The sequence below is a fragment of the Oncorhynchus tshawytscha genome, linkage group LG16 (assembly GCF_018296145.1).
Source record: "Oncorhynchus tshawytscha isolate Ot180627B linkage group LG16, Otsh_v2.0, whole genome shotgun sequence".
In the NCBI taxonomy this organism is placed as follows: Eukaryota; Metazoa; Chordata; class Actinopteri; order Salmoniformes; family Salmonidae; genus Oncorhynchus; species Oncorhynchus tshawytscha.
This window is the reverse complement of record NC_056444.1, coordinates 40,851,537-40,978,825: the sequence shown is the minus strand read 5'-3', so window position 1 is coordinate 40,978,825 and position 127,289 is coordinate 40,851,537. Positions and strand designations below refer to the sequence as shown.

General features: G+C 42.6%; 2 protein-coding genes, 2 long non-coding RNA genes and 1 pseudogene across 7 annotated transcripts in view; 1 reads left to right on the top strand and 4 right to left on the bottom strand.

Annotated features, from left to right (window-relative positions):
- The first annotated feature begins 27,694 nt into the window (after window positions 1-27,694).
- Window positions 27,695-73,709, top strand: LOC112215660 (phosphatidate phosphatase LPIN2). 2 transcript variants are annotated; one of them, XM_024374875.2, is made up of 20 exons: window positions 27,695-27,955; window positions 59,122-59,322; window positions 63,034-63,129; window positions 63,328-63,644; window positions 63,861-63,977; window positions 64,396-64,531; window positions 64,743-65,223; window positions 65,825-65,927; window positions 66,074-66,261; window positions 66,516-66,609; window positions 67,763-67,832; window positions 67,913-67,996; window positions 68,499-68,596; window positions 69,001-69,148; window positions 69,379-69,527; window positions 70,569-70,655; window positions 71,172-71,324; window positions 71,749-71,863; window positions 71,954-72,057; window positions 72,255-73,709. In XM_024374875.2, the coding sequence occupies exons 2-20, from the start codon at window positions 59,131-59,133 to the stop codon at window positions 72,397-72,399; spliced, it is 2,877 nt and encodes a 958-aa protein (XP_024230643.1). In that variant the 5' UTR covers window positions 27,695-27,955; window positions 59,122-59,130; the 3' UTR covers window positions 72,400-73,709. The 2 variants fall into 2 exon arrangements, with proteins under 2 accessions (XP_024230643.1, XP_024230644.1); XM_024374876.2 differs by having other exon boundaries at window positions 27,697-27,955; window positions 64,399-64,531.
- A 385-nt stretch (window positions 73,710-74,094) lies between these two features.
- LOC112215658 (EMILIN-2) lies at window positions 74,095-98,214 on the bottom strand. Of its 3 annotated transcripts, none has more exons than XM_024374871.1 (9): window positions 97,929-98,214; window positions 97,389-97,514; window positions 95,484-95,659; window positions 93,183-95,273; window positions 76,511-76,726; window positions 76,306-76,356; window positions 76,175-76,228; window positions 75,910-76,026; window positions 74,095-75,730 (listed from the first exon to the last, which is right to left on the bottom strand). In XM_024374871.1, the coding sequence occupies exons 1-9, from the start codon at window positions 98,084-98,086 to the stop codon at window positions 75,393-75,395; spliced, it is 3,327 nt and encodes a 1,108-aa protein (XP_024230639.1). In that variant the 5' UTR covers window positions 98,087-98,214; the 3' UTR covers window positions 74,095-75,392. The 3 variants fall into 3 exon arrangements, with proteins under 3 accessions (XP_024230639.1, XP_024230640.1, XP_024230641.1); XM_024374872.1 differs by having other exon boundaries at window positions 93,231-95,273; XM_024374873.1 differs by lacking the exon at window positions 76,175-76,228.
- Window positions 98,215-100,428: 2,214 nt separating this feature from the next.
- On the bottom strand, window positions 100,429-106,207 carry LOC121838735 (annotated as a pseudogene).
- A 4,790-nt stretch (window positions 106,208-110,997) lies between these two features.
- LOC121839607 lies at window positions 110,998-113,963 on the bottom strand. Its single transcript, XR_006079061.1, has 4 exons — window positions 111,981-113,963; window positions 111,717-111,778; window positions 111,419-111,508; window positions 110,998-111,103 (listed from the first exon to the last, which is right to left on the bottom strand). It is a non-coding gene; the product is annotated as an uncharacterized LOC121839607 (long non-coding RNA).
- Window positions 113,964-124,030: 10,067 nt separating this feature from the next.
- Window positions 124,031-127,289, bottom strand: part of LOC112215152 — a 9,553-nt gene continuing 6,294 nt past the window's right edge. Inside the window, exons 3-5 of the long non-coding RNA XR_006079060.1 lie at window positions 126,062-126,125; window positions 125,499-125,966; window positions 124,031-124,211 (exon numbers count right to left, since the gene is read on the bottom strand). This is a non-coding gene — a long non-coding RNA (uncharacterized LOC112215152). The remainder of the gene's footprint in view (window positions 124,212-125,498; window positions 125,967-126,061; window positions 126,126-127,289) is intronic.

The window sequence follows — 127,289 nt, the reverse complement described above, 5'->3', positions numbered from 1 at the left end:
GTCTCATTTACACCTGGGAAATCGGGTGTGTTGATACTGCAGATGTGTGGCCCTTGACGACTTGAGGACTTGACAACCCAGCTGCTTTATACCATATCCTTTGTCTCACAATACAATCAGCTAACTGTACATTGTCGCTGTCCACACACACTTCCAGTGAGCACCAGTCCTCTCATCACATTTCTCTGTACTGAGTGTTTGAAAGGTAAGCACAAATCCCCTGAGTGACCCTCAGACACCCTTCATGTTATTGTTCATGACATGTTTTCTCATCAAGGATTGACCACGAGTAGGACCTTACACTGCCTGTGTCCCAAATGGCACCCTATTCCTCATATTACTTTTCACCAGAACTATGGGCCCTTGTCAAAAATAGTGCAACAAATAGGGAGTCTTTGGGAGGCAGACATTATACAGTGCATTCGGAAAGTATTCAGACCCCTTGACTTTTTGTTAAAGCTTTGTTCTAAAATGGATTAAATGAAAAAAATTGCTCATCAATCTACAAACAATACTGCATAATGACAAAGCGAAAACAGGTTTAGACCTGTATTTAAAAATAAAATAAAAACAGAAAATGTAACATTTACATAAGTATTCAGACCCTTTGCTATGAGACTCGAAATTGAGCTCCGGTTGCATCCTGTTTCCATTTATCATCCTTGAGATGGTTCTACAAGTTGATTGGAGTCCACCTGTGGTAAATTTAATTGATTGGATATGAAAAGGCACACACCTGTCTATATAAGGTCCCATAGTTGGCAGTACATGTCAGAGCAAAAACCTTCCAACAGGACAACGACCCTAGGCACACAGCCAAGACAACTCAGGTGTGGCTTCGGGACAAGTCTCTGAATGTCCAGGAGTGGCCCATTCAGAGCCCGGACTTGAACCCGATCGAAAATCTCTGGAGAGACCTGAAAATAGCTGTGCAGCGATGCTTCCCATCCAGCCTGACAGAGCTTGAATGGCTCTTTAGAGAAGAATGGGAGAAACTCCCCAAATACAGGTGTGCCAGTGCCATACCCAAGAAGACTCAAGGCTGTAATCGCTGCCAAAGCTGCTTCAACAAAGTACTGAGTAAAGGGTCTGAATACTTATGTAAATCTTATATTTTTGCTTTTTACTTTTAATGCATTTGCAAAAAATTCTAGATTGATGAGAGAGAAAAAAACAATTTAATACATTTTAGAATAAGGCCTTAAGGTAACAAAATGTGGAAAAGGTCAAGGGGTCTGAATACTTTCCGACTACACTGTAAACTGCTATATAGGGTCTATGATGCAACAGTGCTCCAATCCCCCATGATAAAGGAAACTAACAACGTATCCGCATCTTACACACATGACCATGTTATGAGCGCTGAATAGAAAAAGTCTAGCGTGGGTGTCCGTCTGGGCCACCAGAAAAGATGGATGGTAGAAACATATGATGCGTTAAGTCACCAGAATATAATGAGCGCAGCCTGTCACATACGTCTAACATGTGGAGAGACCAGGATGTGGGTTAGCCAGTAGGAACCATATGACCATCGGTCTGAAACAAACATACCAGGGCCCATATCCATAAAGAGTTTCAGAGTAGGAGTGCTGATCTAGGATCAGGTCCCACCTGTTCATATTCATTATAGTCTGAAAGGCTAAAACAAACTGATCCTATAGATCAGCACTCTGAGATCCTTTATGAATAGGGGCCCAGGTTCCAGTCACTTATCACTGTTGTATTCTTAAATGTTTCGCTGTAGGCAATTCTATGTGGTAGAAAAGGCTTCTCTCTGCTTTCAGACATGAGCTAAACTCTATTCAGAAGATGTTTTAGTGTAATTACATTTGTATAAATCACATTAGGAATGTTTTTCAGTCTGGTAAGTAATCTCAAATGCAAACAAAGTTGTCTTTGAAGCAGAGCACATTTGCAAACATGGCTTGATGAAATTGAACTTTTTATTCACGAGACAAGTTTTAAAAGTAGCTAGAGAATGTGTTTGCAAAGTGTGTGTGTGGTGTGTGCGCGTTAACCCTAAAACCTTTTCTAATTACCAGTTAATTGTAACAGAAGTCAAAGGGGACTTGGGAGTGACTGATGCTGAAGGAAATGTGATCATTGGTTCTAAAAGTAGACGTACCACTGCATCAGAGAAGGAGGCAGTCAGTCACTGGGAAGAACATGCAGAAGAGAGAGGGTGAGGAAACAACAATGTGTGCAAGAAAATATATCTTATATCTAAGACAAAATACTTTTAATGTGAATAAATGCGGATTTTTTTTTTTTTTTAAATTTTGTTCAGAATGGTAATTTTTATTGGTCAAAAGTAGGCTACATGAAAAGTGCAATAGAGTTAATATAATTATATATTATAATTATATTTTTTTTCACCCCTTTTTTCTCCCCAATTTTGTGGTATCCAATTGGTAGTAGTCTTGTCTCATCGCTGCAACTCCCATACGGACTTGGGAGAGGCGAAGGTCGAGAGCCATGCGTCCTCCGAAACACAACCCAACCAAGCTGCACTGCTTCTTGACACAATGCCCATCCAACCCGGAAGCCAGCCGCACCAATGTGTCGGAGGAAACACCGTACACTTGGCGACCTGGCCCGCCACAGGAGTCGCTAGTGCGCAATGAGACAAGGATATCCCTGCCGGCCAAGCCCTCCCTAACCCGGACAACTCTGGGCCAATTGTGCGCCGCCCCATGGGTCTCCCGGTCGCGGCTGGCTGTGACAGAGCCTGGACTCCAACCCAGAATCTCTAGTGTCACAGCCTTAGACCACTGCGCCACCCGGAAGGCCTGGTTTACAGTGGATTTATGGAAATCATGAAGCTCATCTGCATTCCTTAAGATCCTACATCTGTAAATTGTCTCAAAACTGTGTAGACTAATTTCTGATCAGCCATGAGTCAGTCCTTATAATCTCAGAACCCAGTACTGGTAACTGTCTGTCACAAGAGACTAGGGCTTATCTCACTAGAATGTGTCAGTTTAGTTAAACACCTACAGAAGAAGTGGGGATAGCCTCATTGTCATGTTTATCCTTTTTGAGTCATACAGAATGTGTACAGTGCCTTGTGAAAGTATTCACCCCCTTGGCATTTTTACTATTTTGTTGCCTTACAACCTGGAATTAAAATAGATTTTTTGGGGGGTTGTATCATTTGATTCACACAACATGCCTACTACTTTGAAAATGCAAAATATTTTTTTATTGTGAAACAAACAAGAAATAAAACCCCAAAAATTGAGAACTTGAGCGTGCATATCTATTCACCCTCCCAAAGTCAATACTTTGTAGAGGGTCCGCAGCAAATCAATGGACGTGGATGGTACTACCCACAACATATGTAGGCCTCGCTCCCCAGACAAGCTGGAGATACCTCTCCCTACTTCGTAGGGCATGATCCAGATCCATGCAATGCTCTATCACTGCAGGGCCAATGGGTTTAGTCTCCGTCTCGAGTCTAGTGAGCATAGAGGAGACCTCCCGACCTACAATGTGTGGTGTCCTGCACTCAGGCAAGCCTGAGGCCTGGTAGTGTCAGCTAATGGTAAGGCACATGCCATCTCCACTACATGCTCCAAGGAGCGTGGAGGAGAGCTCCCACATAGAATGTGTAGAGTCCCGCACCCAGGCGGACCTGAGACATGGCGGTGTCCATAACCGCTAAGCACATTCCATCTCAATTTAGTGCTCCACTGTTAGCAGGTCCAGCCAAAGCCCGCATTCGATTCAAACCTTCACAGTTTAGAGTTAGCTAAGGGACGCGTGTTTAAACGTTTCACCACAGCCGCTCTGTGATCAGACTGATGCCAGTAGTACACTTTCATCAGCCATCTCCCAGAACTAAACCCCCCCTCCCATCCAAAGCCAGGGATGATTTTGAGACATCATTCTCTGATTGGCTTCCTGTCAAGGTCAGGATTCGTTTACAAGAGCCCCGCAGCAAATCATTGGGTCTGGTGGAACCCCCCTCACATTTTTATGCTTGACCGAAAGTCCCATATTCCAGGACCGACCTCCGCCTACCGTTAACAATCAACACCCAGTCTGCAAGACTCTCTTTGCGTACGGACTAGTAACGAGGTAACTCCCGTTTTGGTTTGCATCGTTAGCGACAACAGGTGACATACAGGGAGGGATTCGAAGAGCCCTGCTAGAGGGCTACCTCGTTATCTCCCTTACTAAGGCTAAGGACTCCTTAAGAGAGTCATTGTTACTCCCACCGTTTACCCGCACTTCATTGAATTTCTTCACTTTGACATTCAGAATACTGGGGAGAAATCACATTGCATCAACAGTTCTAAGTCAACTGATAGGCTCCGATGAGACCCAGCACGAACAGGACCGGCGAGCGCCGTAGCTGGGGAGATCTGCGAGGGCCCGGCGCGGTCCAGAGTCGCCGTCACCAACCGCCGGATCCAACCCTTGTCCGCAGATCCAAGCCCGCTGACGGACACCACCCTGACGAATCTGCACGCATCCACTTGCGAGACCACGCACAACAGACCGCGAGATGGGCCGCACAATGAACTTCCGGCGGCGAGGGCGACGGAGCGACTACTCCCCAGCCGCGGCAAGAGTCCCGCTTCGCACCCCAGCCCGACCGACCTAGCCCTTAGAGCCAATCCTTATTCCGACATTACGGATCTGACTTGCCCACTGAGTGTACATTCTGAACCTTCTTTGAAGTCAGTAGGTCACATAACCAAGGAGCTACTGAAATGTAACATTTTATAAAAATTCTTGTAAAATCGAGTGAAAATGGACAAACTAACTGGTAGTCAGTGGACATTCTGAACCTCGGTTGAGGTCAGTAGGTCACATGACCAAGGAGCTATTGAAATTCAAATGTAAAAAAGTTTGTACTTAGTTTACACTCCCTAACTAATTCAACTAGGAATACAAAATGTCGCTCACATTTCCAAATGTTAATTAGCTTTGGAAAGTGAATGAATGTCCAAATCTTGAAAATATGACCAGTGCAATGTTTCGTGCAATTTTTCCTACATCATGACACTTATTTGGAGTCCGTGGCTCAAGTGGTTTGAAAGCTATTGAAGTTTGAAAGCGAGAATATCTGTCGAATATCCAACTTGAAACTGTCTTTACCTCGGTGCAGAGAAGATTAGAAATTGAGGCCCAGCTCCCAGAGCTTGAGAGAGTCTATGTAGAAGCACCAAGTTGAATGACATCATAAAACTCAAATATGAATACAATACTATTTTCTCTAACCAAGTAAACACAATGCTATTAAAGATTTAAACAAACACTTTGAGTTCGGTGACAAACCGGGAAAACTACTGGCGCGCCAGTTGAGAGGTATACAGGCCAATCAATAGAGCTAGTCATAGAATGAAATCTAGTACAGGAGCTGTTACTACGGACCCAAAAGGAATTAACACACTTCACAACGTTTTATCAAGACCTCTACACCTCAAAGACCACTGCAGATACCGCAAAAATGTCTGATTTCCGCCATTCCCTTTCCCTACCTAAATTATGCGGCGCTGCTCAAAGGGAGCTAAATGAAGAGAGCTTTCGAAGAGGTTGTCTCTGCAGTACGTTCCTTCCCTAATGGGAAAGCGGCTGGCCCTGACGGCTTTGGTATGAAGTTTTACAAAGTTTATTCAGAAAAGGTTACTCCTCTGTTTAAACACTCCATTGAAACTAATATCTCCCTAATATTAAAGAAAGATAAAGATGAAACCGATCCATCTTCATATCGTCCTATTGCCCTCCTCGGATGCGAACTCGAGGTGTTTACTAAAATACTCGCGAACAGACTAAATAAATGCATTTCGACTATAATTCATCATGACCAAACTGGTTTTATCGCAGGCAGATTTTCATTTTACAACATTAGTCGACTGAATATCATGTATTCCAGACATGACAAAGATTCTAAAGTTGCAATACTTGCACTTGATGCTCAAAAAGCATTTGACCAAGTTTGGTTTGGGAGAGTTTTGTCTCTTGGGTTGAAATACTCTACGACGGCTTCAGTTTTTCACTAGTTACAATAAATCACCTCTGTTTTCACTTCCACGTTCCTGCTGCCAGGGATGCCCCTAGAGTCCATTGCTATTCGCCATTGCTATGGAACCCCTAGCTATCAGTATCAGAGGCCATCCTGCCATTGCTCCTCTAAACATTGATCACCGATTCTCGCTCTATCTTGCCTATGTACATCATCTTGTTGGTCTCACGCCCCGAAGAGTCACTTCCACCGCTGTTGGATCTCATTGAATAATTTGGAGAACTCTCGGTACACCATAAACTGGGATAAAAGTGAATTCATGCCTCCTAAAGGTAACTTAAAACCCAGAGTTCATTAAACCTATACCTTTTTAAATCAAAGGTGTAATATTTAGGGGTTATCATCCCTAAGGACTCTAAATTGATTTATAAATTGAACTACCTCGACAAGTTGAAGCGCAACATAGAGGCACGCTATTAAAATGGTTACATTCCCCAGATTTCTTTCTCTCTTTCAGAATCTGCTTATATTTTTAAGTAAAGCTTTTTTCAAATCCTTGGATTTTATTATCTGCCTTTTGTGTGGGGATACAAAGTACACCGTATCTCTAAACATATAATCAAGCCCAAACAATTAGGGGGTCTGAGCCTGCCAAATTTTCAGCATTATTATTGGGCAGCAAATGCTAGAGCACTGACTTTATTGGCAGGATGCATACCCTGGCATAGTAGAACCCTCCACCCCTTCATGGCTCGCTATTGAACAAGATATACACAACATCTCTCTTCCAGCACTTCTCTTTTCATCAACTAACAGGTATTACGGCAATAACTTTATGCAAAAAAAATCATGACACATTTGGTATCAAATAAGGAAAACATTTGGTCTCCCGGAGACCTCTGTCTGTCCTATTTGCCATGACCATGCTCGCCCCACTAACTGACAACACTTTTTTATTTTGGAAGAGAAAGGGCATTACTACTATTGCAGACCTTTACATCAATAATATTTTTGCCACATTCGCACAGTTGAGGGAAATGTAAGATCTCCCCGCATCTAACTTCTTCCCGATATCTTCAGATAAGAAACTACGTTCGCTTAAATATACCACATTTACAACTGCCCGCCAATTGTATATTTTCATGAACCTCGCCCCTGGCTCCAAGAGTTTGATCTCCATATTTGTAGACCACTTTACAACATATTATTCTGTATCCACACAACATTTGAAGGAGACCTGGGAGGAAGACCTTGGTATGGAAATTACTGATGAATGTTGGGCTGATTGCCTTCAAGATATTCAATTGTGCTCAATAAACTCCCGACACCAACTTATTCAATACAAAGTGATTCACAAACTACAATATTCCTGTACCAAATTACTCATTTTACCTCGGTCTCTCCGATATGCCCTAAATGCATTTCTGCAGAGGGTATCCTAGGTCACCTCTTCTGGTCATGCACTACAACTGCACACATTCTGGATATGTCAGTCAATAAATGGCTATCTTTCACGTGATGATGGGCAACACAACATGCAACCAACCCTGATCCACAGTCATTATTTTAAATGCCAAGCATAGTCCTCATACTGTATGTCAAATATCAATGAAGCAAGGTGCCAATTCTTTAAGAGCAATGTTGTGTTCTGTTTTTAAAAAACAGTTGTCTCCAGTTGAGAGGTGGGGGGGGTATTCTCAATGTATTGTTTGCTGTCATTATCTCTGTTTGTAAAACTGAGAATTCATGAATAAAAACGCATTCTTGTATCGTATCTACATTACGTATCGGATTGTCCTAATATACTGTATCATGTTTTAGAATAAATTATTCATGTGTTTTATGCAAAAACTCAACATACAGTAACTTGTGTAACAGCCCACCAAAACCATGCTGATCTGTGAAAAAAGCTCAAATAAGCCTTGGCATAGCAACATATTGTAAAAACAGTTCTGTTGATATTATCCTACCATGACCGTTATCAGTTATGCCATTGGTATGACAATAATATCACTAGCTAGCTATTACAGTTGTCACTCAGCAATAAAGTGAAGTGCAGAACAGCCTAACTAAACTCTGGTAAGGCGAATACACAGCTCAAATTTTTTTCAAGCTTTTGTCAGTGAGAGTGCGCACAGACATACATGCACACACCGAGAGGGGGTGGAAGTTTAAACAAAATGTTGACCTGATTAGTGTCGTGACAGAATCAGAAACCTTTAGGTAACATTTATAAATAACATGTTTTATTAATTCTGTAAACGTATCTTTTAAACCATGTGAAGGGATGATTGAGGGGGAACCAATTATCTCTTGGCTCCACAATGTCTGTGTGCCAGTCACTCCCTACTTTTCCCATTGGGGAGAGGTTAGGCTTGTCTTCTTATGGGAATGTATCTAACTATTTACATGTCCCCTCTGAGGTTGCCCTTATCTTGATTTAGTATATGGCCTAGGAGGCTCACTGTCTCTGTGATGTTGTCCAGGAGGGGTGTATTTGATATATGCTAGTGGATGAGGTTTTGTTTTTGGTCCTGAGTGGTACCAAGAGCGAGATAAGAGCATAGTTTAGGAGACAAAGCTGAACGATAATTTATAGCCAATGCTGTCTGGCTGTGTGTCTTTGCTATAAAGGATCTCAGTTGCAATGTGTAAGCACTCTCAGAGAATTCATTTATAGACACTGAATTGATGCCCTAAGTGGGTTGCACAGGGTTGTAATGGAGCTCATATAATTAAAGATGGACTTTATGATAACTCTGACTTGTGTGTGGGTTTTGCTCTCTTGTGATTTGGTAATACAGGACATTTCCACTACATTAGTACTTAGCTATCTAAGTAGTTACATATGGACAACTCATTGTCTTCATCTCCCCTTAGTGGCTTATTAATGCCCATCTCTCACAAACTATGATAGCTAGTTAACCCATACAGCAAGTTAAATAGTTAGCAAATCACTTAGTTATACTTTCCCACCTTGTAGCTGGCCAAATATATTTAGCTACCCAGTTCTGTCTTTGTTGTAAAGTTTGCTAGCTACTTAGCTAGCTATCAGCTGCACTCTAGAGACTTGAACAGATCACAAAATATTTCAAATTATTCTGACATAAATGTGAAATTACAGTCCCCACTCTCGCTTGTCCTCAACTTTTTGAAAGTCATCGCTGTGCTGTGTGGTTGCGAGCCGAGCAAATGGCTTGCCTAAAGTCTTTTGTCACCCCCCTTGCGCAGTAATAATCAACACGTCTTAATATTAATTAAATGGATTGTGGTCAGTAAACCCATAGCTACTGTTAATAATATTGATAAAACCTATTAGCAAGTACAAATTACAAGTGCATGACTATTGTAATTTTCCATGAAGAAAAAGTGTTTAGCATTATTTTGGCAATAAAAAAAATCTTAATGTTGATGTTGGTCATATTACTGCTAACTAATGTGAGTTTGTCAGTGCTGCGCACACTGTACAGTTCCATCATAAGGGTGGCAGCCTAGACCACAACATGTCGTGGTTACGCAATATAGCAGGATTGAGATTGTAGGCTGCCATCCTTTTGGATTATGTTTTTTTTTTTTTTTTTTTTTTTCACCTTTATTTAACCAGGTAGGCTAATTGTCATTTGCAACTGCGACCTGGCCAAGATAAAGCAAAGCAGTTCGACACATACAACAACACAGAGTTACACATGGAATAAACAAACATACAATCAATAATACAGTAGAAAAATCTATATGCAGCATTTGCAAATAAGAGAGGTAAGGCAATAAATAGGCCATGGTGGTGAAGTAATTACAATATAGCAATTAAACACTGGAATGGTAGAATGTGCAGAAGATGAATGTGCAAGTAGAGATACTGGGGAGCAAGATAGATACATACAGTATGGGGATGAGGTAGATTGGATGGGCTATTTACAGAGGAGATATGTACAGGTGCAGTGATCTGTGAGCTGCTCTGACAGCTGGTGCTTAAAGCTAGTGAGGGAGATATGAGTCTCCAGCTTCAGTGATTTTTGCAGTTCGTTCCAGTCATTGGCAGCAGAGAACTGGAAGGAGAGTCGGCCAAAGGAAGAACTGGCTTTGGGGGTGACCAGTGAGATATACCTGCTGGAGCGCATGCTACGGGTGGGTGCTGCTATGGTAACCAGTGAGCTGAGATAAGGCGGGGCTTTACCTAGCAGAGACTTGTAGATGACCTGGAGCCAGTGGGTTTGGCGACGAGTATGAAGCGAGGGCCAGCCAACGAGAGTGTACAGGTCGCAGTGGTGGGTAGTATATGGGGCGATGGTGACAAAACGGATGGCACTGTGATAGACTGCATGCAATTTGTTGAGGAGAGTGTTGGAGGCTATTTTGTAAATGGAACTGCGTAAACTCACATTCACAGTAGACTTGTATTATAACTGGGGGTTATATTACACAGTAATAGGATGTTAGTCCATCCATGCAGATTAGAAATTAAATTTACTACAGTAAAACAAAGCTACTTACCAGTTGAGGGTAGCATTTGTCAGCTGTGCAATCCTGTCTATGATATCACTCTTTCCCAGGCATGTTAATATATTTTTGTCAATTGTCATGATGATGCATTCTATCTTGAGTCATTGTGCTCCTAAAACAGGTATGTTGACGTCTTAATACTGCAGCTGCTAACTGGGATGGTCAGTGTGGGATCCGGGTCTAACAGTGTATACACAAAGGACATTTTCAGAAATGGCATCTTTCTTTTCTTGATAGGTAATGTTTAGCAACAACTACTTCCTTTGGCTTGAGAGGAATATGATACATGTTTGTCTTGGGTGGGCCTCCCCTCTATCTCTGTTCTCTCTCTGTCCTGTCTGCTCCCCTCTCTTCCTTGCTGTCTGAAGTTCTGCTTTCCTGGATCTCTTATTATTACAGGTATTCTGAACACACACACAAGCAATATGAACAACAGGCAAATCATGTTTACCTGAATTGAACTAAAGGTACAAATCTGGGATCCTTTCTGTTCCTTAATGATATTAGCAGCACTCAATTTTAAACCTGATTTAACATTGTCAACCTATCACCACAATACCTGTGTTCTTTCTCTATGTTCTCCTGTACACTCTTTTGTCTCTATATATAGACAGGTTGGTTGTTTAGCAACAAAAATGACACAAGCAACCATGGGGCAAAACAGAGGTTGGCTTAGATTGTTGACAATGTGTAAGCTATATTTCGTCTCCAATGTTTATTGAAAACATATACATTTGCACAATGACCAATTTGTTGTCTCTCAAATACATCATTACAGTTGTTGATTTGCTAGCTAGGGAATTTTTGCCATATTTGCATTGACATGAAATCAGTCAAAACACCTCAACAAGAAATGAGCCACTTACGATTCCCACATGGCCGTTTCTTGTCTAACTAGCTATCTTAACATTAACGTTATTTGTCAGTTGCACATTTTGAGTCAACATGTTGGAATGGAAGTTACTCAAATCTGGCTTACCGTGAGGCCAATAACTGAATAGCCTCATCATCATGGGCTAACAAAATTAGCTATATTAGTAGCAAGCTAACAAAGTTTACTTCCGGTTCTCATCTTCGCGCTCTCCGTCAGAGAACGAAAATGTGCCGAAATAGAATATCTTTGGACAAATCCAAAATTACTTTCAAAAACCCCTCTGACTGCGCCTCCTAAAGTGCCACCGTACACAGAAGTGCTGATTTTAGGCATTACTAAAAAGGCAGTGCAGGCCGGGGCTCATGATTTGGACTATTAATTGCATTGTAGTCTATTTTGTTTTACACAATCCAAAGGCTCGGGCTGAGACAAAATTATTCGGGGCTAAAACCCCGAAAACCCGGATCTGGTCAATGCCAAAAGTCCAATCTATGATGAAGTAAGATAAATGACACACATTGTTTGCTTAGCTAGCTAGCTAACGTTAGCTACATGTCAAATGGATATTCTACCCTCGCGTATCTGAAAATACATGATCAATTGATGTTTACCGGTCACAAAAAGCATGCAGTTACTTGGTACAACACTGATGATAGAGCTTCCCAGGTAGCAACAAAAATAGGCTTTATAAAGTTTTTTTAGGTGTTGGATTGGTTGTATGAACATTCTGAATGCATTAAGATAAACGTTCGGTTTTGGTTCAAGTGTAGGGGTCAGATTACGTTTGGTAAACGTTGGTATTAGTGTAATTTACAACGTTGGCTTCTAGTTCCTTTTTAAACATTAATGAACATCCACCAACGTTTAACAAACGTTGGCAAGCGTTTGTGTATTTTACAACGTTGGTTGGTTTCAAACGTCCAACGTTCGCCAATGTTTAACAAACGTTGGTAATAGGTGTTATATGCGATGATGGCTTCAACTAATAAAGACTTGAAATTTCAACTCTATATTTTTATTTATTTCTAACCAACAAGGAAATACAAAATAAAACTGTTAATTACTAACTCTTGATTAACTATAATTGGATTGCTAACTATTTACATGACTGAAAAGGGGACTATTATAGATAACATTTGATTTATTTAACCAACAAGGAAATACAAAATGCAATATATAACTGTTAATTACTAACTCTTGATGAATTATAATTGGATTAGCCATGAATGACATTATTTCCCTTTTTCCTCTTTAGTCAAAAAGCTTTAGGGTCGACTCTGTGCTTGTGCTCCTTCTGTCTCTCTCCATTATTTCAGGTGCTGTGGTCTGAAACAAAGTAACTGAGTGTTAGAACTCATCATTGGCCTAGTAACATTTATTTGAGGGGCACAGTCAGCTAGTGCTCTCTCACACCATTTGGGCACACAGAGCTCGTGCTGTTTATCTGCGATTCCTCTTCTCTGGAGACCGATGTAACGTTACAGAATAAGAAAGTTACCTAGCATTATGGGATAGTGGTGAAGTAAAACAAACATGGCTGTACCCATGAAATAGACCTGTCGACAACTTAATAGGTTGTATAGTTACTAATGTATATTTAGGCATGTCGAGTAATTGAGAATTTGATTATTGGTATGTCTGACAGAAACAATGAAAAAGATGTGACCTACATTAGTAGCCCTATAATACTTCATCGGGCCGGTGTTTTTCTTTTTGTGTTGAAGAAGAGTGAGAACATACCAATTGTTTGCGAAGATTCTCCTCTGTTGAGATCCGCTACACAGTAGCTTCAGATCAGCCACAGAGTCTAACTGTGATTGCAGAATGTCGAGGTCCTCAGCTGTGGTCGATGGCCTTGTAGCATTAAGGAGCCTCAGTTGCTCTTGCTGATTCTCAATTATAATGTCTAGCTTCATCAGTATCTGTGTCTGGAAGGCTTAGCAAGACAACATTGATTAGAACAGAGACACATAACACATAGTAATTAAACAAGGGGTTTAAGCAGAAAGGATTAAAGGGTAGTTGCTATTTTCACCAAAGTACTGTTAAATCACAGATGAACATGTACAGTACTAACAAGACATCATTGCAATTATCTCCTGAGACTGCACGGCACTTGTGGATGCAGATTCCTTTTGTTGGAGACCTATGAGGATGGATAGGAGGTTTTAGTGTAAAGCAATTCATTCATGCTTAACAGTGCATTATGACATTTCAGAAAAAACAACGGTTTTGATTGAGGGGAAAATAGAGAGGGATGTGTTGATACTGTTGGGCACTACTAAGGGAGGTTGACTGTGTAGTGTAACAGACATGTAAAATCCTTACTGGATGCTGCAGGTAGCGCTACTCTGCCAGTTGTTGATTTGGCTGGTAGACCTGTAGGAAGTTGTAGAAGATTAGATAACTCAGGTACGTGAATTCAATATGCTAGTACAGTCAACACCAAAGATAAATGGACAGTGACACATATTTTAGATCTGCACTTCTCCACCTCAGATTTGAAATGAATGTGTCAACTTAATTTGATGATATCCTATATACACTATACAGCCAAAACTATGCGGACACCTGACCATCACACCTATATGAGCTTGTTGGACATCCCATTCCAAAACCATGGGCATTAATAAGGAATTGGCTCCCCTTTGCGGCTATAACATCCGCCACTCTTCTGGGATGGCTTTCCACAAGATTTTGGAGTGTGTCTGTTGTGCACAGTCATGCCTTTCCCAAACTGTTTCCACAAAGTTGGAAGCACCCAATTGTCTAAAGTGTCTTGGTGTCCTGTAGCATTAAGATGGCCCTTCACTGGATGCAAAGGCTTAGCTGGATTTTATTCACCTGTTAGCGATGGTGTGGCTGAAACTTCTGAACTCAATAATTAGTAGGGGTGTTCACATACCTTTGGCCATAGAGTGTAGGTCACTGTCCAAAATGTTGGTTCCTCTCAATACTCACTGCATGACACAGTTTGTGGTTCACTGGACACTTTGGAGGCTTTTCCTTTTTGCGGGATATCTTTGGGTAATTACAAATCATAAGATGCATGATTTATTGCATTGGAACAAAATTCTGTTTGTTGTGAAATAATAAATAATTATTCCATGTTAGACACCTTCATTTGTGTCCTGACATCTGGGTAGTAGAGGTAAACGTCAGGTTTTCTCTGGAAAGCAGGGTTCCATAAAGAACTCATCTATATCAGTTGCTAGATACAAAACAGAAAACGTGTCATAAGCATCGGATCTATGCCTATGTTAATATACTCAGTGTATAATCAACTTACTGCTGCTGTCATCAGAACAACCAGTCTGGTAACGAGCTGGGATGGTGTGTGGTCGTGCCTCCATTTCGCTAGTGCTTTCCACATTTTAGTTTTTTCCCCAGCTTTTTTTGCAAATTGGCGTGCTTTGGAGCAGTCCTCTGACAAATTTGAACAAATACGATTACATTTGGGAGAACAGAAACGTGACAGTGACTGTTGGTTGATAATGGACAAACTACATCGGTGGTACACTTTTACCAGTTGTTGTGTGAGGGATGACACGGATGCAATATTTAGGCCACCTCTCCTTGTCAGGAGCGTCACCTAGGGCTGGGCGATATGGCCAAAATCTCATATCCCGATAACGATGCAAATCACGATATAGCACATTTTCTGTAAATTCAATTAATAAATAGTTTATATAAAATGACCACATGTAAAAGCCTATTTCTTATTACATTTTGAATTACACTCAACAAATAAAAGGTACTTACTCATTTTGATTTATTTCTCCTTTTATTTAGAACCTTTGCAAATTTTTTATTTAGCATGTAACAAAATATTTATGTATAAAATCTAAAAAGGTAAATAGAAAACACTTCAACTATAGTTGCAAACAAAATAAATATAGGCCTAAAATATATATATATATTTTGGGGGGCTTGCCTGTTTTGCATGTATATTGGTATTAATACGTGTCACATATCAGTTTGGTACCTTGGGTCGAGTGTTAGCACCAAATCAAGAAACCCCCGTTTCTTGAACGTGTAAATTGGGGACATGTCTTTGCAGATGTAAGTTGTAACGGCAGCTGTTACCTCCTTCCATCTTCGTGATTCTTTGCCATATGATGTGCCGCGGGAAAAATCCTCTTGCAGCGTCTGAGTCAGGGGTTTGTTTTGAGCACTCAACTCTACTTTTTGGGGTCTCATCCGTAGACTCTCTCCGTACTGTTTCACGTGATTCTTGCGTAGGTGGTAAAAGAGGTTAGTGGTGTTTGAGCCTTTTGTCAGGACCGGCCTGCGGCATATTTTGCAGAAGGCGGTTTTCTGGTCCGTGTCAGACTTTTCATACACAAACCACGTCCATGTGACCCCTCCTTTAGGTATGATGTCCGTGTCTCCGTGCTCTGTGTCACATTCACTCTCCTCCATGTTTGTTAGTGTTGCACATTTCCTTCCACACGGCACGCAAAGTGTCGTCCAATTGACAAAACATATTGCCGTAAAGAGTGTGATTTGCGACACATCGAAATAAACGATATAGCATAAAGTGAAACGATATGCGTTTTTCTATCGTCGCACGATATATATCGCCATATCGCCCAGCCCTAGCATCACCTCTCGTCAGCTTCTTGTTGTAGCCTGTTGATGGCCAGTAGCACAGGAATCCCTGAAAGGAAAATGTACTTGATTGTCATCCACGGGCATTAACAGCACAGTACAGACCAAATATGAATTAGCTTAATGTTATGGTTCTATTTCGCAGCTTCTAAAGAAGTTAGCACCTTCTTGGTGGTCACGATCCATGACTTGACCACTGCTGCCACCGTGACTGGAGTTTCACTGTGGAACTCCACCACTGCATACACTGGCATCTGCAAAATGAAACAAGCCTCTATTCATTGAGCAGTTGAGTGACACATCAGAGAACTCTGTTGATTAGGCTACTCTGAAGACATCATTATACTGTTATTTCAGTATTGCACTTACAACCTCTTACATCTTGTGAAGAATTCTCAGAAATATAGCAGAGTCATCACTCTCCTTCACCATTTTAGCTGGTTTGTTTAGGCTTGCCAGTGGAAGGACTCTTATTGAGGTAGTCCCTGTCCTACCATGGTACACTCCAATCAATCTTGAGACACAGGGCTCAGAAAATAATGACTCAAGGTCATGGTACAACCTGCAGAGTAACCCACTGCCCTGTGACACTTCCTCGCACAACTCGCAGAACTTGTTCCCTGTCTGGAGCACATTGTCAGGCCTCCTGCATTTCACACTTTGTTGTTCCTTGGCAAACATAGGTATTTTAACCACAGCGACAGACTCAGAGAGACGTTTGACAATCTGGGCCAAGGGACGGTGTCCAGAGCAGACCACCTTCTTTCATTTCTGATTATAGTTTTCAAACTGAAAGCCAGAACACTTGTCCAGTCCACAAAATTGCTTTGCATCATCTGCAATGTGGAGCATGCTATGCACATTGTAAACAACAAACTCTGGGCCGTTTAGCTCACTGGCCTTCTTGACAAAATAGGCTAGCAGTTCTTTTGCAAAGTAATAGTGCTGCTCAATGAGGTGTGGACAGACACGTATACACATAGCCACTGAGAAGGTCAAAAAATTGTTATATAGGTCTGGTCTTAGGATGCCCTAAGTACAAGTTTGCCTGTGTACAGCATGAATTGACGGAATTCAGTGGCTTTCCATCTTTCGATTTCATCTAGACTCCTAAGCTTACGAGCAAAGATGTTGAGCACTGCCGGTTTCATCCCCAACATGCGGGCACTGATATTCACAATAAGACCCCTAGACATTCTTGTTTCCCTCTTTCCGTGCATCCAAGTCAGAATCAACTTCATTGTGACACCCAGACAAGCCTGATGCATATAGTCTACTGGGAAGGCCCTTCACCATGCCAATGTCCAACTCTATGAATGGAGACACCTGTTGGTGATGTTCTTGTTGAGTGTGCTCTCTAAATGACTGGTCAGTGCGTGCCTCTAGGTCTTCTACATCCTGATATATAACTCACCCAAACCAGACTCCCTTCTGGCTGCATCTCTCACATCTGAAGTATCCTGAGAATAGAATGCATTTTACCATGGCTCTGGCTGGTGTGTCACACACTACACATGGCAGAAGGATTTTTACTTGCCTGCCCCTATACACCATTCCCTCATCTTGAAGCTTCTTCATCTCTTGTATGGTATCATTAAGAAAGTCTAGGTCATTCGGTTTAGAATTTCCACATGAAAAAACACGGACCAGATTATGTTTTTTGAGCTCTTGAATAGGGGTAGTCCATCAGCATTCAGAGACCCATTCAAATACTCAGTCTCATCTGTGAAGCAACTGGGACACTTGTCTAAGTTCTTATTAAACATGTTCTCTACTCCCAAAAACACAGTCAATGCCAGACTTCATTTCGACCCGCACATGTTTATCAGTTAACAATGTACGTGCACTACATGGCAGATCATCAACTCCATGTTTTTTCAGTATCTTGAGAAAACCATCTGCTTACGGTATGCTTTATATTATTCACAACAAACCAAGAGGCTAAGTCTTCTCTTAGAGTGGATTCCATCACTGTGTCATTGTCTGAGTCTCCATAAATATCCCTTTGACTGATTTCCCCACCACCATCATCATCATCATCATCGGCTCCATAAATATCCCCTTCACTGATTTCACCATCATCATCGGCTCCATGAATGTCCCCTTCACTGATCTCCCCATCATCATCATTGTTGACTCCATGCTTGTCACTTTCTCTGATTTTGTTTGATGTGTCTAAGTCATAAGGACTTGGTGTGCATTCCATAGCAATCTCTGACTCCGCAGGATCAATGTGCCTTTCTTGGCCTGGCCTATTCAAGCTACAGTCCTTTTAGGAGCTTTCTGCTTAAGCCAATCCATTTCCTGTTGTAGCAGCGTTTTCTCGCTCTATCCATTATATCCTGAAATAAATGTATTGGTTGTGTCATTGGGATATACACACAGTGGCTAGTGGGGTGCTTATTTGAGTAATTGGGTGGGTTAATTCATTTTGACAATTCAGATAATCACCTTACGTTAGCTGGCTGGAGAAGGAAGACTCTTATGAAGAGTAAGTTACCAAGGGCTACAGCTGGTTCGTTGATTGGCTGGTTGGCAGGCTGTAACTGTAGGCAGAAAACAGAGATTGCCATGTTTCAATTCAAGGTGACTTGATCTAAGTTACATTGAAACATCTGTGTCAGCGAACGCACCAGGGGCTTGGCTTGAGAAATCCGAAGCAGCAGTACTTGGCAAAAGGAGAATGATGACCCAAAGAACACAAGGCAAAGGGGTAACGACCGAGGTAAAGACAGATTCAGGTTGGATATTCGGCTGTAGTTTTCCTTATGTCTACCAACAGCAGTTAGGGACCGTCAACATAGTGACAAATCAAATTTTTCAAATTTCAATAGCGCTTTAACCATTACTCCTAAAACTTTCAAAACTAGTTCTAGCTAACCCGATGGCATAGACACACATTGCACAAACTGTTTTTTTGTTGTCAATTACATCTCGCACTATTAAAAATTATTTATTTACACATTTTGAATTTCAATAGCTCTTTGGTCATGTGACCTACTGACTTCAAACAAGGTTCAGAATGTACACTCAGTGGTCCTACACATTGCACACCTGTTAGTTTGTCCATTTTCTGGGGTGCATTCAACCCCTCCACTGTGGAGAGCTATGAGAAGTGTAGAATAAGTGGGGGGCCTCGGCCGTCGGGAGAGCCTCTTTTGGCAGGTGAGTGGAGCCGTTCGTGACAGGGTTGGGGTGCGGCCGGATGAGTTGCTGCCCCTCTCCTGATGTGCACCGCATGTTTGTGGGGAACCTGGTGCTACATCATTCGTAGACCACCTGATTCTGGGTCAGGGTTTCGTACGTAGCGATCTATTGAAAGTTAGCCCTCGATCCTAGCTTTTGTCGGGGATGGAAGGCGTCTTCCACCACCTCCTTCTTTACTTACGGGTTACACGGTGCACAGAGAAGGGCCAGGGGCCAGACACAGTGTGAGAGAGCCCAGGCAGGTGGGCAGAAGGCATTGACATTGGGCTCTGGATAGATAGGGGACTAGGTGGTGGTCGCCCATCTGCCCGGGTCCCGTCCTCTGGTGGGACTGTGAGTCAGGTTGGGACTTGCTGTGGAAGTTAAAAGGTCACCAGGTGCACGAGGAGGAATCCACCAAGGCGGGGAGCACTCAGATTCCCGAGCAGGGGCGGCCGGACTCAGGGGCTGGGGGCAGCACTCAGGCTGTGGCGGTTGGGTTGGGGACTTAATCTCTGAGCGCATAAAAGTGGATGGGTCACCAGGTGCACAGAGCTTGTTTCAGGTTACCAGGTGCATAAGGAGGTCTCCATCAAGGCAGGGGGCACCCCCGAGTCCAAGCAGGAGCGGCCGGACTCGGGAGCTGGGGGCAACACTCAGGCCATGGAGGTTGGAGTGGGGACTTAGTCTCTGAGCGCATAAAAGTGGATGGGTCACCAGGTGCACAGAGCTTGTTTCAGGTTACCAGGTGCATAAGGAGGTCTCCATCAAGGCAGGGGGCACCCCCGAGTCCAAGCAGGAGCGGCCGGACTCGGGAGCTGGGGGCAACACTCAGGCCATGGATGTTGGAGTGGGGACTTAGTCTGTGAGCAGAAAAAATCTTGCGGGTCACCAGGAACACAGAACCTGTTTCGGGTTACCAGGTGCACAGATCCTGTTTCGAAATAGACATCTACAGTTCCACTGTCAGGAACCATGTGCACCTGTTAACCCATAACAGGCTCTGTGCACATAGTTCCTGACAGCGGGACTGTAGACATCTTAGAGTATAGCTTACACCCTCGAACTACAGACCTCCACACCTACACTCCCTACCCAGTCAACACCTCTCTCCCTTGGCCTTCGAGTATAGCTTACTCCCTGTAATTACCAAGGCCAAGGGAGAGGGGTGTTGAACGGGTTGGGAGAGTAGGTGTGGAGGCCTGGAGGTCTGTAGTTCCAGGGAGTAAGTTATACACTCTCAGGCCCAGGGAGAGGGTGGGCAGGGAGTGTAGTCCTTGAGGCCTGGAGTCAGAGGTCACCAGGTCAATGGGGGCCTGCCCGCAGGTCAGGAAGGCCCAAGTGAATAGGTGTGTGTGAGTGACCAAAGAGCTATTGAAAATTAATGTAAAATTGTGTGAGATGAAAATTGACAAACTAAAGGGTGTGCAACATAGAAGGGTAGTCAGTGGACATTCTGAACCTTGTTTGAAGTCAGTAGGTCACATGACCAATGAGCTAAGGTCCAAATTGTGAAAATTAGACCTGTGCAATGTTGTGCGCAATTTTTACAACATCATGACACTTATTTGGGGTCTGTGGCTCCAGTGGTTTGAAATCTTTTGAGGTTTAAAAGCATGACTGTGTCAAACAGTACCAAATCCCTACCTATTGGCTACGTTGGAATAAGTTTCAAATACATTTATTTTTAAACGTTTATTTGAAACCTACTGACAATGTTTTTATAAACGTTGGCCAAGAGTTCCTTTTCGTATGTGTCAACAGTACCAAATCCCAACCTATTGGATACATTTGGAATAGGTTTGAAATACTTTTTTTCTTTTAAAAAGCTCTATTTTGGAATGTTGAGAGGACATTTTTACAACGTTTGTTTATGCAACACCAATATACAACCTTTTCCAACTTAAGTTCAACGTTGATTTAGGTTCCAGGAACGTTTTGTGCGACTTGGGTAAACGTGGACTCATTGGAAATGTGTAGTTCCAAGCCAGTGGTGGGTGCTGAGGGGAGAACGGCTCATAATAAATAGAAAGGACTCAAACAAATGGAAACCATGTTTTGATGGTTTCTTTTGATGACTGTAATAACCTTGGTTTCATGCATGTTAACATTAGAAGCTTCCTCCCTAAGTTTGTTTTATTCACTGCTTTAGCACACTCTGCCAACCCGGATGTCCTAGCCGTGTGAATCCTGGTTTAGGAAGACCAACCAAAAACATCCCTGACTACAACATTTTCAGACAAGATAGAAAGGCCAAAGGGGGTGGTGTTGCAATCTACTGCAGAGATAGCCTACAGAGTTCTGTCCTACTATCCAGGTCTGTACCCAAACAATTTGAACTTCTACTTTTAAAAATCCAACTTTCTAAAAACAAGTCTCACTGTTGCCACCTACTATAGACCACCCTCTGCTCCCAGCTGTGCTCTGGACACTATATGTGAACTGATTCCCCCCCCATCTATCTTCCGAGCTCATGCTGCTAGGTGACCTAAACTGGAACATGCTTAACACCCCAGCTATCCTACAATCTAAGCTTGATGCCCTCAATCTCACACAAATTATCAATGAACCTACCAGGTACCACCCCAAAGCTGTGAACACGGGCACCCTCATAGATATCATCCTAACCAACTTGCCCTCTAAATACACCTCTGCTCTTTTCAACCAAGATCTCAGCGATCACTGCCTCATTGCCTGCATCCGTAATGGGTCAGCGGTCAAGCGACCTCCACTCATCACTGTCAAACGCTCCCTGAAACACTTCAGCGAGCAGGCTTTTCTAATCGACCTGGCCCGGGTATCCTGGAAGGATATTGATCTTCCTCACCGTCTTAAACTTCTTGATGCACCCATCCCGTTAGTGGGATCATTTCCGTCACCTTTCCGCTTAATTGCAGAGCACCAAATTCAAATTAAATTACTAAAAATATTTAATTTTCATGAAATCACAAGTGCAATATAGCAAAACACAGTTTAGCTTGTTGTTAATCCACCTGGGGTGTCAGATTTCAAAAAAGCTTTTCGGCGAAAGCATACCAAGCGTTTATGTAATGACATCTCTCTCAGCAGACAAAATATTACAAACAGCTAGCAGCCAAGTAGATTGGTCAGAAAAGCAATAAAATGAATCGCTTACCTTTGATCTTCAGATGTTTGCACTCACAAGACTCCTAGTTACACAATAAATGTTCCTTTTGTTCCATAAAGATTATTTTTATATCCAAAATACCTCTATTTGGTTGGCGCGTTATGTTCAGAAATCCGCAGGCTCGAGCGGTCACGACCGGGCAGACACAAATTCCAAATAGTATCCGTAAAGTTCGTGTCAAACGTTGTACCGTAAAAACGTTTTTTAGAATCAATCCTCAGGTTGTTTTTACAATATATAATCAATAATATTTCAACCAGACTGTACCTTCTTCAATAGGAGAGAGAGAGAAAATGTCTGCTCCAAGCTGTTGCGCATGCAAAACGCTGCTGGCACCCAAGCCATACAATGACGCGATGTGATCTTACTCGTTCATTTTTCTAAATAAAAGCCTGAAACTATGTCTAAAGACTGTTCACAACATGTGGAAGCCATAGGAAAAGGAATCTGGTTGATATCCCTTTAAATGGAGCGAAGGCAGTCAATGGAACAGAGAGCTTTCAGGAAAAACAGCACGTCTGGGTTGGATTTTCCTCAGGTTTTAACCTGCAATATTAAATCTGTTATCCTTTTGTGACTAGGGGGCAGTATTTTCATTTTTGGAAAAATAACGTTCCTGTAGTAAACGGGATATTTTGTCAGGACAAGATGCTAGAATATGCATATAATTGACCGCTTAGGATAGAAAACACTCTAAAGTTTCCAAAACTGTAAAGATATTGTTTGTGAGTATAACAGAACTGATATTGCAGGCGAAAGCCTGAGAAAAATCCAATCCGGAAGTGCCTCATGTTTTGAAAGCTCTGCGTTCCAATGCGTCCCTATTGAGCAGTGAATGGGCTATCAACCAGATTACTTTTTCTCCGTATTCCCCAAGGTGTCTACAGCATTGTGACGTAGTTTTACACAATTATGTTGAAGAATACCCGTAAGCGGCTACATTGCGTAAGTGGTCACCTGATGGCTCTGAGTGATTCTCGTGTAAAATACAGAGGTAGCCATTATTCCAATGGGTCCTACTGAAAAACCAATTGTCCTGGTGGATATATTATCGAATAGATATTTGAAAAACACTTTGAGGATTGATTATAAACAATGTTTTCCATGTTTCTGTCGATATTATGGATTCTAATTTGGAATATTTTTTCTGAGTTTTTGTGACTGCAATTGCCTGGTGATTTCTCAGCCAAACGTGAAGAACAAACGGAGCTATTTCACCTACAAAAATTATATTTTTGGAAAAAAGGAACATTGGCATCTAACTGGGAGTCTTGTGAGTGAAAACATCCGAAGCTCATCAAAGGTAAACTATTTAATTTGATTGCTTTTCTGATTTCCGTGACCAAGTTACCTGCTGCTAGCTGGACAAAATGCTATGCTAGGCTATCGATAAACTTACACAAATGCTTGTCTAGCTTTGGCTGTAAAGCATATTTTGAAAATCTGAGATGACGGGGTGATTAATAAAAGGCTAAGCTGTGTCTCAATATATTTCACTTGTGATTTTCATGAATAGGAATATTTTCTAGGAATATTTATGTCCGTTGCGTTATGCTAATTAGTGCCAGTCGATGATTACGCTCCCTTATGCGGGATGGGGAGTCACTAGAGGATTTATACTCGCAGACAATATTTTGACAGTTTTGGCAACTTTAGAGTGTTTTCTATCCTAATCTGACAATTATATGCATATTCTAGATTCTGGGCCTGAGAAATAGGCAGTTTCATTTGGGTATGCTTGTCATCGGCAGTGTAGCCTAGTGGTTAGAGCATTGGACAAGTTCAAATCCCCGAGCTGACAAGGTACAAAATCTGTCGTTCTGCCCTTGAACAGGCAGTTAACCCACTGTTCCTAGGCTGTCATTGAAATTAAGAATTTGTTCTTAACTGACTTGCCTAGTAAAATAAAGGTTTAAAAAAATCCAAACATCAAAATACTGCCCCCTACACTTAACAGGTTAAATAAGCATGCCCCATTCAATAAATTTAGAACCAGGAACAGATATAGCCATTGGTTCTCTCCAGACCTGACTGCCCTTAACCAACACAAAAACATCCTATGGCGTTCTGCATTAGCATCAAACAGTCCTGTGATATGCAACTTTTCAGGAAAGTCAGAAACCAATATACACAGGCAGTTAGAAAAGCCAAGGCTAGCTTTTTCAAGCAGAAATTTGCTTCCTGCAACACAAACTCCAAAAAGTTCTGGGACACTGTAAATCCATGGAGAATAAGAACACCTCCTCCCAGCTGCCCACTGCACCGAGGAAAGGAAACTCTGTCACCACCGATAAATCCACTATAATTGAGAATTTCAATAAGCATTTTTTCTACGGCTGGCCATGCTTTCCACCTGGCTACCCCTACCCCGGTCATATGCACTGTACCCCCCCACAGCAACTCGCCCAAGCCTTCCCCATTTCTCCTTCTCCCAAATCCAGTCAGCTGATGTTCTGAAAGAGCTGCAAAATCTGGACCCCTACAAATCATCCAGGCTAAACAATATGGACCCTTTCTTTCTAAAATTATCTGCAGAAATTGTTGCAACCCCTATAACTAGCCTGTTCAACCTCTCGTGTCGTCTGAGATTCCGAAAGATTGGAGCAGCTGCGGTCATCCCCCTCTTCAAAGGGGGGACACTCTTGACCCAAACTGCTACAGACCTATACAGTATCTATCTTTCCCTGCCTTTCGAAGGTCTTCGAAAGCCAAGTCAATAAACAGATTACTGACCATTTCGAATCCCACCGCACCTTCTCTGCTATGCAATCTGGTTTCAGAGCTGGTCATGGGTGCACCTCAGTCACGCTCAAGGTCCTAAACGATATCTTAACCGCCATCGATAAGAAACAATACTGTGCAGCCGTATTCATTGACCTGGCCAAGGCTTTCGACTCTGTCAATCACCACATTCTCATCGGCAGACTCGATAGCCTTGGTTTCTCAAATGATTGCCTCCCCTGGTTCACCAACTACATCTCTGATAGAGTTCAGTGTGTCAAATCGGGGGGCCTGTTGTCCGGGCCTCTGGCAGTGTCTATGGGGGTGCCACAGGGTTCAATTCTTGGGCCGACTCTCTTCTCTGTATACATCAATGATGTCGCTCTTGCTGCTGGTGAGTCTCTGATCCACCTCTACGCAGACGACACAATTCTGTATACTTCCGGCCCTTCTTTGGACACTGTGTTAACAACCCTTCAGACGAGCTTCAATGCCATACAACTCTCCTTCCGTGGCCTCCAACTGCTCTTAAATACAAGTAAAACTAAATGCATGCTCTTCAACCGATCGCTGCCTGCACCTGCCCGCCTGTCCAGCATCACTACTCTGGACGGTTCTGACTTATAATATGTGGACAACTACAAATACCTAGGTGTCTGGCTAGACTGTAAACTCTCCTTCCAGACTCACATCAAACATCTCCAATCCAAAGTTAAATCTAGAATTGGCTTCCTATTTTGCAACAAAGCATCCTTCACTCATGCTGCCAAACACCCTCGTAAAACTGACCATCCTACCGATCCTCGACTTCGGCGATGTCATTTACAAAATAGCCTCCAATACCCTACTCAATAAATTGGATGCAGTCTATCACAGTGCCATCTGTTTTGTCACCAAAGCCCCATATACTACCCACCACTGCGACCTGTATGCTTTCGTTGGCTGGCCCTCGCTTCATATTCGTCGCCAAACCCACTGGCTCCAGGTCATCTACATGACCCTGCTAGTTAAAGTCCCCCCTTATTTCAGCTCGCTGGTCGCCATAGCAGCACCCACCTGTTGCATGCGCTCCAGCAGGAATATCTCTCTGGTCACCCCCAAAACCAATTCTTCCTTTGGCCAATTCTTCCTCTCCTTCCAGTTCTCTGCTGCCAACGACTGTAACGAACTACAAAAATCTCTGAAACTGGAAATACTTATATCCCTCACTAGCTTTAAGCACCAGCTGTCAGAGTAGCTCACAGATTACTGCACCTGTGCATAGCCCATCTATAATTTAGCCCAAACAACTACCTCTTCCCCTACTGTATGTATTTATTTATTTAGCTCCTTTGCACCCCATTCTTTTTATTTCTACTTTGCACATTCTTCCACTGCAAATCTACCATTCCAGTGTTTTACTTGCTATATTGTATTTACTTTGCCACCATGTCATTTTTTTGCCTTTACCTCCCTCATTTTCTCACATCGTATATAGACTTATTTTTCTACTGTATAATTGACTGTATGTTTGTTTTACTCCATGTGTAACTATGTGTTGTTGTATGTGTCGAACTGCTTTGCTTTATCTTGGCCAGGTCGCAATTGTAAATGAGAACTTGTTCTCAACTTGCCTACCTGGTTAAATAAAGGTGAAATAAAAATATATATGTTTTTGATGTATTTGATACCATTCAACCCATTCCTCTCCAGCCATTACCACGAGCCCGTTCTCCTCAATTAAGGTGCAACCAGCCTCCTGTGGTTCGGACTGTGTTCTTTAAGAGGTGATTATATTAAAACCACATAGTTATAACATTTATTTAACAATCCCTTGAAAACGGCATGTAGTTAGTTGTCAATGGTTTTAATGGAGCTGGGGTCTTCTTGCCCCCCCCCAGCAGCCAAATCAAACTTTCTGTTTGCACCGTTTTGTGATGTTTTATTGATAAATACACGGCCAGAGTAAGGGTAAACTCACCCTGGCAATCTACTCCGATTTCAAAGCACTCTGGTTTGAGAGTGCCAGAGCGCTGAATAATTGATGAATGCCCAAACCGTTTGTTATGACATGTGTAAGTACACATTGGCAAAATGTTTTTATTAACTTGTTGCCAGTAACACAGTTAAAGGCACTAACCCTCTTGATAACATGAACACACTAATAAGCTCTGCTAGGGCGAGTTAAATGTTCAGAGGTGTTTTCTCATTTGTGTTTGGAAGTAGCTAGCAAGCTAGCCAACTTTAGCCAGTTAGCTTGGCTGCTTGATTGCCGTTATGAAGTCAGAACAAACGGATCAACACAACTCCTCGGCCATAAGCGTCCAGTGTGAACTCCGAGGGCGAAATACACGGAATTTACGAACGGACAATCTGACAATGCACCTAATTTACACACGCCCAGAGCGCATTCTGACACTCCAGAGTGAATCTGTGTGTAACATGATATTGGTCAAAAACCGATTTGGAAGAGGAAGCGAGACATCCCACTCCCTCGTTTTTGTGATTCATATAGAGTCAATGAACTAACACATTCGGCACACACTGGTTGAATCAACGTTGTTTTCACGTCATGCCAATGAAATGACGTAGAACCAATTTGGAATAGACGTTGAATTGACGTGCCCAGTGTCAAACAGACCAGACCCAGCCCAGAATACTTTCGGTATTTGCGGGACCAGACCCAGCTGTAATACATTGTTGCCTATGGGAGAGACACCCCGTTAAGCAGACCGGAACAGACAGTTTTTTAATGTTAAACGGACTGAGTGGGACATCTTTATTTATCCATCATCTTTGACTATAACGTTGTATCACGTGGAAGAGCGGTTTACCTGGTCACATGGTCAGATCATAGTGCCGCGAGACGATTCAATGTCGAGCTGAAGTGAGCTGCGGTTGTTGAGGAGATACGACCGTGACAAATTAGGGATACCGGCTGGCAAATGACTGTCTGCAAACGGTACGTATACAAGTATTACTCTCACCGGTGAAGTTGATAAGCTCCAGTTTTCTGAGAAACAGTAGGTTTTTCATAGAGCCTTTGGTGTGAAGCTGACGTTTGACCAGGCTATGTAGGGCAACACAGTATCGGCTTTATGCTGCTGTATGAAGCTATAAGGAAATGTTTTTTTTTTTTTAGGATTTCTGACGACCAGCTTCTGCGAGCTTTCGCTCCTGTAGTTCTAAATGGTTGGCTAATTTAATATACATACATATGTTTAAACATATGTGTAGGTTAGGGTAGGCTTGTCTCTGTAGTTTGTCTGTCCTGGGGCATGAAGTGTAAAGCGTGGCCATAGATAATAACGTAATTTCAGGAAATGTGAATAACACCACAGCTAAATATCACACAATCTTACTCCGAATAGGGAGGGCAAATTAAGGTGCTGCTGCACAGTCACTATGGAAACTACTTGTCAGTGTTAACTATTTCTAGAACTCCCGTTTCAATTGTGAATACGAGCATTTTTAGTCTCTCAAAATGGTTAAACTAGCGATCAATATGTGATCGTTCCAATAATCTGTGGATTTGCTTCATTTACTATAACCCTAGATTAAAATATTGAATACTTTTTTGCCATCATTATTTAAAGAACTGCAATATATAAGATTTTGGGTGACCCGACCAAATTCAAATAGAAATGAGAATTGTCATTCTCATTGAAAGCATGTTTAAGAAGTGTTAGATGTGTCATATTTGCTCTTTTTCTATGCTTCCAGTAGTTTGTCTTTTTTTACTTTCGGGTTATTGAAAATATATTTCACAGCGGTTTCTAGACTTCTAGAATCATCTACGCTAAGCTTGTTTTGTCACATAAACGGAAATTAGGTGAACTATTAAAATTTAATTTATATAATGCAACTTTCCGTGATGTGGACAGGATGTGTTACTACTTACACATCCTTTTGACCTCAGATTGGTGGTGATAGTATACAACTTTATAGCCAATGACACGATCAATTGCTTAAAACAGTTTATCATTGGTTTTGTACTGTTGATTTTGTCATACAGCGCTGGAGGTTGTTGGACTTTGAACTCTTGCTCTCATTTTCGAACTCCAATGGCACGGAGAAGTCAGGGCTGGCTCTCTATAAGTCACTTGCCTCACACGATACATGGATTTGAGAGTCAATTAACAGTCAACCCTTGTCAGTGTTAATATACTATGTCGGGTCATGATTCGTTTTAAGTTAAATAACAAAGCAACTGATTTGTTTCTTCCCCTGTTTCTGCAGCCTCCTAGAATCTAGACCACTGTCTTTAGCTAATTCAATACCCAGAGTATGTGAGCAGAGGGTCCCCAATTTGACTGGAGCGAGATTCCCAAAGGCTGGAGCGCCATTAGCCTTCTCACCCGCTCCAATTTCTCTCCAGTAGCGGTCACTTCACGAGCTCAGGGCATGCCCGGCCCAGCATGCATTTGTAGTCTACTTGTATAGATTTTGCTGCTGTAACCGGTGTGAAATGGCTAGCTAGTTAGCGGGGTGCACACTAATCGGTGACATCACGGTGACATCACTCGGTCTGAGACCTTGAAGTAGTTGTTCCCTTGCTCTGCAATGGCCGTGGCTTTTGTGGAGCGATAGGTAACGATGCTTTGCGGGAGACTGTTGTCGATGTGTGCAGAGGGTCCCTGGTTCGAGCCCAGGTAGGGGCAAGGAGAGGGACGAAAGCTATACTGTTACAATGCTATCGCCCCTTTATCTACTGCCATGGAGTTTGCAAAATATTTTCATAAGGAAACTGATAAAACACACAGGTGCAAATTCAAGGTGACTTACAAAGATGAGGACCACGAGTAAGAGAGGGAGTGCGGTGATGTAGTGTCCACAACTAAACAATCATTGTGCGATCTGAAAAGACACGTGTCCTTGAAAGCATGATGGTGTACTTACTACATGCACATGCTAAAAGAAAGGAACAAGGTGGGTAGATAACTGCACTGGATATCGATGCATCCCTAATCAATATGCGTGATTAACAAAATAGTGTTGCGCTTACCTTTCCACGTTGGCGACCCACTTGAAGCAAAATGCAACAATCCAAAATGTAGCTGTCTGTCTTCTACAAGTTGTCCTCTTGATAGAAGACAAGTTGAAACTAAAACCAATTTTTTGGCAGTTTTAGAATAAAAAATGAACTTTAAACATTCATTTTTTTCCACCTTTATTTAACCAGGTAAGTAGTTGAGAACAAGTTCTCATTTGCAACTGCGACCTGGCCAAGATACTTCATTTCCAATCGTATTCAGGTAAAGTTCAATCCACTACTGTGGCTTGTTGACGAGACCGATCACCCAAGCTTCACTTTTATTTGTTGAGAGCCACGCTTGTGTTCGCTGCATGACCAACATAGTGCTAGCTTCCTTTAATTTGTGCTAGGCTACTAGCCCACGAGGTGAACGCTAGCTACGTTCACATTAAGTATTAGCTTCTCCAGTTAGTCCTGTGCTAACTAGCTAGGCTACTAGCCCAAGTGGCGAATGCTAGTTACAATTAATTTTGTTCTCGGATTAACTGTTTTTTGGAGCCATGGAGCCTGTTAGCTCAGCCCAAGGGGTACAGAGCAAGGCCTCGGCCCTTGGCCCAGCACCTGCACATCTGTCCATGCAGAGCAACCATATCAGGCAAGGACACGCACCCCCTGTGTGTCGTCTGCCTGGATCCTGAAGACTTAGAAGCAGTGTTCGACGACCCCAAATCATGCATCTATTGTGGGGATTTTGCTGCTAACACCCTCCGTCGAAGAGGGACTGGTACGACGTGAGGAAACTCCCCTCTCGCACCGTCCAAGGCAAGCAACTCCCCCCAAAGTACTTTTTGCCAGCATGAATGTCAAGGATATGTAGGAGCAAATCACAGATGGTCGAGCCGTCAATGGCCAAGCACCTCAACCCCAGTACCCTGTCACTAACGGGCACTTCTCTCCCTGGTAAGACGGAACAAGGCTCCGCATCCATCTGCCAAAAGGTCTGCGCGTCTGCCACACATTCTGGATGGACGTTGAACGTTACGTCCCTACTTCTGGCTTACCAGGCTAATTAGCTAGATATGCATCATCTATCGGCAGGCCTAAACCAGACCTTTGGAATGATATCTGTGTGGTCACAGAACTCAACCACTGAGCCTCAAGGGGTAGGGGCACCATTCAAGGCTGTGCCTTGCAGGCTGTCAGCGCCATTTGGCAGAAGTGAGAACTTGTAAAAAAAAAAAAAGAAGAGGCTGTGGCAGGGAGAGGGAAAGCCCTGGTGCCAGTAAATTGCCAAGGGAAGCTCCCAGTGACGCAGCAGGCATCGACATTACAGTTTGGATCCCCCAAATAGGGGCCAACAGTGCCCCCTGTGGCAGAGAGGCGCAGCCAACGGTTCACCCCGTGTTCTGGGCAAACTCATCTAGAGTGGAACAAAGACAATGGGGGAGAGGCACATCTATGCTCCTAGACCCCTTCCCTTTTGTGCAGTGATCCATTCTCATACGTTTGCTCTCAAGGAAGACTGAGGGAATCCACTCTACCCCTGAGTGCTCTCCTTGCCAAGGCTCTCCACCCGGTTCTAGTTGAATCATCCGGGGCAGGAGGATTAAGGGCTCTATTCAATCTGTATCGAAGAAGTTCCACATTACGGCTTGATTGCCTATAAATTTGGTGGAGACTGCATTCACGGTAAACACTGCTTATGTTGGCTCAATCAGAAATGACCTGTCCATTTATTTTGCCGAATCTTTACAGATTGAATAGAGCCCAAATTGTCAGTCGCCCCCAAGCACTGTTCCAGTGTGTCATCACTGCCCTTTTCAATAAAAAGTGTCTGCTGTACCAGGCATCATGCCAAGGATAAAGCAAAAATACAATAGAAAGGATACTCGCTCCATCGCCTTTGGCACCACTGGTGATCAAGAGTCTACCAACCTGTAGGCTAGTCGCCACCAGAGCAGGGAACTGGCGTACGTTTGCAGTCCAGCCCTGGGTCTCGTCCACAGTTACGAAGGGGTACAGACTGCAGTTTGCTCTGGGACCACCTAATCAACAACATTTTGAAATCAGTGGTGATGCGACTCTGCAGGCATTCTCCTCTTTTATGGGACTATCAGGGCGATACCATGGGCAGAGAGCCATTTCGACTTCTATTCCTGGTGATTCCTGGTTCCCAAAAGGAGACCTACGGGTCCTCAACAGCTATCTGAATAAGTTCACATTCTGTATACTTATGTTCAACGTGCTGTCTCGCTCTATTCATTGAGGCAACTAGTTCACCTCAGTCGACCTAAAGGATGGTTATTTTCAGATACAGTTGAAGTCGGAAGTTTACATACACTTAGGTTGGAGTCATTAAAACTCGTTTTTTTTAACCACTCCACAAATTTCTTGTTAACAAACCATAGTTTGGCAAGTCTGTTAGGACATCTACTTTGCATGACACAAGGAATTTTTCCAACAATGGTTTAGACATATATTATTTCACTTATCATTCACTGTATCACAATCCCAGTGGGTCAGAAGTTTACATACACTATGTTGACTGTGCCTTCAAACAGCTTGGACAATTCCAGGAAAGGATGTCATGGCTTTAGTAGCCTCTGATAGGCTAATTGACATCATTTGAGTCAATTGGAGGTGTACCTGTGGATGTATTTCAAGGCCTACCTTCAAACTCAGTGCCTTTTTGCTTGACATCATGGGAAAATCAAAAGAAATCAGCCAAGACCTCAGGAAAAATAATTGTAGACCTTTACAAGTCTGGTTCATCCTTGGGAGCAATTTCCAAACGCCTGTACCAAAGGTACCATGTTTATCTTTACAAACAATAGTACGCAAGTATAAACACCATGGGACCACGCAGCCGTCATTCCACTCAGGAAGGAGACGTGTACTGTCTCCTAGAGATGAACCTATTTTGGTGAGAAAAGTACAAATCAATCCCAGAACACAACAGCAAATGACCTTGTGAAGATGCTGGAGGAAACGGGCACAAAAGTATCTATATCCACAGTAAAACGAGTCCTATATCGACAACCTGAAAGGCCGCTCAGCAAGGAAGAAGCCACTGCTCCATAACCGCCATAAAAAAGCCAGACTACGATTTGCAACTGCACATGGGGATAAAGATCATACTTTTTTGAAGATATGTCCTCTGGTCTGATGAAACAAAAATGGAACTGTTTGGCCATAATGACCATTGTTATGTTTGGAGGAAAAAGGGGGTTGCTTGCAAACCGAAGAACACCATCCTAACCGTAAAGCATGGGGGTGGGAGCATCATGTTGTGGGGGTGCTTTGCTGCAGGAGGGAGTGGTTCACTTCACAAAAGAGATGAAATCACGAGGAAGAAAAATTATGTGGATATATTGAAGCAACATCTCAAGACATCAGTGAGGAAGTTAAAGCTTGGTTGCAAATGGGTCTTCCAAATGGACATTGACCCCTTGTTATGTAGTTTCATGAATGGGGTGTTTCGCTTACGTCCAGATTCCAAGCCTTTAGTATTGCTTGAGGCTATTTCAAAGCAGCCTTTTAAGCTGCTGGAAAGTGTGGAGATGAAATTAAAGTGCCTTCAGAATGATTACAATTACATTTTGTCACTAATCTACACACAATACTAGAGGTCGACCGATTAATCGGAATGGCCGATTTAATTAGGGCCGATTTCAAGTTTTCATAACAATCGAAATCGGTATTTTTTGAATTTCTTAAAATTTAATCTTAAACTAGGCAAGTCAGTTAAGAACACATTCTTATTTTCAATGACGGCCTAGGAATGGTGGGTTAACTGCCTTGTTCAGGGGCAGAACAACATATTTTTACCTTGCCAGCTCGGGGATTCAATCTTGCAACCTTAGTTAACTAGTCCAACGCTCTAACCATCTGCCTCTCATTGCACTCCACGAGGAGCCTGCCTGTTACGCGAATGCAGTAAGCCAATGTAAGTTGCTAGCTAGCATTATAACAATCAATCATAATCACTAACTACACATGGTTGATGATATTACTAGTTTATCTAGCGTGTCCTGCGTTGCATATAATCGATGCGGTGCGTATTCGCGAAAAAGGACTGTCCGTGCTCCAATGTGTACCTAACCATAAACACCAATGCCTTTCTTAAAATCAATACACAGAAGTATATATTTTAAACCTGCATATTTAGCTAAAAGAAATCCAGGTTAGCAGACAATATTAACCAGGTGAAATTGTGTCACTTCTCTTTCGTTCATTGCACGCAGAGTCAGGGTATATGCAACAGTTTGGGCCACCTAATTTGCCAGAGTTTTTACTTAATTATGACATACCATTGAAGGTTGTGCAATGTAACAGGAATATTTAGACTTATGGATGCCACCCGTTAGATAAAATATGGAACGGTTCCGTATTTCACTGAAAGAATAAACATCTTGTTTTCGAGATGATAGTTTCTGGATTCAACCATATTAATGACCTAAGGCTTGTATTTCTGTGTGTTATAATTAAGTCTATGATTTGATAGAGCAGTCTGACTAAGCGATGGTAGGCACCAGCAGGCTCGTAAGCATTCATTCAAACAGCACTTTCGTGCATTTTCGCCAGCAGCTCTTTGCTGTGCTTCAAGCATTGTGCTGTTTATGACTTAAAGCCCATCAACTCCAGAGATTAGGCTGGTGTAACCAATGTGAAATGGCTAGCTAGTTAGCGAGGTGCGTGCTAATAGCGTTTCAAACGTCACTCGCTCTGAGACTTGGAGTGCTTGTTCCCCTTGCTCTGCATGGGTAATGCTGCTTTGAGTGTGGCTGTTGTCGATGTGTTCCTGGTTCGAGCCCAGGTAGGGGCAAGGAGAGGGACGGAAGCTATTCTGTTACACTGGCAATACTAAAGTGCCTATAAGAACATCCAATAGTCAAAGGTATATGAAATACAAATCGTAGAGAGAAATAGTCCTATAATTCCTATAATATCTGCAACCTAAAACTTCTTACCTGGGAATATTGAAGACTCGTGTTAAAAGGAACCACCAGCTTTCATATGTTCTCATGTTCTGAGCATGTAACTTAAACGTTAGCTTTCTTACATGGCACATATTGCACTTTTACTTTATTCTCCAACACTTTGTTTTTGCATTATTTAAACCAAATTGAACGTTTCATTATTTATTTGAGGCTAAATAGATTTTATTGACGTTTTATATTAAGTTAAAATAAGTGTTCATTCAGTTTTGTTGTTATTGTCATTATTACAAATACATTTCAAGAAATCGGCCGATTTAATCGGCATCGGCCTTTTTTGGTCCTCCAATAATCGGTACCGGCATTGAAATATCATAATCAGTTGACCTTTACACAATACCCCATAATGTCAAAGTGGGATTTTGTTTTTGGAAACATTTCGAAATTTATAAAAATGAAAAGCTGAAATATCTTGAGTCAAAGTTTTCAACCCCTTTGTTATGGCAAGCCTAAATAAGTTCAGGATAAAACACGTGCTTAACAAATCACATAAGTTGCATGGACTCGTTATGTGTTCTATAGTAGTGGTTAACATGACCTTTGAATGACTAGCCATATCTGTACCCCACACACAGTTATCTGTAACGTCCCTCAATCGAGTAGTGAATTTCAAGCACAGATTCAAACACAAAGACCAGGGCTGTTTTTCGATGCCTGACAATGAAGGGCACCTATTGGTAGATGGGTAAAAAATAAAAATGTAGACATTGAATATACCCTTGAGCATGGTGAAGTTATTAATTACACTTTGGATGGTGTATCAATATACGCAGTCACTACAAAGATTCAAGCATCCTTCCTTTTCTCAGTTGCCGGAGAGGAAGGAAACCACTCAGGAATTTCACCATGCCTATATCTCTCCTTTCAGACCACTTTACTGGTCTCCCTTACATCTGCAAAGCAAGTGAGTGAACTACATGCACTGTCAGTTCACCATTCGTGCCTACAGTTTGCCCAGGGCTTTTCCAAAGTTGTGCATAAAGGCAGGGTTGGGAAACAAGCTAAGGTCAGTGGCAATTACAATTGTGATGCCTTGGAGATTATGGCATTCCACATGCTGCCTTTCCCTTCTTCGGAAGAGGAGCGACTCCACCGTTTGTCTAGTACATTTGCCTATAATATGAAGACATTGATTACCTGAAGGCCTGAGGGCTCACTCCACCAGAATTATAGCTACCTCTTGGAAACTTTTAAGCGCATCTTCTTAAAGGAGGTTTGTGATATGGCTTGTTGGGCATCCCCTCATACTATTATGAGGTACTACCGGCTAGATGTCACTGCGTCTTTGGCGCATGCTGTCCTCAATGTCTGGGCCTCTGATGGCTGATAGTTATAACTGCCTGGCTTCGGAGAGCATGTCCGATATGGGAGTTGGCCATGTCGCATGGTGAGATATTGAAACAAATAATTGAAAGAGAACTTACGTTTACTTGCGTAACCCCGGTTCTCTATGAGTGCAATATCTCACCACATTAACCTACTCGCAAGAGTGAGGAAGTTTGGCATGATCGAGAATGACTAGAGGGCAGACTAGTGTTGCGTTATTATGAGAGGAGGGGCTCCTTCATTTGCCACTTGACCTGTCTGTCTCTGACATGTGTATGATTAGTTATTTGAGTTACTTAAGCCTTGTTCACACTGCAGGCCTTAATGCTTAAATTAGTTCTGTTTTGCAAATCTGTTTTGGACTATTGACTGTCCAAACAGCAAGTTACAAGTGACCAAATTGGATTTGTGTGTTCAGACTTGTCATTTGCTGACAAGGATACACTAGTTATCATAGTAATGGCGGGTGTGTGTGCATTGGTGTACAGTGTAGGCTGAATAGTGGTTAGAGCGTTGGGCCAGTAACCGGAAGGTTGCTGGATCGAATACCCAGCTGACAAGGTAAAAATCTGTTCTGCCCCTGAGCAAGGCAGTTAACCTCTCTAGAGTATCTGGGACGCTAGCGTCCCACCTGGCCAACATCCAGTGAGATTGCGGAGTACCAAATTCAAATACAGAAATGCTTATTATAAAAATTCAGAAAACAAAACATATTTTATATAGGTTTAAAGATGAACTTCTTGTGAATCCAACCACGGTGTCAGATTCTTTTTTTAAATACGGTGAAAGCATACCGTACGATTATTTGAGAACATTTGAGTTGAGTTTGAGTTTATTTTTATTTTTACAGGGACAGTGCACATTAATCAACGTTTCAGTAAAAGTGCCGGTTTTAGCCAGCCGGCTAATTTTCAATCGCAGTCCCTGGGCAGGTTATTAAAAACAATTACAATATAGACAATAGCAACATAGAACAAGCAAGACATAGCAACATAGGACAAGCAAGACGTAGCATACAGACAGAGCAACATAGGACAAGCAAGACGTAGCATACAGACAGAGCAACATAGGACAAGCAAGACGTAGCATACAGACAGAGCAACATAGGACAAAAAGCAGCAAGACAAAATTCATAAAAACAACAAAGTGTTTCCACACCTCACAAGCTACAGACAACAGACAACATGGAGAGCGGCAACACACAGCTAGGGACCATGTTCACAAATCTGATTGACCTTTAGCCATGTCTTCAAGCATTTTCTGAAAGTGTGATATGTGGTGCAGTTATGTGTGTCTGATGTCAGTGTATTCCAGACATGGGAAGCTCTCACAGAGAATGCAGATTTACTAAAGGTGCTTTTCCTTAGGGGAACTATACAGTCACCTCTCATGGCAGACCTTGTGGATCTGCTGCCATATGTCTGGGTTTTCTGTTTAACAAAAATATTGAGTGGAGGGGGAGCCAGGCCATTAAGGATCTTGAATACAAGACATGCGTCGGTGTATTGCACAAGATTTTCCCAACTCAAGAGCTCATGCTTTCTAAGGATGTGACAATGATGATGGCTATTGGGCTTCCTATCAAGCACTTTGAGAGCCTGTTTGTAGACAGACTGAATAGGTTTTAATGTTGTACAGCAAGCTTGGGCCCAACTAGTTAAGCAGTATGTTAAGTGGGGGAGTATCATAGATTTGAAGTACAGTTTTGCTACCTCTGTAGTCAAACAATTTCGTATAAATCGGAAATTAGCTAGGTTGAATTTGGTTATTTGAATTACCTTTTTCACATGCTTTTTAAAAGAGAGGTTGGAATCAAGTATGATGCCAAGGTACTTAAAATCGGATACAGTTGAACATAGCCCAGCAGACAAATCATTACACACAGTAACCAGCCAAGTAGAAGAGTTACACAAGTCAGAAATAGAGATTAATCCCTTAACTTTGATGATCTTCATATGGTTGCACTCAGAAGACATGCATTTACTTAAATGTTAATAAATGTTCCTTTTGTTCGATAGTCTCTTTATATTCAAAAACCTCAGTTTTGTTCGCTTTTTCTTCAGTAATCCACAGGCTCAAACGCAATCAAAACAGGCAGACAAAAAATCCAAATTGTATCCGTAAAGTTCATAGAAACATGTCAAACTAGTTTATTTTCAATCCTCAGGTTGTTTTTAGCCTAAATAATCGTTCATATTTAAACCGGACTATAACGTCGTCAATATAAAAGGTAAACAAGAAAGGCGCGCTCTCGGGATTGCGCATGAAAAAGCTCTGTTACACGGCAGCGTCCACTCATTGACTGCTCTTACTCCCTAATTTTTCAGAATACAATCCTGAAACAATTTCTAAATACTGTTGACATCTAGTGAAAGGCATAGGAACTGCAATTTGAGTCCTAAGTCAATGGATACTGTAATGGCATTGGATAGAATACTACAAAACCAACAAAAAAAACTACTTCCTGAATGGATTTTTCTCAGGTTTTCACCTGCCATATCAGTTCTGTTATACTCAGACACTATTTTAACAGTTTTGGACACTTTTGTGTTTTCTGGGCCCCGAGTAGCTGGCAGTTTAATTTGGGCATGCTTTTCATCCAAAATTCCGAATGCTGCCCCCTACCCTAGAGAAGTTAACCCACTGGTTCCCCGGGTGCCGAAGACATGGATGTCGATTATGGCTATCTGATTGACAGGTGGTTGGGTTAAATGCAGAAAACACATTTCAGTTGAATGCTTTCAGTTGAACAACTGACGAGGTATCCCCCTTTCTAATGTAGCAAGCTAAGGTGACAACAATGCCTGCCATGGACATTTCCCAGTTGCTTTGAATGTTCAAAATCATAGGGTAAGAACACTTTTTTTAAAGCCTCAAAGGATAAGATGATTCAATTTTCAAAATTAGTCCTTTTTGGCTAGCTACAAAAGTCAACTAGCTAGATTGGTAGCTGTTTAGCTTTCTAGCACATTCACAAATTTGTTTGTAAATGATTAACAAGCTAGTTAGCTACCACATGCTCTTGTCAAACTGTCAACAGAGTAGCTAGCAAGCAACAAGATATGCTGAATAACAGTCTTAAAATCACGCGGGCAAATAGATCAGATTTTACCGTTCAGACACAAGTCACATGGCCAGGAATCAGGTTTGTATCAGTCTTCAAACCACCTACGAAAGTGGTTTTAAATGTGGCTTGAAATATCCGATTCCATGTGCTTTTTGGCTATTCAAGAAAAATAACAGATTAGAATCAGATAAGCAAATAAATGATTTGAGTCACTTCAAACTGCCAATGTGAACACTGGTAAATCCCACAGTGAGAGCTCACTTGTAATATCAGAAAATGGGTTACGCAAGTAACCTTGAGATTTCCACAGTCTAATTTTTATTAATGAATAGTATACCCCGTGAATTGATGAATAAGATCTTGTCATAAATACTAAGGACATATAATACTTGATTGTTTTGTTATTGTTTTCATTAGATACTTTGTAAACAAATTATATTGCTTTAAATCAAAGTAATGTTGCTCTCACAAATGTCATTCCTTGAGCATTACAGATGCAGTATGATATACATTGAGTGTAGAAAACATTAGGAACACCTGCGCTGTGCTCGAATACCCATACTAACATACTGTATACTACATACTTAATGAGTATGTATGTATGTACTACATAATATTAGTTCATTTTAGTATACTGTAAATGCACTGTATCCTTTCAGTACTAGCTCTTTGCCTGTCTACTGGAAGGTGATGCTGTTGCTATGGAACCGCTTGCTAGCTTGTTAGCATAAGAAATTACTAGCTAGATTTCGGGTGTCTTCGTAAATTTAATGTGGAGTGCGCTCTGGGTGTTTGAATTCCGGGCGTTGACAGATTGTCCTTTCATAAATTCGGTTGTGTCGCTCTGTGTTCAGCGCGCACACTGGATGCTCTGGCCGAGGAGTAGGGTTGATCCGAGCGTTCAGACCTCCCAACGGCAGTCAAGCACCCAAGCTAACTTGCTAGCTACTTCCAGACACAAATGTGAGAACACTTCACTCTGACCATTTTACTTGCCTTAGCAGAGCTGGTTAGGCAGCTTTCATGCTATCCAGAGCATTGGTGACTGTAAATGTGGTGCTGGCAATTAAATTATGCTTTTTTTTCTGACGTTTAGTGAAACCGGCCATATTCAATGGGTGTTGAGTGTTCGTAAATTCATCAGTTATTCTGTGCTCTGGCACGGTCAGACGAGAGTGCTCTGAAATCGGAGTAGATAGCCAGAGTGAATTTACGAACACACCCAAACCACTACACCACTTAGCTAAGCTGTGAATAATCAAGTCAATAAACGTCGGGTAGGTAGTTAGCATAAAGTAAATATACTGGCAAGTTCGATGTATTAGTATCCAGTTAACGTTACAGTAGGTAGCTAAAATACCCGGTACATACTGCTGTAATGATATGCTGTGCGTAAGGATAGTTTAGCTAACAAATCGTCAGCCAACATAACGTGTAACGCAATTTATTTGAGAAGTCATTACTTTATTACATTACTCAACATTTTAATAATGTTGAGTTAAAGCAACGAATTTGTATCCACTCTCGTCGGACTTCGGCTAAATATTTTCTGCACTTTTCTTAAAATTTGAAAACGCTGTGAAGCCACGCCCATTTCTGAAGAATTGCATTATGTGCCCTAAAAGCACAGAAATAGTGTGCATTACTTGTATACTTCGTATTTGGAGAATGTAGTACGACATCCGGGAACTTTTGGCATACTAACTATATCCATACTATGACTGATTAGCATACTACATACTCAATTTATGTCACAAATAGTGTGGTTAGTATGAGTATTCGAACACACCTCTGCTCTTTCCATGACAGACTGACCATGTGAATCCAGATGAAAGCTATTCAGAGGGTTCAGAGGGTGAATGGGCAAGACAAAATATTTAAGTGCCTTTTTAACGGGGTATGGTAGTAGTTTGAGAGTGTCAAGAACTGCTACGCTGCTGTTTCCCATGTGTATGAAGAATGGTCCACCACCCAAAGGACATCCAGCCAACTTGACACAACTGTGGGAAGCATTGGAGTCAACATTGGCCAACATCCATGGCCTGACAAATTGAGACTGATTTGCAGGCAAAAGGGAGTGCAACTCCATTTTAGATAGCACTTTACAGATTGTACAACACCTATTTCCATTTGAAAATGAAATGTCATGGGATGCATTTGCTCTATAGTCTATTGTTTACATTATTGTTGGTGGCCCACTCTTTGATGTGTGCATCTTACAGAAGGGGCTTTAACTATTATCAACGTGTGATGGAGTGTTTTGCCATTCAATTGGTTGAACTGAACACCCAATCTTTGAAAAGCACATTGCTGGCCACTTGGACTTGGAGCAGTAGAAGAATGTGCCAGCAGTAGACGGGGAAAGACCGAATTGTACTGTAAGCTTGTAAATAAAGATAACCGCCACCCAAGATTCTCTCTAATCATCCTAGCAGCCAGAGAGTCTAGGATGATAACAGATAAGAGTATTTATGTGTTAGTTGAATACACCATCAAGCACCAATAGGATACTCTGGAAGGAGCTTATTGTTGTTGACCGCAACATACCTCTGATCATATTCTGATTCACAAAATAGGATACAGTCCCATGGGTGCAATGCCTCACAGATAGAAAAATACCTCCACATGCAAACGACACATTTAAAATGCTTGTACCATGTTTTGTGCTGCTACCATGTTGTTCTGTTGTGTTGCTGCCTTGCTATGTTGTCTCTCTTGTTGTGATGTGTGTTTTGTCCTATATTTATATTGTATTTATTTATATTTTTTTAAATCCCAGGTCCCCGTCCCCGCAGGAGGCATTTTGCCTTTTGGTAGGCCATCATTGTAAATAAATAAGAATTTGTTCTTAACTGACTTGCCTACTTAAATATATATTTTTAACAGTCTCTGTTGTCTGGTCTTGCCATTCTATAGTTCACATAAGCTGAGCTCAGCAAGAGTATGTAGTGGCTTCCTGTGTGTGCATGAGATTGTTTTGTTAGTTTCCTCGTCAAACTTAATTTGATGTCTGCTTTACTGAAATTCTACTTCGCATTTCTGAAAAAAAGGGGAATTTATTGAACGTTCCCAGAATTTTGCAAACCTAGGCATTGTACTAGTATATGCAGGTCTCTGACCTAGCAGATGTGTAGCCAACTGAATCCTCCAGAATTCTGACATGCACTATAAAAAGTGGGATGGCACTGTTCATCTAAAGTGCTTTTTCTGATTGTTATAATCCAAAATTAGGCTTTGGTTCGTTCAACCTATTCTATTAAATTTGTCTGAAATCAAATAACAAATTTGACAGATCAGTGTGATTTTTGTTTTTATTGAATGAAATCTTCTAAATTGCTTGTAACGCCTCATGTGCATTCGCATTACACAGTGGGGGGCAATGTAGCGGCGGCAGCCTATCAGAAGAGTTGGAGGCATAGCCTATTGGGGGCATGGCTTTCAGTTTGTTTTTGGCCACCTGTGAGAGTGAATTTCATTCCAGGTAATGTGTTCTGTTTATTTAAACAAAATATATGATTTATATATTTACAATATTGTAACCAATTAATGTGTCTTAGTCTGATTTCATTTTTGGAATATCTTAACAGGAAATTTATTGAATTGCTTGTAACCCAATTGAAAAAATGTGGATAGGTAATTCCAAAGTGAAACATCTACTTGGTACAACATGAAAAATGTGTTGTATAGGCCTATCCATTAATTTATAAGGTTGAAAGGCCCAATGCGGTCCCCCCAAAATTGAATGTAGTTTATCATATTGTGCAATAGCTTATGAAACGAACACTATAAAAGTGTAAGAGGAAAAAAATATTAGTGTGAATTCCTGATAGTTGCCTTTAAAAATACAATGTACACAGGACCTTCTAATCATCCTGTTTGCATGGGCGGGTGTTTCGCTTGCCTGGCGACATCACCAGGTAGGAAATTGGTGAATAGACCAATAACAGAGTTCCAAATGTGTCTGCCAATAACACCTAGTCCAAACAAAGACCACTCCCAGACAGTCCTAACAAAAGTCTTTGTTGAGAAATATGTTTTTGCTTAGAAGCTTTTTTTTTAAAACATTTAATGGAAAACTATTACAGTAAGGTTCTTCATTGTTACCCAGAAATTATTTGATTTTGATATAAAATGTTCTGCATTGGGCCTTTAACCAAAGGGGAATTTAAGATTAGTGTTGAAAGAAATAGGTTGGAACTTGAAATATAGACTTGTTAATAATGAAATAGAACAGTTGGCATTGAATCAGATATTTGATTTCATCAAATGTTATTTCCCCCCCTCAATTTGAAAAACCCCCATTTTTTTTTTTGTGGCTGACATGAAAATCTGGATACTGCCTGATCCTAATATCACAGGATTTACAGTGGAACTTGAGCAAGTTGAGGTGACTAAACTGCTTGGAGTAACCTTGGATTGTAAACGGTCATAGTCAAAACATGTTGATACAACAGTAGCTAAGATGGGGATAAGTCTGTCCATAATGAAATGCTACTCTGCCTTTTTAACACCACTATCAAAAAGCCAAGTCCTACAGGCCCTAGTTTTGTCACACTTGGACTAATGCTCAATTGTGTGGTCAGGTGCCACAAAGGAGCTCAGAAAATTACAATTGGCTCAGAACAGGGCAGCACAGGTGGCCCATAAATGTACACGAAGAGCTCACATTAATATGCATGTAAATCTCATGGTTCAAAGTGGATGAGCGATTGACTTCATTACTTGTTTTTGTAAGAATGTTGACATGCTGAATGTGTCGAGGTGTCTGTTTCAAACTACAGCTTGGACACCCATGCTTACCCCACAAGACATGTCTCCAAAGGTCTCTTCACAATCTCCAAGTCAAAAACAGACTATGGGAGGTGCACAGTACTACATAGAGCCATGGCTACATGGAACTCTAATTCCACATCAGGTAACTGATGCAAGCAGTAGTCAGATTTTTTTTAAACAGATAAAAATACACAGTGGGGGCTGTGAAGAGACACATACACATGATAGGACATGCTCTCTACACACGTATACATGGATTTTGTATTGCAGATATGTGATAGAGTAGTGGCCTGAGGGAACACACTTAATGTCTTATGAAATGTCATGTATATGACTGCCTTAATGTTGCTGGACCCCAGGAAGAGAAGCTGCTGCCTTGGGAATCCTTAATCAATACAAATACATAGTTGGACTCACCTGCTCCCTCTTTCTCCAGTTGTGCTATTTACAAACACACACGTGACTGGCTCAACTGTTCTGGAGAACTACGGTAAGCTTCATAATGGAAAATAATGTGACAAGTGAAATGAAGAACGCAATCTGCTTTATCTTCTAACATATTGCATAAGTTGACTATAGGTATTTACTTAAAGTAGCTACAAATATGAACATTTATAGAAAAACTTCAAAGAATTAGTTACAGTGATATTGGTAGGAAACATCTCCACTTTGCTGATCCTCAACACAGGCCCCACAAGGGTGCGTGCTCAGCCCCCTCCTGTTCTCCCCGTTCACCCATGACTGCGTGGCTATGAACGCCTCCAACTCAATCATCAAGTTTGCAGACGACACAACAGTAGTGGGCTTGATTACCAACAACAACGAGACAAACTACAGGTGATATGATCGTGGACTTCAGGCAACAGCAGAGGGAGCACCCCCCTATCCACATTGACGGGACAGCAGTGGAGAAGATGGAAAGTTTTAAGTTCCTCGGCGTACACATCACAGACAGTGTGGGGCAGAAGGCGCAATAGCGCCTCTTCAAATTCAGGAGGCTGAAAAAATGTGACTTATCACCTAAAACCCCCACAAACTTTTACAGATGCGCCACTGCCTGTTCGCCCCACTACCATCCAGAAAGCAAGGTCAGTACAGGTGCATCAAAGCTGGGACCGAGAGACAGAAGCTTTTTTTCTCAAGGCCATCAGACTGTTAAACGGATAGTCTGCTGCCTACATACAGACTCAAAATCATTGGCCACTTCAATAAATGGATCACTAGTCACTTAAATAATGTCACTTTATTAATGTTTACATATCTTGCATTACTCATCTCATGTGTATATACTGTATTCTATACCATCTATTGCATCTTGCCTATTCCGCTCAGTCATCGCTCATCCATATATTTTTATGTACATCTTATTTAATCCCTTTACTTAGATTTGTGTGTATTAGGTCATTGTTAGATATTACTGCACTGTTGGAACTAGAAGCACAAGCATTTCACTACGCTCACACTAACATCTGCTAACCATGTGTATGTGACCAATAAAATATGATTTGACGGTATTGAAAAACCATCCTGTGGCTATTTCCTAATACCCCGGTATATACAGTATACCGCTCAAGCCTAGGTGACTTGTCAGCAACATATCACCATGCATACCACTGCTGGCTTGCCTCTGAAGCTAAGCAGGGTTGATCCTGGTCGTTCCCTGGATGGTAGACCAGATTCTGCTGGAAGTGGTGTTGGAGGGTTGTAGGGGGCACTCTTCCCTCTGGTCTAAGGATATTACCCTGCGTAGGGTGCTGTCTTTCGGATGAGACGTTAAATGGGTGTCCTAACTCTCTGTGGTCATATAAAATCCCACATCATAAGAGTAGGAGTGTTAACCCTGGTGTCATGGCTAAATTCCCAACCTGGCCCCATTCCATCATGGCCACCTAATCATCCCCCTCATTCCTAATTGGCATATCACTCCTCACCACTCCATCTGATGTGTGGTGAGCGTTCTGGTTCAAAAATGGTGGACATGCATCACCCAGGTGGGTGCTGCACATTGGTGCCAGGGGTTGTTCTAAGCGACCGCTTATGTCTGGATCTGGCCCTGTACTTAAACATGGCTATTGTGGAGTTGTGTTATTTTGCCATATTCTGTGTCCTACTTTTGTGTTAATGAAAAGAGTGCAGTTTCAACACATTCTCCTATACCACACGCAAAGATTTTGTTTTGGAGTTATGCCTTGGCAATGACCTCTACTGCGTTTGTGTGCCCTGTACTGTGTACCTTTTTATGTGTTCATCATGCATTTTTTTTTATCCATCAATTCACTCTTCTACAGTGGAACATGTAAATGAATGGGCCCAAAAGCATCCAGATCAGCAAAATCCTCCCCAAACAAAATAGCTTTTTAAGTGCCACTGTTATTGTTGGCTTTTGGTTTTTATTAGTGAACTTTGCGTACTGTAGCACAGTTTTATGAATGCGTCCCAAATTGCGCACTGTTCTCTTCATAGTGCACTACTTTTGACCAGGGACCGTAGGGATTAGGGTGTCATTTTAGACACAGCCTATAGGCCTAACTGACCTCTGTGCTGCAGACAGCAGTAATCTGTGCCCGGGCTGCAGCCACGAGGGACTGCTAAACCCTTTGTCTATAAACTGTATGGGGCAGCAGATAAAACTAAATATTTGCTGAGGCTGTCGTTACCAACAACACAAGTGCCATCAGGTTATTAGAGTTACACGGACAGCATTATGCGATTATCAGAAGACAATATGACCTTACAGGCCCCTACAGTGGGCGACAGGTAGTCTAGCTGTTAACAGCGTTGGGCCGGTAACCAAAAGGTCACTGGTTTAAATCCCAGAGCCGGCCGTTTTTGCACTTGAGCAAGGCAGTTAACCCCCAACAACTGCTCCCCTGGTGCCGATGTGGACATCGATTAAGGCAGCCCCCGCACTTCTGATTCAGAGGGGTTGGGTTAAATGCGGAAGACACATTTCGGTTGAATGCATTCAGTTTTGCAACTGACTAGGTGTCCCCTTTACTTCCCTTCCCAGTATAGATATACACTGAGCACCCACCTTTTTGCCCTCAAAACGGTCTCAATTCATCTAGGCATGGACTCTACAAGGTGTCGAAAGCATTCCACATGGATGCTGGACAATTTTGACTCCAATGCTTCCCACAGTTGTGTGAAGTTGGCTGGATGTTCTTTCGGTGGTGGACCATTCTTGATACACACGGGAAACTGTTGAGCGTGAAAAACCCAGCTGCGTGGCATGCAGTTCTTTACACAAACCAGTGCGCCTGGCTCGTACTACCATACCCCGCACTTAAATATTTTGTCTTCCCATTCACCCTCTGAATGGTACACGTACACAATCCATGTTTCAATTGTCTCGAGACTTAAAAATCCTTCTTTAACCAGTCCCCTTCATATACACTGATTTGAAGTAGATTTAACAAGTGACATCAATAACGCATCATAGCTTTCAATGGATTCACATGGTCAGTCCATGTCATGGAAAGAGCAAGTGTTCTTAATGTTTTGTACACTCAGTCAATCCCTCTACCACTTTCAATATATTTCAATGCCTTTCTTCTCTCATTAAGGCCTACACAATCTGGTAAACAGCGAATGTATGATTTGTTTTACCTGGTGTTAATGGATGAGCCCAGAGTATTATGCCAGTCGGCTATGAAGAACTCAATATTTTAGGTTCATATGCCAGGATGGCCTCTGTAATGAAGGTGGTTATAATGGGTGTGTTCTAAAAATTCACTCTGGAGTGCCAGAGTGTGCTCTGGGAGTTGTCAGATTTTCGTTCTGTTAGTAAATCCAGAGCATTTCGCTCTTAGAGCGTTCAGAGCGCACATTGGAAGCTCTGGTTGAGAATTAGGGTTGAGCCGAGTGTTCTGCAGCCGAGCCAACTGGCTAAAGTTGGCTAGCTTGCTAGCTACTTCCAGACACAAATCAGAGAACACCTCACTCTGACCATTAGACTGTCCCTAGCAGAGCTGGTTAGGCTGTTGTCATGTTATCTAGAGCGTTGGTGACTGAATTTATTTTGTTTTTTTGCTGACGTTTACTGACACCGGTCATATTCAAAGGGTGTTGAGCCCCTCCTTGTTTGCCTGTTTTGCATGTTATTTTGGTATTAATACGAGTCACATACAGTATGTTTGCAAACAATGTAAAAAAATATATAGATATATATATATATATATATATATATATATTTTTATTTTATTGAGTTAATAAAGCGGCATGGTCTTTTTTTTTTCCTTTTTTTTCTTGAGTAAGGCAGCTCCAAAATGCATCTGCTTCAGCCTAGCTCGGGGCTTTCTGTGGTGGAGGGGCAGCCAGAGGAAAATACAGAGCGTAGGGGTTGGTAATATTCTCTAGTTGCGCTGTGATAGGCTGTGTTCTCACTCATGGAGACACTACATCACCAAAAAAATCTATAGGGAGAGCTAGAAAGTTCAAGCCCCCTTGGGTGCTGCCTTAGAGTTACAGTAGAAGTGCCCATCCAAGAAAGGCTCAAGGTCATTGGTCACAGATTTTAAAAAAATACATCAAATCACGTTATCTACAGCAGCTTTGATTGGACTGATCATGTCAACATCTTACTTACAAAATAGAGGTCGACCAATGCCGATTATTGGAGGACCAAAAAAAGCCGATACCGATTAACCAGACGATTTTTGTGTGTACACACAAATTAATTAATGACAATTTAAACAATACTCAATGAACACTTATTTTAACTTAATATAATACACAAGTAAAATCTATTTAATCTCAAATAAATAATGAAACATGCTCAATTTGGTTTAAATAATGCAAAAACACATTGTTAGAGAAGAAAGTAAAAGTGCAATATGTGCCATTTTAAAAAAACATGAGAACATATACAAGCTGGTGGTTCAATATTCCCATTAAGAAGTTTTAGGTTGTAGTTATTATAGGAATTATGTCGACTTTCTCTCTATACCATTTGTATTTCGTATACCTTTTGACTATTGGTTGTTCTAATAGGCACTTTTGTATTGCCAGCCTAATCTCAGGTGTTGATAGGCTTGAAGTCATAAACATCGCTGTGAAGCATGCATTGCTAAGAGCTGCTGGCAAATGCAGTAAGGTTTGGGTGAATACTTACGAGCCTCCTGCTGCTGCCTACCACCGCTTAGTCAGACTGCTCTATCAAATCATAGACTTAATTATAATATGATAAACACAGAAATACAAGCTGTTGGTAGTTTCCGGATTTTACCATATTAAATTATCATTTCGAAAACAAAACATTTATTCTTTCAGTGAAATACAGAACCGTTCCGTATTTCATCGAACGGGCGGCAACCCTAAGTCTAGATATTGCTGTTGCATTGCACAACCTTCAATGTTATTTCATAATTATGTAAAATTCTGGCAAATTAGTTCGCAACTAGCCAGGCGGCCCAAACTGTTGCATATACCCTGACTGTGTGCAATGAACACAAGAGAAGTGACACAAATTTCCCTAGTTAATATTGCCTGCTAACATGAATTTCTTTTAACTATAAATGCAGGTTTAAAAGAATATACTTCTGTGTGTTGATTTTAAGAAAGGCATTGATGTTTATGGTTAGGTACATTCGTGCAACGATTGTGATTTTTTTTCGCAAATGTGCTTTTGTTAAATCATCCCCCGTTTGGCGAAGTAGGCTGTGATGATAAATTAACAGGCACCGTATTGATTATATGCAACGCAGGACAAGCTAGTTAACCAAGTAATAATGTCAACCATGTCTAATTAACTAGTGATTATGTGAAGATTGATTTTGTTTTTTAATAAATTAAGTTGGCTCTTTGCTGCACTTGCGTAACAGGTATTCAGCTCGCTATGTAGTTTCCTCATGGAATGCACTCCAGTCGGCCATAATCGGCGTACAAAAATACCGATTACCGATTTGTTAGAAACTTGAAATCGGCCCTAATTGCTCGACCTCTATTACAAAATCATGAATCACATTGACATTCTACTGGCAAATCCTTTTCAATCCTTTGCTACCAGAAATTATAGATAAAATGTATCGGTGCTCATCAGCCATTGGACACAAACATTCTTAGCTTCTTAACTTCTTAGGGATCAAATCCCGTTATCTGAATCGATTTGACAACATCCGGTGACATGGCAGAGCGCCAAATTAAATTATTAGAAATATTTCACTTTCATACAATCACAAGTGCAATATACCAAATTAAAGCTTTACTTGTTAATCCAGCCACCGTGTCAGATTTCAAAAAGCTTTATGGTGAAAGCAAACAATGACAATCATATTTCAGCCCGCCAGGCCTGACACAAAACTCAGAAATAACGGTATAATTCATGCCTTACCTTTGAAGAGCTTCTTCTGTTGGCACTCCAATATGTTCCATAAACATCACAAATGGTCCTTTTGTTCAATTAATTCCGTCGTTATAGCTCCAAAATGTCCATTTTATTTGGTGCGTTTGATTCAGAAAAACACCCGTTTGAACTCTCCCGACATGACTACACATGATCTAATAAGTTACCTGTAAACTTTGTCCAAACATTTCAAACAACTTTCTTAATCCAACTTTAGGTATTTTTTTATGTAAATAATCGATAAAGTTTAAGACTGGATAAACTGCATTCAATAGCGGATAAAATGAAAGTGGAGCGAGCTTCAGGTCGCGTGCACCAATCACAACAGTACACTTGGCTATCCACCCAGATAGGAAATGGCTACTTCTTCATTACTCAAAGGAAAAACATCAACCAATTTCTAAAGACTGTTGACATCTAGTGGAAGCAATAGGAACTGCAACAAAGTGCCGTAGAAATCTAGATCCACATAGAAAACCCATTGAAAACAGTCACCTCAACAACAAAAAAATCCTGGATGGTTTGTCCTCTGGGTTTTGCCTACCAAATAAGTTATGTTATACTCAGACATTATACTCAGTTTTAGAAACTTCTGAGTATTTTCTATCCAAATCTACTAATGAAATGCATATCCTAGCTCCTGGGCCTGAGTAGCACGCAGTTTACTTTGGGCGCGCTTTTCATCCGGATGTGAAAATACCGCCCCCTAGCCTAGAGAGGTTAAACAACAAGTTGGAAATCGCAAATTCAACAATGAGTGGTTGGTAGGAATCAGTGACTAACTGCATGCGTTGCAAGCAATCACTATTTTGCTTCCCCTGCTATTCGGTGGAGAGGGTGTGTAGTCCAAGTCTGGGTTTAAAGCTCTCTTTTCCAAGCTTAAAAGGATAAACATTCACATGCAATGCCATGGTCCAGAAAAGGTTGAATACATTGGCCATGCTGTCAATCCAGACTTCTACTGCTTTCAAAACAACCGGGAAATCTCAGACTTCAGTGAGTTCAAGACAACAGGTAACTCTGGGGGAAAAAACGAGCTCCGACTGGGAAAATAACTCGGAAATCCAAGTCGGGAACTCGGGTCTCTTTCTAGAGCTCCGACGTGAAGATCACTGATGTCATGATTCAACCTTATTTATTTCAAAGTTTCTAGTTGTTTTGAAAGCACCATAAATCCAGAGAATGCCAGACTTTGATGACAAAATTTGCCCACAAGAAAGACCATTGTGCCACCTTCCTGTTCACGTGAGCACAGCACAACTGTCCAAAAATGTCTTGTATGCTGCTGCATGAATTATGTAATATACAAGGTATATATGTATACTGTAGCTTAGAAAATAATACTAAGTGTATGTTGTGAGGCAAGCTGTTAGTAGCCCATGTGCCTCACCCCAATCATTTGGTCCCTTTCCCCTTCATAATTTAGCCTGCTGTTCTGACTTGGTGGTGCATATGTAGCCTACAGCCTGTTTTGGAGAAATGTAATCATCAAATATTGTAAGAACTTTCATTGTCTGCAAATATGACCCCTTTATTTATCCTACGGTTTTGACTTGGTGTACAGGGAGAATACTGTAAGAACGACCCATGTTCTGAATTCTGTCACTACATTTCAATAGTGCTAAACAAATAGTTATATTGACTACGTCCGTCTTAGCTCGCTCATTAATGTCTTAATCAAAATTACGGGTTGCCTCTTATCCTTTCATCGTTTCCTTATTCCATAGTTTGTACATCTCAATGGTCAGTGGAAACCGCATTTGTTTAAGCAAGTCAGCCATTTCAGCTATCCATTTTAAAAAGGTAGTAAATGAGGCTGAATTAACTTTTTCATTGCCAGACAAGGCTCCGCTGAAAGCCAGGTGTAGAAGTGGTAAGGTGTTGGGACTGCTGTTGGGACAGTTTTATGTAGGCCCTAACAGTTTGTGGGCACCGTTTGTGTTATAGTGCAATTAATGTATTGTTTAGTGTTGTGTAGTGGCTTTGCTGGCATGCATCCCCAAAAACATTGTTGAGTTTGCCCCACCAAGATGTACATGCTAAAATCATCACTGTACCTGTCAAAATCATCACTGTACCTGTCTAATGAGCAGATACAGCCACACCCCAAAGCAAGCAAAGCAAAAGCGAAAGCACAGTGGACAGGAAAAACCCTAGAATGACGAAACCTAGAGAGGAATGTACAGTGTTGAGATTTAAGATGACATTGGGGGTTTTTGCAGGCAGGGTGCTTTTTCTTTCAGTGCCTTGACAAGTTTGATTGCCGGTTGTTGAAGTTTGAATAACATTAGGGCTATGGCTTTGTCACTGTTTGGTTAGACTAAGCCAAACATGCACTGCGTAAAGATTCTGTTTCAGTCCAGTATTTAATTATTTATCCTCTTTGATGTTAAGAAAAAAAATACAAAAAGGCATGTCGAAACTAAAGACTCAAACAAACAAAAGGCTTCAACAAAAGCCAGCAGTCTCATGACTCTGGGACACTGACTGTCGATCGCCTTAATTGGTAGCACGTGTGCAAATAAAGGCTCAGCTATTAGACCTGGTTACCGCTGCCATCTGAGGATTTGTCTGATTTGTTTGTCTATGTCCAAATGCTCATCGTAACCCCATATGCTAACGTTAGTACCTTTTCCATCTCTCTTATAAACATGTTTTTGTGTTGCTTTAACCGCAGCCACATCAAGAGATTTGTGTTTGGTGAAGGTACATAACTAGATCTACACAACCAATGTCTTGGGATGTGATTGCATCTTGACGTTAGAGTACTTTGGAGGTCTGAAAACATATGTTGATTTGTAAATGTGATGTCCTTTTAAATGTGAATCTGTAAGTAACCGCAGCCACATCTAGAGATTTGTGTTTGGTCCCATTTTCCTCTATACAGAATTGGGGACATTTTACCAATATATTAGTCGTAGCTAACATGGTTTTTACAGATCCCGTATTATATGAATTCAGACGTTCCATTCTCCATTCAATTTGATTCAACTGCTCTGATCGTTTGAAACTTTTGGGTTCAGACAGAGTGAGATTAAATTTCTAGTTTCCTTTCCCCTCAACTGGCAGTGGTTGCAGCATGGCTCTGTTCTCTTGTGCTTTGTCTTTCTCGTCTGCGTTTGTGGTAAATGAAAGACGTTACGTTACACTGTGTGAATCATCACTGTATTTCCTGCAACTCATAGATTGATGGGTTTATGGTACGCAAGCTTTGTTTCCTGGATCTACTCGGCAACAGAGATTACCATGTCTTGTGATTGGCTGACCTTAGATCCTTAAACTTTTGACCTGCTAGCTTTCAAATGATGATGATGACCCTTTTGAATCAAGGGGAGATTCTCTTCTAGGAAAAAGACTGTCCTCTACTCGACTCCTCTGTCATCTCTCCTCCGTGACCTAGAAACGGATAAGTGGTTGAGTGCTCGACAAGTGTCTATCGTTATTAGGTGAACGGAGGAGTCTGCCTCTGTCCTCGATTGCTTCCTCCCGTGGAATCTCCTCAGATGAAATCTGCCACACCCCCTTGAATCAGCTGTTTTCTTGGAGGAGAAAAGCAGCACACATTTAAAAACAATATGTTAATTATCCTTTTAACTCTAAAATTAATTATTTCCAATTTACATGTATATTTTGGGATTCTCATTTCATATAAGTGCATTTGTTTCCACGTTTCTTCTCCTCCACCCTCTCCTCGATTACCCTTGACCTTTTTTCAAAGGAGAGGACGGAGGACAGAGGAATTCACTTAACCAATTGAGAATCTCCCAAGAATGGCCCATCCCTTTGCTCAGCAATACAATAGGCAGCCATTTTACCCCATCAGCTCAGTGAGGATTGGACATCAGACAATAATAAATTATTGACCTTTGCTACGGGCAGTTCATAGCTACACTTCAATTACATATGCATCAAGCTTCTCAGAGTAGGAGTGTTGATCTAGGATCAGCTCCCCCTGTCCTGTCCATCTTATTCATTGTAATCTAAAATCAAAACTGATCCCAAATCAACACTCTTACTCTGAAACGCTTGATATCTATGGCCCCAGATTGGAAGTAAAACTGTGTTCTTCCTTGACTGTGAGCCTCGCTTAAGTCTATGAATGTGGGCGAGAAAGGCATTCACTACCAACCTACCTCCTCAGTCAGTGTGAACTAGATCACACCTAATGCATTCTAAGTAGGGTTGCAAGCTTTGAGAAGAAGTAGCCTTGTATTCTAATGCCCACATTCACAGTCAGCTTGGTTGGCCTCTGAGTTTGTGAGGATTTAAATGTTTGTGGTCTTCTATTATCGCCACACCACACACCATGTGAACAAAGAGAGCTTAGACAGCATTTTCCTTGAGTCCCATCTCTGCTCTACTGCACACACCAAACCACACACACAAGGCATGGTTTGAGCATGCAAACATTTCATGCACACATTTCATGGTTTGAGCACACAGCATTTTCCTATGCAGTCCCATCTCTGCTCTATTGCACACCACACACACACACACACTACACTACACCCCACACACAAGGCATGGTTTGAGCACTTGTGCTCCTAAGTTGGAAAATGTAGGCTTACACAAAGAAACATTTAGGAACACCATGAAAACTGTTAGCTATTAAAGCGGCAATCTGTAGTTGAAACAACAAAGCAATTCCCCACGACTGTTTAGTTAAAGGTTAAAGGATGTGGCTGGAGAAATATAAAGGCACTCAAATTCATAGAAAGAGCTTTGGATGCAAGGACTGACCCTCCATGATATCAACATTATAGTTTAAACATATTTTGAGGCTACACTGTGTTTGTTTACATTTGACATTGTTTACAAACATTGGTAAAACAAGGTTATATTTAGCTTCTGTTGGGATACCACAGTTGAAATAAGCTCATTGGGCATTTATGGGTTTATGTCATACGTTTTTGAGTTTAAAAAAAAATGGATGTGGTAACTAGACCGATTTAATTAGAATGGCAGATTTCAAGTTTTCATAACAATCGGTAATCAGCATGTTTGGACGCTGATTATATTGCAATCCACGAGGAGACTGCGTGGCAGGCTGACCACCTATTATGCGAGTGCAGGCAGCAAGGAGCCCTGGTAATTTGCTATCTAGCATTAAAATTATTTTATAAAAAAAGAGCAATCTTAACATAATCACTAGTTAACTACACATGGTTGATGATATTACTAATTTAACTAGCTTGTCCAGTGTTGCATGTAATCAATGCGGTGCTTGAAACTGTGTCACTTCTCTTGCGTTCAGTGTAAGCATGAGGCGGCAGGTAGCCTAGTGGTTAGTGTTGGACAAGTAACCGGAAGGTTGCAAGATCGAATGCCTGAGGTAAAATGATCTTGTTCTGCCCCTGAACAAGGCAGTTAACCCACTGTTCCTAGGCAGTCATTGAAAATAAGAATTTGTTCTTAACTGACTTGCCTAGTTCAATAAAGGTTAAATAAATTAGCAGAGTCCAGGTATATGCAGCAGTTTAAGTTCATGCAGCTGGCTCGTTGCGGACTGTGTGAAGACCATTTCTTACGAACAAAGACCGTAATTAATTTGCCAGAATTTTACATAATTATGACATAACATTGAAGGTTGTGCAATGTAACAGCAATAGACTTAAGGTTGCCACCCGTTCGATAAAATACAGAACGGTTCCGTATTTCACTGAAAGAATAAACGTTTTGTTTTCGAAATGATAGTTTCCGGATTTCACCATATTAATGACCTAAGGCTCATATTTCTGTGTTTATTATATTATAATTAAGGCTATGATTTGATAGAGCAGTCTGACTGAGCAGTGGTAGGCAGCAGCAGGCTCGTAAGCATTCATTAAAACTGCACTTTCCTCCGTTTGCCAGCAGTTTTTCACAATTCTTGAAGCACAGTGCTGTTTATGACTTCAAGCCTATCGACTCCCGAGATTAGGCAGGCAATACTATAGTGCCTATAAGAACATCCAATAGTCAAAGATATATGAAATACAAATGGTATAGAGAGAAATAGTCCTATAATTCCTATAATAACTACAACTTAACTTCTTACCTGGAAATATTGAAGACTCATGTTAAAAGGAACCACCAGCCTTCATATGTTCTGAGCAAGGAACTTAAACGTTAGCTTTTTTACATGGCACATACTGCACTTCTACTTTCTTCTCCAACACTGTTTTTGCATTATTTAAACCAAATTGAGCATGTTTCATTATTTATTTGAGACTAAATTGATTAGATTTATTTATTATATTAAGTTAAAATAAGTGTTCATTGTTCATTCAGTATTGTTGTAATTGTCATTATTACAAATATATAAACAAATGTATATTAAAAAAATTGGCCGATTTTGATCGGTATTTGTTTTTTTATTGGTCCTCCAATCGGTATTGGCGTTGAAAAATCATAATTGGTTGACCTCTAGTAGTAACTGCATGTTGCATTTTTTTTTTAGAAGGATATCCAGCAATAACATAATAGAGTTTAGGAGCACCAGAAAAAAGTATTTTAGATTTTGATAATGAGCTATCAAATCATATCAAACTTTATCAAACTTCACATGCGCCGAATACAACAGGTGTAGACCTTACTGTGAAATGCTTAATTACAAGCCCTTGACCAACAATCAGTTCAAGAAAGAGTTAAGAAAATATTTACCAAATAAACTAAAGTAACACAATAACTAAATATAGCTTACACAAAAAAACTGCCTACATTGGCTCAGCCAATATGATGAATCCTAGCTACTTTTCAAGCTCATCTCCTACAGAAGCTCTCGCTGTCCCGCAGCCTCAGTAGTACATGAACATGTGGTGACACAGAAAGAAAGGAACAGGGAAGAAATCATTACAACCATTTTTACCTTGGTGATTTATTTTCTAGGGGCACTGGTGCTCCCACATAAAAGTTCCAGGTAGCAAAGCAAAATCTTCAGGAGCGTATGTCCTTTAAAATGGTAGCAATGTAGAGTCCTGCTTTGGTCCCTGGTCAAAACTAGTGCACTATTTAGGGAATAGTGTGCCATTGGCAATGCATATGGTGACCAATGGGAACCTGGCCTGGGCCCCAGCCATCATGCTGCTGGTGTGATCTGATTCTGAATGCAGCACTGCCATAGAAGGAAATGGGACAGACCCTCTGTGTTTAGGGACCTCCGGAACAACAAGGTTAGTTCAGTCAGTGTCCCAATAGCAGGAAAGTTATTCAGTGCTTATCTTTTCCATTCATTTGGGGTGAAGGTACATAACTGGATCTACACAACCAATGTCTTGGGATGTGATTGCATCTTGACGTTAGAGTACTTTGGAGGTCTGAAAACATATGTTGATTTGTAAATGTGATGTCCTTTTAAACGTGAATCTGTAAGTAACCGCAGCCACATCTAGAGATTTGTGTTTGGTCCCATTTTCCTCTCTACAGAATTGGGGACATTTTACCAATACATTAGGAATAGCTAACATGGTCTTTACACATAAATCTTTATTTAATTTAACTATGCAAGTCCGTTAAGAACAAATTCTTATTTACGATGACGGCCAAACCCGGACGACGCTGAGCCAATTGTGCACCGCCCTATTGGACTCACAATCACGGCCGGATGTGATTCAGTCAGGATTCGAACCAGGGACTTTAGTGTTGCCTCTTAGACCGCTGCACCACTCGGGAGCCCAAAATCCCCTGCTGAATCTGAAATGTTCTTTCAGAACAAAATTTTATTTTTCTTTCTCTGTATTATTTGTTTTCAGATGTTCCATTCAACTTGGTTCAACTGCTCTGATCGTTTGAAACTTTTGTGTTCAGACAGAGTGAGATTAAATTTCTAGTTTCCTTTCCCCTCAACTGGCAGTGGTTGCAGCATGGCTCTGTTCTCTTGTGCTTTGTCTTTCTCGTCTGCGTTTGTGGTAAATGAAAGACGTTACGTTACACTGTGTGAATCATCACTGTATTTCCTGCAACTCATAGATTGATGGGTTTATGGTACGCAAGCTTTGTTTCCTGGATCTACTCGGCAACAGAGATTACCGTGTCTTGTGATTGGCTGACCTTAGATCCTTAAACTTTTGACCTGATAGCTTTCAAATGATGATGATGATGATGATGATGATGATGACCCTTTTGAATCAAGGGGAGATTCTCGTTTAGGAAAAAGACTGTCCTCTCCTCGACTCCTCTGTCATCTCTCCTCCGTGACCTAGAAACGGATAAGTGGTTGAGTGCTCGACAAGTGTCTATCGTTATTAGGTGAACGGAGGAGTCTGCCTCTGTCCTCGATTGCTTCCTCCCGTGGAGTCTCCTCAGATGAAATCTGCCACACCCCCTTGAATCAGCTGTTTTTTTCTCAGAGGAGAAAAGCATGCACACATTTAAAAACAATATGTTAATTGTCCTTTTAACTCTAAAATGAATTATTACCACTTCACACATTCTCATTTCATATAAGTGCATTTGTTTCCACGTTTCCTCTCGTCAATTACCATTGCCATTTTTCAAAGGAGGAGAGGACAGTGGAGGTATCAAAACCAATTGACAATCTCCCAAGAATGGCCCATCCCTTTGCTCAGCAATACAATAGGCAGCCATTTTACCCCTTCAACTCAGAGAGGACTGGACATCAGACAATAATAAATAATTTGATCTTCACTACTGGCACTGTGATCCACAGGTAGACACCATGAACTACGTGGGCCAGCTGGCAGGCCAGGTGCTGGTGACTGTGAAGGAGCTGTATAAGGGCATCAACCAGGCCACGCTTTCCGGCTGCATCGACGTGGTGGTGGTCAGACAGCCTGACGGGACCTTCCACTGCTCCCCCTTCCATGTACGCTTCGGGAAACTTGGCGTGCTGCGCTCCAAGGAGAAAGTGGTGAGTTTGTGGATAACTGAGGAAGAGAGAATGAGAGGGTTGGGGGTATAGTCAAGCAGAGCTTCCTCAAACTGTAAGCATAACGCACATGGCCAAGGATGACCTCACCCCCATATGTCCCAAATGGCACCCTATTTCCTCATACAGTGCACTACTTTTGACCAGGGCCCATGAGACTGGTTAAAAGTGATACAATGTATTAGGAATAGTGTGCTATTTGGGATGCATACCTTGTTGCTGTATTCCCCATTATCTTTGGCCGCTTGATGTCGACAACCTTTGCCCAGGTCTGTCATGGCAGTTTAGTATGACAGGGTTGCATGTCTTTGTTACCCTCTGTCACATGCATAACTGGCATGCAATTATGGCCCTTTCATATTGCTGTGTGGAGGTGCTTCTGCCTGACACAGATCCAGGTATTAACCTTCCTCCTGAGAGCGGAGAGTGAATAGGGGGAGGACAACCAGACTAGCTCATCATCCCTGAGACACTGCGGCTTGTATCCCAAATGGCATCTTGTTCCCTATTTAGTGCACTACTTTTGACCAGGGTCCACTAGGGCTCTGGTCAAAAGTAGTGCACTAAATAGGGAATAAGATGCCATTTGGGATGCTGGCAGGAACACCTCTCTACTGCTTCTGCTACCGTTAGCCTCAGTCACTATGGCAACCCAATTTTAGATTTGCCTGTGCATAGCGAAGAGGAGAGCTGGCCTTTTATACAGTACAGAGAGGAATGTAATGAAACAGTGTGGGAGGATTGACCCAGCATCAGGTAGTGGATTTGTTGATGGTGCTATAAGATCCTTTTTGAAACTCGTATAGCTACTCCACAGGTTGCATTATTGATGGACAGAAAACATTTCCCCTCATCGCATATCTCTTGAGTCAAGTGTCTCTTTATTCTCTTTACAGAAACAGACCATTAATACTCTGTCTGCATCCCAAATAGATGTTTAGCCTGAGCCTCCTCAGCCTGACTAAACTAAGGCGGTATCAGTATCCTTCCTTAGAGCACCTTTTATGTTATTTTATTTTATTTCACCTTTATTTAACCAGGTAGGCCAGTTGAGAACAAGTTCTCATTTACAACTGCAACCTGGCCAAGATGAAGCAAAGCAGTGTGACAAAAACAACAACAGAGTTACACATAAACAAACGTACGGTCAATAACACAAAGAAAGGGAAAATAGAGAAATCTGTGTGCAAATGTAGAAGAGTAGGGAGGTAAGGCAATAAATAGGCCCTAGACGCAACATTAATGACAATTTAGCATTAATACTAGAGTGATAGATGTGCAGATGATGATGTGCAAGTAGAGATACTGGGGTGCAAGAGGATAAGTAACAATATGGCAATAAGGTAGTCGAGTGTGCTATTTACAGATTGGCTGTGTGCAGGTATAGTGATTAGTAAGCTGCTCTGACAGCTGATGCTTAAAGTTAGAGAGGGAGATAGATATAAGACTCCAGCTTCAGAGATTTTTGCAATTCGTTCCAGTCATTGGCAGCAGAGAGCTGGAAGGAAAGGCGGCCAAAGTAAGTGTTGGCTTTGGGGATAACCAGTGCAATATACCTGCTGGAGCGCCTGCTACGGGTGGGTTTTGCTATGGTGACCAGTGAGCTGAGATAAGGTGGGGCTTTACCTAGCAAAAACTTACAGATGACCTGGAGCCAGTGGGTTTGGCCATGAATATCTAGTGAGGGCCAGCCAATGAGAGCATACAGGTGGCAGTGGTGGGTAGTATATGGGGCTTTAGTGATAAAATGGATGGCACTGTGATAGACTACATCCAGTTTGCTGAGTAGAGTGTTGGAGGCTATTTTGTAAATGACATCGCCAAAGTCAAGGATCGGTAGGATAGTCAGTTTTATGAATGTATGTTTGGCGGCATGAGTAAAGGAGGCTTTGTTGCGAAATAGGAAGCCGATTCTAGATTTAATTTTGGATTGTAGATGCTTAATGTGAGTCTGAAAGGAGAGTTTACAGTCTAACCAGACACCTAGGTATTTGTAGTTGTCCACATATTCTAAGTCAGAACCGTCCAGAGTAGTGATGTTAGTCGGGCAGGAGGGTGCAGGCAGCAATCGGTTGAAGAGCATGCACTTAGTTTTACTAGCATTTAAAAGCAGTTGGAGGTCACGGAAGGAGTGTTGTATGGCATTGAAGCTCGTTTGGCGGTTTGTTAGCACAGTGTCCAAAGAAGGGCCAGATGTATACAGAATGGTGTCGTCTGCGTAGAGGTGGATCAGAGAATCACCAGCAGCAAAAGCGACATCATTGAGAGAGATATGTAGAGAGAGAGAGTCGGCCCGAGCATTGAACCCTGTGGCACCCCCATAGACAGGTCTGGACAACAGGCCCTCTGATTTGACACACTGAACTCTATCTGAGAAGTAGTTGGTGAACCAGGTGAGGCAGTAATTTGAGAAGCCAAGGCTGTTGAGTCTGCCAATAAGAATACAGTGATTGACAGAGTCGAAACCCTTGACCAGGTCGATGAAGATGGCTGCACAGTACTGTCTTTTACCGATGGCGGTTATGACATCATTTAGGACCTTGAGCGTGGCTGAGATGCACCCATGACCAGCTTGGAAACCAGATTGCATAGTGGAGAAGGTACGGTGGGATTCAAAATGGTTGATGATCTGTTTATCAACTTGGCTTTCGAAGATTTTAGACAGGCAGGGCAGGATGGATATAGGTCTATAACAGTTTGGGTCTAGAGTGTCTCCCCCTTTTGAAGAGGGGGATGACCGCGGCAGCTTTCCAATCTTTGGGGATCTCAGACGATACGGACTAGAGGTTGAATAGGCTAGTAATAGAGGTTGCAACAATTTCGGCGGATCATTTTTTTAACAATAGACAGAAGGGCAATTCCTTCTCCACAAACAGTCAAGGAGGAGGCTGATAAACTTGTGGATACCATTTTTACATCTCTGTGTCCAGTATGAAGGAATTTAGAGGTAGTTTCGGAAGACAATGCTAACTAGCATTAGTGCAATGACTGGAAGTCTATGGGTATCTGCTAGCATTGGATCGCGGAACTACTTGTAACTTCCTTTATTCTGGACACAGACACATACACGTGGTATCCATGAGTTCATCTGACTCTGGGGAAGTAGATAATGGGCCTCATTACCAAAATCACAAAGTATCCCATTAAGCTTAACAGTAAAAACTATGATGTACTGCAGGCAGGTCATCATCTGTTGGCCCAGTTTGCATTCAGGAACCATAGCATAGTGTTAGCCTAAAAATAAAAAAAAGTGTTATTTTGAGCTTGCAAGCACACAATAATAAGAAGTAGGCCTATGCCCAATATCTAGAGTGGTCTTGCTGAATTAAGCAAGCACACTATAACATTGTGTGGAAGCTGTTTGTTTATGAATGCCTGGGTTTGTTACTGGACGTTATTGTAAAGTGTTGTTTTGAGAATGTTTGATAAATTCACAGTCATACCTTCTCATGTGGTTACCAGGCCTCAGTTAAACGTCAGTTTCACCTAGTAATTCAGTTGCATCTTCCAGTTAGTAGACTACGGGCTGTATACAGTATATCAAGCACCTTCGAATAGGAGTGCCCCCCCTGTCCATGTAATCTTATGGGCAAAACTGACCCTAAATCAGCACTTCTGGTCTGAGATGCTTGATACCTACTGCCCCAGAGTTCCTCCATAAATCGGTGGCTGACCTTTCCATTACCTCTGCAGATTGACATTGAGATCAATGGAGAACCAGTGGAGCTGCACATGAAGTTGGGGGACAACGGAGAGGCCTTCTTTGTTCAGGAAACAGAGCAGCATAATGTGAGTTTTTTTTATTGGTCAACCACTGTTGACACAGCTTATTACTGACTATGTATCCCAAATGGCACCCTATTCCCCCCAAAAAATTCACTTATTTTGATCTAAAGTAGTGCACTATGTATGGAATAAGGTGCCAATGGGGATGCATTCTATAACGTAAACTTGTGACTCATCTCTCTTTTTGTCACCCCGTCCCAGGAGATCGTCCCTGCCCACCTTGTGACTTCGCCCATCCCGACAGAGGAGGCTCTGTGGAGGGGCAGAGAGTCTAGAGCTGGAGGGTCGGGTCTGGAGGGTGGGCTGCAGCCCCCTCAGGGGTGCTCAGAGGACCCAGCCTCCTCCTCTGCCACCCTCCTCCCCCCCAGCACCACAGCAGGGAAAAAGAAGAAGAGACGCAGGAGGAAGCACAAAGCAGATCCCCGGAAGGAGGAGCAACAGACCCCTACTGCTTGTGGGGAGGAGGTCTGTGAGCTGAGCTCAGACGATGAGCACGGTGGCACACACAACAACAGCAGGTAAATCCATGGAAGTTGGGGTACCTACAAAATGGCACCTTATTCCCTACATAGTGCACTGCTTTTGGCCTATAGGCCTTGGTCAAAAGTAGTGCACTACTGTATGTAGGGAATAGGGTGCCATTTGGTATGTATTCTGGGTCTGGGTGGGTCTGCTCTGCATAGTGTTTAGTGTTAACCCTGCGGTTGATGGTGTGATGTTCTTTACCTCCTCAGGGCCTCTTCGTTCTCTACAGTGAAGGACACAGTGGAAAACAGGCAGCACCCCACCCTCTACTCTCTGGACAGATATCCTTTCTCTGATGGAGACTGGTCTACCGGCGGCAGCCTCAGGTATGACCCCCTCAGTCAGTCAGTCACTTATTAACTTCTTATTCAAATATTTACACAGATCATACACATAGACAGGATCATTAGAGATTTTTGGTTTCTTAGGATTTGACGAAACTGATACTAGGGCTGGGGAGTCAATCCAAGGCACGTTGTGGGGCAGCGCACTGGACAACCGTCAATGCACCTTTTTAAAGGCTTAATGTCTCTGTTGGCTCAAGCAAAAATGACCTTAAAAGGTGTGTTGCCGGCTGTCCAGTTTACTGCTCTGTAAACATGCCTTGCTGTCATTCCTGGCCCTAGGTAGATTTAAATTGAAGTGCTACGACAAACGTTAAAAAAATAGGCCTGTGGAGCTGTGTATACATGTCCTCTTGTGTTCAAAGTGAATGTATTGGGAGTTTTTTGTTGTTGATTTCAGCAGATCCTCAAGATCCCTGTCCGAGCCCATGTCTCCAAAGAGCGACTCTGAGCTGATGGTGAAGTCATCAGAGAGCATGCTCAGAGCAGAGTCACACATGCAGTGGTCCTGGGGAGAGTTCCCAGAATCCACCAGGGTAAGGCCTGGGTCTTGCTTGTCAAATGGCACCCTATTCCCTATATAGTGCGCAACTTTTGAACAGAGCCCATAGGCCACTATTGGGAATAGGGTGCCATTTGGGAAGTATAGACTGTATGTCCTCCATCTCAGAGATGGAAACATGCCATAATTGTCATGACATGAATATACCCATACCCACTTATTTCATATTGTCTCTCTTTGTCCAGGTCTGTAAGAAAGAGCGCTCGGAGCTGAATAAGACGGTAACTATAACTCCATCAGAGAGCACCCACTTCAGGGTCATCTTCAGCTCTGAGGCGATGGGGGTGGAGGCAGGGGGCATCCACAACACTCTGGACCCTGTGTGTGGACCTGCCATCGTCAAACCAGAACCCCGGACTCCCAAACAAAGTGCCCTGCATAGCTCCAAACACCACCCACCCGACTCTCTATCTGAAACCCATTGTCCCCCCCAACCTGAACCGTGTCCCCTCAAACTAGAGCCAGGTGCTCTCACAGCAGAGCCCTATCCCACCCCCACCCCCCTTCTGCCCAAGCCTGAGCGTAGGGCTCGTTGGACCTCCACTCCCCCCAGTGTGCTTGGTTCCAGCCGGAGGGACAGTGGCTCTGCTGCCTGTGGGGCCAGCCGCATGGCTGGGGACCTGGGGCCCATTGGCTCCAAGACTGACTCCCCGTCCAAGAGGAGAGGTACTAATTGTGCAGAGTAAAAGCAACCAAGCTTATTTAAGAAACCACATCTAAAGTATAGCCCTCTGTTGTCCATGACAGAGTCTTCATGAACAAAGTCTTCACAGGACCTTTATGTCCCCTATTTGATATTGTGTCCCCTTTTTTAAGAACCCCATAGCGTTGTCACTTCAGAATGGTGTGATGGCAACAGAGAGGAAATTACTTATTCATGAGCTCAGACAGTGTTATTGACTAACGTTGCACCCAGACAGTGTTTGGTAGAGCAGTGTTTTAGAATACAATAACAGGAAGGAAGTGGTTTGCTTTGAGGTCTGGGAAGTTCTTACTTGCCTCTCAGGCTGTGTGTCTCAAATGGCACCCTATTCTCAATATAATTAACTACCTTTGACCAGGACCCATAGGGCTCTGGTAAAAAGTAGTGTGCTATAATAGGCAATAGGGTGCCATTTAGGATGTACCCTCCGTCTGAATGGGGCTTTACAGAATGCTTAGAGATTTCCCAGAAGTGAAAAAGGTGAACAACAGTATTTGTGAATGGTTTATAAGAATGTGAACATTGATGATTTTTGTGAATGTTGACGGTTTCTCTGTGACGAAGGTGTGAGAAAGAGGAGTCAACACCAGGGTCCTGAGGATATCTACCTGGATGACCTGAACGCTATGGAGCCTGATATTGTTGCACGCTACTTAGGTCCCAAGAGGTAACTCATCATGTCTTTCATCGCATGTATTGTAGCCCTATTCCCTTTATAGGCACCCCGTTCCCTTTATAGTGCACTACTTTTGACGAGGGCCTGTATTCTGTTGTCGTGACTGACCAGTCTGTGGTTATGTCTGTGTGTTGCAGTGAGTCCGAGGCGGCCCCTAAGCACTGGGTAGAGGTGGGCCGGCGCGATGGGTCCCAGTCTCCCCAGTCTGTGGGCAGTGCAGCGGCCGACAGCGGGACCGATTGTCTGTCTGACTCGGCTGGGGATCTACCAGATGTCACCCTGTCTCTCTGTGGAGGGGTCGGAGAGAACTCTGAAATCTCCAAAGGTAAGGTTTCCTACTCTGTGTAAGTGTTGAATTATAGTGACTAGTGCTGTTTCCCAAATTGCACCCTATTCCCTAGTATAATGCATTGCATTTGACCAGGGCCTGTAGGGAATAGGTTCCATTTGGGATGTAGCCTAGGACCTTGAGAAGTACGCAAATCATAAACTAGTACACTATTACTCACTAATGCCACAAATAATAATAATACGTATGATAATAGTGATGCAAATGCTTTGATTTTGTTTTTATTGCAGAGAAATTCATGGAGCACATCATCACATATCACGAATTTGCTGAAAATCCAGCAATTATTGACAATCCCAATTTGGTGGTTAGAATTTCAAACCGGTGAGTCGTTACAGCCGTCATACTCATATTCATCTTACTACATTGTACTAATTGTTAGACTATGACATTTTGAACATAAGATCACAATTAGATTTCCTTGAACTTGAAACTTATCACAAATATTTTTATTACACACATACAATATACTTTATATGGACTTAGTTTACAAAACATTAAGAACACCTGCTCTTTCCATGACATAGACTCACCCGGTGAATCCAGGTGAAAGCTATTGATGTCACTAGTTAAATCCACTTCAATCAGTGCAGATGAAGGGGAGGAGACAGGTTAAAGAAGGATTTGTAAGCCTTGAGGTAATTCAGACATGGATTGTGTACATGTGCCATTCAGAGGGTGAATGGGCAAGACAAAAGATTTGTGCTTTTGAATGGGGTATGGTAGTAGTTGCCAGGCGCACTGGTTTGAGTGTGGCAAGAACTGCAACGCTGCTGAGTTTTTCACGCTCAAAAGTTTCCTGTGTGTATCAAGAATGGTCCCCCACCCAAAGGACATCCAGCCAATCTGACACAACTGTGGGAAGCATTGGAGTCAACATGGGCCAGCATCCCTTTGGAACGCTATCAACACCTTGTAGTCCTTGCCCCGACGAATAGAGTCCGTTCTGAGAGAAAAAGGGGGTGCAACTCAATATTGTGTTTTATACACGCCATATATATATAAATGCAAAATGCGACAATTTCTAAGATTACAGTTCATATGAGGAAATGTTTAATCAGCTTCTTGATATGCCACACTTGTCAAGTGAATGGATTATTTTGTCAAAGGAGAAATGCTCACTAACAGGGATGTAAACAAATTTGTGACCAAAATCTGAGAGAAATAAGCTTTTTGTGCGTTTGGAACATTTCTGGGATCTTTTATTTCAGCTCATGAAACATGGGCCCAACACTTTACATATTGCCTTGCATTTATATTTGTGTTCAGTGTGTATATTTACACACTGAGCAAAGCTGTCATCAAGTCAATGGGTGGCTACTTTGAATAATCTCAGATATAAAATATATTTACATTTGAACACCCTTTTGCTTACTACATGATTCCTTATGTGTTATTTCATAGTTTTGAGGTTTTCAAATGTTTCCAACTTTTGACTGGTACTGTTTGATATTTATATATATATTTTTTTTTACAGATATTACAACTGGACATTGGCAGCTCCGTTGATACTGAGTATGCAAGCTTTCCAGAAGAACCTGCCCAAGGTAGATCACAAGTTATGCATTAGAACTGTATGTTATAACTTCAACATTCTGTGCGTGTACTCATAAATACTTAATCTCAGGCCACAGAAGAGGCGTGGGTGAAGGAGAAGATGCCTAAGAAGTCTGGCCGCTGGTGGTTCTGGAGGAAGAGCAGCGTCAAACAGGTAGGAAATGCATCCCAAATTGCACCCTATTCCCTATATAGGGGTTCTGATCAAAATGAGCGTACTACATAGGGAATAGGGTGCCATTTGGGACGCACTACAGGGTGTTCTTGCAGTACGCTTTAGGTCCACTGGTATTGATACTTTGTAGTTCTCATAGTGAAATTGACCCTAGCTGAACTACTTTCTGGATACTGTGCTTCGTCAACTTGAACAGATGGTTCATGGTGTTCCCCCTCTTTTTCTTCATGCCTCTGTTTGTGTGGGCAGGAAATAGTTTCCATGTGAATCGCATTGGATTTGTTTTAATTTCCATTGTAAATGAGCCTAATCAAGTCAGAATGAGGAGAACCATGTGCTCATTGTACTGCATGACTATAGGAAGGAGTTGTTTAATGTAAAAATGGGCAGTAATTACACTATAAATCATTGAATAAATACTCAAATTAATGTTGATATGATGATTCCTTATGGGGTAATTAATGTCTGCTCCTCTCGCCAGTCTTCAGAGGCCAAGCTGGACAGACAGGAGTCCCTGTCAGAGACACACAGAGACACAGAGAGTCCTGTCCTTGATCAACAAAGTCCAGCAGTCCCACAGTGAGTCAGCCCAGCACCACCCTGTCTGTCCCCCACCACAAGCCCTGGCATTGTTTTACAAGGGGAAGCCCAATTAGTCACACACTGATGTCACCATCCTCATCCATATTCTTGACACCAACAAATGACAAACTGGATTAGCTCTGGGAAAACAGTGACTCATCGGAAGTGACCCTGAGAAAATGCATGAGGCACCCGGTTTAGAAGGCTCATCAGCATTTTGTCTTTCAGTAGTAAATGAAGCTGAATGACAATTCAGATTGTTGGGACACTGCCCTCTAGTGGCAACATATACAAGTTCTACACACTCAACTACTCACTTATCTTTACTCATATTAGTTTAACCTTAGACTGTTTTTAGGAAGTCTGATGTTGAAATGAGGTTGTTGTTATTTGGAATGCAGGCAGAAAGCAGCAGCAGACTCCTCCAGTGATGAAGAATCTAAAGAGCTGAATGCACTGGCACCTACTGAGCGTGTGCAGACAGAGATTTCAGCACCAACCGGATCACACTCCTACAAGAAGTCTCTCCGCCTCTCATCTGACCAGATCGTAAGAGCCACGTTCATAACTTATGAAGTTATATTACCACAGAGTTGGACAGAGTGCACATTGCTGCATCCTTGCCATAATGGCTTCTCGGGCAGCGCCATTGAAGGCTTTTGGGGGCAAGTGCACCCTCTCTCCTAATCTGTATTATAGCACCTGTCAATACCCAGCAGATATTTGGAAAACCACTTGCTGTCACTGTCACGCACCACTATATCTCTGTCTTCTCATAGGTGAGTCTGAAACTGAGGGAGGGGCCGAATGACGTCACCTTCAGCATCACCACTCAGTACCAGGGCACGTGTCGCTGCGAGGGCACCATTTACCTGTGGAACTGGGATGACAAAGTCATTATCTCCGACATCGACGGCACCATCACCAAGTAAATTGGCTTTCAATGCTGTTGAACTACATTACCAGTGTTACATTCCCCAATAAGAAAACAAAAATACTTTCGCTCAACAGAAAAATGGTACAAACATGAGCCGCGGACAACCAAAACGAAACAGGTGGGGTTTTAAAATGGGTTCTGAAAGGCATACAAGTGGTTGCCTACTGAGTGCCGGCCAAGCAAACTTCAGTAGGGTCTTAATCATAGAGTTAGAGAACTCATTTTTACATCTGTGCCATTATAGCGTCTGGGACAGCATGGCCAGCGCCATTGAGGCTAGAACCCATAGGAATCCCCACCCAGTTGACTACTTTAAAATGGCAGAAGCCTTCAATGGCTCTGCCCATGCTAAAATGGCTTTTTGGCCACTTTAAAGCCTCCATCATTCTCTATGGTCTTAACACACCAACCATGGACACCCACTAGATTTTCCCAGTAACAGACAAGCTAAAACAAAAGTAAACCCACACCAACTTGGGTTAGGGACTGAAAATAAATGTGTTGCCAAACAACCAAACAGGGGAGATGCAAGATAAAAGGCTTTGTTTATCAGCTTAAAGAGAACGAGCTAAAAAAATAGCACATGTGAAACCTCTCCTGACTAACGAGGACGACAAGTGCAACCCATCCTGATCAGTGAGTAGGATTCCAATCGGAGCGTGCCACACCCACACAGAACCATCCTTCGAAATTCACTTTGAGAGAAAAACCAAAAGCCTGTAACACCACTCAATGTCAACTCCTACTGTCTGAGGTTGTGTCCCAAATGGCACCCTATTCCCCTCTTAGTGCACCATAAGGCCCTGGTCAAAACTAGTGCACTATATAGGGAGTTGGATTAAGGTCCTCTCCTGATCTTTTAATCTCACAGTTTGTTTGTTTGATACTGGAGGTCTGTCTGGTAATCAGATCATGATTACAGTTAATTAATCAGTTAAGTTATTATTATAATCCTGTAAGGCATTCACACTAGCTAATTCCTCCAGGTGGTGAATCTCGTTTTGAAGCCTGACAAAATGCTTATTTTCTTAGGTCAGATGTGTTTGGCCAAATCCTCCCTCAGCTTGGAAAAGACTGGACTCATCAAGGCATTGCTAAGCTCTACCACTCAGTGCATGAGTAAGTAGGCCCCAGGCCAGTAGCTGTATGTGTAAAGTGTCTCAGTGAGAGTACTGATCTAGGATTAGGGCCTCTATTCAATCTGTATCACGGAAGTTCAGCACTCTTTAAAAAAATTAAATAAAGCAAAGGCAATGTTCCCACGTTAGCGGCGACTGCATTCGAGTTAAACGCTGTGTATATTGGAAATGACTTTTACATTTCTATTGCGCAATCTGTAACGCTTCAGCGATCCAGACTGAATAGAGCCTGTTCTTATTTATTATCTGAAAGGCGAAACTGATCTTAAATCAACTCTCCTACTCTGAAGCATTTGATACATATGGCCCCAGAGCTACCGTTTCTGACATGCACCACGTATGCATGACTATTCACATTCTTGTTCCACATTAAAAAAAATTAAAAAAATCCAGTAGCTCAACAATTCGAGTGAGTGGCTAGGATAATGATCCAATGTAGGCTCTATATGCATGTTGAGGTTGCAGTTACTTCAGTACGCATGTCTACTGTCTTCAGGAATGGCTACAAGTTCCTGTACTGTTCGGCGCGGGCCATCGGCATGGCCGACATGACCAGAGGGTACCTGCACTGGGTGAACGACCGGGGTACCATCCTGCCTCAAGGACCCCTCATGCTCTCCCCTAGCAGCCTCTTCTCTGCCTTTCATAGGTAAAACGGACCTTTCCTTTCTCATTTGGTCAGTCTGTTTATTATTGTAATACAGTCATATGGTTTAGTATAAAGATGTGTAGAAATGCGCAATCAGGTCAATTGAAATGGGTGATGTCATGGCGACGTTGCCTAGCTAAGTTCATGCGCAGAAACACGTCATTGGGTTTAACGGTTGTCTCGCGCCGAACTGCGCATGTGCAGGCCGTCATGTCAAAGGCACTCCTTAGATATACAGTTGTTTTTGACAGTCAATGTAAACAGTCCAGGTGGCCATTTGATTAATCTTTCAGCATCTTATGGCTTGGGGGTAGAAGCTGTTGGGCATCTGGGTTTAGAAACTCTGATACAGTTATAATAATAGTAATAGTCTTGTAATATGCTTACATTTCAAGCATTTTATTTTACTTTAAACTTCAATAAGGGAGGTAATTGAGAAGAAGCCAGAGAAGTTCAAGATTGAATGCCTCACAGACATCAAGAACCTCTTCTACCCAAACACACATCCCTTCTATGCAGCCTTTGGAAACCGAACAAATGTAAGCTTTGTTTTATCTTGTAATTATATACCTAATTTTGAATATCAGAATAGGGAGACTGTTAAGATGACTCTTCCATTTTTGGCTCAGGATGTGTTTGCCTATAAGCAAGTGGGTGTCCCTGTGTGTCGGATATTCACAGTCAATCCCAAAGGAGAGCTCATCCTAGAGCAATCAAAAGGCAATAAAACATCGTAAGTAGCTACTTTGCAGGTTTGTTTATCTGTCTGTCAGTTGTGTGGGTTTCTTTGGAAGTATTTGGGCTGGAATTCGGCTCAGGCGTAAATTACCTTCAAAGTCAAGTGCGGTGCATTTGTCGACCATGTGCCTTTGAATTCCGACCTTGGTCAGTAAGTAACTGTTATCTAACCCCTTGCCTGTCTCAATGTAGGTACGGCCGACTGAGTGAACTGGTAGAGCACGTTTTTCCTTTACGCAGTAAAGAGCAGAGCGCCACCTTCAGTTTCCCAGAATTCAGTTCTTTCTGCTTCTGGAGACAGCCAATCGCTGAAGTCTGTCTTGAGGAGCTGCTCTGAGACAACCAATCGCTGAAGTCTGTCATGAGGAGCTGCTCTGAGACAACCAATCACTGAAGTCGATCTTCAGGAGCTGCCCTGATTCTGATTGGACAATTCCCACAGCTGTGGTATTATTTTCATGTATTAAGGTAGTAATTAACAGACACTTTGGTACGGTAGATAAACTTTGTTTTTTGGATGAAAAAAAAAAATCACTTGAAATCAACCTCAAATCAGCATAGGCAATATTGTGTGTTGCGTAAAAATTTCATGGCTCTTTCCGTGATTGCTTGCACTTCCTTAATATCAGCTTTGATGACTGTATACTATGCGTCTGCTGATGCTTACTCAATTGTTTAGTGCTCCCCAGGTACAAAAGCACTCGTTGTGAAGATATCAATAAGAACTGCCTCACATAATACACGTAGGCATACATTCTAACAGACTGTACAGCCTTACAATGTGAAGAGAAAGAAGGCCAGCTTAGTTGTAAGGTCAGTTGATTATTTGGCTTGAGTGTTAATGCTGACTTTTCACTTCTCATTTGGTTCAGTCTGCTTATAATTATAACTGTTATGTTGTTGCAATATGGTTAGATGTTAATTTGGAGAATCACGCTGCTTGGAAAGGCCTTAACTTACACAGTGCATGCTAAGCTTTAACTGAGATTGTTCTCTGAGCTGCCAGTGGAACTGGCACAAGTCTTAATTGGTAGAGATGTAATATATCTGAGCTGGCTCAATGTTTAAGACATACGGACAGGTAGCTGTAGTCAGGTTAAAGGTGAAGGGAAGCACTTTCTAAAGTGTAGATGTTGCTCACACACACACACAGCACGGGAGATTTTGGATGGAGATGGACTAATTTGCACTGAAAGCACAATTACAGTATTATGTTGAAACTTTTAGCTGACATTTTATGGGTTACCTTTACAATGTTTATGAAATGAATTCTTCTTCATTGGATATATTTCTGTTATAGCTTGGGTTAGTCTTGTATATTTAAAACTAATATTTAGGTTTAGTTTGGCATCCTCGTTTGGCTGTTGTATGTGATGGTGTTGCAGAGTTCCTCGGTAAAGATGTCATTCTTTCTATGAAAGAGCTATTGTGTGTGTGGAAGAGTTATACACATCCTAACGCTCTGGTATTTGTAGTTCTTTTCAGCAGCTGCTTGGATTGTGATCAGTGTATCTGTTAAGAGATTCATTTCCCACTTCTCACTCTTTCCAATCTCAAAATGCCTTTTTGCGTGTGTCACCGTGTACATTGAAGTGTGTGTTTTGGGATACGAATGGTTACCACAAGAATAAATACATTCGAAGATTCCATGCAGATGTCTGGTGTAAATGAGGGTGTGAGTTTTGGAAAAGCTCTTCATCTAGCTAAACGGATCTGTTAAAAACACAGCCTGACATTTTGCTCCGAGACCTTCGTCGGATAAGGATGTGTTAGAATGGAGAGTTCTGATACAACTTCTGATACATCGTTCCATTATTTAAATGAGCACCTCCTACTACTGTTTGAACATGCAATCCACTTTTTCCTAAACAAAACTCACTGTAATTCATGTAAGAAACACCTGTGATACCATTCGGTCATAATTTATAGTGATACTATAAACAGTAGGCCTATATTATTATTATTATTATTATTATTATTATTATTATTATTATTACACAATACCCTAGTTAATAAACACTCATGGCCACTGTTTAAACACATCTTTTATTACTGGCCCCCAGGGCTGAATTCAAGTCCTCTGATCCAAGAAAAGGTACTGAAACATTTCCTTTTCAGGCATTGGTCCTAAAGAACATTGACTCATTGGAATGTGTTGAAATACAAAAAAGACCTTTCAAAACAACTGTCCTTGTTGAAAAGTTCTGTATCCCTTGTCATGTAGAAAAATGACCAGCTTATTTGTTTAACGTTAGTTCCTCTAACGATGCTACAGGTAACTACCAAAACAATGGAAACGCTTGATGAATGAGGGATACAAAAGTATATTGAAAGCTGGTGCTTCCACACAGGTGGAACACTGAGTTAATTAAGCAATCAACATCCCATCATGTATACAATGCTGGGTATTTTATACATTATTTTAGCAATTTTTTGGGCTACCATGACTAAGACCCTGTAGGATGACAATGCCCCCATCCACAAGTGGTCACTGAATGGTTTGATGCGCATGAAAACAATGTAAACCATATGCCATTGTGGTCTCAGTCACCAGATCAACCCAATTTAACATTTATGGGAGATTCTGGGCCGGTGCCTGAAAGTTTTCCAACACCATTAACAAAACCCCAAATTATGGAATTTCTTGTGGAAGAATGGTGTCGCGTCCCTCCAATAGAGTTCCAGACACTTGTAGAATCTATGCCAAGGCGCATTGAAGCTGTGGTGGCCCCACGCCCTATTAAGAAACTTTATTGAGGTTTCTTTTATTTTGTCAGTTACCTGTATGTACAGTATTATAATGGATGGTTCTCATAAAATAGTCATTTCAAAATAACTACAACAAATTGAACACATCAACACAAGCACACATTCAAACATTTCAAATATAATCAATCACTAAATGTTAATACTCCATAAATGGCAGTAGCCTGCCCCATCCCCTCCATAAGAATCCTATGATCAAATATTTGATACATCTCTTTTTGTATGAAAGCTCTGTCATATGATAGTACGTTAAAGCAATCTACCTGTTTTGCTAAAATTCCTGTAAGGCATGCAATGTTGGGCATACTACTGCCACGTTCACGTGCTTGTCGGGAACAAGGAAACTCAGAAATTACCATCTTGCTAACTGGTTGAACACGACACGTGTAGAACTACAACCGATTAGCAAGTCAAATTTCAGAGTTTCCTAGTTCCGGCTAACACGTGAACGAGGCATACATCTAAAGTAGAATGGGTGTTGTTTTGAGGGTGGAGCTACATAAAGCAATATCATTGGCGGGATTCTCTTTTTTTTAGGGGATAACTTTGTCTATAACATGGCAGCTATTTTTTTGAGGGGGTGGGGTAGAGAAGCACGGCGCTAAATGTTGAGAGGAACTCTGTGTTCTCCGAGATGGCAAGTTTGCCTGCGGTCATGACTAAACCTGCCCTGTCCCCACGCATCAGAGTGAGAACCAGGCTTAGGGAGGCAGAGCCTCCGCAGTCACAGCTGGTGGAGCCAGCCCCACCTCCTCCACCATTATCAGGCAGGTAACCGGCCGTGTCCAGCCTCTGGATGCTGCGGTTGGACACAGAGAACATCGCCTCCACCTTGGCACCTCTCTGGGCTGTCAGCACGGCACTCAGCAGGTAGCGGCCCTCCATGGGAACGTGAAAGATGCCTGGAAGACATGAAGAGGGTCAGAGGAAACCTATCAGCCACAAGGGGGCACTCATACATGTCAACTGCGGGAGGGAACAAACATGAATCTGTATTGTCACCTAGATGTTATAGGTTGTAGTTGACATCTAGATTAGTGTGGTGATGTCTGTATGTGTGTGATGGTGATATAGTCATTACCTGTGTGAGGGTCATAGTGTCCCCCATCGTTTACCAACACCTTGTTGAAGCGGATGATACCCACCTCCCCAGGGAAGGGCAAGCGGTTGAGACCAGCCGAGAAGGACACCCGCTCACCTGATACAGGGTTAAAGTTTAAATCTGTCACATTGACACACATTCTCACTTATTTTTTAAAAAGTGGTTATTGGGACAATTCTTTTCCATGCAGTAGCAGATTGGAATACTATGGAATTTATCTGAACAAGAGTACTAAATATCTTGCCTGTTAAAGTGAAACATGATTTGTGTAATGACGGCCTCAGAGGAATGTGGGCAACTGTTGAAAGAGGTTCATTTTCAGGAGATTCAACATTGTATATTGATAGTAAATCAAATGAGTCAAATAGCACTTACCAGAAATCACTGGCATATTAGGCTTTAAATACCCTGTAGAGGGTGGGGAGGCTGTAAAATAACCAAGATACATTTCATGAAGTTTTGAAAGAATGCAAATAATCTTGCAAACATACCTACTTGCATGTGCTTGGGGTGTGTGTAGATGTGCAAATGCATTCTGTACTTGTTCCTAGCCTCTCTCCCAGCTACCCCTAGATCTCACCTGGGGCTCCAGCAAAGCCCTTGAGGGTGGACATGCTGCCGTCGGCCCCTTTGGGAGGTTTGGAAGAGATGGTGATCCCGGGGGCTCCTGCCTCCCCAGTCTCCATCATATGTAGTAGGGCCCCATCTGGTATTGGCCCAATGGGTAGGACAGGGCCCTGAGGGACAAGCTTAGTCTCGGTGGGATTACCAGACTCCTTCACACCTGCATGAACACCTGAAAAGAGGGGGTAATGACAAACCAGGGTGTCAAAAGAAGGAGAGGATGGAGCGAGGGATAAAACCACAGACCAGATGTGGAGAGGTCAACACGTGTTAACAAACCAGCTGGTGTGTTGAATCCTTACACTGATAGACAGTAGGACTCTCCCAGTCTCACGTCCCCTTCAGCATTAAGTTATGGGCCAAAAATGACTGTGAAGACAATGTCTAGACAAAAGAGCGGCATCAGAGAGAGAATTCCTTTCAGACAGAAAGGTCAAGCTGTCACTGTCATTACTCTTAAACAGCCTCTGTGCTTCTGGAGTGAAAGCTTTCACTTTCCTTACAGTAAAAGTTGATTTGGGGGAACTAACACCAGTATGTAGGGCCGCCTCTAGCGTTTTGGGGTCCCTAAGCAAGATTTTGTTGGGGGGGCCCCCACCCACCTCGTGGGCAGAACATTTTAGTGACACCCCCCCCCTCTTGGCGGTGGAGAGATGTGCAGCTTTAAAAAAGTACAATATGCAGAAATTGCGTCGCCATTTCCCGGTTGCTAAAATTCTGATAGTTCGCCTAATTTCAGTTTGTGACAAAACAAGCAATGTGGAAAATCATTATACCATCTAAACCGCTGTGAAATAACTTTTCCATAACCAAATATATTGTATTTCAGCTGGTGTACAAAACAGAAAGTAACTTATGTGCGCATAGAAATAGCACACACAGGACATATCTACCACTTCTTAGACTTGCTTTCATTGAGATTGACAGATCTAGAACTCTCCCAAAATGTGACATATTGCAGCTTTAAAGTTAATGTCCTGCAATTCTACACATTTTGCCATGGGGCGTAGGGAAAATGTTGCAGTTTTAAAGTACATTTAGCTGCCATTCTACACATTTTATGGGGCAGAAAGAAACTTTAGCATTTTTTAAAACTAATTTCATGTGATTTAACAGATTTTGCTATGGGATAGGAAGAAAAGTTTGCAGTTTTAAAATCTGTTCCCTGCAGTTCAGCACATTTCTTCCATGACTTATGCAATGTTCATATGATATCTGAGCTAGAGTTTCTTACAAAATCAATGAGGGCCCCTGGGCATGTGTCTTGTGTGCCAGATCAATAATTTGGCCATGATTACTACAAGATAGCTGGCTAGACTAACTTACCTAGCAATCAATAAAATGTTAGCTGATATGGGCTAATTGATTGACTGTCAGTAACTGACAGAGGAAAACTGCTGTTGTAAGTTGAGACCCCGACTGACTTTCTAGTGGACGGGGGCCCTACATGCAGCACATAGTCTGCGTACTGACAGTATGCCATTGTAATGGCTTGTATCTTTTTCCTTATTGGCTCATTTTCTGTGTCGTTTTTAGTTACAGTACATCTTCTTTCAATTTTGCGGGGAATTCCTCTCCCCTCAGTATTTTTTTACTTTATTTGACAGGCATGAAACAGATGGGGAGATAAATAGGTGGGAGACACATGAGGAAGGATGGATACGGGGATTTAACCCCAGAGGCATCATGTGCTGGGAGTGTTACCCACTTGACCACGGCTCTGCACTCTTACACCTTCTACTGTACTTTCTCTAGTCATTTTACATGAAAGTACAGTTATTGTATAGAATGTTTCTCAATATGCCTGAGAGATTCTGTCATTAGCATCTAAACAGTGAGTAATTATCTCTCCCTGTCATCAGTGACCTAAAGGGGTTATTAAAGACCACACCACAGATCAGACCCGATGTCAGGATAAAGTGACACATTTTTGGGGGTTCTTGCATTGGAATGTTATTGAATTCCCCTTATATCTGGCTATACCACAATAAAACATACACGTTCAAATGCTTTTGACCAAGAAGTGACCGGTTCAATGGCACAATCTCCGCCACGCTCGATCAACACCATGGGCGGCGCCCTACACACTAAAGCAAGATTTCAATAAAAACCAACCAGCCGGGCCTCCGGAGTGGAGCAGTGGTCTAAGGCCGTGACACTAGAGATTCTGGGTTCGAGTCCAGGCTCTGTTGCAGCCGGCCGCGACCGGGAGACCCATGGGGCGGCGCACAATTGGCTCAGCGCCGTCCGGGTTAGGGGACGGTTTGGCCGGCAGGGATGTCCTTGTCCCATCGCGCACTAGCGACTCCTGTGACGGGCAGGGTGCAGTGCACGCTGACACGGTCGCCAGGTGCACAGTGTTTCCTCCGACACATTGGTTTGACTGGATTCCGGGTTAAGTGGGCATTGTGTCAAGAAGCAGTGTGGCTTGGTTGGGTTGTGTTTCGGAGGATGCACGGCTCTCGACCTTCGCCTCTCCCGAGTCCGTACGGGAGTTGCAGCGATGAGACAAGACTAACTACCAATTGGATACCATGAAATTGGGGAGGAAACGGGGTAAAAAAAAAACAACCAGCTACATGGTTTTAATCTATAACTTTTCAAAAGAGTTGCAGCCTCTTTGATGCTCTGTGGAACTTCCTGAGTCATCGATCATTCCATTCTCCCTGAAATCTTCATGTAAGATCCCCCTAAAATGGCAGTTAGATTAGTTGAGCTTTCCTTAGGTGTAGCATGCTTCTTCTGTGCTGACTGAACACCTTAGTCAAAGTGGAAAACGAGTTCTCGCATGTAGCTGTGGACGCCCAAAAAATCAGTCCATGTTTCAGTGTAGTAAGCACGGCAGGAATAGTGGAGAGGGGCCCAGAGAATCATTGCAGGATATCAAGTTGGGCCATCTGTCCTCATTGGAGCCATAGTGGGCGATTTCAGTCATTGTTAGCCAGAGCTGGCGTCACTAAACCTAGCTTCCATCAAATCTGTTTTGCTTAGATCCATTGCAGTGGTTTCATCTTTTTATTTTTTAGAAAGTCATGTATCTCTGGGTCAAGGGCACACATGGCCTCCACCAGTAGTTGGCTGTTACATTCGCTGAATCGTTTTGACATTTCACCAATGACAGCATCCTGAAGAACAGTTTTTTTACACAGCCTCTTCTCCTCTGTCCTGCTGGCCTACTGTACTGTCCTCCACGTATTGCTGAGGATTTGTACTTCCATAACATTGTCATTTGCTTGAAACTGGTGCACCAGTGCCACTGTTCCCAAATGGCTTCGAACTCCTGTAGCACCTCAGCTTCTTGACACAGCCGAACGCACTGAGGACCCACTTTGACTCCAGTGTAAAGATCCGTTGCTTTTGCCTGAAGTAATTTGTTTGGAGGATCGAGAAGACCGACGATTCTGTACACCATGGCGGCTGTAAACTTAAAGCCGGGGTCATTCACTGCCTTCAGCAGCCCTGTAGCCTCAAGTCTTACTTCTGTGTTGTAGGAACGCATGCATTCGATGTCAGAGAGGAACTTCACAATGCTGCACAACTTTTAACAACTACTGACAGTCAGTGGCGGATTTAGGTATCTTGCCGGGAGCGGCACCGGGCGCCCGCACCCAAAAATTTGGAATGGTGACATTTGCGCGATCGGTTTTCGATCACTCATTTGCACGTTACGTCAATGATATCATGTCACCGTGTGGGACTGTGGGTCAATTAACCGTGTCGGAGTGGGCGCCCTGATTCTAGTTTGTGAGCTAGGCAGGCTACTGCCTGGGAAGGTCTCCCACTCAAAGTACGAGATGGGGAGGGGAGTGTGGGTAGGTTGACCTCGGGTCTCCCCACTGGAAGCCCGAGGTAGGGAGAGTGGGGGAATCTATCAAATAGCGTACCTCTAACTTTGTACAGTACTAATGCAATTAGTAAAATCAGACAAACTACGAAATGCTACTAAATAAACCACAATTCATTCATAATACTGTGAATATATATAGTTACACAGACATATTGTTGCATTTTGTTCTGGTTTGTGCGAAATCGTTAAGAATAAAACCAGTGTGATCACCACCAAGGTGAATTGGGTTAGTCTTGACTCTTGGTTGACTGTGTTGGGGGATGGGTAATGTATTGATGCTCGAGTGCCAAATCCACACAAATGGATAAGAAAAGATCTAAGCCATCAGGTGCCCAGTTTAGGAAAATGAGGAAAGATAAGAAACGTGCAAAATATTAAAGGTATGTAGCTATGTCATCTCTTTATGAGTATAATATTATGCATGTCATGAAATAGGCTCGTATAACACTTAGGCTAACAAATATGTTGCTTGCTATGCTATTACGCATAGGGTGACAATATTCTGTTTTCTGTCCAGCTAGCTTACATAACATTGGATATAATTTCACACAGTTTCATCATGATAATGTGTGTATCCTGCAGAATGTATTATTGATTTGGTTAACTTGAGGTGACATCAGGTTTTCATTGATTGTATTGACTAGGTCCTGAGCTTAGTAAGAGGAATTTCCAATGCTGTAGGCTAACTTAAAATACATCTATATTATGCTGATATTTTGTGATATATTTAGTATTTCGGGGTGTCTTATGCCTAGAATTAGCCAAGGAGGTTGTATGGTTCATTTGGTTCTTATTCTGAAAGTTTGATAAATTGTGCATAATGACATGTATATTTAATTGTGCAACAAATGTATTTAGGGTGTCAGACTCATACTGTATTTCAATGCAAATTCAGGGGCACTTCTGAAATATTTTGGAGCACCCTCTGGCACTGGCCAGGATGAGGAGCCATCTACCTCCTCAGCCACACAGGCTTCTTCAGAAATGATCTCGTCACCTCAGGATGAGGAGCCATCCACCTCAGCCACACAGGCTTCTTCAGAAATGATCTCGGCACCTCAGGCTGAGGAGCCATCCACCACCTCAGCCACACCGGTGTTTTCACAAATGTTACCTGAGGATGAAGACCTCTTTGTCTCCATTTCTCCCCAGCAGGATTCTTCAGGTGTGGGTACACGCATGTGTTTGTGTGCATAACATAAACAAAATAAATAATTTCCTTTTTGCAAAGTCTTACGTTTCCATATTGTAGGTAACAATGATGATTTTATTATTACTGGGTATGTATGTGGGATGTTCCACCACTATAAATGCTGTGAATAACGTGGGTAAACGAATGCCCCTGTGCTCTCCATTAGAAATGCCTGTAGCAGAATCCCCACCAAATCCTGCTGCTGAGGATGAACCACTGTCTACAGAACCTGCTGACTGGCCTTCTGTTCTGACTGACAGAATTCAGACACAACTAGTTTGCAGAGGACCAAGTGAGGTAACACCTAACTTTGTTTTCCCTAAGGAATGAGAGGTGATGGAAGAAGTTGCCACCACCAGTATTTCAGGAAGACCTTGGTAAGTGGTGAAAAAATCCCTAGAAGTTGGTGTATTCTGAAAGAAACAGCCTCTTCTGCTTCTGCTACAAACTCTTTTCTAAGAAGAACATTTAGCAATCTCAGGACTAACAGACTGGAAACATCCACCTGACAGGTGTGGCATATCAAGAAGCTGATTAAACAGCATGATCATTACACAAGTGCACCTTGTGCTGGGGACAATAAAAGGCCACCCTAAAATTTGAGCGAGTGCAATTGGCATACTGACTGCAGGAATGTCCACCAGAGCTGTTGCCAGAGAATTTAATATTCATTTTTCTACCATAAGCTGACACCGATGTTGTTTTAGAGAATTTGGCAGTACGTCCAACCACCCTCACAACCACAGACCACGTGTAACCTCGCCAGCTCAGGACCTCCACATCCGGCTTCTTCACCTGCGGGATCGTCTGAGACCAGCCACCCGGACAGCTGTTGAAACTGAGTTTGCACAGCAAAATAACTGACTTCAGTGGGCAAATGCTCACTTTCGATGGCCACTGGCAGACTGGAGAAGTGTGCTCTTCATGGATGAATCCCGGTTTCAACTGTACCGGGCAGATGGCAGTCTGCGTGTATGGTGTCGTGTAGTTTGCTGATGTCAACGTTGTGAACAGGGTGCCTCATGGGGGCAGTGGGGTTATGGTATGGGCAGGCATAAGCTACAGACAATGAACACAATTGCATTTTATCGATGCAACTTCGCACAGCCATTGAAGATGAGTGGGACAACATTACACAGGCCACAATCAACAGCCTGATCATCTCTATGCGAAGTAGATGTGTCAGGCCGCATGAGGCAAATGGTGGTCACATCTGATACTGACTAGTTTTCTGATCCACGCCTCTACTTTTTTTTTAAAGAGTATCTGTGACCAACAGATGCATATCTGTATTCCAGTCATGTGAAATCCATAGATTAGGGCCTAATGAATTTATTTATATTGACTGATTTCCTTATATGAACTGTAACTTAGTAAAATCATAAGTTTGGACAGCACAGTACAGTAAAGCATGGTAGAGAACAGTAGAGTACAATAAAGAAAAGTAGAGAATAGCACAGCACTGTACAGTAGAGTTTAGTACAGCACAGTAAAGTGCAGTATAATTTACTGTACTGAACTCTGCTGTACTGTCAAATCTTGTGAAACATAGATGTCTATGATTGGTTCAGATTTGGTCTGGTCTGGACCAACCAAATGTGGTCTTGTTTGGGGGCAAAATTATGTTGCCAAACTGCATCTGCACAGTTCTTCCAGTAAGTGTGTGTTTGTAAAATGTTTTGTGGAAATAGTAAAAATGTGTACAGTTTGTTTAAACTTTGAAATCAATAGTTTTTGTTTTGTAACTTTTTGAAGTGAGACCGTCTCAGCGTAATTCCGTTACCATGGAATTTCCCATATGTGAAAATGGCACATTTCAACGTTTTGTAGGGGGGGGGATAAAGTTAAGAGGTTGTATCTGATGACATAATCAAAAGTTACTTTTTTTAAATATTGATTTTCAAACACAGATTTGCAGGTGATGTGGGGAGCTAGAAACTGGATGCAGGTTTTGAAAATCAGTTTCTTACTTTTAATCCTATCGTGTGATGTCACAGAGAAGCATTTTTTAGGACCTATCTTTTTAAGAAACGTCCATTTTCAAATATTCTCACTGACCAAAAGTATTTGGACACGTGCTCATTGAAAATCATTAATATGGAGTTGGTCCCCCCTTTGCAGCTATAACAGCCTCAACTCTTCTGGGAAGGCTTTCCACTAGATGTTAGAACATTTCTCCATTTCATTCAGCCACAAGATCATTAATGAGGTCGGGCACTTATGTTTGCCGATTTAGGCCTGGCTTGCAGTCGGCGTTCCAATTCATCCCAATGGTGTTCGATGGGGTTGAGGTCAGGGCTCTGTGCAGGTCAGTCAAGTTCTTCCAAACTGATCGACATACCATTTCTGTATGGACTTCGCTTTGTGCACGGGAGCATTATGCTGAAACAGGAAAGGGCCAAAACTGGTGCCACAAAGTCGTAGGCACAGAATCGTCTAGAATGTCATTGTATGCTGTAGAGTTAAGATTTCCCTTCACTGGCACTAAGAGGCCTAGCCCGAACCATGAAAAACAGACGCAGATTGTTATTCCTCCTCCACCAAACTTTACAGTTGGCACACTATGCATTCGGGCAGGTAGGGTTCGCCTGGCATCCGCCAAACCTAGATTAGTCCATTTGGACTGCCATAACAATGCAACTTAATATAATGTTTACATACCCTACATTACTCATCTCATATGTATATACTGTACTCTATACCTTCAACTGCATCTTGCCTATGCAGTTCTGTACCATCACTCATTCATATTCTTTATCCCTTTACACTTGTGTGTGTATAAGGTAGTTGTTGTGGAATTGTTAGATTACTCGTTGGTTATTACTGCATTGTCGGAACTAGAAGCACAAGCATTTCGCTACACTCGCTTTAACATCTGCTAACCATGTATATGTGACAAATAAAATTTGATTTGATGGTGAAGCGTGATTCATCATTCCAGAGAACCCGTTTCCACTGCTCCAGAGTCCAATTGCAGCGAGCTTTACACCACTCCAGTCGACACTTGGCATTGCGCATGGTGATCTTAGGCTTGTGTGCAGCTGCTCGGCCATGGAAACACATTTCTTCATGAAGCTCCTGACGAACAGGTCTTGTGCTGACGTTGCTTCCAGAGGCAGTTTGGAACTCAGCAGTGAGTGTTGTAACTGAGTATGGCTTATGTTTAGGTGCTTCAGCAATCGGCAGTCCCGTTCTGTGACCTTGTGTGGGCTACCACTTTGCGACTGAGCCGTTGTTGCTCCTAGACGTTTCCACTTCACAATAACAGCACTTACAGTTGACCAGGGCAGAAGTTTGACGAATTGACTTGTTGGAAAGGTGGCATCCTATGATGGTGCCACTTTGAAAGTCACTGAGCTTTTCAGTAAGGCCATTCTACTGCCAATGTTTGTCTATGGAGATTGCATGCCTGTGTGCCTGATTTTATATATGTCAGCAACAGGTGTGACTGAAATAACCAAATCCACTAATTTGTATATATACTGGTATGGTGCTGGAGAAAATGAATACAGTATGTAGTTGAAAAGTGGCGGAATTGCCCTTTAACCATTAGTGGGGAATATGCATAACGGACCCAAGAGTGTCCAGGCAGGGGCAACTTCAGCCTACTCCTACAACATTATTATCCTGAGCAGTCTGAAAGAGACCACCGGCAATATGTCCAAACTCTTTCAGAAAGGGACTAGGCTGTACATTAATAGCATACCTGCATACCAAGTCACCAGGCGGGCCTATCCCCAAAATCAACACTAAAACTTTTTAAGAGGGAGCTCTTATCTAGGATCAACTTCCCCCAACCATTAGTGTGGAAAATGCTGAACTGAAACTAAGATCACAGTCTAGGGGGCAGCTTCACCCTACTCCCTATTAAACACGACACAGAGAAGAGACTACTAGCAACCTGTAAAACACCACAGGAGGGACTGAGGCGGCATTTCCACGTGTGACGTTTAGTGTGTGTGTGTATTTGGGCCTGGATGACTCCGACTGAATGCCAATCTCAGCCCCAATCCCAGGGTAATTATTAAAGGATGGGGCGCCAACGTGTGTGTGCATGTGTGCACCATGATTAAAGAGGTGGATGTAAACAATTGCAGCTGTAGCCTTGGAGGGAGTGTTACAATGTATCCGGATAACTCTACACTCACAGCCGGGCCATTCGCACAGTATTCCCTCCACCAGTCTGAGGACACGTAAGAATCCGTGTGGTCGCCCATGTTACATACCACATCATAACCACTGTACAGCAGTTTAGTACCACAGACCAGATTTACGAGTCAGCCTGAGCCAAAACGGACACGATCCAGAGCCTGGGATTTCGGAAATAAATGCATTCACTCCCAGAATTTGGACCTGAAGTCTACTTTCAGGGGAAGAAGTGATAATTGGATATCTTCATCTTAAACCTGTAACAATTAATACATCACATTTGTTTAGTGGGACAGCGCGGAATAAAAATGAGCAGTTACAAGGTGGTTTTTAGCAAGAGACTAAAGTGACGTGTTTACTGCCGCGGGAGCCAAGTGATTTGTCAGAAGGCCATGCTCATAAAAACTAAATATTGTCCTCCTCCACCGACTGCCACTGCTCTGGACCATCTGGGCCAGCACCTGTGATGCCAGAGCCCTGCGTCCCAAATGGCACCCTCTTCCCTTTACAGCGCACTTCTTTTTGACAAGAGCACATGGTGGCCTGGTCAAATGTAGTGCACTGTAAAGGGAATAGATTGCCACTTTGGGATGCAACCATCTCTCTCTCCCAGGGTTTTCACAATTGGCCAGTGTGTCAGACTGTCATCCTACAGCCTTCCGTATTTATCATAGGGTCATTGACCTGAGCATTATAGACTCTGAGGTGGCATAATAGGTTCTCTTTACTGGCCATAACAGAACCCTTAAGTGTTGTCTGGTAACAGGATTTTAGTGACCCGAGGCCACTCTGTCAAACACAATGAAAAGGATGTGCTGTTAAGTAAGCATACTTGCTTCAGACACAAACATCATACACACTGAGGAAGTGGTACTTAGTGTAATGTGGAGATCCCATTGTCAGGAAACCTCTGGATGGTGGTGAGGCAAAGCAAGGTTGGGCATATTGCATGTGTGGTTCTCACAGACACACATGGGAGAACAAACAAGAACACACACACACACACAGCTAATCTTTGGGGAGTGATTGGTAGGATCAGGAGAGACCTTATTAGCTGCTTGGTTGTCACTAATGGTTTGGGAAATTGCCTTAAACTACACTTTTGATAATCCTAACAAAATATCTTTCTCCCGAGCACGGTGTTTTGCAATAGAGCTCCAAACCAATGAACACACAACCTAAATAGCCGAGCCAAATCTGTTAGCAGTTTGGACTTGATTTTCAGACCGGTCAACAAGCCAAGCTAAATTTGGCATTTGTCAAGCCGGAATTGTCAGTCGGTGAGCAGCCAAACATGCCATTTTAGGAAAATCTGCTTGTTTTCTTTCAGCAATCAAGACATTTATTATCTAAACCACTGAGGAAAATTGAGGATCCCTAATCTAGGTCCCTCCATCCAGCGCTTACTCGCGCTCTAACTTTAGGGGGTAGGGTGTGTATGATGTCATGGCAGTACAGAGCAGAACATGTGGCTCAGGGGAAAGCCTTGACTGCTCACTGTGTCTGCGTCCCCAGGGTTCTTAGGGCTCTGGTCAAAAGAAGTGCACTATATAGTGGATAGGGTTCCATTTGAAATGCAACCTGTGGGCTACATTTGAACAAACCTAACACAATCTTAGCGCTGGCGTTTTAGATTCGGGGGTGTGTCAAATATTTTTTGCTATTTTCACAACTGGAGTTATGGGTGCAGTAGTGAGTGGTGCTGCGAAAGGAGTGGGTTTTGATGAATAAACAAGTTGTGGGTGTGTCGATGCCCCTTATTGGCCAATCAAAATGTGCTCCATGGCTAAATATGTGGTTGCTTCAAGTTGTGTTTTTACATATGCATTACTTTGTCATCAACTCTAATTCGAATGCTAGTCCATTATAGCTTAGTTCGTGAAATAGCCTGGCCCATATTTGCTAAATATATGTTGAACATGTCTGCAGTCCACATTGTTGTAATTGCATTGCTGCCATATGGACTTACATTGTTAAACATACATAGGCTAGAGCATTCACACTGATATAGGGGCTATGCCTACTGTAAATGGCAGTCTGGAGAAGGGACATGCCACAAGTAGTCAATAAGCAAGATTCAATTCACTAGGCTATTGATTAGGCCTAAAAAGAAAGTGTAGAATTCAAATCAAATTTGAACAATTAAAAAAAAAAACTGTTTTAAATAGGCTGTCTAAATACAGTTCTAGGCACCATAATTGCTCCCCGTGGCTGTATAATACAGACAAGGAAACTTAAGACTATGTAGGGTTTTACACACATCCAAACTTTTCACAGCAGCTGGATAAAGATCCAATATAAAGAGGGGGAATGTTGTTCTGTTTGCAAATGTAATGTTGGAACCATCTTACAGATCATATTTGCACTTTTCTAGAACTAGTAGATGAAATTGCATTGCATTCGAGCCATGTCTGTCCTCACCCTAAATTCATGGACGGCCAAACTTTCTAAAAAGGTTGGTTTTTAATCCAATTAAACAAAGAATAACATTTTTCAACCACCAACAATATTTTTTTTAAAGGATCGGGTCTGTACTGTAGGCCTAAATGTCTTTACGTATAACATTCACACATCAATTTATTGAAACTTTATTTAACTCGGCAAGCCAGTTAAGAACAAATTCTTATTTACAATGACGGCCTACCGGGGAACAGTGGGTTAACTGCCTTGTTCAGGGCCAGAACGACAGATTTTTACCTTGTCAGCTCTGGGATTCGATACACCAACCTTTCAGTTACTGGCCCAAAGCTCTAACCACTAGGCTACCTGCCGTCCCATACAAACTGCTAGGTCCCTGTCAATTGTATAGTTGCCTACGTGCGTAGCAGATTCTCAAAATAATCTACCGTTGATATGACATTATAGGGTGACTGAATAGTTTGGAGGAGTTTGTCTTTGGTAATAGGACGAGGGGTGCTCTTTGAAAATGGGGATAGACAACCTACTTGAACAAGCGAAATGTAGGTATCTATGCTGCAAAAGTCTATGTACCCGGGGGGCTAGTGGTGTCTCCCGCTCTCCCCTCCTGGAGGACCTGAGCCCTAGGACCATGCCTCAGGACTACCTGGCCTGATGACTCCTGGCTGTCCCCAGTCTACCTGGTCGTGCTGAAGCTCCAGTTTCAACTGTTCTACCTGCGGCTATGGAACCCTGACTTGTCTGCTACCTTGTCCTGGACCTGCTGTTTTCGACTGCTGAATGCTCGGCTATGAAAAGCGAACTGACATTTACTCCTGAGGTACTGAGCTCTTGCACCCTCTACAACCACTGTGATTATGATTTGACCCTGTTGGGTCATCAATGAACATCATGAAGAACATTCTTGCCTTAATGGCAGTCACTCATTTATAATCTCCACCCAGTACAGCCAGAAGAAGTCTGGCCACCCCTCAGAGCCTGGTTCCTCTCTAGGTGGCTTCCTAGGTTCCTGCCTTTTTGTAGGGAGTTTTTCCTAGCCACCGTGCTTCTACATCTGCATTGCTTGTTGTTTGGGGTTTTAGTGCTGGGTTTCTGTACAGCACTTTGTGACATCTGCTGATGCAAAAAGGGCTTTATAAAAACATTTGATTGATTGAGGTATGTGAAGTGAATAAGGAAAAGCATGAAGGCAAATCCTCATATTTCAAAGGATTCTCAGTAGACCACTCAAAACTCCTTTATTTTTAGGCTACTTTTGGTTAATGGCCAGGATAAAAACCTGCAGCTGTGTAATGCTGCTAAACCAGCCTTGATTAATTAAGGGGAGGGTAGGCTATGCTTGGTTTTTAATCAAATAAAATGGAGGAAACCAATATTTTTAAAAATGTTTCTAAATATGAGATTCACCAGGACAAAAGGTGCATCTCTCCTTCCGTGGGCACTGTGCAACATGGCAGGAAAGGCTACGCTCCCGCTCTCAACATCCATGCCATTATCAACTGCGTTACTGACAAGACCTGCTTTGTGGGTCTCAAAACTTCCCATTACAGCTGCATGAAATGTGAAACTTTTGCACTTGTTTTTAAGGACACCGCTCAAATGTTGCCACCTCAGCGCAAGCAAGCTGAAGTTAGACAGGTAAAATACCAAACCTGGTGTCAGGGCTGGAATATGCCGGTGCGCCAGTTTTTTGCATGATGAAATGGCAAACCAATGTGCATTTGACACTTGCGCTTCCTTAGCGGCAGTCCAAAATAGAGCCTTGTGTTTTTATTTAGAGAGAGGAGAGAGACACAGCCAGGCCAGTGTGCTAAACAGATTCAACAACACCAGAGCAAAAGGGAGCAGGGAGATATGGAGAGAGGGATGGAACACAAGGGCACTGGGGGGGAAGAAAGAGTTAGGAGGTAGGAGGGTGCGATGTCATGTCAACCCAGAAGCACCTGATCTGAACCCACTGAGATACTTGGGCCCCTCTGCTCTCAAATAAAAAACCATCTGATTGGTTCCTATAAGTAGACAATTGATAAGCCAATGACCGACGTCCCTATAACGGACATCACTTTCCACGTCCTTATAAGTAGTCAACTGTGCAAGCCAGTCCAGGACAAAAGTGAAGCAGTGAGCCAAGTTTGAGACAAAGACATCCCAATGTGACCTGTGGTAAAACAGCATCCAGTCTGGAACATATGATTAGCGAGCTGCCCTCTGAGGAGTACAACCCAAACATTCCAGCTGACAGAATAATGATTTTAAACATAAGTTGTTACAAGTGAAGGGCGGGCTACTGACACTTCATTTCTTAGTCTCCATGTGCACATTTTGCACAATGGGAAAAGTGTGACATCTGTCTTTCTAAGTAAGACTGTTATTAAGGCTCACACTTGACTTCCAGAGCTACACCCAGAATTGAGAAATAGTGACTCCGATCTAAAGTCTCTGGCTTCACAGCCAGGACCAGGGCCCCTTCCCCATGGGACTTCCAGACAGGAGTGTGCAGAGCTGCTCTGTAAACCAGTCATGTTGAGCTGTATTCAGAAGAGGCACTATGCTCATAAATGTTATGGAGTGTGCTTCCGGTGCCTTTATTCCTGGTTGAGTCACCTGGGCACCATCATTTATAACTTAGTCCATGTCCACACTAGTTATCCATCATGTAAAAGGATATGGGGTTTTTGAACTCACAGATGACCATGGGACAGCAAGATTAGTCACGACAGAAGTAGTTACTACAGAAATGCATGCACGGTGATAATCCCTTAAAGCCCAGGCATTGCTTAACACAAACCGGGTCTATTATAAAGACCATGTGTGTTCAATCATTGCTGCCGCCCCGGAGTCAGGACGCAGTGAGATGGAAATCCAGCCCCCCCCCCCTCCTCTTTCTCTCGCTCTGTTCTCATACACTCAACGAAACGTCCTACATTCAACACAACTCAAATTGGCCCCAGCTGCAGCTCTGAAGTTGATCTTATTAGCACCATTTGATTGTAATCACCAGTCTCTGCTACTGGAACACCTGGATGATGGTCATTTCCATGTAAAAAGGACCCATGAGCACCGACATGTGAAGTTTATAGGAGCATGTCAAATGAAAAGTAAGAGTAAGAGAAAATAATAAAAAATTTAAAAAATTCAATCATTTTCCATCCTAAATATTAGCAAAGGCTTAGATTTCTGGTCAAACAGATGAAAAAGGTGTCTTAGAAAACATCTACCAGAAAATCTTAAAGGTATTAAAAATACTTCAAAACCCAATAATGTTGAGGTAAACAACCCTACCAACTAATAACACTTATCGTTTTGGAGAAATGATTTGCCTTGTGTAAGTTTAAGAACAATTGCCCTTTGCCTTGAAATTCTGTTACCAAAAACCGGCATATCGTTAAGATATTTTCAAATGTCTCCCCTTCATGAGGAAGTAGTACGATGAAAGTTCACAGAAGTAACAAGTAAGAGTAGCTCTACCAATTAGTTGGTGTTTTTACTGATATCTATTGGTTTATGAATTACTAAGTGGTTAAAACTCAACTCTGTTACCAAATTGGTAATGGGATTTCTGAAAAATCCGTCACGGAATTAATGTAATTGAATTGGCTACAATGGGAAATCATAGTAGTCACCAACCACCGTTGGGACACCTGCTTACAGTCCTCCCTTCCACTGGCATAAGGTTAGTTCAACTCAAAGGTTTTCTTTTTCTTTCTGTCTGGTGTTTAAGGCTAGCGCAGCGGTCTAAAGCACTGCACCTCAGTGCTAGAGGCGTCACTACAGACCCTGGTTCGATTCCAGGCCGTGATAGGGCGGCACACAATTAGCCCAGCGTCGTCCGGGTTAGGGTTTGGCCGGGGTCGGCCGTCATTGTAAATAACTGACTTAACTCACTTGCTCAGTTACATAAACCTCTTGCTCCGCCTCACTCTTGCTAGTTAATGTCACCTCTCCCGGCTTTTACTGACACCTACCCATGAGCCCCCTCTCTTTCCATTTACTGCAACTATCATTCTTATCCACTGAACACTGACCAACAAACGGACGTCCATGGACACTGAAAAGTAGTTGAAATTTGGTCCACCCTGGCCTTGATCTCAACATTCACAGATGTCGTTTTTGGTATGGTCAAGACCGGCTTTAATTTCAATATCCACAGATGTTGATTTTTGGTCCCGGCATGACCAAAACTAAACCAAATCATAGTAAAGTAAAAAATAAGTTGAGTAGACTCTAATGTAATGAACTCCACTCTACTCTAACTTGTGAAACAGACATCTATGATGGATTCTGATTTGGCCTTGTTTTCCACTCCCAAACATTAAAGTAATAGCCAGTGTGTAGAATAATCCCCAAATATGCATAAAGGAGGATATTGCATATTTCTACCTGTGTGTACCTATTCAGGATACATCACCGTGAAGAGAATGACATTCATATCCATAATTATGCATTTCTGTGCAGTATAGATCGGGGACCCATTCCGTTACCGCAATTCTGTTGCCGAGTGAACTTCACTTACTGTAGTTCATTAACCAAAATGTGATTCTCTGCACAATTCCGTTACTGTGGAATTGCCCTTATATTGCAGTGGTCCTCTGTAGCTCAGTTGGTAGAACATGGTGCTTGCACTGCCAGGATAGTGGGTTCGATTCTTGGGACCACTCGTACGTAAAATATATGCACGCATGACTAAGTTTGGCATCTGCTAAATGGAAGCAACTGTGGGAAGCATTGGAGTCAATATGAGCCAGCATCCCTGTGGAACGCTTTCAACACCTTGTGGAGACCATGCCCTGACGAATTGAGTCTAATGGGGGTGCAACTCAATATTAGGAAGGTGTTCCTAATGTTTTGTACACAGTGTATATTATTATATTACTGCAATGTAACCAGTAGGAAACTTAGCTGGAGAAGTTGTCGCAGGGGAGCTGTAGGTTTAAGAACATATGGGAGATATAACCTGGAGTGTTGGAATAATCATGCAAATTTTCAGCAAGCAAAGTTGTCAATCTCAATGTCAAGTCTTACCACTGTTCTCAGGACTGGTGGTCAGATGATGTAGGGCCTGGGTGATACCTGAGTAGTGGTCCTGGAGGTTCTGGTATGTTCCCTTCAGTCCTCTGATGTCCTTGGTGTGGGCTTGCAAGGTGCCATTGATCTGGTTGATGCAGTTCCACAAGCCGGTCACATGCTTGTTCAGCCCTTCCTTGATCCTGTGCAGGCTGCTGGAGATGGGTTCCAGCCTACCACACATGTTCTCCAAGCTGGTAACCCGGCTGTCCATGCTGGCAACGTCCAGAGCTACGCCCTCGGTCCTGTTGCTGCAGTGGTCTGCCTCAGCCTTCACCTCCTTGTCCAGCTCTTCCAGCCTGGCCCTCAGCTCCTCTCTCTGGGTCAGGTGGAGCTGTAGCAGGCCCTTGGCCTTCTGGGCTGGCCCTGCACTGCTCAGGCAACAGGTGTTCAGTTGCTGGAGCTCCAGGGACTGCTGGCTGAGAGAGAGACCCAGGGCCGACAGAGAACCCTCCTGCTCTCCCATACGCCCACTAAGAGCTCCCAGCTCTTCCTGCACATCTTTAAGATTATCACTGAGAGAGATACCCAAGTCTGACAGAGAGCCCTTCTGTAGTCCCATACGCCCACTGAGAGCTCCTAGCGCTTCTTCCACGCCTGTAAGGCTGGCACTGTGGTTCAGAAGCTGCCCCTGGAGCTCCAGGGACTGCTCGCTAAGAGAGAGACCCAAGGCTGACAGAGAACCCTGCTGTCCTCCAATACGTTCTTTAAGAGCTCCTAGTTCTTCCTGCACATCTGTAAGACTGGCGGTATGGTTCAGGAGCTGCCCTTGGACAAACTCTTCCATGTCTGCAAGACTAGCTGAATGCCCATTGATGTTAGACTGAATTGTGTCTAGGCTAGTTCTGTAGACCCGGAGGTTCTGTTGAATGCGCTCTATGGCCGGTTGGTCAGACTTGCACTCTGTAGAGCACAGCTGTTCTAGGGAATTGAGTCTGTCTTCCAGAGCCTGAGCACTCTGCAGTGCCTCTAGCGCAGTCTGCGCCCCAGATACAGGGCTGCTTATCTCCACCAGTAGAGTGGTGACCCGGTCCTCCATGGAGCTCATCCTGTCCTCCATAGCCTTCTTCAGGTCTGCGGCCCCCTCCGCCCCCTCTCTCCTCAGCTTCTCCTCCAGGAAGAGGCTGCGCACCTTCTCGCTCCTCTCCGACATGTTGAGACGGGCCTCCAGCTCTTCCACACGGGGCAGGAGTGGGTCAGGCTTGGACTTCTTCTCTAGGCTGGACTGGAGGATCAGCTGGGCCTCAGCAACCCGGAACAGCTCCTTTCGCAGCTCTTCCACCCCTGGAGGGGTTCCGTCTCCCCTCTGTGAATTAGGCAGCTGGTTCTTGAAGTCCTGGATCTCCTTGCGGAGGTTCATCTCCTTGGACTCGAGGAGCTCGGTCAGGCTCAGGTAGCTGTTCTCCTGGCCCGCACACTGCTCCTGAACCGACAGGATCTTATAGTCACATGAGTTCTTCAGGTCTGCCATCTTGATCTCCATGCCCTCCATCATCTCGTCCTTCAGGGCGTGGAACTTTGTGTCCACATAGGCGCGCAGGGTCGCATCATTGGCCGGAGGAGAGGGAGGGGGTGAGGCCGGGCTGGCCTCCATTAGCAGGTGGAGCTGTCCGTCATGGTGGTTGACTCTGGCTTGGAGGTCGTCCAGTACATTGCTCTTGGTGTTTATGGTGTCGTTGAGGTGGTTGATCTTGCTCGTGAACTTGTCAATGTCCACCGTGTTGTATTCTTTTTCCAGTGAAAGGCCCTGCAGCAGCATGCTCTGCTGCTCCCCACGCACGCGGTCTGGCTGCCGCAAGACGTTGAGCAGCGTGACCAGCATCTTGCTGGCGTCCTCCTGCAGGTCCACCCTCAGGTTGGCCGACAGGCTGGTCATGGCTGACTGTATGTCTAGAATCTGCTGGGACAGACGCTGTACCACCTCCTCCAGCTGCTGTGTCGTCTGACTCCCTCCCTGGCCCCCTGCCGGCTCTTGGCCCGTCTGACCTCCTGGCTGCCTCCCTGCCCCCCAGGGGTGGCCACTCTGACCCCATGCCTGATGTCCCGGATCTACAGGGGGATTATCAGATGGTTAGGATAAATCCTCTTTTCATCTCAGAAACTTACATCTAATTGTGGGTGTAATCTATGTTTAACATTATTACATTAGTGCAAAAACATTCCTAAAGGAATCATATGAGAAAACAAGCATATTAGTCATGTTTAGGGTCAGGTATCTGTCTCTACAAGGCGATGTGGGTTTGAGCAACTTTCCCCTACCCTGTGTCTCTGGGGCAGGAGGCAGGGTGGGCCGAGGCCCCAGCACTGTCTGACTGGATGGGATGCCTTTCAAGTCTTTGCAGTCTTGACCCTGGTGGCCTGGACAGCACCTCCACTCCAGCTCTGTCACCAGCTTATAGCCAACCTTATACATGGGGCGGAATTGGGTCCGATACCTGGAAAAAAGAAAGATGGCAAAGAAACGGATGACCAAAAGCTGCCTTCACATTTTCTACAATGGGGGGGATTGTATTGATTTAACTTGACTGGCAGTCCTCTCAAATTAGGAATTGTAATGATATTCATAGTTTAACAACAGATTTAATCAATATAACCATGATTGATATTGGGAACATCTCAAAGGAAAGACTTCAACCAAGACATACTCTAGCAACTATGAGCACCGCATAAACCCCCTCAGAGTTATTCTACAGTGACCTTCTGCTTTCCAAATTTCAAATGGGCCTTTATGTTCATGAAATGTGAACAATGCTTTGTCAGGCGATAACGATCTGTTTATTTATGATGACAAACTCCAGATGGGCTAGCTAGCCAGTCACACTCCTAATTAATCACGCACTCCTTTTAACGCTGCTTCATATTTTCCACCATTCACACCCAGTCAAATGTGGAACCACGCTTCGTCATTGGCCCCAGGACATTCTCACAGAGCTGGCTGCTTGTTGCCCGACATGGTGTTCAATAATAACACACACGAAAGCAGCCAACCCGGGGAGAAATGTGTCAGATGCCTCTGATGTTGCACAGGGGGGCTGTGAGTAACAGTGCCAATGCGTGCCAGTACAGGCAGTTGCTTATTTACAGTCTAGGCAGATAAAGGACCTATTCTTCTCAGCTGCACAATCCTTTATCCCCCCTTATCTTCCATAAAGCTCAATGGCTCGTTGACATTTTACTCGTCGCAGACACTGACAAATAGACCGCAAAGAATAAGTCAATCAAATTCACTTGTCTGTCGTAAATATAGAATAATCTGATGATCGAAAGGGGTGAAGGCAGATTACAGAGGATGACGGGACAAGTAGGGGCCTATGTCCTGGGGGTATCACTACACACCATCCAGTGGGTGCAAAGATCACAGACATTTACACACGTTGAGTCGGTATGCCCATAAACAATGCAATCATGTGACAGTGTTTTGAATACTATTTCTTAGAGACCGTCTCAGGCAGAGGATGGGACCAACCATGGATCCTTAACACTAGAGAGAAATAGTAATGGGCTCTTTTTGTAGGCACCAACTCCGCCATTGTTCGTTAGACAATGCCGATGAGGAAAATGAATGGCATTTTTGTAGGGTTTTTGAATAAACGCAGAAAAGGTCTGTGGTAAACACAGGCTTAGATCTTATGTTTTGTTCTATGAAATCATATTCATCAGCTAACATCAATTTGTGAATTTGATGACGTTGTGGGGGAAAAAGCACAAAGGCTTCATAATTAATAAAGGTTATGTTAACTGACTGCTATTATCTCATAGAACAAAACGTATAAGATCTCCTGAGCTTGTGTTAACCTCAGACCTTATTTTCGGTGTTTATTCCAAAACCATATTCTTTCCCCATAGGGATGTCTGAATGAACCAGAGGTAACTAATTTCCGGGTTTTAAGACTACACGCTGGCTAGCTCTATTGTTTGAAACACGGAATGAACGTTCAAAGTTAATGTTGCGTTCATGTACTAGTCGGAATTACGAAACTCAAATGTCCGACTTGCTAACGGGTGCTGCATTCAACAGTTAGCATAGCGGACATTTCAGAGTTTCCTAGTTCCTACTAGCACATGAATGCGGCATAAGTGTTCAAAGTCATCATACTTGATTATGTTGAGTCACTGCTGTAACACGGCTCTTTAGACTAATCAAAATAGCAGCACTCAACTTACATCACTTGTTGCGCGCAGTTGGGCTGATGCTTCCGGCAAGGCGCTGACTCCGGCTGCACAAAGCTCTCCATACCCCCCACGACCGCACAGCTCACGTTCTTGTGCACAACGTATGCGCACCAGTTTCTGGAAAAGCATTTGTGTCACACAAAATGACCACGAAAAAAATGCTGCCTATTCTATAGAAATTAAGTCGAATAATCTAAATCATTCTATAGCCTACCATAAATGTTGATTTCATAATTTTATGAGATTGCAGCGAAATTGTACATGCCAATGTGTATTCCATTCAACAACAAAACAAAGAGAAAGCTATATGTGTAGGCCTATACGAATTTGTTTTTTTTGTTCTGTCGATGCTAAATAAAAAAAACATTTAATTCAGTATAGGCCTACTGTGAGGCATAAGAAATAATTAAAATAGGTATATTCTAGACAATTTAGACTATTAGAGACAATCACCATAAATGATGTCAAAACTACACACAAGTATCAAATTACTGTATAAACAGTATACACTTTAATGAAAACTTCACTCACTTATTCCTTTGTCTTTGTTCTGAGCCAGAGTATGCGCTTCCCTGGAACATGTTATACCCCTGGTTATACCGGGACCGCGTTCCATAGATCAATTGAAAGGTGAGCAATAAGGGAAATAAGGCACTTTTAAGGATGAATCCGGTGGGAAGGCACTTCATTTTTAGACAACGAAAATAAACGACAAGTAGACAAATATTACAAATGTATTTCAAGCATTGAGGTTAGACGTTTGTTCCCTCTCCCAGCAGCAGCTCGAAAGTCTGATCATGCAAACTTACTTCCAGGGTGCCTGTAGTGTGACTTTTTGGGCAAAGCGGCGACCCCCCCCCCCCCAAATAGAAAAATGCGCTCCAAGCTGAACAGCCATCCTTTTCCCACTTTCCTCACATCACTCGTCTGCTTTAATTTTTTTCTGACGCCATATGTCCACCAGATGCACATGCATTTTACCATATGTTGTTTTTGCAGGATGTCTAGCCCGCATTTTCCGTACTTGATGCACATGTGCGTCACATGGCTGCAGAACGGGTTGCAGAATGAATATGATCATTTTCGCCCTGTTCGACCGACACTAATAATTAAAACAAATTAAAGTTATTCTCCTATCTATTGGTTTCAACGGCTGACAGAGCTACTAACAGACTGGCGTGCACAAGGTCGCATTGCAACAATTATTATAGTTTGTTTATATTATTCTGTCACATCTCTAGCAACATCAATAGATTGAACTGTTTGTTCCAATATAGGATTACTGATTTCAAACCACTAGCTTACCCTGCAAGATAACATGCTAAATTACACACAGAACAGTTGTGTATTCATTTTGCATGCCATTCTGTTGGCTGGTTTGCACTACCCATATATTGGTAATGATGAATTGTCCCAGTGTCATTCTTACAGGAGACAAATGTCCAGTCATATAGTCAGTATCTTCTCATCTAACTACACAATAGTCTATCATTTTGGCCTCTGTATGTTCCCATAATCTTAAATAGATTAAATTATAATTTTTCCTCATCAATCTACAAACAATACCCCATAATTACAAAGTGAAAACAAGTTAAAAAAAAAAAAAATTAAATACCTTATTTACATTAGTATTCAGACCCTTTACTATGAGACTCAAAATTGAGCTCGGGTTTCCATTGAACCTCCTTGAGATGTTTCTACAACTTGGGAGTCCACTTGGGATATGTAATTGATTTGGAAAGTCATACACAACTGTCTATAGAAAAAAGGTCCCACAGTTGACAGTGTATGTCAGAGCAAAAACCAAGCCACGAGGTCAAAAGGAATTGTCTGTAGAGCTCCGAGACAGGATTGTGTCGAGGCACAGATCTGGGGAAGGGTACCAAAAAATGTCTGCAGCATTGAAGGTCTCCAAGAACACAGTGGCCTCCATCATTCTTAAATGGAAGAAGTTTGGAACCACCAAGACTCTTCCTAGAGCTGTCTGACCGGCCAAACTGAGCATTCGGGGGAGAAGTGCCTTGGTCAGGGAGGTGACCAAGAACCAGATAGGAACTCTGGAGCTCTGTCAAAGTGACTCTGTGGAGAAGGGAAAACCTTCCAGAAGGACAACCATCTCTGCAGCACTCCACCAATCATGGCCTTTGTGGTAGAGTGGCCAGACGGAAGCCACTCTTCAGTAAAAGGCACATGAAAGCCCGCTTCGAGTTTGCCAAAAGGCACCTAAAGGACTCTGACCATGAGAAACAAGATTCTCTGGTCTGATGAAACCAAGAATAAACTCTTTGGCCTGAATGCCAAGCACGTCTGGAGGACACTAAGCACCGCTCATCACTTGGCAAATACCATCCCTACTGTGAAGCATGGTGGTGGCAACATCATACTGTGGGGATGTTTTTCAGCGGCAGGGACTGGGAGACTAGTCAGGATTGAGGGAAAGATGAACAGAGCAAAGTACAGAGAGATCCTTGATGAAAACCTGCTCTAGAGCGCTTAGGACATCAGTAGTGGCTTTGGGACTAGCCTTAATGTCCTTGAGTGGGCCAGCCAGAGCCTAGACTTGAATCTCTGGAGAGACCTGAAAATAGCTGTGCAGAAACTACATCTCTATCCAACCTGACAGAGATTGAGTGGATCTGCAGAGAATGGGAGAAACTCTCCAAATAATAGCATCAAATTAAATTTCCCATCTACAAGAGGTGTATATTCTATTTGTATTTAACTGTAACTTGCAACATTGCCTTTAAGTAAATCACGAACCAGAAAAGCCTTAGTTTCTATCCCTTTTTGGACTTGTCATTAATTTATCACATCAGACCAACTTCTTGAAGTTTGCAGTTGTCTAAAAAAAATACTATTTTGCTCAATACATTTGTTTTTACCCTTGTGTGTATTTATACTTGGGATTTCGCCATTCAAAAGGAAAAGTTGTAAAAAAAAATAGCTGGAGGACGTGTGAAACTGAGGAGAGTAATACTACGTTTGTTTTGTATAATTCATTAAATATAATTTTTATTTCAAGATACAAAATAGTCTTTGGACATTGTCCAATACCTCCCAAACATACAGTTAATCGTAAACTGAGCAAAATAAAGAAAAAGTTAAATGAAATGGCTTAATATACAGCAGCTGCCATCTTACATTTAAATGTAAAATGAAATCACAAACAATCAAAAAAATGCTGAACAAATAAATGGATGGAGACTAACTCTTCAGGATAAGATATAACCGATGGTATAGTACAATGCTCTATTGTACACGTCAAATCCAATTGAAAATAGACATTCATGTCGCTCAAATAAGCATGATCAAAAGTCCTGTCCCAATAACTTCCGCCTTGTTCTCTTGGTTACCATACCGGACGATTCTCCGCCATCATCAAGACTCCATTTCATCCCAATGGCAGGAGGCGTCAGAACTGAACTGGACAAATACAGAACAGACAAATATTTGAACAAATAAGAAAGTAATCACTCACAGATTAAAACAAAGCGACAGGAAAATAATGCATCACCTAACAACGCTCTTTAGGGCCTTGGGTGTGAGAAATGTGCTTATATATACTGCTCCAAAAATTAAAGGGAACAATAAAATAACACATCCTAGATCTGAATGAATGAAATATTCTTATTAAATACTTTTTTCTTTACATAGTTGAATGTGCTGACAACAAAATCACACACAAATTATCAATGGAAATCAAATTTATCAACCCATGGAGGTCTGGATTTGGAGTCACACTCAAAATTAAAGTGGAAAACCACACTACAGGCTGATCCAACTTTGTAATGTCCTTTAAACAAGTCCAAATGAGGCTCAGTAGTGTGTGTGTGTGTGTGTGTGTGTGTGGCCTCCACGTGCCTGTATGACCTCCCTACAACGCCTGGGCATGCTCCTGATGAGGTGGCGGATGGTCTCCTGAGGGATCTCCTTCCAGACCTGGACTAAAGCATCTGCCAACTCCTGGACAGTCTGGTGCAACGTGGCTTGGTGGATGGAGCGAGACATGATGTCCCAGATGTGCTCAATTGGATTCAGGTCTGGGGAACGGGCGGGCCAGTCCATAGCATCAATGCCTTCCTCTTGCAAGAACTGCTGACACACTCCAGCCACATGAGGTCTAGCATTGTCTTGCATTAGGAGGAACCCAGGGCCAACCGCACCAGCATATGGTCTCACAAGGGGTCTGAGGATCTCATCTCAGTACCAAATGGCAGTCAGGCTACCTCTGGCGAGCACATGGAGGGCTGTGCAAAAGAAATGCCACCCCACACCTTGACTGACCCACCGCCAAACCGGTCATGCTGGAGGATGTTGCAGAACATTCTCCACAGCGTCTCCAGACTCTGTCACGTCTGTCACGTGCTCAGTGTGAACCTGCTTTCATCTGTGAAGAGCACAGGGCGCCAGTGGCAAATTTGCCAATCTTGGTGTTCTCTGGCAAATGCCAAACGTCCTGCACGGTGTTGGGCTGTAAGCACAACCCCCACCTGTGGACGTCGGGCCCTCATACCACCCTCATGGAGTCTGTTTCTGACCGTTTGAGCAGACACATGCACATTTGTGGCCTGCTGGAGGTCATTTTGCAGGGCTCTGGCAGTGCTCCTCCTGCTCCTCCTTGCACAAAAGCTGAGGTAGCGGTCCTGCTGCTGGGTTGTTGCCCTCCTACGGCCTCCTCCACGTCTCCTGGTAGCACCTCCATGCTCTGCACACTACACTGACAGACACAGCAAACCTTCTTGCCACAGCTCGCATTGATGTGCCATCCTGGATGAGCTGCACTACCTGAGCCACTTGTGTGGGTTGTAGACTCCGTCTCATGCTACCACTAGAGTGAAAGCACCGCCAGCATTCAAAAGTGACCAAAACATCAGCCAGGAAGCATAGGAACTGAGAAGTGGTCTGTGGTTATCACCTGTAGAACCACTCCTTTAATTGGGATGTCTTGCTAATTGCCTATAATTTCCACCTGTTGTCTATTCCATTTGCACAACAGCATGTGAAATTTATTGTCAATCAGTGTTGCTTCCTAAGTGGACAGTTTGATTTCACAGAAGTGTGATTGACTTGGAGTTACATTGTGTTGTTTAAGTGTTCCCTTTATTTTTTTGAGCAGTGTATATACACACAGTACCAATCAAAAGTTTGGACACACCTGCTCATTCAAGGGTTTTTCTTTATTTTATACATTGTAGAATAATAGTGAAGAAATAACACACATGGAATCATGTAGTAATCAAAAAAAAGTGTTAATCAAAATATATTTTATTTGAGATTCTTCAAAGTAGTACACTCTTGGCATTCTCTCAACCAGCTTCATGAGGTAGTCACCTTGAATGCACTTCAATTAACATGTGTGCCTTGTTAAAAGTGTTGTTGTAACAAGGTAGGGGTGGTATACATAAGATGGCCCTATTTGGTAAAAGACCAAGTGAATATTATGGCAAGAACTGCTCAAATAAGCAAAGAGAAACGACAAGTCCATCATTACTTTTTAGACATGAAGGTCAGTCAATCCGGAAAATTTCAAGTGCAAGTTGCAAAAACTATCAAGCGCTATGATGAAACTGGCTCTCATGAGGACCGCCACAGGAAAGGAAGACCCAGAGTTACATCTGCTGCAGAGGATATGTTCATTGTAGTTAACTGCACCTCATATTGCAGCCCAAATAAATGCTTCACAGAGTTCAAGTAACAGATACATCTCAACATCAACTGTTCAGAGGAGACTGCGTGAATCAGGCCTCCATGGTCAAATTGCTGCAAAGAAACCACTACTAAAGTACACCTGTTATTTCATAGTTTTGATGTCTTCACTATTAATCTACAATGTAAAAAATAGTCAAACTAAAGAAAAACCCTTGAATGAGTAGGTGTGTCCAAACTTGACTGCTACTGTATATATTTTATTACAATGTTGAAATGTACCCCTCCCCACATACACGTACCAAGCTTTGTCTCAATGTCTTTGAGCTGCGTCTTCTCCTCTTTCTTTGCCATCTCTGGTGACTTCAGGTATTGCATGTGGCCTTCAAAGTCCTCCTTCACCTGTATGCTCTTCTGCATGGCCAACCGGTACTGCTGGAGCAAGTCTACAAACAGGGGAAAGGCATTTGTAAATATATACCATGTATGATACGATGCAACGAAACGTACACAGGCACGCACCAGTACAAACATAACTCAAATCCAGTGACTGACCAATCTCGCCCATAAAGGTTTGGTATTGCTTGGGGAGGGGTGCACCGAAACACCTGGCCACACAGTTTCTCTCTTGGTGGGGCTTTGTTCTGCAAGCCCGCAAACTTGCCGTTGCTGTGGATCCTCTCTCCCTGCCGGGTCACGAGGGTGGAGAATGGGATTCTGCTCTGGACCACCTGGCCAAAACCAAAACAACAAGATCCCGTTCTTAAACAAGAAAATACTGACTTGACTTTAGGACAAGTTCCTGTACTACCCCCTGCGTCCCAAATGTCCCTGGTCAAAAGTAGGGCACTAAATAGGGAATAATAGGGTGCCATTTCAGATGCACACGAGATACATATTTTTATCAGCCTAAGCCAGGGATGTATTCACTGGGAACCAAATGAAAGCAAACATTCTCAAACGGTACGAAAAAGGGGAGGGACCTAGCTGAACTTGTCCAAAATAAAAAAGTTTGTTGCAAAATGCTTTCTTGTTTTTGCGAAACGGTTTGCTACGTGTGCACTGACTACACCCGAGGCAATGACTTAAACTAGAACACTACTTGGCCTGTATTGTTCGATGGCTTGGTTAAGGCCATCCAATCAACACGCCTTGTTTGGCTCACCCCCTTCCTGTAGTGGTTAGCAGAGTCCAGGTCATCAATCAAAATGGTGTCTCCCAATAGGTTCCCAAATACTGGCGGGAACAAGGGATGATTATCAAAGGGTAATTACATACGTAGTCACCAAACTACTACCAGATTACTTGAAACTGATCACTAACCCTCCATTTACTGTTTGAATCATGTTTCATTAATTGGCTAAAGACAAGGGGTGTATGATATCAAATAATTACTTCTGTACAAGATATAAACTCAGTTCAACTCCAGGTGTTCTTTGATGGTTTTAACCATTTTAGTTTGATATTATACCCCTGCAAAAACCTCTTACAAGTGGAGCCCCGAGAAGCATAATGTAAAGAATAATGCAAAACTGTTCCAGAAGCCCTCGTTATGACATCAGTCCCAAATCTGGAAATACTGAAAACTAGGCCCTTTCATTAGATAAGGGAGAAAAAAGACAAAAACTAAAGTTTAAACATGCAAATGATAATAATCCTTTAATTACACAAACATCATCATTATATGCAATCATTTTAAAGAGAAGGGCTGGCTGGGGTCCAATTCCCACTCCAGTAGCAGAGTCCCCAAGAGAGGGAGCCCATAACCCCCTCCCCCCCCCTCCCCCAGTGAGTTAAGAGCCTGGGGTTCATTCTGGAACAGTTTAACCCCCAAACCCAGGAACAGGGGGGGGGGAGGAGAAGAGAGAGAGGGAGAGAAACTAGCCTAACAACTGCAAACAAACAGAGACCGGACCTAGGGTCGGGTGTAACAAGCGTCTCAGCGTAGTAGTGCTGATCTAGGATCAGGTCCCTCGTCCGGGTCATCTTATTCTTTGTGAACTAAAAGGCAAGACTGATCGTAAATCTCCTGGGACCAAGGAGGAAGAGTGGGGCAAGCTTCTGGAACTACAGAGAAACCCTCTCAGCATAGACATAGTTACATTAAGGGGGAGGTTACATATTGGGGAATATTTGATCCAAATATAAATTCTGAAGAATACTGACTCACCCATCTGGCAGCCCTCTGCATTCTCTTGGAAAATAAGGAGGTCTCGGGCAAACACAGGGTTCCTAATGGGAAGAAATCTGGCCTGGCCATTTCTTATGTGGGGCAAGGGTCTGAAAAAAGAAACAAGTACAACTCACTAAAGCATGAACACCTTTGAGAACAAAACTCCAAGAACCTTTCCCAACACAGGTGACAAAGATTCAAACTATAGAGGTATTTAATTTACTTCTACATTGAAAGGAAGCAACAATTGCATGTTGTTTTATTAAAGGTACTTGTGTGTGTGTGTGTGTGTGTGTGTACCTGCTGCTGCTGTTGTTGTTTCTCCAGAACACCGTGTCCAGGGGCATGGCCTGCTGCCTCCCCTGGGTGTCGTTGTAGATCTTCCATGCTGCCACTGTTGTCATGGTGACCACACAGTCCATGTCTCCCAGGAGATGACGGTGGCCACGTCATCGTCCTCCACCAGCACCAGGTGGCCAATCTGCCTCGGAGCCAGAAGTACGGCACATTTTTAAATCCTGCTGAAACTGAAGCACACGCCACACACTGTTCTTCGCTAGTCAACCACTACTAGGATGAAGCATCAGAACGCTGCAGAGACAGGGGACAGGTCCCAAATGGCACCAATAGGGCTCTGGTCAAAAGTAGTGCACTAAAATATATATATATATAAGGATTAGGGTTCCATTTGGGAAACAGAGTAAATGTCTATATTATGATATTACATTTCCCAGGATGTAGAGGGGGTGCCCCTATGGGGCAGACTCTGCCCCTGGAATTTCATTTTCTCAGTGTCGGCTGTCTTCTGACTGATGAGGGCGTCGATCGCTGGGATCTATATTAACACCGAATGGATCCATCAAACCTCTCAACTTCTGAGAGTGCATGCATCATATATAGTACAAATGACAGTCTTGTGAATGTGCTCGAGTATCTATGGTCTTTCTCAGTAACCAGGTTTCCATCCAACCTTTTTGTGAGTAAAGTTCATGTCGGATAAAGAAAAAAAATTCACAAAAGGCTGATTGAAACAGGACATTTGTCTAAAATATCCAAATGTCGACAAAACAAAATACACTAGGACAGGTGGAATGTTTTTGTGTCTGTATAGTTTATTATGCAAGAAATGGTGATGGAAACGCCTTTATGCGTTGATATAATAACCATCATATCGAAGTAAACTTGGAGTCACGCGATGACATGTTGTGTGGTCCTCTACGACTTGGAAGCATGCAGTTTATTAGGCTACAGATTAAATGAATGATACACTTCACATGGTGAATTGTGCACAGTGATGAGCTTGACGCTCCTTTCCAATAAATAGAGGGTCTTAATTCTGGTGACATGATGATCAACGCTTGGCTGCCGTTTGACAAATAAAATAATCTTACCCACAAAAATGTCATCATGTAAGTAACCTAACCGCACTGTATCTGTGAGCTGTTGGCTAGAGCACACGTGCCAAGACCAGAGTGGGCACATTCGCTATATACAGCTCTTTCGGAAAGTATTCAAACCCCTTTACTTTTTCCACATTTTGTTACCTTACCACATTATTTTAAAATGTATGAAATTGTTTTTCCCCCCCTCATCAATCTACACACAATACCTCATAATGACAAAGCAAAAACGGTTTCGAAATGTGTGCCAATCATTTAAAATAAAAAACAAAAACATAATATTTACATAAGCATTCAGACCCTTTAGTCAGTACTTTGTTGAAGCATCTTTGGCAGCAAATACAGCCTCGAGTCTTCTTGGGTATGACGCTACAAGCTTGGCACACCTGTATTTGGGGAGTTTCTCCCATTCTTCTCTGCAGATCCTCTCAAGCTTTGTCAGGTTGGATGGGGAGTTATGGCTGGGTCACTCAAGGACATTCAGAGACTTGTCCCAAAGACACTCCTGCGTTGTCTTGGCTGTATGCTAAGGGTTGTTGTCCTGTTGAAGGTGAACCTTCACCCCAGTCTGAGCACTCTGGAGCAGGTTTTCATCAAGGATCTCTGTGCTTTGCTCCGTTCATCTTTGCCTCAATCATGACTAATTTCCCAGTCCCTGCTGTTTAAAAACACCCCCACAGCATGATGCTGCCACCACCATGCTTCCCCGTAGAGATGGTACCAGGTTTCCTCCAGACGTGGCGCTTGGCATTCAGGCCAAATCATGGTTTCATCAGACCAGAGAATATTGTTTCTCATGGTCAGAGTCTTTAGGTGCCTTTTGGCAAACTCCAACTCCCCACCATCTTAAATAATCATGCAACATTCAAAAAATTTAAACTAAGAACAGATATAGCCCTTGGTTCACCCCAGACTTGACTGCCCTTTACCAGCACAAAAACATCCTGTGACATTCTGCATTAGCATTGAATAGCCCCGGTGATATGTAACTTTTCAGGGAAGTTAGGAACCAATATACTCAGTCAGTTAGGAAAGCAAAGGTTAGCTTTTTCAAACAGAAATTTGCATCCTGTAGCACTAATTTTGGGACAGTTTTGGGACACTGGAAAGTTCATGGAGATTAAGAGCACCTCCTCCCAGCTGCCCACTGCACTGAGGATAGGAAACACTGCCACCACCGATAAATCTACAATAAACAATCATTTCAATAAGCATTGTTCTACGGCTGGCCATGCTTTCCACCTGCCTACCCCTACCCAGCCAACATCTCAGCACCCCCTGCAGAAACTTGCTCTGGCAGTCTCTATGGGGGTGCCACAGGGTTCAATTCTCAGGCCGACTTTTTTCTCTGTATATATCAATGATGTCGCTCTTGCTGCTGGTGAGTCCCTGATCCACCTCTATGCAGACGACACCATTCTGTATACATCTGGCCCTTCTTTGGACACTGTGTTAACAAACCTCCAAACGAGCTTCAATGCCATACAACACTTCTTCCGTGGCCTCCAACTGCTTTTAAATGCTAATAAAACTAAGTGCATGCTCTTCAACCAATCGCTGCCCGCACCCGCCCGCCCGACTAGCATCACTACTCCGGACGGTTCTGACTTAGAATATGTCTACTACAACTACAAATACCTAGGTGTCTGGTTAGACTGTAAACTCTCCTTCCAGACTCACATTAAACATCTCCAATCCAAAATTAAATCTGGAATCGGCTTCCTATTTCGCAACAAAGCCTCCTTCACTTATGCTGCCAAACATACCCTTGTAAAACTGACCATCCTACCGATCCTTGACTTCGACAATGTAATTTACAAAATAGCCTCCATCACTCTACTCAGCAAACTGGATGTAGTCCATCACAGTGCCATCCGTTTTGTCACCAAAGCCCCATTTACTACCCACCACTGCGACCTGTATGCTCTCGTTGGCTGGCCCTCACTACATATTCGTCGCCAAACCCAGTGGCTCCAGGTCATTATCGCAGCTCACTGGTCACCATAGCAACACGCACCCGTAGCAGGCGCTCCAGCAGGTATATTGCACTGGTCATCCCCAAAGCCAACACTTCCTTTGGCCGCCTTTCCATAAAGGAGAGATTGTTCTCAACTGGCCTACCTGGTTAAATAAATGTGGGGAAAAAACTAAAAACTAAATAAAAATGGGACTTGTGCATTTTACTGAGGAGTGGCTTCTGTCTGGTACCTCTACCATAAAGGCCTGATTGGTGGAGTGCTGCAGAGACTATTGTCCTTCTGGAAGCTTCTCCCATCTTCACAGAGGAACTCTGGAGCACTGTCAGTGACCATCTAGTTAATGGTCACCTCCCTGACCAAGGCCCTTCTCACCCGATTGCTCAGTTTTAGCCAGGTGGCCAGCTCTAGGAAGAGTCTTGGTGGTTCCAAACTTCTTCTATTTAAGAATGGTTTTTGGTTTTTGCTCTGACAACTGTGGGACCTTATATAGACAGGTGTGTGCCTTTCCAAATCATGTCCAATCAATTGAATTTACTTCAGGTGGACTCTAATCAAGTTGTAGAAACATCAAGGATGATCCATGGAAACAGGATGCACCTGAGCTCAAATTTCAAGTCTCATAGCAAAGGATCGGAATACTTGTGAAAATAAGTTGTGTTTTTGTTCTTAATAAATTTGCAAACATTTCTAAAGACCTGTTTTCACTTTGTCATTATGGTGTGTGTAGATTGCTGAGGATTTTATTTTTGTAATTGAATATTCACATGAAAAACTGTTGTCAATTGGATGGAATGTGGGTATAATCAAATACTTACAGATGACAGTTGTGCTACATTCATGCTATTCTTCCTGAGCTCCGATTTCAGATGACCCTCTTTGTTGGTGGCGTTGAGCACTTGATCTAAAGATAGAGATATCCCAGCTCTACAGCAGGAACATGTTTTAACACTGATAGCTTGGCACCAAACTGGAACCAAATTGTATGTTTCCATTCTCTCTTGCAGCTCAGTTAACACTGACATAACACGTTTGGAACGCAACACCTACTATCGAGCTCCGTGATGAGTTGCCTGTTGGTGTCAAACAGACTCTTGTAGATGTCAATCGTCTGGTTTATCTGGTCCTTCTTCCTGGTCAGTTCAGACATCTGCTCCCTGTTCTCCACATCTAGTAGGGGACAGGAGAACAGTCGGGATCACCTGAGACACACTGTTCCAGGGGCCAAGAGGCTGGCCTTTAAATGGACACCACACTTGCCAATCAAAAGTAGTCCAACGTTAGGATGAATCCACGTCCCACGACATCGTTTGTGTCGATCCAGCTATTTGCTCCCACCCAACATGAATGGAAAAGATAACCAACGAATACAACCCGGAATTTAGACTGCTCATCTTTTCCACAGATTTGGGACTGAAGCACATAGCTGGAGCTACAAAATAGATGGCCTAGGATGTGGAAAGTCATCTTAACATTAGTCTACTTCTCAGGTCTGAAACATTCAACACATTTTTACTTTGAGTGAAATGTCCCTTTTAAGATGGCTGGACACTCATGATCACAGTGTGTCAACCCCTTTTGGATGGCAAACACTCAATGTTATTAAAAAATCTAGCATTAAAATGACAAACTGACATTGGTGTGATTTAACAATTAAAAAATAAAACATGATCTAACCATTGTAGAAGCGGTAGGGGAGCTCAAAACGCTACTAGGGGATTTTTTGGGGCCAAACCCTGGGATGACAGGTCTGAAGTGCAGGACGTACTCATTCCCATCCTGACCAGGACTGTTCTCCATGATGGAGAGAGACGTTTTCAAACAATATATAGACAATATCCAATGCAAAATTCTGGTTGGCACGCAAAGCCTGAAGAAAAGATGTGCAAGCACACCGTACCACCACCCCACTCACAGTGATGTGGGCCTCTCCATTAGTAAGGCTAAACTGTAGGCTTTGCCCTCAAAGAGAGGCAGGCTTTTGTCACTGGAGCCCTTGGAGCTCTTGATGGTGACCACCACCTTCCCACTCAGCTCCAGTCCGACTGGGTTATTATACACATCCTGGATGGAAGCAACACAAACCAGCAGCCTCATAAATAGACAAAAGACAGGGAGGGGACAAACTCCATATCAATGACTATGATTTTGGAATGAGACGTTCGACGAGCAGGTGTCCACATACTTTTGGCAGTGTATATTGTATAAATCACTAGAACCTATTTATGTCAATGACGTCAAATTGCCATGGTCAGAGGTTCTACTACCTTTACGGCCTCAGTTAGGCTTGATCACCAAAAATGATACAACATATAGTTTGACCATTGGTAGACTTCAACTCATGCTTATATGGTGATGAGTGATTCATGACTTCCGCTGGCCAGAGGATCTAATCGTCTCACCATTATTTTCAGACACGTCCTCCATCAGAGTACGACTGGCAATGACAATGTTGTTGGAGACCACTGGGATTGGTGGCTGAAGGCCTGGCAGGATTGTTGGGCACAGCGTCTATGACATAGTAGGCGAGGACAAGAAAGAGAGAGACATGATAACTTTAGTCCTTCAAGTGGCCCAAAATAACCTATAGGGCCTATAGACATCCAGCCACTCGACATGAAATACATTTCTTCAAGATCAAATAAACAGCGGACCAATTTGGAGAGTGGAGACCATATCCAGGCGTTTCATTCAAAGCCCAGTTAGGGGGTGTCTGGAGGTGGGTTTTACGGCTCTAAGCCACATGGTTTAGGTTGAGCTTAACCTGGTGACTCCACAGCACTTTTGTCTCATCCACACACAGCACAAACAGGATTGTGTACTTACCAGCACGTTCTGGGATGACGTTGTCTCTGTTAGATGACCATGAATCCTTTTACATACATATCACAGGACTACCTTTGTGTTGATACAAACCTAAGAGAAGAGACATCACAAATTGGCTAAGCCCTCTGACAAGAATTTCCCAACAATCCCACGTTGAATTGGTGATCGCTAACACACTACGGCCACACTGCTTAAGCCTTTTTGTATTGGCGGTGTCTCTTTTCTAAAGTCATTCAGACAGGAGATGTACCCAGCACTTGGCACCAGCTGCGCCCGTATATAAAACACTATCAGTTACCTGAAGTGAAAACGGTCTTCCCTTTTGTCTTTCATGGGTTTGCTGCATTTCAGTTGGGTAGCCTTCAGAAAAGCATGCAGACCAATGAGTTGATTATTCTCATCAGATACAGAATGTTTGTCATCGATTTTTATACTTAAGTAATGTGAAACGTTGTGTCCATGTGTGACAGAGCCAAAGTCAGTCCCTCTGGGTCTAGTTAAGGATGTAGTTAAAAGTAGTACACTATATAGGCAATAGGGTGCCATTTGTCCAGTAACTAACCCCTGAGGTGGGCCGTGATGTCCCTGATGGCACTCCCTTTCACATCAGCATGGAGGTGTTGACAGGGTTCAGGTCCTTTATGGTGCTGCCCTCCTCAGACACCATGAAAGCCATGACCAATACCATAGAGATGATGTCCCAAATGGCACCATTGACGCAGCCAGAGTGTCTTGGCCCCTAACTTAATGCCCACCTCCTGTGGCCCGTCCACCAGTTTGAGCTGTGCAGGGACCCCGGCCGTCACTTTGATGGTCAAGTGCTCCACAAAGTCTCTCCAGGTGAAGGAGAGCTCTCTGATGCCTGGGAACCCGGGATTGAACCGCACCCCCGTCACCAAGACGGAGTTGGTGCTCTCCTAGTTACAACACATAGCATAATGGACATTTTATGTTTTTTCTAAATCACTAGATGGGATATTTGTCTCCAATTATACTTTCAGAAAAAATAATAAATCACAGTAAATGAATAAGTTACAAATCCCTTTGATTTATTCAATGTGCCTGCCAGGTAAACACCAGAGATGTCTTGTCGAGACCCTCGGCGTCCACGGCGAGCGAGTCCACACAGGTCGAGGTCAGCGTCTGACTTTTATTCCCATACTGGTCCACAAGCGCTAAGTCTGGAAGAGGGAACTACCAGTTTCTCATTTGGAAGGTAATCAAGAAGAAGTCCTAAATGTGAATGTGTGTTAGGAAGGCAGTATAATGGTTAGAAGTTGACAGTAAAACTGCTGCTGGTGGATCCGGACTCACGGACCTTTCCTGATAGGATCTCTGCCATCCTCATGTGTTTTGGTTTGTCAGGGCGGGGCCTAAAACCAACAAACAGCGAATCAGAACAAGCACACCAGCTGATGTGACAAGCACAATCAAACTTCATTTGTTTCTACTTCTATAAGCAAATGAACTGTGAACAGCATAAAAGATTACCATGGGAGGCAAAAATTTTGCCACATCAAAATACAGACCAAAATTTTACTTAGGATGTTTCTAACCATGTTAAAGTAGAAGACTTACAATATAGTGAAGGAGGTGTCGACAGACACCAGCTGGTCTTTGTACGAGACCTGGTAAAAGTGCTCTTCCTTCACCTGCGACGGCACCAGTACGTTGGGCAGCTTCCCATGGGCCAGCTCCGCTACACTCACCTCAGCCGTCCAGTTCACATGACAGTGTCACAGCACAATGCTAGGCCGTATTCATAAAGCGTCTCCGAGTAGGAATTCTGATCTAGGATCAGACACCATCTCTTATTCATTATGACTTTTTAAAAAAGGCAAAAAAAATAGCCTAGATCAGCACTCATATGCCACATTTATTTATTTAGCCATTCAACCAAGTAAGTCAATAAGTCAGCGAATACGGACCCTGAGAGTCAATCTCAATGGAGGAGTTGCTACATGGTCAGGATGGTGTTGGCGTTACCTTGATCTTCTGGGCCAGCTCCTGAGATAGAGGGACCTCCCTGCCTCCCTCGTCATACAGTCTGTTGTTTAGGTTCTCCAGGAGGTCCCAGGCCGTCCAGTCTATCTTCTCCCGGTCCCTCAGCAACGTGAAGTCCACCAGACTGTCCTCATCTTCCTGAATGTACACCTCCAGATGGCAGACACGGGTGCTGGGCACAACCCTCAGATCCCTCTGGACTGGAGCTACACTCTTCTGACTCTTGATAGGTAAAACGGATTCGTGAAAATGTCTCATTTCACTTGACAAAATGTTTTTGTATGTGTTTATACAAACAAACAAAAAATAATCCCAAAGTATTCTTTGAAAAACTAAAACATTGTGGAGCATTAAAGAATGCAGGAGTGTCTTGTTCTCTATCATTGAGATCCATGGAGGGATAAGTTAAAAAGCACAACAACAAAGAAAATGAGACAAAAAAGGTATTTTCAGATGACAATCGATTACTTACGGGGATATCAAATATTATAGCTTTAATCATCTGGTCTCCCGTAATATTTTTGAGGGCATCTGGTTTGAGAACCAGGGTCCCAGCCCCTGTGTTACTGCAGTCTACACCAAAGCCCCCCCCCTCCCCCCACCATCACACCTCCTCCATGCTTCACAGTGGAAAATACACATGCAGAGATGATCTGTTCACCTGCACCTGCTGCATTTCACAAACACTTGGCAGTTAGAACCAAAAATCTCATCACACAGGTCTAATATCTATTGCTCGTGTTTCTTGGTCCAAGCAAGTCTCTTCTTATTATTGGTATCCTTTAGTAGTGGTTCCTTTGCAGTAATTCGATCATGAAGGCCTGATTCACTCGATCTCCTCTGAACAGTTGATGTTCGGATGTGTCTGTTACTTGAACTCCGTGAAGCATTAATTTGGGCTGCAATCTGAGGTGCAGTTAACTGTGCTGCAGAGGATAAGTTAAAATCGAGGTAACTCTGCATCTTCCTTTCCTGTTGCGGCCCTCATGAGAGCCAGTTTCATCATAATGCTTCATGGTTTTTGCGACTCACTTGAAGAAACTTTCAAAAGTCGTGACATTTTCCAGATTGACTGACCTTCATGTCTAAAAAGTGATGATGGACTGTCGTCTCTCTTTGCTTATTTGTTTTTGCCAGAATATGGACATGGTCTTTTACCAAACAGGGCCATCTTCTGTATACCACCCCTTCCTTGTCACAACACAACTGATTGGCTCAAACACATTAAGGAAAGAAATTACACAAATTAACATTTAACAAGGCACACCTGTTAATTGAAATGCATTCCAGGTGACTACCTCATGAAGCTGGTTGAGAGAATGCCAAGAGTGTGCAAAGCTGTCATCACGGCATAGGGTGATTTGTTTAACACTTTTTTGGTAACTACATGATTCCATAGTTTTGATGTATTCACTATTATTCTACTATGTAGAAAATAGCAATAAAGAAAAACCCTTGAATGAGTAGGTGTTCTAAAACTTTTGACCGGTTGTGTGTGTGTGCGTGACACAGACACACACCCACCATTCGGAAAGCTAACGTAACAAAATGTGGAAAAAGTTACAGCCTTATTCTAAAATTGATAACATCTTTTTTTTCTCATCAATCTACACACAATACCCCATAACGACAAAGCGAATACAGATTTTCCATTTTTTTTTAATACATTTGCAAAAATTAATAACTGAAGTATTCAGGCCCTTTACTCAGTACTTTGTTGAAGCACCTTTGGCAGCGATTACAGCATCGAGTCTTCTTGGGTATGACGCTACAAGCTTGGCACACCTGTATTTGGAGAGTTTCTCCCATTCTCTGCAGATCCTCTCAAGCTCTGTCAGGTTGGATGGGGAGTGTTGCTGCACAGCTAATTTCAGGTATCTCCATAGATATTAGATCGGGTTCAAGTCCGGGGTTTGCTGGGCCACTCAAGGACATTCAGAGACTTGTCCCGAAGCCACTCCTGCGTTGTCTTGGCTGTGTGCTTAGGGTCGTTGTCCTGTTGGAAGGTGAACCTTCGCCCCAGTCTGAGGTTCTGAGCGCTCTGGAGCAGTTTTTCATCAAGGATCTCTCTGTACTTTGCTCCGTTCACCTGTCCCTCGATCTTGGGTACTTGGTTACCTCCCTGACCAATGCCCTTCTCCCACAATTGCTCAGTTTGGCTGGGCGGCCAGCTCTAGGAAGAGTCTTGGTGGTTCCAAACTTCTTCCAGTTAAGAATGATGGAGACCACTGTGTTCTTGGGGACCTTCAATGCTGCAGACATTTTTTTGGTACCCTTCCCCAGACTTGCGCCTCGACAATTCTGTCTCGGAGCTTCACGGACAATATGCTCCGACATGCACTGTCATCTGTGGGACCTTATATAGACTGGTGTGTGTGTGTGTGCCTTTCCAAATCATGTCCAATCAATTGAATTTACCACGGCTGGATTCCAAGTTATAGAAACATCAAGGATGTTCAATGGAAAGTCAAATAGCAAAGGGTCTGAATGCTTATACTAGATTTTTTTTATTTTTTTTTACTTAAGACTAAAATAAAGAATGCAGAAAAGATAATGGACCTATATATAAAAAAAAAAGAGATTTACATTTGAGAACTAGAAAATCACCCAAATAAAAGCTAGGCAGTCAGGGAGAATGAAAAACATGATGCATTCAGGAGTATTTTGGTCATGGATTGGGCCACCATTGATATTGTTTTAGTCACTCAGACAGTTCTCAGCCACATGGCAAGATGTGCAGAATTGCAGGAAATCTGCTTTAAAAAAACAGCTACATTTTGTCACTGCGGCCAACAAGAGGGCCTCAAGCTCCATTTTGCGCCAGAAAAAAAACCCTGCATTTCGTTTTCCGTTGCAAAACACTAATGAATACGACCCTGGTAACACGCTGAATGGACAGTGGCCCTAAAATGCACATACTCTGGGACAATTGACACACCCTCAACCCTGTCGGGTTGGAATGGTGCTTTGGCAGACTGCCTATTTAGTGCTTTTGGAGGAATCAAAATGTGTTTTGCACTTTTGGAATTGAGTAAAAGCATTCAAATGTATGAGCATGGAACACCAAAGACAGAACACTGGATTGAACTTCAGATTTGGGAAAAATATGAACTGGAAGAAGCCAAGTTGCCAAGTTTGTGATGGGCATATAAAGTGCAATATATATGTAATTCTTCTGCTTTGGAAGTCTTGGGTATTCATACCTCCGGAGTCAGGGTCTAGTATGATCTTACCTGGCAGTGGACAATCAGTTTGGGTTGAACTGTGACGTTTCCTGCTTGGTCATGGACCTCCACATCAAAGCAAACAGAGGTTCCATTCTCCACAGTGATTGGATTCTCTTGTTTCACTTTGAGTGAATCTGGGCTACCTGCAAAACATTCACATTCAGCTGACACACTACTATGGAATGTCCTTCACATGTACACAATATACACAGTGCTGCTTGTAAAACACTGTTTAAGCTACACATGTTTTTATAAAGGCCTAAAGGCTGGCTGATGTATTTTTCTATCCCATGTCACCCTTAAGTAGCCCTCCAGCCACAGCTGGACAGCATCAGCAACACCAGGGGAATCAGAGCAGAGTAGCAGAGCAGCAGTCCCCTGCCCAATGTGGTGCTGTAAATAACTAGTTATTTTTTAATATATAGTTTATTATTTAGATCTTTTCAAAGCAAAAAGGTAAATTCATGGTTTTTCAAGTAAAGATGTGTTTTCCTCTGAATATCCAGGTGGACATAAGAGTATAAACATTATTTTACTTTGTGACTTCTTCAACGTAAATCAATCACTTTACCAGGGAGAAGGCTGATCTTGTTTGAGGCCAGGCAGGACCACTTTCATGTCGTGCGTCTGCCGAGACGATATTACCAAACATTAGCCGAGGACGTAATTTGAGAGAGCTTTCAGTTGTCTGTCTCGTTGCGGTTCATCTGGACAGAGTTAAAGTGAGAGCCCTGCAGCCTTGAAAACCAGCGTCTCTGACCTTGCTCTGGTAGTTGTGCACCGCGCCCCTGGCTCTGACGCCCTTGATGGTGAAAGTGGTCCCACTAGTGGCCACCACCTCATATCTCAATTCCAGTGAACTGAAACACAGTAACAACCACCAGCTAAACAAGGAGGGGCTGAAATTGTCTGGCACCATGAATAACCTGAGACTCGGGCTGAGCCCTGCAGGGAAGAGATAACCGATTTCTTCCGGCTAGATGTCAAGATCAAGCTTCGTGGTCACAGCAGAGACATTCAATCCCCTCCTGGGTCAAGATCCCTGTTGCCTAAATAGTTTAGTGCATAAAAAAAGAAGCGCTCCTTGTGTCCATGTTCGCCAAAACGGTATACCCGTATGGTACAGAAACAGTATGACTATGAACATCTGCATACCGCCCAACCCTAGTAACCATTTAAACTATTTTTGTGTGTAACCTACCTGCATTCCAGAAAGGGCTTGAGGTTGGGAGGAGGACAAGCAGTGTGACTGTTTTCATCCACCAGCTTCAGTGGGATTTTAAAAGGCACCCCCACAGAGTGGTGTGTTCACAATACCCACCACAAACCTATCTGCACTGCCCTCTGGGAGAGGAGAGACAGCGAGAGAGGGAGAAAAGAGATGGGTCTTTAGGCGATCAATCTGATTGTTGTTACCGGAGAGGGCCAAAGCGTTTCATGTATTTCAGTCTGACTTCACAAAGATGGTTAACAGCAATGTTTCCTCAGATTTTTCCAGCACCGAGCTAATTTCAGGTTGTGAGCTGAAACTATATAACTTTGCGAGCAGTCCTGCACGCGTTAACAGTGAACACGGAGGCTGTACCCACTTTAAAAAAAGGTTGAACTCAAGCATTTTCATCTCCATGTGAAATCATTTCTGGGTAACAATTAAGTACCTTACTCCGAGTTCAAAAATAGCTTCTTAGCAAAGAGCAATTTCTCAATCAGCAATTTTGCTATGATTGTTGGAATGGCATGAGTGGGGAGGGGAAAACTGAATATTAGCTGTTATCAATTTACTGCATGGTGATGTTACCATGGAAGGCCAAAATTCCCTCCCAACAAAACAGGCTGAAATTTCAGGCAATCAGAATTTTCAAAATATTATTCCAACCTCAGTGTGTAAATATATATTAAACACAGAAAGTCATGTTTTTGAATGCACTGGGCTTTAAGTTAGTTTCAGACAGCAGCCAATAGGCTATTGTGGTTTTTTGACCATAATGTAGGCCTAACAAAACCAATGGGGCAAATGCCATAACATTTCCACATGGTTATGTGTTTCCACAAGGATATTTGTGGGCTCCCGAGTGGTACAGCGGTTTAAGGCACTGCATCTCAGTGCTAGAGGCGTCACTACAGACCCTGGTTTGATCCCGGGCTGTATCACAACTGGCCGTGATCGAGAGTCCCATAGGGCAGTGCACAATTGGCCCAGCTTCGTCCGGGTTAGGGGAGGGTTTGGACTAGTTAAATAAAGGTTCAAATAAAGTAAAAAATATAGCTGTTGACTACAATAGCCAATATGTGGTGGTCAATGTAGGCATACATTCAATGATACTTAAAAAAACATCATGCATTGCTTGTCACTGATGTTTTACTCTGTTTTACTCAAATCACTATATAAAAATAAGCAATGATCTATGACAATTGGCCAAATAGGTCTGAAAATTGCATTGAGTTATGATGCAAGAAACCACTTTACAAAATAAAAATTGTTATTATTACTACCATTCAGAGAAACACACAAAAATGTATGTAACCCTCTGCCAATTGGCTTATTTGCATTTTCAGTCTCAAAATATCAAGACAAAATATCAAGACCTTTAAGACAAAAAAAATCTATTTTCCTGACTCGCTTTCAAAGACAGATAGATATGTACAACTTTTGTGCTCTTGTAAGGAAGCAAATCACTCCCCCATTGCTGACCAAAATTCGATATAACCAGGTGAGTAACGCACTAACCAGCAAAGAAAATCAACAAATGCGCATCTAGGCTACTCTCTGACCGCTTGTGATGGAAAAACCGTTTGGGCTGTGAAATAGAAAAAGGCTACTCAGATGCACTCCTCAGGCTCCAACAAAATCACCAACTCAGTCTTGAAGTTAGATTGGGTTTGCTGCATTGATTCAATCTGTTTACCGCCAGGAAAGATACATTTTTGTGAAGTTCAATCTCATGCATCTCTGCAGAGGCTGGCAATTCTTCTGCACGGGACTGCTTCAGGAGCTGCGAGGCCGAGCACACAGTTTACAGGGAACATTGGTTACCAGTAATGGAGAAGTCCAGTGTGTGGTTGGGCAGCTGTTTCCCAGCCCAGACAGCAGCGTTGCTCTTGTTGAGTACTGTGTTCAGTTGCAGGGTATACTTCACCAACCTGTTTAGGTTCCTTACACAGGGGGAACAAGTTGAGTAACGCACTAACCAGCAAAGAAAATCAACAAATGCGCATCTAGGCTACTCTCCGACCGCTTGTGATGGAAAAACCGTTTGGGCTGTGAAATAGAAAAAGGCTTGTTTAACCACCAGAGAGTCAGACATTATGACAAACATTGCATCATTAGCTAGTAACAAAAATGTGCATATTAAAAACATAAAAATTAGCTTTTTATTTTTTTTATTTAGGGAATTCTTTCCCTTAAAATTATGTTCTAAATTTAAGCAAATTTAGAACATAAGAATACAGTTTTACCATACTTAACAGAGGAAACTCTAAATCATTACAATAAAGTTAGAAATAAATGAATTTCCAGTGAATTGAAACAAGAAAGTACCCATGGTTCTGAACCAGAATGCCCACTTGGCTGAATGTGCTGCAATGTGAAAGTTGATCTCCACATCACCATTAGGTGCTAGGGAAGAAGAGAAAAAAGTTTTTATGACACGGTATACACAAACTAACCATTGTAACAGTCTGCCAACAACATAATAACAGCAATCATTCTCAGCATTCAAATGAACTTACAATGCCAAACAACTTTTAGTTAGATTGAAAGTGCTTTCCGTGCTGCGTTTTGAGTGGCTGATGGTATCCTACATGCCGGCTCTCCTTTCTTGTTGAGAATTTCCACATGGAGAGGCCCTGCAAGGAATGAAAGGGAAATCCTAATGACACTCACAAATATGTGCATACTTAGGATTCTTAGCAGATAGCATGGCGCTACTGTGTAAGGTGCAGGGAGCCTGTCTCTGTACCTAGTGGAGTGCCTGCTGTCTGGACATCAATCTGGGTCCAGGGGTTGCCCTCCGGCCAGGTTACTTTCAGCTTGTCTGGGAGTCTGAGGCAAAACAGGCACAAAACCCATGAACCACTGGGGCTTAAGGGCCACATTCAAATGTATATGTTGGGATTTAAATCCAAAATGGTTCGCTCACTTGGCTATTTCATCATCAATGCTCTTCTTCATGGCTGCATTGGTAACCACCCTGTCAATTTTGGAGATGGGTCTAGTCTTGACTTCATCGCACAGCGTCTTTGGTTCCTATGGAAACTGATATAACAATTGGATGATTTTATAGGCAAAATCATTCAAAACAAATGAGTAGACAGAAGATTGTTTCTATAAAATGCACACAGAGCAAAGCGTTACTACCATTCTCTCTGATGACATCCATGTCTCACCATAACCACTTGCACCCGCCCTCCTGTGGCGTAGACATCTCCCTCCTGATCGCCGTACAGTAGGAACTGAACAACAGAGCCGGAGAAGATGGGCTGTGTTTTCTGAGACTTTGAGAAGAAAAAGAAACGCACACCTATTTAGGCGAGGTGCTGGCTAGCGGAGAAGAAAACTTGAAAATAAAGGGGAGCCGCACACTCTAGGAGCTCAGATGCAAAAATGTAATATCCAATGTTTCGACAGCCAAGCTGTCTTCATCAGGGTATACTCACAAACACTGCGGATGACTCATTTATATAGTGTCAAAAGACACACAGGTGTCTGTAATCATGGCCAAGAGTGGCCTAATATCATTGGTTAATTCTCAAATATTAAAATGGCATACAAAGAACAGCATACAAAAAACAAATGATAGCATACGATCATAAATTCATTTTCGACTACACAAGCTTACAAACAATTACAATGGCAAAGTCACAATAATCACAAGAATGGCTTCCGATCAAAGTCTACATTGAGACCAAAGGGAGCAAGGGTCTTTAAGTTAAAGATCCAGGCAGCCTCTCGTTTTAACAATAAATTATCAAGGTCACCCGCTCTCCTAGGGAGGATGACATGTTCGATGCCAATATAACGCAAAGACGAAATTGAGTGGCCTGCCTCCAAAAAGTGGGCCTCAACTGGGTAAGTAAAGTTTTTGCAGCTAATGGTGCTACGATGCTCTGAGATACGTACTTTTAATTACCGCTTTGTTTTACCCACATAATATTTACCACAAGGAAAAGTTATAACATAAATAACTGCCTTAGTGGAGCACGTAATAACACCTTTGATTGAAGGATCTACATTTATAAGTGCCATTGCATTGAGCACAGCCACTACACTTGTAATTTCCATCCAGTAGGGCGCAAATAGACGTTGTTCAGGAATATTTTGGGGTGGTAAATCAGAGTGTACCAATTGGTCTCTGAGATTTCTGCCCCGCGAGAATACGACCAAGGGAAGGTCCGAAAACACATTACCGAGACTATCATCGGATTTTAGAATTCCCTTAATTTGTTCAGAACGCTTTGAATAGTGGGTAGTTAGAAGCGAGAATGCGTCTTTTTGCGAGGCTGACCTTGAAAAAGGTCATGTCTATTTGCGCCCCTACTGGATGGAAATTACAAGTGTAATGGCTGTGCTCAATGCAATGGCACTTATAAATGTAGATCCTTCAAACACCCACAAACAGGGAAATCGATCCCAATCAAAGGTGTTATTATGAAAATGAAATGAAATCAAAGATGAGATTATATGAGCTTTACAATCAAATTTATATTTCAGATGCTACATTATATCATTACTACTCAGTACTAGAGGTCAACCGATTAATCGGAATGGCCAATTAATTAGGACCGATTTCAAGTTTTCATAACAATCAGTAATCGGCATTTTTGGACACCGATTACATTGCACTCCATGAGGAGAATGCGTGGCAGGCTGACTACCTGTTATGCGAGTGCAGCAAGGAGCCAAGGTAAGGTGCTAGCTAGCATTAAACTTATCTTATGAGAAACAATCCATCTTAACATAATCACTAGTCAACTACACATGGTTGATGATATTACTAGTTTATCTAGCTTGTCCTGTGTTGCATATAATCGATGCGGTGTCTGTTAATTTATCATTGAATCCCAGCCTACTTCTCCAAACAGGTGATTTAACAAGCACATTCTTGAAAAAAGCACTGTCGTTGCACCAATGTGTACATAAAAATCAATGCCTTTCTTAAAATCAATACACAATTATATATTTTTAAACCTGCATATTTAGTTAATATCGCCAGCTAACATGAATTGAATTTTAACTAGGGAAATTGTGTCACTTCTCTTGCATTCTGTGCAACAGAGTCAGGGTATATGCAGCGGTTTGGGCCTCCTGGCTCGTTGCAAACAGTGTGAAGACCATTTCTTCCTAACAAAGACCGTAATTATTTTGCTAGAATTGTACATAATTATGACATAACAATGAACGTTGTGCAATGTAACAGCAATATTTAGACTTAGGGATGCCACCCGTTAGATAAAATACGCAACGGTTCCGTATTTCACTGAAAGAATAAATGTTTTGTTTTCGAATCTGATAGTTTCCGGATTTGACCATATTAATAACTTAAGGCTCGTATTTCTGTGTGTTATTATATAATAATTAAGTCTACGATTTGATAGAGCAGTCTGACTGAGCGGTGGTAGGCACCAGCAGGCTCGTAAGCATTAATTCAAACAGCACTTTCCTGCATTTGCCAGCAGCTCTTCGCTGTGCTTCAAGCATTGCGCTGTTTATGACTTCAAGCCTATCAACTCCTGAGATTAAGCTGGCAATACTAAAGTACCTATTAGAACATCCATTAGTCAAAGGTATATGAAATACAAAGGGTATAGAGAGAAATAGTCCTATAATTAACTACAACCTAAAACTTCTTAATGGGAATATTGAAGACTCATGTTAAAAGGAACCACCAGCTTTCATATGTTCTGAGCAAGGAACTTAAACGTTAGCTTTTTACATGGGACATATTGCACTTTTACTTTCTTCTCCAACACTTTGTATATGCATTATTTAAACCAACCAAATTGAACATGTTTCATTATTTATTTGAGACTAAATTGATTTTATTGATGTATTATATTAAGTTAAAATAAGTGTTCATTCAGTATTGTTGGAATTGTCATTATTACAAATATATATATATAAAAATCGGCCGATTAATCGGTACCGTATTTTTTTGGTCCTCCAATAAATCAGTAGTGGTATCGGTGTTGAAAAATCATAATCGGTCGACCTCTACTCAGTACTCTAGGCTATGACACTTACATGATATTACATGGCCAACTGTGATTTAAAAACTTGACCGTGACCAATGTGTCCAAACACACGTGTCTATGTAGGGAATAGGGTACCATTTGGGACGCAGATTAGGTTACCTGGTATGGCATTGGGGTCTTCAGGGTAGGTTTCCCTGTCACAGAGGGAGGGGTGGTACCTCAGGGCCCCCTCCACTGTTCCATCAGCATCTGCGTAGACTTTGAACTCAAATGTGTCAGCTGATGCGTTGATGTAGAGCGTCTGCATGTCGTTGTCGATCTCTCAGATGCTCACCATGCGAGGGATCTGGGGGAACTTCTCCAGTAGAGATCTAAAATGGCAGATAAAGAGATGAGGATCAATAATATCACAAAAGAATAGAGTTAGAAAATAGGCATCTTCAAAGACTGTATAGATGCTCTTGGATGACTATTGTCTGTAGCACTTGTCTGGAGTACCATAAAATAAATTAACACATAATTACATGCAGGGCCTAAAATGTACTTTTTGGTCAACCAGGCAGTGTGACAAATAAAAAATAAATAAAAAATGTTATTTAAATAGGCCCTTTTAATTTTGTCTGGCTAGCCATTCCAAATAAAATGGAATACTTTTTGTTCATATAATATTAAAAAGCTGGTCAGTAGGTCATAATATAATTGGCTTAACACCCAATGTGTATTATTTAACATTAGTATTAAAATAGTCCTCAATAATAGTAATGGGTAATCGTTTACACGTTTCTAGCTATGCCATAAAGCCATCACCGAAAACCACATTTTCTTCTTCTTGGTTTTGATAACTTCCTGTTCTTTGTTTGAAAAATGTACAAGTATGCAGTGTCCGTCTCGCCACGGAGCCTTCAACCGCAACGGGGTGTTACGTTTTCACTCCGTTGTGGATGTCTCTGTTGAAATACATGACATCCGGCGCAACGTAACAGAGTGGTTATGGGTAATGTAGACGAGGCTTGACAAGTAGCCACGTTGTCTTCTCTTCCCTGACAGTTGAAACTCAAACATTGAAAAGAAGCATAGCTTTGCTACAAATGGGATCATGCTTGACTATATTTCATTCACAAATACAAGTGAAACTTCTCACACTCTGAAGCCCCACTCACCAACGTGACTGGGCAAATAGACATCTTATACCCGCCAATGCCAAAATCTACCCGCATTTGGCAGGTGTTCATTTTAGGCACTGCACTGATAACATGGCTACTTGATCAAAATGGTCACTTTTGTGCAACTGATCGTCTCACCTGAATGTCAATGTTGGAGACACAATCAGAGTTACGGTAGGAGGCTTTCATGTCGTTCCCATTTAGGCCGTGAATGTAATAGTAATACAAGTGGCTGAAACAAAGCAGACTGAAACCAATGAAGACGTGGAAATTAAAAAGAACTGAAGAGGACAACAATTTAATCAGATTGGAGGGTTAGGGTATATGGGATCAGGCAGTGTAGGGTGATTACTCATTCCGGGGTTCTCACCCTAGGTACAGATCTAGAATCAGACCCGCCTACCATAATACTAACCTTAACCATTGGGGGAAAATGCTAAATTGAGCCAAGATCAGCAGCTAAAGACAACTTCACCATACTCTGAGCTGACTCACGCCAGTTCTCTGGTCCACAGGTGGAAGTCCTGCCTGAGGAAGGTGATGTGTTCAGGCTGGACCCCTGTCACCACCACGGCTGTGAAGCTCTCCTTTCCCACCTCCTCGGCAATCAGCCCGTGGAGAAAGCACTCCTTGTCATCTTGCACGTGGGACGAGTCACCCATCTGCATGGGGGAAGAGTTAACATGGATGTCATTACATAGAAGATGGTCGCTGTGGGAAGGATAGTAGTACAGCAGTTGGACCTAACACAGACAGATTTATATTTCAAAGTATGGATGGATTCAGATAACTTTAGTTTTGTTGATTACATAGTCAACATTTTCGGTGATCTGTTGGTAATCCCTTCCTGTTTCTGATGAAACCACTGTAAATATTCTCATTGTTCCGCTCCTTCCTCTCAAACTCTTCTTCTGAAATGACGAATTCATGGACATCTGGGGAGCTCGCTGGTTTGGTGATAATCTTTAACAAAAGACATATCAAGGCACATTGTGCTTCACAGTCCATTAGGGGAATATGGCAAAACAGAGGAAAATGGCCAATAATTAAACACTTACCCGGGTTGACTGTCCAATGTAGAACACTGCTTGTTTCCCTCCTACACCAAAATATGATGTATCACTGTTGAGACAACGAGGGACTGGATCAGGGCGAACATACCCAGTGTGATCACTAGTGAGACAAAATGGATCATGACTGTGACGATAGCTATAGGGAATGCGTCAAAAACAAAAACAAACAAAGTTCATCCCCGTATTTAATTCTTTGGAAAGCGCACTGCAATTTACATTTACTGTGAGTCACTAGCTACGTTTCCATTAACTTGTCCAGTGATGTTTTGTCGACATTTAGAAAGTTTGCATAGAAAAATCGATGCAACAATTGCCTGCTATGGTGTGTTTCCATTGAACTGTCTTGTGTCAACAAAAACAGCTGGACATAATGAAGTCCCACATAAAAATAAACTAGTGTCGAAGAAAAATGAAGTTATTGTAGTGTTCTCATGATCCATTTAGGAAAATTGCGCATTTATACAACTGGGACAGTCTGTTGCCTATGCTCTCCCACATCTGTTTAATGTCTCACGCAGCCCGCAAAATTCAGCATGCATAAAATGTAAGAATTGATTCATATTTGCAATATTCAAACAATTCTCATGTGCCAACGTATCGCCACGGTCTGTGCCATGGTGAAACTTGCTCTCCTGTAGCCTAGATTAAAAAAATGTTTGAACATGTGGAGTGAAACTTGCAACCAGCCAGCCAGAAAAGCAATTCAGCCATTCTTCAAAGTCAAAACAATTTGAGTCCTGCAAAGATTTGTATTTTTTAGGTTTAACATTCATTTAGCAAGCAGTAAGCACTTAGAATGAAATAGCGAAGTGGAGCGTTATATTTACGTGATGAAATCACATGCCCTGCACAGCCTTCAGGGAGATCAGACCTGGCAGTGTGGTGCCAGGACAACAACCTCTCCCTCAACGTCAGCAAAGACTAAGGAGTTGATCATGGACTACAGAAAACAGAGTGCCGAGCACACCCCTATCCACATCGACAGGGCTTTAGCAGAGCAGGTCGAGGGCTTCAAGTTCCTTGGTGTCCACATCACTAAGGAATGATTATGGTCCACACACACCAACAGTTGTAAAGAGTGCACAGCTTGGTATGGCAACTGCTTGGGATCCGACTACAAGGCACTACAGAGGGTAGTGCGTATGGCCCAGTACTTCACTGGGGCCGAGCTCCCTGCCATCCAGAACCTCGATACCAGGCAATGTCAAAGGAA

Excerpts from the sequence above, each read along its gene's own strand:
- LOC112215660 (XM_024374875.2), top strand. The coding sequence starts at position 59,131 with ATGAACTACGTGGGCCAGCTGGCAGGCCAGGTGCTGGTGACTGTGAAG. Across the intron at positions 66,262-66,515 it reads GAACTCTGAAATCTCCAAAG|AGAAATTCATGGAGCACATC; the intron begins GTAAGGTTTCCT and ends TTTTTATTGCAG. Across the intron at positions 67,997-68,498 it reads GGAAGAGCAGCGTCAAACAG|TCTTCAGAGGCCAAGCTGGA; the intron begins GTAGGAAATGCA and ends TCCTCTCGCCAG.
- LOC112215658 (XM_024374871.1), bottom strand. The coding sequence starts at position 98,086 with ATGAAGTGCCTTCCCACCGGATTCATCCTTAAAAGTGCCTTATTTCCC. Across the intron at positions 97,515-97,928 it reads GAACAAAGACAAAGGAATAA|AAACTGGTGCGCATACGTTG; the intron begins GTGAGTGAAGTT and ends ATGCTTTTCCAG. Across the intron at positions 75,731-75,909 it reads ACACTATGACCCTCACACAG|GCATCTTTCACGTTCCCATG; the intron begins GTAATGACTATA and ends CATGTCTTCCAG.